The sequence below is a fragment of the Cetorhinus maximus genome, chromosome 2 (genome assembly GCF_964194155.1).
Source record: "Cetorhinus maximus chromosome 2, sCetMax3.hap1.1, whole genome shotgun sequence".
In the NCBI taxonomy this organism is placed as follows: domain Eukaryota; kingdom Metazoa; phylum Chordata; class Chondrichthyes; order Lamniformes; family Cetorhinidae; genus Cetorhinus; species Cetorhinus maximus.
In genome coordinates this window covers 35,338,116-35,449,736 of record NC_135880.1, presented here as the reverse complement: position 1 = coordinate 35,449,736, position 111,621 = coordinate 35,338,116, and the positions used below count along the sequence as shown (strand labels likewise).

The 111,621-nt window shown below is 42.1% G+C and overlaps 2 protein-coding genes and 1 long non-coding RNA gene across 6 annotated transcripts; 1 reads left to right on the top strand and 2 right to left on the bottom strand.

Annotated features, from left to right (window-relative positions):
- Positions 1–46,554: 46,554 nt before the first annotated feature.
- cdk7 (cyclin-dependent kinase 7) lies at positions 46,555–84,863 on the bottom strand. Of its 4 annotated transcripts, XR_013579508.1 has the most exons (13): positions 84,729–84,863; positions 75,338–75,397; positions 73,690–73,723; positions 70,137–70,204; positions 68,367–68,435; positions 68,140–68,250; positions 65,430–65,548; positions 64,552–64,651; positions 61,416–61,502; positions 59,885–60,034; positions 59,209–59,353; positions 47,978–49,642; positions 46,555–47,368 (listed from the first exon to the last, which is right to left on the bottom strand). XR_013579508.1 is itself a non-coding variant. In XM_078563109.1 (12 exons), exons 1-12 carry the CDS (start codon positions 84,792–84,794, stop codon positions 47,346–47,348), a joined length of 1,032 nt encoding a protein of 343 aa, XP_078419235.1. In that variant the 5' UTR covers positions 84,795–84,843; the 3' UTR covers positions 46,555–47,345. The 4 variants fall into 4 exon arrangements, 3 of the variants coding, with proteins under 3 accessions (XP_078419235.1, XP_078419222.1, XP_078419243.1); XM_078563109.1 differs by lacking the exon at positions 47,978–49,642 and having other exon boundaries at positions 84,729–84,843; XM_078563096.1 differs by lacking the exon at positions 46,555–47,368 and having other exon boundaries at positions 49,421–49,600; positions 84,729–84,843.
- On the top strand, positions 57,984–58,212 carry LOC144693325 (uncharacterized). The gene is made up of 2 exons (XR_013579513.1): positions 57,984–58,087; positions 58,162–58,212. It is a non-coding gene; the product is annotated as an uncharacterized LOC144693325 (long non-coding RNA).
- A 1,153-nt stretch (positions 84,864–86,016) lies between the features above and the next one.
- kgd4 (alpha-ketoglutarate dehydrogenase subunit 4) lies at positions 86,017–111,204 on the bottom strand. Its single transcript, XM_078563295.1, has 4 exons — positions 111,121–111,204; positions 100,392–100,455; positions 94,060–94,256; positions 86,017–87,118 (listed from the first exon to the last, which is right to left on the bottom strand). The coding sequence occupies exons 1-4, from the start codon at positions 111,169–111,171 to the stop codon at positions 87,101–87,103; spliced, it is 330 nt and encodes a 109-aa protein (XP_078419421.1). The 5' UTR covers positions 111,172–111,204; the 3' UTR covers positions 86,017–87,100.
- Between the last annotated feature and the right edge of the window lie 417 nt (positions 111,205–111,621).

The window sequence follows — 111,621 nt, the reverse complement described above, 5'->3', positions numbered from 1 at the left end:
TGCATGTATAAATTGTGCTGGCATGTTTGCCTATTTAAGAGTGACTACACTTCATAAATAATGAATTGATTGTAAAACGTTTTGGGACATACTACGGAGACAGCATGATCAATATCAATGTATGTTTTTCCCTTTCTCTAGCTCTCCACATGCCAATGATATCACCCTTGTTCAGTGGTTCCCTTGCTTCTATCTTTGATGCACCCTGTCCCACCAAGGTCCATTATAATTCCAACCTCAGTGTCTTTCACAGGATCATAAAATGATACAGCACAGAAGGGAACCTCTCGTGCCTGACCCAGCTCTTTGAAAGAGCTATCCAATGAATCCCATTCTGCTGCCATTTCCCCATTGCTCTTCAAATGTTTCCCCTGCAAGTATTATCTAGTTCCCTTTGGAAAGTTATTGTTGAATCTGCTTCAATCACTCTTTCAAGTAGTGCATTCCAGATCATAACTCATTGCATTAAAAACAATTCTCATCATGCCTCTGGTTCTTCTGCAAATGAATTTGTGTTCTCTAATACCAACTTATCTGTCATTGGAAATAGTTTCTTCTTATTTACTCTATCAAAACTCCTCATGATTTTGAACAACTGTATCAATCTCTCTTTAACCTTCTCTGCACAAGAAAGAACAACCCCAGCTTTGCTAGTCTCTCCATGTAACTGAAGTGCCACATCCCTGGTACTTTCTAGTAAATCTCCTCTATACCCTCACTAAAGTCATGACATCTATCCTAGAGCATAATGCCCAGAAGTGAACACAATACTCCAGTGTTTTATAAAAGTTTAACACAATGTCTTTGCTTTATACTCGATGCCTCTGTTTATAAAGCCAAGGATCCAATATGCTTTTTAAGGTCTTTTCAACATGTCTTGCCACCTTTTAAGATTTGTGTAGATACACTCCCAGATCTGTCAGTCCCTGCACCTCCTTTAAAATTATACCATTTAGTTTACATCAACTTTTTTTTTTATTCGTTCACGGGATGTGGGCATCACTGGCTAGGCCAGTATTTATTGCCTATCTCTAATTGCCTTTGAGAAGGTGGTGGTGAGCTACCTTCTCAAACCGTTGCAGTCCATGCGGTGTAGCCAGTGCTGTTAGGGAGGGAATTCCAGGATTTTGACCCAGCGACAATGAAAGAACGGTAATATATTTCCAAGTCAGGACGGCAAGTGGCTTGGAGGGGAACTTGCAGGTGGTGGTGTTCCCATGTGTCTGCTCCCCTTGTCCTTCCAGGTGGTAGTAGTCGTGGGTTTGGAAGATGCTGTCAAAGGAGCCTTGGTGAGTTTCTGCAGTGCATCTTGTAGATGGTACACACTGCTGCTATATTGAACTTCATCTGCCATATTGTCCACCCATTCATCATCTAAGAACTTAATAAAGTTAATCAAATACCATTTTCCTTTACCAAATCATGTTGGTTATTTATTAATCCATATTTTCCAAGTGACAATAAATTTTGTCTCAAAAAGTTTTCCCATTACCCACCTTAGGCTAACTGATGTCTAGTTACTGAATTTATGCCTCTCCCCTTTTTTGAACAGGGGTGTAACATTTGAGATCCTTCAGTCCTCTGGAACCATTTCCATACCTAAGGAGGATTGGAAGATTGTGGCCAGAACCTCTGGTACCTACAGCCTTACTTCCTTCAGCAATACAGGATGCAGCCAGGCACACAGACAGGGTGACTTTACTACTTTCGAGTGTTGCCAAACCTTTCAGTGTCTCCTCTTTCTCTCTTATGATGCTATCGAATTTCTCTACTATCCCCTCCTTTATTATAACATTGGCTGTATCCTCTTTAGTGAAAACAGATGCAAGGTACTCATTTAGTACCTCAGGCATGCCAAATGTCTTCACAAGAAGATCTCTTTGGTTCCTAATCAACTCCACTCTTTCCTTGACTACCCTTTTACTATTTATATCTTGAAGTCGTTGAATGTTTAAGCACATGACCATCTGGTTTGGCTGCATACCATGACTCCATTTTCATTGCCAAATCCCAATATAATTTCAGATTTACCTTTGAGTCAATGCCAAACTCTTTTTCTCAATGACAACCCCTCTTCACAGAAGCCTTTCTTAGCTTGAAAGTACAACAATGAATTCTGTGAGAAAACAGACAGGAGAGAGACCTTGAGACAAGGAACTGTAACCATCTGGAACAGATAACATTAGAAAAAGAAAAATAAGGATATCAATTGAGGAGGTGGAAAAAGCAGAAGATACAATAGTCTATGGTTCATCATGAAGTAACCTAAATCTTGACTGAATAATAGAATAGATCAGATTACAACAGGACTTTGTTACATATGATTTTGATACTCTAACATAATTAACAAATGGTATGATACCTTAGGGATGATGGAGAAATACTGGAAGGGTGGAGTTAAGCTTGCCTGATACCGAAGAAGAAAACCTTGGGAAATACAGATAAGAAATAAGCCTAGTTTCAGTTGGAAACAAACATGGTGAGAGTCTGTCAGGCGACATAGTCTGTTTGTTAGTGAAAATAAAAGTTAGGACATCCTGATGGCTTGTGGGAGGCTTAGACTAAAGAGACCAGTGATCAACATACATACGAACATACAAATTAAGAGCAGGAGTAGGACAACTGACCCCTCGAGCCTGCTCCGCATTCAATAAGATGATGGTTGATCTGATTGTGCTTTCAACTCCACATTCTGCCTCCCCTCAATAACCTTTGACTCCCTTGTCAGTCAAGAAGCAATCCACCTCTGCCTTAAAAATATCCAATGGCCCGGCCTCCACCACTCTCCGGGGAGGAGAGTTCCAAAGACTTGCAACCCTCTGAGAGAAAAAAAAATCTTCTCATCTCCATCTTAAATGGGAGACCCCTTATTTTAAACTGTTTCCCCTAATTCTAGCCTCTTCAACAAGGGGAAACATCCTTTCAGCATCCACCCTGTCAAATCCCCTCATGATCTTACATAAGGATCTAAATAAGATCACCTCTCAATCTTCTAAACTCCAATGGATACACATGCAGCCTGTCCAACCTTTCCTCATAACATAGTGTCCCCATCCCAGGCATCAGTTGAGTGAACATCTCTGAACTACTTCTAATGCATTTATATCCTTTCTTAGTAGTCCAGATGTGGTCACACCAATGCCCTGTACAACCGCAGCAAAACTCCCCTACTTTTATATTCCATTCCTCTTGCAATAAACAACAATATCCCATCTGCCTTCTTAATCACTTGCATACTAACTTTTTGTGATTCATGTACCAGGACACCCAGATCCTTCTGTACCTTAGAGTTCTGCAATTTCTCTCCATTTAAGTAATATGCTGCTTTTCTATTTTTCCTTCCAAAGTGGACAAGTTCACATTTCCCCCCCATTATACTCTATCTGACAAATTTTTGCCCACTTACTTAACCTATCTATGTCACTTTGGAGGCTCCTTATGTCCTCCAACTTATTTTCCTACCTATTTTTCTGTCATCAGCAAATTTAGCAAACATACATTTGTTCCCTTCATTCAAGTCATTGATGTAAATTGTAAATAGTTGAGGCCCCAACACTGATCCCTGCGGCACTCCACTCATCACATCTTGTCAACCTGAAAATGACTCATTTATGACCATTCTCTGTTTCCTGTTGTCTAACCAATCCTCCATCCATGCTAACACGTTACCCCCTAAACCATGAGCACTTATTTTGCATAGTAACCTTTGATGTGACACCTTGTCAAATGCCTTCTGGAAATCCAAGTACATCACATTCACAGGTTCCCCTTTATCCACCTTTCTTGTTATTTCCTCAAAGGACTCCATGAAATTAGTCAAACATGATTTCCCTTTCACAAAACTATGTTGACACTGGCTGATTCTAAGTGGTATGACCGAGCAGTTGGTAAAGCTGAGTTTTTTTTTTAAATCCCAGAGGGAAACTTTAAACAACTGTCATTACCTATTGTGTTATGTTTGAGATTCAGGAATCATATCACCAGTTCTTGAGAGGTTTTATATTAAGCTAAATGAAACATTTTATTAATTTACACAAGTTTCATATATACACATGGCTACAAATTACCACAATCATAACTTTTAACAAATTACCAAACTAATCTCCATTAAGGCAACAGCAACCCATAGACTCAACCAGACACCAGGCAAAGCATTTTCACCGTACAAATTCAAAGTAAGGTTATTTTCACTTTGATTCCTGTGGAGACAGTTGGAGGCTTACAGCTGCTTTTGATCTCACATTGCCTCTGCTCTACACACACAAACGGTTGTCCTGTTATACCTAGCACAGCCCATTGAATGTAAATTCTCATTGGATCACCAGCCACTTTGAACTCCGCCTCTCTAATAATAAAACCCCTTTCATAGTACCAATTTTATTGTAATATAAACATGTTGGTTGGTCTCTGCTAGTTAGGTGCCAGAATTCACCCCACTTCTTGAACGCTCTATTCAAAAAATGCAAATGCACTCTACCTCTCTGTTTACATCTCAAAACTAGTACACATCAAAGCACCCAGACTAGCTGGCTTTAATCCAGTTAAGACACACCGACAGACTAAACCTCTATTTTAAAAGAAAAATATTTTCCAATAATATTATATACATTAATAGATTCATGACACTAAGTGCCCTGTTATAGCTTCCTTAATAATGGATTCCAGCAATTTCCCTATGACAGATGTTAAGATAAGTGGTCTGTAGTTTCCTGCTCTCTGTCTCTCTCCTTTCTTGAATAGACAGTCACTATTTTCCAATCTGATTGGATCTTTCCAGAATCTAGGGAATTTTGGAAAATTGAAACCAGTGCATCTACTATCTCCACAGCCACTTCTTTTAAGACTCTAGGATGGGGACTTGTCAGTTTTTAGATCTAATAATTTTCTTAGTACCCTTTCCTGTGTGATTGTAATTGTTTTACGCTCCTCCCTCTCTTTCACCTCCTGATTCACATTTTTTTCTGGGATGTTACTTGTATCCTCTACATTGAAGACAGATTTGAAATATCTGTTCAATTCATCTGCCATTTCCTCATTTTCCATTATTAATTCCCCAGACTCACTCTGTTGAGGACCAATGCTCACTTTACTTACTCTTTTCCTTTGTAAATACCTATTACTATCTGTTCTTATGTTTCTAGCTAGCTTTCTCTTGTATTCTAATTTTTCCCTCCTGAGTAATCTTTTAGTCATTCCTTGCTGTTCTTTAAATTCTGTCTAATCTTCTAACCTGCCATTCATCTTTTTGGAAATAAACGCTTTTTCTTTCAATTTGATACTATCTTTAACTTCCTTAAATACCTACAGGTGTTGCATCCTTCCCTTAGACTCTTTCTTTCTCACTGGAAAGTATTGTTTCTGAGTATTCTGAAACCTCTCCTTAAATGTCTGCCACTGCATCTCTACTGACCTATCCCTTAACCTATTTTCCCAGCTTACTTTAACCCTCATAATTGCCCTCACTTAAGTTTAAAACACTTGTCTTAGATCCACTCCTCTGTCCCTCAAACTGAATGTTAAATGCAATCATATTATGATCACTGCTACCTAGGGGCGCCTTCGCTATGAAGTCATTAATTAATCCTGTCTCATTGCACATTAGCAGATCAAGCCTAGGGTGTCCAAGCCAAAGCCAAAGGATTGCATACTTGTAGAATGTAGACATATACCACTTGTTTGCTTACTATGATTAACGTAGATATAGAGAACCAAGACCATCAATGTGGCTGTTTTGGCTTCATCCTTCCCTTCACTGTACCTCACCTATTCATTAGTTTACACTGTAGCCCACCCCCTCCTCCCAACTCCTTCCTTCCTCATCGAGTTCACCTCTTTCAATAGACAAACCTCCTGTATCCTTGATTCCTTCCTTAGAGGGTAGTTAAGAGACAACCACATTGGTCTGGGACTGAAGCCACATATAGGGAGTGCAACTGATACAGGGTGGAATTACTGCGAGTTTGGTGAGTATGTGAGTTTGGTGAGGAGGGGAGGAAGGTGCCCTCTTCTTGTTCTTCTCTTTTTCTTTCTCTATCTTTCGCAGCCTCCAGGAGACCAGGAGTTGAAAAGCTGCACAAGAGGGCCGAGTTTGAAAAAATCCAAGAGTAACATCACAGGAGAAACGTAAGTTCCTTAGTTGATGAGAAACTGCAGTTAGGGAGGGTCTTCAAGTAGCTGCAAATTTGAAAAATGTATTCTTTTTTAAAAGAGTAGCTACTTGGATTTAAGTAAGAAACACCAGCAATAGGAAAGTAAAGTTAAGTCAAGGCCAGGCAACATAAAGTTGGTAAAACTAGTAAAACAAAGTAACATAAAGTTAACATAAGGGAAGTAAATTGAAGCCATGGCAGGACAGCTTGGTCATGTGGAATGTGTGTCCTGTAATATGTGGGAAGTTGTGGATGCTACTGGTGTCCTAGATCACTACATGTGCAGGAAGTGTCACCAAAAACTTGAGCTCCAGGTTTTGGTGCTCGAGCAGTGGCTGGAATCACTGTGGCGTATCCACAAAGCTGAGAGCTACATGGATAGCACGTTTAGAGAAGTGGTCACACCACAGCTTAGGAGTCTGGAGGCAGAAAGGGAATGGGTGACTACTAGGCAGTCCAAGACAACTAAGCATGTAGTGGAGGAGTCCCCTGGGGTCCCACTCGCCACTTGGTTTTCTGCTTTGGATACTGGTGGAGGAATGCAGTCAGAGCCAAGTTTGTGGCATCATGGGTGGCTGTGCTGTACAGGAGGGGAGGAAGAAGAAAGGAGCAAGGATGTCTTACTGCAGCTATACAGGGCCTTGCTGAGACCACACCTGGAGTATTGTGTGCAGTTTTGGTCTCCTTAGCTAAGAAAGGACATACTTGCTATAGAGGGACTGCAGGGAAGGTTCACCGGACTGATTCCTGTGATGGCAGGATTGATGAGGAAAATCCTGACAATATTCCAGCAATAGTACTGAAGACTTGTGCTCCAGAACTTGTCGCGCCCCTAGCCAAGCTGTTCCAGTACAGCTACATCACTGGCATCTACCCAGCTACGTGGAAAATTGCCCAAGTAGGTACTGTACACAAAAAACAGGACAAATCCAACCTGGCCAATTACAACCCCATCAGTCTACTCTCGATCATCAGTAAAGTAATGGAAGGGGTCATCAACAGAACTATCAAGCAGTACTTTCTTACCAATAACCTGCTCACTGACGCCCAGTTTGGGTTCCACCAGGGCCACTCAGCTCCTGACCTCAATACAGCCTTGGTTCAAACATGGACAAAAGAGCTGAACTCCCAAGGAGAGGAAAGAATGACTGCCCTTGACATCAAGGCTGCATTTGACTGAGTGTGGCATCAAGGAGCCCTAGCAAATCTGGAGTCAATGGGAATTGGGAGATAACTCACCGCTGGTTGGAGTCATACCTAGCACAAAGGAAGATGCTTGTGGTTGCTGGAGGTCAGTCATCTCAGTTCCAGAATATCACTGCAGGAATTCCTCAGGGTAGTGTCCTAGGCCCAACCAACTACAGCTGCTTCATCAATGACCTTCCTTCCATCATAAGATCAGAAGTGGGGATGTTTGCTGATGATTGCACAATGTTCCGCACCATTCGCAACTCCTCAGATACTAAAGCAGTCCATATCCAAATGCAACAAGACCTGTACCATTCCGGGCTTGGGCTGACATGTGGCAAGTAACATTCGCGCCACACAAGTGCCAGGCAATGACCATCTCCAACAGGAGAGAACCTAAACATCTCCCCTTGACCTACAATGGCATTACCATCACTGAATTCCCCACTATCAACATCCTGGGGGTTACATTGACCAGAAACTGAACTGGACTAACTATATAAATACTGTGGCTACAAGACCAGGTCAGAGGCTAGGAATTGTGCAGCGAGTAACTCACCTCCTGACTCCCCAAAACCTGTCTACCATCTACAAGGCACAAGTCAGGAGTGTCAGGAGTTGCCTGGATGAATGCAGCTCCTACAACACTCAAGAGGCTTGATACCATCCAGGACAAAGCAGACCACTTGATTGGCACCGCATCCACAAATATTCACTCCCTCCAACACTGACACACAGTAGCAGCAGCGTGTACCATTTACAAGATGCACAGCAGGAATTCACCAAGGCTCCTTAGACAGCACGTTCCAAACCCACGACCACTACCATCTAGACAGACAAGGGCAGCAGATAGATGGAAACCCATCACCTGGAAGTTCCCCTCCAAGTCATTCACCATCCTGACTTGGAAATACATTGCTGTTCCTTCACTGTCGCTTGGTCAAAATCCTGCAACTTCCTCCCTAATAGCACTGTGGGTGTACCTACACCACATGAGCTGCAGCAGTTCAGGAAGGCAGCTCCTCAGCACCTTCTCAAGGGCAACTAGTGATGGGCAATAAATGCTGGCCCAGCCAGCGAAGCCCACATCCCATGAATGAATAAAAAAAAGAAAGCTGACGTAGGAGGGAGGGCATTAGATTTCTGAGTCATTGGAACCAGTTCTGGGGAAGGTGGGACCTGTACAAGCTGGACGGTTTACATCTGAACAGAACTGGGGCGAATATCCTCACAGAGAGATTTGCTCGTGCTGTTGGGGGGTTTTAAACTAGATTGGCAGGGGGATGGGGACCTGAGGGCAAATTCAGAGCAGGGAACGGGAAATGGAGAATCAGTGAGTGACTCTGAAAGACAGGAAAAGCACAGGGTAAAAAGTGTACAGCACTTTGGCAGTGTTAAAAGATGTATTTGTAAATGCAAGGAGTATAGCAAATAAAGCTGATGAGCTGAGGGCACAGATAGACACATCACAGCATGATATCATCGCTATAACGGAAACTAGGCTTTAAGAGGGGAAAAAAATGGATATAGCGTTTTCAGGCAGGATAGAGAGGGGGATAATAAAGCTGTGGGTAGCATTATTGGTTAAAGAATCAATTACAGCTGTGAGGAGGGATGATATACTCAATGAAGCATTAAATGAGGCCATTGGGTTGAGCTCAGAAATAAAAAAAGGGGCAGCCACACAGCTAGGAATGCACAATAGATATCCAAATAGCTGAAGGGAGTTAGAAGAGCAAATATGTAGGCAAATTTATGAGTGCAAAAACAATAGAGCAGTAATAGTTGGGGGCTTCAGCTACCCTAATATCAATTGGGATGTGAACAGTGTGAAGTGCACAGAGGACACAAAATTCTTGAACTGCATTCAAGAGAACTTTTTTAGCCAACAGATAACAAGCCCAACGAGAGGAGACACAATTCTAGATTTCACCTTAGGAAAAAGTTGTGACCTTTTTCAACTCAGTAGGTACTGACCATATGTAAAGCTATATGAAAAAATAAGCCAGCCAGATCTCTTGAGTTAACAAGTAAGGATTTAGTATTACTGTTAAAAACTCATTCAGGTAAAAGTATAAAACTTATCAATAGGTGAAAACATGACCCAAATCCCACAACACACACACACACACACACACACCAGTGTGCAAAACAGAACAAGTTACAGGGTGGAGGAGCTGGAATTGATAATAGTTAAAGTCCATAAAAAAAGAATATGTTCCGAATTTCCCTTTGGTGGTCTTGAAATTCCAGGGGTGCTGCAGCCAATGTGAGCTGGTTGTTTTTCTGCAGACAGTCTCTTTTAAGCTATAATCTGTCTTTTTCCAAAGTGGATGCTATGATACTTGAAGTTCCTTTTGATTAAAATTTTCTATTTCTGTGATGGATTCCAAAATTTAACAGAGATAGGGTCCCAAACTTGAGAATAGCAGAAGGAGAATGAGGTGATGTTTCATGCTGCGGTCGTCTTCTTGCTGTTACAGGTGCCTTCTGCAGACTCTTCTTGCTATAACAAACAGACAAGCTTATAATCATAGTTTTTCACCAATGAGGTTCTGGTCATGTGACAGCTGGCCATTGGAACACAATGGAGGGAAATCCATATTAACGAAAACAAAAACAGAATTACCTGGAAAAACTCAGCAGGTCTGGCAGCATCGGTGGAGAAGAAAACAGTTGACGTTTCGAGTCCTCACGACCCTTCGGCAGAACTGAAGTAATATTAGGAGAGAGGTGAAATATAAGCTGGTCTAAGGTGGGGGGCGGGGGGAGAGAGAGGAAGGAGCTTTGAACTTCCATTGTCAAAGCTATCTAGATGCCATTGAAGCAGATATCGGGTTCTTAGCACCCTTCTTTCATAATGAGTTTCATTAGACTTTCTTTGTTTTTGGCAGTTTCTGGAGTCATAAAGTCTAGTGGCCTATTTTCCTTATACTTTGCAGAGAGTTCAGACAATGGCAGGTGTGGAGTCCATCAAGGAACAGCCTAGACATGCGTAATCCGCTTTCAGAGGCTACTAGAACTGGCCAATTTAGAGGTCAGGTGACTTCTGCAACAACTTTAAAACACAGTGGGCTGTAACCTCCGAGCTCCTCAGCATTGGATTTGAGGGGTACCCCAAAGATGCGCTAGGGAATCCCTCTCAGAAGTTCCCAGGTAAAGGTTTGCACAACAATTGCCCAGAAGTGCACACTTCCTCTGGGCAAGTGCCCTGCACTGAAAAAGTTAGAAGAACTAAAACATCTTCTAACTTCTGGGTAACTATTGTAAAGACCCAGACCAACCCCACATGACTCTCCCCACACCCCAGTCCCCACACACCCCATGGGACTCCCCCCACACCCCTACCTCGACACCCCCACCCCACCCGACCTCCGACGTCCCCACCTCCCGACCTCCCACCTCATGACCTCTGATGCCCCCAGCCTCCAACCTCCATCCCCACCAACTTCCAATCCCCAAAAGCTCACACCCTAACCTCTGACACCAGCCACCCCCCAAGCCCACACTTCCCCACTCACCCCAGCCTCCCATCCCCCAACCTCGCACCCTCCCATCACCCCAACACACGACATGCAACCCCCTGACCTCCGACCCCCCCACCCTTCCAAATCCCCTACCACCCAAACTCCAACCCACCCACCCCGCAAAAGGAAGTAGCTACAGAGATAGTGGATGCACTGGTAGTAATCTTCCAAGAATCCTTAGATTCTGGAAAAGTCCCAGAGGATTGGAGAATGGCCAATGTAACACCCTTATTCAAAAAGGGAGGGAGACAAAAAACAGGTAACTATAGGCCAGCTAGCTTAATATCTGTTATTGGGAAAATGTTGGAGTCCATCATAAAGGATGTAATAGCAGAGCATTTAGAAATATGTAATCTAATCAAGCAGAGTCAGCATGGCTTCATGAAGGGGAAATCATGCCTAACAAATTTATTAGAATTCTTTGAGGGGAAACAAGCAGGATAGATAAAGGGGAACCAGTAGCTGTAATATATTTGGGTTTCCAAAAGGCATTCAATAAGGTACCACACATAAGGCTGCTTAATAAGATGAGTCCATGGTGTGGGGGTAGTATACTAGCATGGATAGAGGATTGGCTAACTAATGGAAGACAGAGTTGGGATAAGGGGGGCATTTTTGGGATGGCAACCTGTAACTAGTGGAGTGCCACAGGGGTCAGTGCTGGGGTTTCAATTATTTACAATATATATTAATGACTTAGATGAGGGAAATAAATATACTTTCGCCAAGTTTGTGGATGACACAAAAATAGGTGGGAAGGCAAGTGGAGAGGATGACACAAGGAGCCTACAGAGGGATATAGTCGGGTTAAGTGAGTGGGCAAAAACTTGGCAGATGGAATATAATGTGGGAAAATGTGAGGTTATGCACTTTGGCAGGAAGAATAGAGGAGCTGAGTATTATTTAAATGGAGAAAGACTGCAGAAAGCTGCAGCACAGAGGGAATTGGGAGTCCTTGTGCATGAATCACAAAAAGCTAACATACAAGTTCAACAGTTAACAGAGAAGGCAAATGGAATGTTGGCCTTTATTTCAAAGGGAATGGAGTATAAAAATAGGGAAGTCTTGCTAAACTAAACTAGGCACTAATTAAACCTAAAATACTGTGAACAATTTTGGTCCCTTTATCTAAGGAAAGTTACTGGCATAGGAGGCAGTCCTGAGAAGGTTCACTAGGTTGATCCCCGGGTATGGAGGGATTTTCTTATGAGGAGAGGTTGAGTAGGTTGGGCCTGTACTCACTGGAGTTCAAAAGAATGAGAGGTGACCTTATTGAAACATGTAAGATTCTTAGGGGGCTTGACAGGGCAGATGCTGAGAGGTTGTTTTCCCTTGTGGGAGAGTCTAGGACCAGAGGGCATAATCTCAGAGTAAGGGGGCGCCCATTTAAAACAGAGATGAGGAGGAATTTCTTCTCTCAGAGGGTAGTGAATCTGTGGAATTCTTTACCGCAGAGGCCTGTAGAGACTGGGTTGTTAAGTATATTCAAAGCTGAGATAGACAGATTTTTAATTAGTAAGGGGATCAAGGGTTATGGGGAAAAGGCAGGAAAGTGGAGTTGAGGATTATCAGATCAGCCATGATCTCATTGAATGGTGAAGCAGACTCGATGGGTCAAATGGCCTACTTCTGCTCCCACATCTTATGGTCTTAACCTCCTCACCCCAAGTCTCCCCGACATCCGACTCCCCCCAACCTCTGCTCCCCCACCCCCTGACCTCAGACACCCCCATCCCTCCAACAGCCCTCACCCCCCAGCCTCAGACTCTCCACCTTCCTCCACCCCCCCAACCCGTCCAACCCCTCATCCCCCTGACCTATGAACCCTATCCACCCGACCTCCCACCCCCGCCACCCCCGACCTCCGATTCCCTGGACCTCGGACACCCTCCCCCCTCCTACCCACCCCATTCGCACCCCTGGACCTTTGACCCCACCCACCTCTCCTGCCCTCCGAACTCCCAAATCCTATCCACTTAACTCAGACACTTACCTTCTCCCTGGCCTATCAATTTCCCTGGCCCTTTAAACTTACCTGCTTTACGGCAGCAAGTGCTGTAAAAAAGGGGGCGTGGGCTCCTTGTATTCGCTGGAGCTACACTTCGCTGGGGCCTGTGAGGAGTCTTTCGATACAGACCCCAAGTAGCTCCGGCGAACAGAAGTGTCAGCGTAATTTTCAAGGGTGGGTAAGTGGGTATTTATTTCTTCTAATTTTTGTGGGGGGCCATCTCTTTCTGACACTAGTTGGAAGTTACAGCCCAATATCTTCGCAGTTCTAGCTCTTTCTCTTTTTTAAAAACAATCCAAGGTATTACACCATCTGATGAAACTAATGATTAATATTCCCTATTGCACATGACACATTGTTGTGACAGGATATAAATGCAAGTTCTTCCTTTTCATCAAAAACAGAGGAGGGATGGGGTGTCTAGCATTACTTATCCTGCAACCATGAAAATAATCTGACCTAGAAGCTGCTTATGAGTCTACAAATGGAGGGTGTACTTAGCAAAATATAGGGCAGTGAGCTGCAAAGGAGCAGTAGAAACATATCAAATAGCTTTATTAATGAATCCATTGTGGGTCATAAGCTGCTTGTGTGGCTGATGAAAAGGATACACTTAGATGAAATTAACAGAGGAAGCAGTATGAGTTATATGATTGCCAAAACAGAATATAATAAAGATTTCAGGTGGTACTTCCTGGCTCCACTACTTGGATTTTCCACAATATTCTGTTGTTTTAAAATGCACCTGGAAATATTGGATGCATTGGTGGTCATCTTCCAAAATTCTATAGGTGCTAGAGCAGTTCCTACAAATTGAAGGGTTGCAAATGTATCCCCACTACTTAAAAAAAGTAGGGAGAGAAAAAACAGAGAATTACAGACCAGTTAGCCTAACATTAGTAGTGGGGAAAATGCTACAGTCTATTATAAAAGACATGGTAACAGAACATGTGGAAAGCACTAACGTGATGAGACAAAGTCAGCACGGGTTTATTAAAGGGAAATCATGCTTAACTAATCTACTGGAGTTTTTTGAGGATGTAACTAATAGAATAGATAAGGGAGAACCAGTGGATGTGGTGTATTTGGATTTCAAGAAGGCCTTTGATAAGGTCCCACATAAGAGGCTAGTGGGCAAAATTAAAGCACATGGGATTGAGGGTAATATATTGGCATGGATTGAGAATTGGTTGACAGACCAGAAACAGAGAGTGGGAATAAATGGGTCTTTTTCCAGGTGGCAGGCGGTGACTAGTGGGGTACCATAGGGATCAGAGCTTGGGCCCCAGCTATTCACAAGATATATAAATGACTTGGATGAGGGAACCAAATGCAATATTTCCAAGTTTGCTGATGACACAAAACTGGGCAGGGTTGTGAGTTGTGAGGAGGATGCAAAGAGGCTTCAGGGCAATTTAAACAAGTTGTGAGTGTGGGCAAACACATGGCAGATGCAGTATATCCTGGATAAATGTGAAGTTATACGCTTCAGAAAAACGAAAAGGCAGAGTATTACTTAAATGGTGATATATTGGGAAATGTGGATGTACAAAGGGATCTGGGTATCCTTGTACACCAGTCACTGAAAGTAAACAGTCAGGTGCAGCAAGCAATTGGGAAGGCAAATGGTATGTTGGCCTTCATTTTAAGTGGATTTGAGTTAAGAAGTAGGGATGTCTTACTGCAGCTATACAGGGCCTTGGTGAGACCTCACCTAGAGTATTGCGTGCAGTATTGGTCTCCCTATCTAAGAAAGGATATACTTACCTTAGAGGGAGTGCAGCAAAGGTTCACTAGGCTGATACTGGGGATGGCAGGACTGTCGTATGAGGAGAGATTGGTTTGACTGGGCCTGTATTCACTAGAGTTTAGAAAAATGAGAGGAAATCTGATTGAAACGTATAAAATTCTAAAAGGGCCAGACAGACTAGATTGGGAAATGTGATGTTTCCCCTGGTTGTGGAGTCTAGAACCAGGGGCCACAGTCTCAGGACACGGGGCAGGTCATTTAGGACTGAGATGAGGAAAGATTTCTTCACTCAGAGCGTAGTCAACCTGTGGAATTCTCTACCACAGAAGGCTGTGGGGGCCAGGTCACTGACTATATTCAAGAAATAAATTGATAAATATTAGGATATTAGGGGCATCAAGAGGTATGGAAAGAAAGCAGGAATATGGCGTTGAGATAGAGGACCAGCCATGATCACATTGAATGGCGGAGTAGGCTCGAAGGGCCGAATGGCCTACTCCTGCTCCTAGTTTCTATGGGTGCGGATATAGAGGATACAATAATGAATGTACTGCAGTGCTAAGTTTTAACAAATGAGTATATCCTATAATGGCACAGATTACAGGTTACTGCGGTGATTTGGAATGAATATGCTACACGATGTTTCTGATAATCTCAGAATAGGACTGATATTGAGAGATTCTGTCTGAAGCATAGAATTGTAGGGCTGAATGATATGGGGGCGGGGGGTGTGGAGCAGACAGCTTGCAGCCAAAAGCGCTGTGGTGTGGCTAAAGGAGGGCCAAGTGGGACTTTCGGCCCTCATTGGGGAGGAAGTCCCGCCATCTGGAGCTGCCCGCCAATGCAATTGCTGGAGAGGAAGGAAGAAGGCCCATGGATCCCCGAAGCAGGGACATCCGGGGTCTTCGGCAGGGAGAGTTTGGATAGGTCAGGGGAGGGGGTGGCTTTAAGGCTGTGGGCAGGTATGAAGGAATGGGGGGAGTCTATCTTAGGTGGGGGGGGGCACCCCGCTATTGGCAAAGGGCAGCTGCTGAAGATCGGACACCCCTTCCTTCCCGCCCTTTTAAGAACTTTCTTTAAATATTGGTCTGCCTGCTTCCTCCTGACTGCCCACACCAAACGTTTTATGGCCTAGCCGGTGACGCCCACATCCCATGAACAAATCAAGAAAAGTGCCAGAGCATAACGACTAAAAATATTTCTCCTCATCTCTTCTCTGGTTCTTTTTCCAATTACCATGAAGCTCTGTCCTCTGGTTATGAACCTTTCTGTCAGTGAAAATAGTCTCTATTTACTCAATCAAAACCCTTCATGATTTTGAACAGCTGTGTTGAATCTCTCCTTAACTTTCTCTGCTCCCAGAATAGCAACGCCGACTTCTCTAGTCTCTCCAGATAACTGAAGCGCTACATTCCTATAGCATCCTAGTAAATGCTAAGAGGACATTTTCCCTCATAGGGGAATCTAGAACTAGTGGGGCAAGTTTTAAAATAAGGGCCCCCCCCCCTACTTAAGACAGAGTGAAGAGAAATTTCTTCTCTCAGAGGGTTGTTAGTCTTTGGAATTCTCTTCCCCAGAGCAATGGGGGCTGGGTCATTGAATATATTCAAGGCTGAAGCAGATAGATTTTTGATCTACCAGGGAGTCAAAGGTTAGGGGGAGCAACAGGAAAGTGGAGTTGACGCCACAATCAGATCAGCCATGATCTTATTGAATGGAGGAGCAGGCTTGAGGGGCCGAATGGCCTACTGCTCCAATTTCCTATGATCTCCTGATTTTAAATCTCCTCTGCATCCTCGCTAAGGTCTTGACATCTTTACTAAAGTGTGATGCGCAAAATTGGTCACAATATTCCAGCTGGAACGCATCTGGATTTTCATAGAAGTTTAATGTCACTTTCTTGGTTTTGTGCCCGATTACTCTGTTTCTAAAACCAGGCATCCCATATGTTTTTTTCAAATCTTTTCAACTTGTCCTGCCATTTTCAAAGGTTCGAGTGTGTACAACCCCAGGTCTTTACTTCTGCACCTCCTTTAAAATTGTACCATTTAGTTCATATTGCCTTTCTTCATTCTCCCTATCAAAATGCATAACTTCACACCTCTCTTCATTTAATTTTATTTGCCATGTGTTTGCCCAGTCCACCAGCCTGTCTAGATTCTCCTGAAGCCTGTTACTACCTCTGCACGGTTCAGTACATTTCCAAGTTTTGTATCATTTGCACTGCAATGTGTCAACAGAAAGAACCTATGGAACCAGGTTGTGCTCAGCATTCAGCCTCCTGATTCTCCATGAATACTGTCATGCACACTCCAGACATGTGTATGTTATGACTGTTCATTAAACATAAAAATGTATATTTTTCCTGAGCTAAAAATAAGATATGTAATTGAGAGTTGGACAGCCAACTAAGTTCCATGATTTTCTGAGCACAGCTACACAGCACAAGTGGTGTTAGCATTCCAGGGAGCATTATGGAAAGTAAATATAATTGAAGCTCTCAATGGTGAAGGTCTGAGCTAGAATTCCTGAGGTCACTGCAGCACTTGGCCCAGGACACATGGAAGAGGATTTGATCGGTTTGTACTAACTGGGCACAAATTACCGCCTGTGTAGAGCTGAGAGGAAAACTGGATGGGAAGGATCATGAACCTGTAACACAGCCTGCTCAGTTTTAGTTCCATTTAAATTAAAGGAAAGAAAATCAGCAGGATACAGTCGAAAATGGTCACTAGTGTAACAATAGGCATACTAGGTTGAATAGACATATGTTTCTTAAATATATAGAAAAAAATATACACATAGCAGTATTTATGCTGCAGCTACTTTGTGAGGCCAGGCCTTAAACCAGTGGAGAACTTACCTTATTAAACTTACATGAGAAGATATAGTAAATCAGTCAAGTCATTAGAGGGAGGTGATTTGGAATGAATAGTTTATGTTATGGATGTACTGGAAAAAATAAACCATAATTGATACCCTTGGTCTCTCAGATCTTGAAAGCCCTGGCGAGTCAAGGTTTAGTAATCAAACTCTCTTGTATTTTGAAACAAAGGCTTTTCAAATTGAACGGGATAGCAGGCAAGGTGCTTTTAATGTCTTAGTATTATCTAGAAAAAATGCTTGTGCAAGGAAATAAGAGACTGCTAATCAAACTCAAATGATTCGAGAACAGTTAGGTTGGTTGAGAAGCCTCAGGACACTACTGCAGGAGTTTATCAAAGAAGTGTCATTGGCCTAACCGTCTTTCGCTACTTCATCAATAACCAATAATGAAGGAACTCATGTCGGCTGATAACAGAACCTCGAAAACATCCAGGCGTGGGCCTAAAAGTGGCAGCTAACATTTACAGCATACAACCACCAACCATCATTGAGGTTACCAGGAGTTTGACTGGATCAAGACCATGGCTACGAGTTAAGGTGAGAGGTTGGGTACTCTGCACAAGGTGCTCATTTCTTGACCCCTTAAAAGTTCAAGTCAGGAGTGTGATACAATATTTTTCACTCACTTGGATGGGTGCAGTTGCAACAATGCTCATAAAGCTCAACAACATGCTAGACATAGCTATTTGCCTGATTAGTATATATACTATATCTAGTACGGTCCAACCTCAACCAGTGGTGCATTGTGGAATTCACTATCTAACATCATCGCTAAAGCACCTTTGCCATACATACTGCAGAGGTTCAAAGAAATTAAATCCAGCAGGTGACTGATCTGATTTTGTCAGCATTCCCCCCCACCAGGCAAGTTATGTTAAGATTATCCCCACAATTTATGGACCCTAGCCCTTAATCTCATTTTTTTCATTATACCTCATGTAAAATGCTTTGGAGTGCCCTGTTTTTTTTAAAAATTCATTCATGGGATGTGGGGTGTTTATAATACAACATTTATTGCCCATCTTAAGAGGGCATTTAAGAGTCAACCACATTGCTGTGGGTCTGGAGTCACATGTAGGCCTGACCAGGTAAAGACAGCAGATTTCCTCCCCTAAATGACATTAATGAGCCAGATGGGTTTTTACAACAATCGACAATGGTTTCATGGTCATTATCAGACTTTCAATTCCAGATTTTTATTGAATTCAAATCCACCATCTGCCGTGGTGGGATTTGAACCCAGGCCCCCAGAGCATTACCCTGGGTCCCTGGATTACCAGTCCAGCAACAGCACACCACCTCCCCTCTGATGGTATAATGCAAGTCATTCTATTTTTGTCCAACTGGTGCAAGCAATGAATTCTATCAATTCAAACTGTGCGGGAAAAACCAGCCCAAAGAAACTCACTTGCTCAAGAATGATTGTGTATCTTGGGGTTGAAGCCCACGATTAATGCAGAGGAACATCGCGTGACACAGTCGCTGTCAGTCAACTCAATACGCAGGCTGTTGCACTAAGTTTCAAAATGGTCAATCCACCACTTATATTGATAGCCCCTGTGAAAAAAATAAGGCCTCCCTTTACTATGCCCTGGCTGCAAAGCTTGCATTCATTCATCTATTATCATCTATAACTGAAAGTGAGCTGCAGGAAAGGTCACTTCAGCACACATTTGTAAATTGCAGCAATCCTACAACCCCACCATTCAGAGCAGAACTGCAATGCCCTCGAGTGGAATAGGGCCCCACTTGATAGCTGAGCTCTGCATGTGACCATCTGGTATTCTGAGGGGGAGGTTTTTTTTTGATTTACACATGGAATGGGCGTGATTTTGGTATTTCCTGCCACCCCTCAGCCAACCTACTGAACCACTTTCAGATTGCGGGCATCATTAAATTTTTGTCAGTGAGTTGCAGGCGCCAAACAGTTTTGCTGGTCTTCCAAGGTGAAAAACCTGGTCAGTTGTGGTGCCCAACCATCTGGAAAGCAAGGCCCATCGAGGCTGGGAGTTGATGCCGTGGGAAGGAGGGGGAGAATGCTGGTGAGAACAGGTGGGCAGCAATAGGTTGAAAGAATCTTGTGGAGCCCACGGCAGCACACCTGCACCTCCCGGCCCCAGAAAAATCTTAAGCTTGCCTTTTGGGAGAGGCCCGCAGTGATCCTTTAAAGGACAGGAAGTTAAGTCTTTCAATGGTTGGAGAAATGCACGTTCGTCCTATCTCCTTTGAAAATTGCAAATGATTTGCACAGTTAAAGAGCCTCTCATCTGGTTTGGGCGAGAATGCTGTGCCCAGTGTGGTAAAGTGAGGTACCCTGTCCCTTTAGGAGGACGCAAGTGTACTGATCAGGTGACAGCACTGATGAATCACCGTACAGCACAGGCAATGGGGAACTGTAAGTCTAGTTCTGGAGGTTTCTGAGTGAACACATATGATCTGGTGATCTGCGCTATGTCTCAGTAAACCATCACTGTTTATTCTTACATCAGTCTCTCCCCGTTATTGATTGCAAGCAGCAATTGAGGAAAATATAGGAAGAGTTCGGTTGGCCAACAAACTCATTTACCCAAGACCTAAAAGTGGCGACGAGGATGGGATCCTTTACTCAGATATCTAAATGTATGGTCTCCAATAACGGACATCGATGGTCCCATATCAACTTCATTTTAATGGGTGGTCCGTTAACTGTAATGACTACTTGGATTGGCTCGGTTCTACCCACTTTGAGGTTATTTAAGAAATGAATGTCTGATTCTATTTCTTTTGGCTCTTCCATGAGACATATTTCAGGATTCTTCCTTTTGCCTTTATAGTGTTGTTTTAGCCTTTCTCTGCAGTGCCGCCATTGGCCATAGCGGTGACAGAAAAAAAACACTCGATTTGTTTGAGTTGTTCGCTCACTGGAGGCCTGGATGTATTTCTCTCTTTCATTTTGTGGGTTTTCACTGCAGTACCATTGTTTTTCAATGGCCTGGAGATGGAGAGAGTTTCCCACCTTTCCGTGAAGTCTGAAGTTTTCGCGCCTTTTGTTGCTGGATTTTCCTGCTCAACCAATTGGATGGCACCATTTTGTGTCTCTTTTATAACTTTGGAATTTCTAACAGCACTCTCCTTCGCAGTAGCTAATTCTAATGCCTTATTGAAGTCTAGATTAAGTTCGGCTAGCAAACGCCTTTGGATAGTATCATCTCCAATGCCGCATATCAGCCGGTTTCTCAATACATCACTAAGGAATTCACAATGCTCAGTCAATGCCTTTAAAATGGCCACATAGTCAGCTATTGTCTCCTCTGCAAGCCTGTTCCTTGAATTGAACTTGAAGTGCTGCATAGTAACTGAGGACTTTGGTCTCAAGAGGCTCTGTACAATTTTTATTAACTCGTCAAAAGTCTTCGAGTCTGTGGCGCTAGGTGATATAAGGCTGCAGATCAGCCCATACGCTTTGCTCCCACAAATGAACCGCCCTCTTCTTCTCCTCCTCCTCAATGTCATTAGTGGTAACAAAGAACGCTAGGCGTTCGATACACTGAGACCAGCCATCTGAAATGGGGTTGAATGGATCGACACATCTGAACTGCGGCAGCATGAATGACTGCAAGGGGACTGCACTTCGATAAGCTTCCCAGGTAATGATGAATTTAGGTGCTTGGCTGACCACGGAGTCACCCTCACTCTGGGGTCTCTTATACTTTTCTGTTCATAGCCATTTTTCATGTATTTACCTTTTTAAATGTATTGCCGCTTTAAGAGCAGTCACCATTTTTTTTAACTCTATCTCTGCAGCTGTTGGCTTTTCTCTGCTGGGTTTCGCACTCTTTTTGGGTTTTGGCAGGATCTCTGCGATTGTGATTCTACAGTCTTTTTATTTTAAACTGCAGCACTGCTTTCTGCTCCGTTTGCCAGCTGCCGCCTATTTGTCAAGTTATGTACAGATGCCCTTTCCAATGCTTCACTCACCCATCTTAAAATTTATTTTCTTTTGTTCTTTATCCTCGTTGCCATGTAGACCCAAACGCAATCCCCAGATTTATAAGAGCCAGGCCTGTCCCTTATGCTCTACAGGACAAAGTTGAAACTGAACTGAACAGACTGGAAAAATCGGGCATCCTACAACCAGTGCAATTTTCTGAGTGGGTGGCACCCGTCGTACCTGTCCTGAAGTCGGACCAAAGCTTGCGTTTACGTGGTGATTGTAAACTGTCAGTAAGGTGGCCAAACTTGATAGACACCCGATACCCAAGATTGAGGAATTGTATTTGATGTTGGCAGGGGGCACCACATATTTGAAATTAGACATGAGCCATGCCTACCAGCAGGTAGAGTTGGAAAAGGACTCTAGGGAATTTGTCACCATTAATAGGCACCAAGGATTGTATCAATATACACACCTCCCCTTTGGGGTCTCCTCGGCATGTGCTATTTTTCAAAGAACGATGGAAAACTTGCACCAAGGATTGCCTCATGTTATTGTTTACTTGGATGACATATTGGTCACAGGACTGACCAACGATGAACACTTAGCAAATCTAGAAGAGGTGCTCAAACCCTTTGCACAAGCGGGGGTACTCTTAATATGAGAGAAGTGTCTGTTCCAAGCTAAGGAGGTAGTTTACTTGGTCCACAAGGTTGATGCGCAGGGCCTGCGTCCTGTGGAAGAAAAAGTCCAGGCCATTCACCAGGCATCTGCCCCACAGAGCTAAGGCCTTCTTAGGCATGGTAAACTGCTATGGCCGATTCCTCTCAAACCTCTCGGCTGCGCTGGGCCCATTGTATGGCCTGCTTAAGAAGAACCAGAAATGGAGTTGGCAAGTCCCACACCAGGATACCTTCCTGAAAGTGAAGCGATTGTTAAGATCATTGGCCTTGTTGGTTCCCTTTGACCCCAAGAAGGAATTAATTTTAACATGTGACGCGTCCCCTAATAGAATAGGGGCTGTCCTTTCACATTGGATGGCGGATGTCTCCAAACGACCCATTGGTTACACATCTCGCACACTCAGTGTCGCAGAGTGACGATATTCCCAGGTTGAAAAGGAGGGCTTATCTATTGTGTTTGGTGTCCGGAAGTTTCATCAATATCTCCATGTTCACCATTTCCATATTATAACCAACCACAAGCCCCTGCTGGGATTATTTGGAGAAGATAAAGCGATACCACCGATTGCATTGGCTGGCATCCAGAGATGGGCACTAATATTACCTGCCTACACTTACACTTTAGTTCACCATTCAGGAACTCAAATCACCCATGCCGATGCACTAAGCCGCCTTTCCCTGCCAGCTAATAATGGGGCGGTTCCGATTCCCCAGGAACTGGTCTTAGTGCTAAATTTCCTGGATTCCTCCCCTGTTCAGACCAGACAAATCCATGAGTGGACAAGCCAGGACCCACTATTGTCTAACATCCGGGAGCAGGTCTTGAATAGTTGGTCAGGTGGACCTAAATCCGAGGAGATGAAGCCCTAGTCTGATCGCAAATATAAACTCTCCTGCCAGGACAGCATATTACTCTGGGGAGCAAGGCTTATCGTGTCCTCGAGGGGGAGAAGGCTGTTATTAGCTGAGCTACATAGCGCTCACTCAGGCATTAGCAGAATGATGATGCTCACATGCAGCTATTTGTGGTGGCCAGGCATGGACATGGATATGGAAACCCTGGTCCAAAGCTGTCCTCAATGCCAGCAGGCGCAAAAACTGCACCCCCCTCTCCCTTAGCTCTATTGCATCCATGGGAAAGGCTGGGGCGGCCATGGGTGTGCCTCCACGTCGATTATGTGGGACCCTTCTTTGGCACAATGTTTCTTTTACTGATTGACTCCCACTCCAGATGGATGGACATCTATGAAGTCCGGTCGCCCATGTCGGCTGCCACCATAAACCGTTTGCAGCAGAGTTTTGCAGTACATGGGCTGCTGGACGTTCTCATGTCCAACAACGGGACCAGTTTTACCAGTGGGGCATTCCACAGCTTCACGACCCTTAACAGCATTACCAATATCAAAACCTCACCCTACTACCCAGCATCGAATGGCATGGCTGAGTGGGCAGTCCAAACCTTTAAATCCGGGATGAAAAGGATGGAAAGAGATTCCATCGGCATGAGATTTTCCCAGTTCTTGTTCGCATGCCAGACCATGTCATACACGACGACTGATATTGCCCCTGCAGAACTACTGATGAAGAGTTGACTCCACCCCCGCCTGACCCTTATCTGACCAAATTTACAGGGGAGGGCGGAGAAAAGCCAATAGGTGCAGAAGACCAGGTATGATGGTCAGGGTCGCGAAATAACTTTCTCGGTGGGAGATGAGGTCCTCACGAAGAACTTTGGAGACGGGCCCAATTGGCTGTTAGGTGAAGTGAGTGTAGTAACTGGACCCCTCTCCTATAATGTATCGGTAAACGGCCAAATAATTAGAAACAAAAACAGAATTACCTGGAAAAACTCAGCAGGTCTGGCAGCATCGGTGGAGAAGAACAAAGTTGACGTTTCGAGTCCTCATGACCCTTCAACAGAACTAAGTAAAAATAGGAGAGGGATGAAATATAAGCTGGTTTAAGGTGGGGGGGTTGGGGGAGAGAAGTGGGGGGTAGGGTGGTTGTAGGGACAAGCAAGTAGTGATAGGAGCAGATAATCAAAAGATGTCACAGGCAAAAGAACAAAGAGGCGTTGAAGGTGTTGATATTATCTAAAAGAATGTGCTAATTAAGAATGGATGGCAGGACACTCAAGGTACAGATAGCTCTAGTGGGGGTGGGGTGAAATAAGACTAAAGGGGCATAAAAGGTAATGGTTTAAAAATAATGGAAATAGGTGGGAACAGACAAATCTATATAAATTATTGGAAAAAACAAAAGGGAGGGGGAAGAAACGGAAAGGGGGTGGGGATGGAGGAGGGAGTTCAAGATCTAAAGTTGTCGAACTCAATATTCAGTCCGGAAGGCTGTAAAGTGCCTAGTCGGAAGATGAGGTGCTGTTCCTCCAGTTTGCATTGAGCTTCACTGGAACAATGCAGCAAGCCAAGGACAGACATGTGGGCAAGAGAGAAGGGTGGAGTGTTAAAATGGCAAGCGACAGGGAGGTCTGGGTCATTCTTGCGGACAGACCGAAGGTGTTCTGCAAAGCGGTCGCCCAGTCAGCGTTTGGTCTCTCCAATGTAAAGGAGACCGCATTGAATGCAGTAGACTAAGTTGGGGGAAATGCAAGTGAAATGCTGCTTCACTTGAAAGGAGTGTTTGGGCCCTTGGACGGTGAGGAGAGAGGAAGTGAAGGGGCAGGTGTTGTATATTTTGCGTGGGCATGGGGAGGTGCCGTAGGTGGGGGTTGAGGAGTAGGGGGTGATGAAGGAGTGGACCAGGGTGTCACGGAGGGAACGATCCCTACGGAATGCCGCCGGGGGGGTGAAGGGAAGATGTGTTTGGTGGTGGCATCATGCTGGAGTTGGCGGAAATGGCGGAGGATGATCCTTTGAATGCGGAGGCTGGTGGGGTGATAAGTGAGGACAAGGGGGACCCTATCATGGTTCTGGGAGGGAGAGGAAGGTGTGAGGGCGGACGCGTGGGAGATGGGCCAGACACGGTTGAGGGCCCTGTCAACGACCGTGGGTCGAAAACCTCGGTTAAGGAAGAAGGAGGACATGTCAGAGGAACTGTTTTTGAAGGTAGCATCATCAGAACAGATGCAACGGAGGCGAAGGAACTGAGAGAATGGGATCGAGTCCTTACAGGAAGCGGGGTGTGAGGAGCTGTAGTCGAGGTAACTGTGGGAGTCGGTAGGCTTGTAATGGATATTGGTGGACAGTCTATCACCAGAAATTGAGACAGAGAGGTCAAGGAAGGGAAGGGAAGTGTCAGAGATGGACCATGTGAAAATGATAGAGGGGTGGAGATTGGAAGCAAAATTAATAAATTTTTCCAGGTCCCGACGAGAGCATGAAGCAGCACCAAAGTAATCATCGATGTACCGGAGAAAGAGTTGTGGGAGGGGGCTGGAGTAGGACTGGAACAAGGAATGTTCCACATACCCCATAAAGAGACAGGCATAGCTGGGGCCCAAGCGGGTACCCATAGCCACACCTTTTATTTGGAGGAAGTGCGAGGAGTTAAAGGAGAAATTGTTCAGTGTGAGAACAAGTTCAGCCAGACGGAGAAGAGTAGTGGTGGATGGGGATTATTCGGGCCTCTGTTCGAGGAAGAAGCTAAGGGCCCTCAGAACATCCCGGTGGGGGATGGAGGTGTAGAGGGATTGGACGTCCATGGTGAAGAGGAAGCGGTTGGGGCCAGGGAACTGGAAATTGTTGATGTGATGTAAGGTGTCAGAGGAATCACGGATGTAGGTGGGAAGGGACTTGACAAGGGGAGAGAGAAGGGAGTCAAGATAGCGAGAAATGAGTTCCGTGGGGTAGGAACAGGCTGGCACGATCGGTCTGCCGGGACAGCCCTGTTTGTGGATTTTGGGTAGGAGGTAGAAGCAGGCTGTCCGAGGTTGGGCGACTATCAGGTTGGAAGCTGTGGGAGGAAGATCTCCAGAGGAGATGAGGTCAGTGACAGTCCTGGAAACAATGGCTTGATGTTCAGTGGTGGGGTCATGGTCCAGGGAGAGGTATGAGGAAGTGTCTGCAAGTTGACGCTCAGCCTCCGCGAGGTAGAGGTCAGTGCGCCAGACAACAACAGCACCACCCTTGTCAGCGGGTTTGATGACAATATTAGGGTTGGACCTGAGAGAACGGAGTGCAGTAAGTTCAGAGAGAGACAGGTTAGAATGGGTAAGAGGAGCAGAGAAATTGAGACGACTAATGTCACGCCGACAGTTCTCAATGAAAAGATCAAGAGAAGGTAAGAATCCAGAGGGAGGGATCCAGGTGGAGGGAGAATATTGGAGGTGGGTAAAAGGATCCGTTGAACGGGGAGAGGACTCCTGCCCAAAGAAGTGAGCACGGAGACGAAGGCGGCGGAAGAAGAGTTCAGCATCGTGCCGAGCCCGAAATTCATTGAGATGAGGGCGTAAGGGTATGAAACTAAGTCCTTTGCTGAGCACTGAACGTTCAGCGTCGGAGAGGGGAAGTTTCAGCGGGTATAGTGAATACACGGCCAGGGCTAGGATTGGAAGATGGGGTGGGGACGGAGGGACAGGCAGGGGCGGAGGGTCCTAGATGGGTGTTGGTGTCGATGAAAATAATTAGACCACATGTGGATCATCTCTGCAAAAGAACGTCAGTCCCACAAGAAGAAATGCAGTCTTTGTCTATGCTTGAGTTTGTGCTGCACGTAGGAGACAGGTCACGCAATTTGGAAGCACCGATGGGGCCTGTGGGACCCGAGGGGATTAGGGGGACAAACCTGCCAATTTCCACTGAGGAACCTAATGGACAACTGTCCCCTGAAAAGGAGGTCTTAAAAACACTAGCCGAGGTTATTGGGCTAAGACACTCAACCCGCCAAAGAAAGCCTCCTGACAGACTTGTAAAATAGTTATTGTGTAAATAGTTAAATGTATTTTAAGCTTGTTATCTGTAATTTTAAGTAAAGGGGGAGGGATGTGGTAAAGTGAGGTACCCTATCCCTTTAAGAAAATGCAAGTGTACTGATTGGGTGACAGCACTGACGAATCACTGTACAGCGCGGGCAACTGGGAATTGTAAATCTAGTTCTGAAGAGTTCTGAGTGAGCACGTATGATCTGGTGCTCTGCCCTATGTCTCAATAAACCATCACTGTTTATTCTTACATCAGTCTCTCCCCGTTATTGATTGCAAGCAGCAATTGATGAGAGTATAGGAAGGTCCGCAGTTCGAGTTCAGTTGGCCAATGAACTCATTTACCCAAGGCATAAAACCCAGTTAAAAGTTGATTCAGTCAGTCAAATGGGTGCAAAAGATTAAGGTGACCAACTTTTATGAAATAAAATAAGGGACACGTTGACCTTCAGAGCGGGGTTGGGGGTGTGGTGGAAGTTGGTGACGACCATGAGAGCAGTGGGGGAGGGTGAGGGTGGAGACTTAGGGATGCTGGTGAATGTAAGGTTGGTGGGGGTGGGATGGGGGTCAGAGGTTGGTTAACAAGAAGCCTAAGAATTCAAGCCTGCAATCTTCAGGTTCAGCTGCTTCTCCAGGGGCTCCAAAGCCACCTTGTGGTCAATGGCACAAATAGCAAGGGGGCACAGGGAGCTGCAAGATGAGACTCCCAGGGCTCTGGCAAAAATCATAGCTTTGGAAATACTGGACATATGCCATCCCGGGAAGAAACAAGACGCGGCAATATGGAACCATCAACAAAATTATGGGACAGTTGATCACCCTGCAAAAGATACCCAACAGACTTTCAATTCCCAGTCTTCTGTTTTTCAGATGAGAAGGTGGTGTCACGATTAAGAAACTACAGCTTTCCCAACTGCCTATGGGCATCTTGAACTTTTTAAGGAAAGAAATACAAGTAAAGACTTCAAAAGATGGCTGCTACTGTAAAGTGACCTCTTTCCGGAAAATTCCTATGAGGATTATACTGACAGACCTGTCTTGAGGACATGGAATTTCGCACCTGAAGAGGTGTCAAGGCCCAATTCAAACAGAGACACTTGAAAGAAAGGTATGGAAAATTCAAAAGGCTGGATTTTAATCTCCTGTGTCTGTGAAGACAATGGAAACTGTTTCCTACATATCATCAGAAAATCCAAAAACCCATCCCCTGTTGATTTATATCTCAGAATGCGTAAAAAAGCTCTGAGTTAAAAGTAAAACGGGCTGTGGATGCAAGTCCTGCCTATTTCCCACTCTCCCACTCCCACAATACACAGAGAAAATGGGTTAAAAACTGACCAGAGACCAGTGAGTGACAGTGACAGAAGCAAGAAGATCAACAATAGGGCCTCTCTCTCTCTCTCTCTCTTGCTGGAGGCAAGTTGTCTAGCAGGCAGCAAGCAGAAAGAAACAGGACAACCTCCTCAGTTACCCCTGCAGAGGCAACCAGCTCACCTCACCCTCTGGGAACAAACCAGTAACAGACTGCCAACTCTACCAAAATCACCCAACTTAACGGCCGCAACGCACCACCAGCTACGCCTCACGGACAAGCCAAGGACTGGTATTGACTCAAGAAAGCTCGGTTAAACTGGCTGCTTATAAAAAGTAAATACATTTGGATTGGGAAAAGGCACCTACGGGGAAAGAATTTTAAATGAACCTTTGTGGCGACCGCCCGGGGAGGTTGGAAAAGAGGGGAGCCAGCTTATTCCTCCTCACTCGGTTCTAACTGTGGTCAGCAGTTGAAAGTTTCCACCCCCCAGTATCTAATATCAGTGAATCACCATTCAAAAAGTGCGCGCTTGTGAACCATAATCTGGCACGTTCTTAAGCAGTATCTTCCCCAATTTTCCTTATGACTTCTCTTCATTAATTCACACTCTTGAAATTTGCAGCGTTATGGTATAATTGTATGATAGTGACCCCAGATTACTTCTGCCTCAAGCTGTCATTTTGGCAAAATTGGCAAACTACGCATCTTTGGAAGGCAATATAAGAGACGATTCTTCAAACTGCGCTGTTGGAGTAGCCCACAGACCTCAGCTGATTCACTGGGGTCAGCCTACAGTCCTCAAGTATTCACACCACTGGTCGACAGAGGGCTGAATACTTGAGGAACTAGGATCAAGGGCTGCTGCTTTAAGTGAAAAGAAATGTAGCCACATAAAGGTGTGACCACACGAGAGGGGGAAAAAATTTTCTCAGAGAGGCAGAAATAATATTGAAGCATTTGACAGCCTTATCAAAGGCTTCACATGGGGAAGAGAAATAAATGGTAGAGGCATTTAAAATCATGAAGGGTATAGATGGAGTAAAAAGAAACTGTCTCCAATGAGTGAAGAGTCAGTAACCAGAAGGTACAGGTTTAAGGGAAAAGAACCAGGGGCAACATGGAGAAAAATCTGTTTACGCAACAAATGGTTAGGAATCATAGAATGGTTACAGCGTATTCGTCCTGTAATTTGGAATGTTGTGCTTTTGGTGTTTTGCAGATTCAGTTGTAACATTTAAAAGTTAATTGGATAAATAATTGAAGGAGAAAGATTGCAGGGATATGGGGAGAGCGAGGGATTAGAATGAACTGGGTTACTCTTCAAAAGATCTGGCGCATGATGGGCCAAAGAGCTCCTTCAGCACTATACGATTCCATGGGCCATACTCCTGAGCTCCGAGGCAGTGTATCTGGGGGATATCCCAAAGATGCACTGGGGAACCACCCCCGGAGGTTCCCAGGTAAGGTTTGCTCAGCAATTGCCCAGGAAGTTCAAACTTCCGACGGGCAATTGCCCTGCACTGGGAACCATCTGAAAATGTGATTTAAATTGTAAACTTTGGATGGTTCTGACTGACTTACAGGGATAGTTACCAGAAACAGTTAGAAGAATTAAAACCACTTCTAGCTTCTGGGTTACTATAGCACTGACCCACCCCAACTAACCCCCCACCCCTGCCAAACCTCCCCCAGGTCCCCCATTACCCCCACCCCCCCACCGACTATCCCCCTCCAAGGGACTCCCCCCACTTCCTCAACCACCCATGGGATTCCCCTGCCCCCATTACCCCACCAACTACCCACCGATGGGACACCGCCAGCCCCCTCACTACCACCCCCAGACTACCCCCCCGACCTCCCACAGGACTCCCCAATACCCCCCTCTGACTCCCCCCACTCCCAACCTGGCTCCCTCCCCCCACCAACCTGACTTCTGACACCACCCCCACCCCCTCCTGGCCAGGCCTGACCATCACCGCCCACCCGCCCCTGCCAACCCTAGGCCTGACCCGACCCGGCCCCTCCAAATCCTATCTATTAACCTTATACACTTATTTTCTCCCTGGCTTCTCAAAAATCTTTAAACTTGGCTGGACCTTTAAACACTTAAAGGGTAAATAAAGTCAAGGAGTTAAATGCATGGCTCAAAGTTTGGTGTGGGAGGAATGGGTTTCAGTTCATGGGGCACTGACACCAGTACATGGGTAGAAGGCAGCTGTTCCAGTGGGACAGGCTTCACTTGAACTGTGCTGGGACCAGTGTCCTGGCGAACTGAATAACTAGGGCTGTAGAGAGGGTTTTAAACCAAATAGAGTGGGGGAGAGGGCTCTGGAGAGGGGATACATAGGCTGACAAAGCAAAAGGATATGGCAGCCTTGCAGTGCAGCTACTTAGGTAATGATACCCAGAGCGTGACAGGAAGGGGACAGAGTGTACTAACATAAAAAAAAACAGCAGCAAATAGGGTCAAAAGGGGAAAAAATGGTAAAAAGGCAAAATTAAATGGCTCTTTACTTAAATGCACGTAGTATTCAGAACAAAATAAATGAATTAACAGCACAAATAGAGGTTAATGGGTATGATCTTATAGCCATTACGGAGGCATGGTTACAAGGAGATCAAAGCTGGGAACTAAATATCCAGGGGTATGTGACTTTTCGAAAGGACAGGCAAGAAGGAAAGGGTGGTGGGGTAGCTTTGTTAGTACAAGATTGAATAAGTACGATAGCAAGAAATGATCTTGGGTCGGAAGATGTAGAATCTATATGGGTGGAGGTAAGAAATAACAAGGGGAAGAAGACACTGGTGGGAGTAGTCTATAGGCCCCCTAACAGTAGCTATACTGTAGGACAGAGAATAAATCAGGAAATAATGAGGGCGTGTAAAAAAGGCAGTATGTTAATCATGGGTGACTTTAATCTTCATGTAGATTGGGAAGAGCAAATTAGCAGAGGTAGACATGAGCAAGAGTTCATAGAGTGCATTTGGGACAGTTTCTTAGAACAATATGTTGTGAATCCAACCGGGGATCAGGCTATTTAGGATCTGGTAATGTGTAATGAGGCAGGTTTAATAAATCTCAGAGTAAAGGATCCCCTAGGAAAAAATGACCATAATATGATAGAGTTTAGCATTCAGTTTGAGAGTGAGAAACTTGGGTCGGAAACAACTGTGCTAAACTTAAATAAGGGTATTTACAAAGGACTGAGGGCAGAGTTGGATGGAGTGGACTGGGAAAGGAGTTTAGCAGAAAAGACGGTTGATGAACAATGGCAGACATTTAAGAAAATAGTTCATGACTCACAACAAAGGTTGAGGTTCCCAGTGAGAAAGAAGGATTCAAGGAAGGGGATAAACCAACCATTGTTAACTAAGGAAGTTAAGGACAGTATCAAATTGAAAGAAAAAACATACAATGTGGCAAAGATTAATGGTAAACCAGAGGATTGGAAAAGTTTTAAAAACCAACAAAAGATGACCAAAAAAAAGGAGAAAATAAACTTTGAGTGTAAACCAGCAAGTAAGAGAAAAACGGACTGTAAGAGCTTCTTTAAATATATGAAAAGGAAGAGAGAGGCCAAAGTGAACATTTGCGTCTTAGAGAATGAGGCTGGGAAAATAATTATGGAAAACCAGGAAATGGCAGAGGAGTTAAATAAATACTTTGCTTCAGTCTTCACAGTAAGAAGAAACTAATAGCATACCAAAAATACTAAATAATCATGGGGCAAAAAAGGTGGGGGAGGAAATAAATACAACTATCACTAGAGAAAAAGTACTAGGGAAACTAATGGGGCTAAAGGCCAATAAGTCCCCTGGACCTGATGGGTTACATCCTAGGATATTAAAAGAAGTAACTGCAGGGAAAGTGGATACACCGATAGTAATCTTCCATGAGTCCTTAGATTCTGGAAAAGTCCCAGAGGGTTGGAGAACGGTCAATGTAACACCCATATTCAAAAAGGGAGGGAGACAAAAAACAGGTAACTAAAAGCCAATTAGCTTAACATCTGTCTTTGGGAAAATGTTGGAGTCTATTTTTTTTTATTCATTCACAGGGTGTGAGCTTCACTGGCAAGGGCATCCCAGTTGCCCTTGAGAAGGTGGTGGTGAGCTGCCTTCTTAAACTGCTGCAGTCCATGTGGTGTAGGTAACAGTGCTGTTAGGAAGGGAGTTCCAGGATTTTGATCCAGCAACAGTGAAGGAACGGCAATATATTTCCAAGTCAGGATGGTCAGTGATTTTGGAGGAGAACTTCCAGGTGGTGGTGTTCCCACCTGTCTAATGCCCTTGTCCTTCTAGATTGTAGCAGTCGTGGGTTTGCAAGGTGTTGTTTAAGAAGCCTTGGTGAATTCCTGCAGTGCACTTTGTAGATGGTACACACTGCTGCTACTGTGTGTCGGTGGTGGAGGGAGTGAATGTTTGTGGATGTGATGCCAATCAAGCCGGCTGCTTTGCCCTGGATGTTGTGGGAGCTGCACTCATTCAGGCAAGTGGAGAGTATTCCATCACACTCCTGACTTGAGCCTTGTAGATGGCGGACAGGCTTTGGGGATGCAGGAGGTGAGTTACTCATTGCATGATTCCTAGCCTCTGACCTGCTCTTGTAGCCACAGTAATTGTATGGCTAGTCCATTTCAGTTTCTGGTCAATGGCAACCCCCAGGATGTTGATAGTGGGGGATTCAGTGATGGTAATGCCATTGAATATCAAGGGGCGATGGTTGGATTCTCTCTTGTTGGAGATGGTCATTGCCTGACACTTGTGTGGTGCCAATATTACTTGCCACTTGTCAGCCCAAGCCTGGATATTGTCCAGGTCTTGCTGCATTTGGACATGGACTGCTTCAGTATCTGAGGAGTCGCGAATGGTGCCGAACATTGTGCAATCATCAGCGAACATCCCCACTTCTGACCTTATGATGGAAGCAAGGTCATTGATGAAGCAGCTGAAGATGGTTGGGCTGAGGACACTACTCTGAGGAACTCCTGCAGTGATGTCCTGGAGCTGAGATGACTGACCTCCAACAACTACAACCATCTTCCTTTGTGTTAGGTATGACTCCAACCAGCGGAGATTTTTCCCCCTGATTTCCATTGACTCTAGTTCTGCAAGGGCTTCTTGATGCCACACTCGGTCAAATGCTGCCTTGATGTCAAGGGCAGTCACTCTCATCTCACCTCGATAGTTCAGCTCTTTTGTCCATGTTTGAACCGAGGCTGTAATGAGGTCAGGAGCTGAGTGGCCCTGGCAGAACCCAGACTTGGTGTCAGTGAGCAGGTTATTGCTCAGCAAACACCGCTTGATAGCACTGTTGATGACCCCTTCCAATACTTTACTGATGATGGAAAGTAAACTGATGGGGCAGTAATTAGCCGGGTTGGATTTGTCCTGATTTTTGTGTACAGGGCATACCTGGGCAATTTTCCACTGGGTCGATGCCAGTGTTGAGGGTGTACTGGAACAGCTTGGCTAGGAGCGCGGCAAGTTCTGGAGCACAAGTCTTCAGTATTATTGCTGGAATATTGTCAGGGCCCGTAGCCTTTGCAGTATCCAGTGCCTTCAGCCGTTTCTTGATATCACATAGAATGAATAGGATTGGCTGAAGACTGGCATCTGTGATGCTGGGAACCTCCAGAGGAGGCCAAGATGGATCATCTACTCGACACTTCTGGCTGAAGATTGTAACAAATGCTTCAGCCTTATCTTTTGCACTGATGTGCTGGGCTCCCCCATCATTGAAGACAGGGATATTTGTGGAGCCTCTTCCTCCGGTGAGTTGTTTAATTGTCCACCATCATTCACAACTGGGTGTGGCAGGACTGCAGAGCTTAGATCTGATCTGTTGGTTGTGGGATCACTTTGCTCTGTCTATCACTTACTGCTTATGCTGTTTGGCACGCAAGTAGTCCTGTGTTATAGCTTCACCAGGTTGACACTTCATTTTTAGGAATGCCTGGTGCTGCTCCTGGCATGCCCTCCTGCACTCTTCATTGAACCAGGGTGGATCCCCTGGCTTGATGGTAATGGTAGAGTGGCGAATATGCCGGGCCATGAGGTTACAGATTGTGTTTGAGTACAATTCTGCTGCTGCTGATGGCCCACAGCGCCTCATGGATGCCCAGTCTTGAGTTGCTAGATCTGTTCGAAATCTATCCCATTTAACACAGTGGTAGTGGCACACAGCACGATGGAGGGTATCCTCAATGTGAAGGCAGGACTTCGTCTCCACAACGACTGTGCGGTGGTCACTCCTATCGATACTGTCATGGACAGATGCACCTGCGGCAGGTAGGTTGTTGAGGATGAGGTCAAGTATGTTTTTCTTTCTTGTTGGTTTCCTTACCACCTGCTGCAGTCCTAGTCTAGCAGCTATGTCCTTTAAGATTTGGCCAGCTCGGTCAGTAGTGGTGCTACCGAGCCACTCTTGGTGATGGACATTGAAGTCTCCCACCCAGAGTACATTCTGCACCCTCGCCACCCTCAGTGCTTCCTCTAAGTGGTATTCAACATGGAGGAGCACTGATTCATCAGCTGAGGGAGGGCAGTATGTGGTAATCAGCAGATAATCTATAATAAAGGATGTAATAGTAGAACATTTAGAAATATATAATCTAATCAAGCAGAGTCAGCATAGCTTCATGAAGGGGAAATCATGCCTAACAAATTTATTAGAATTCTTTGAGGAGGTAAAAAGCAGGATAGATAAAGGGGAACCATTGGACGTAATATATTTTGATTTCCAAAAGGTGTTCGATAAGGTACCGCACATAGGGCTGTTTAATAAGATGATCCCATGGTGTTGGGAGTAGTATATTAGCATGGATGGAGGATTGGCTAACTAATAGAAGACAGAGAGTTGGGATAAGGGGGGCATTTTTGGGTTGGCAACCTATAGCTAGTGGAGTGCCACAATGATCAGTGCATTTATTTACAATATATATTAATGACTTAGATGAGGGAAGTGAATGTACTATCTCCAAGTTTGTGGATGACACAAAAATAGGTGGAAAGGTAAGTGGAGAGGATGACACAAGGAGTCTACAGAGGGGTATAGACAAGTTAAGTGAGTGGGCAAAAAGCTTGGCAGATGGAATATAAGGTGGGAAAATGTGAGGTTATGCACTTTGGCAGGAAGAATAGAGGAGCTGAATATTATTTAAATGGAGAAAGACTGCAGAAAGCTGCAGCACAGAGGGATTTGGGAGTCCTGCTGCATGAATCACAAAAAGCTAACATACAAGTTCAACAGGTAATAGGGAAGGCAAATGGAATGTTGGCCTTTATTTCAAAGGGAATGGAGTATAAAAATAGGGAAGTCTTGCTAAAACTATACAAGGCACTAGTTAGACCACACCTAAAACACTGTGAACAGTTTTGGTCCCCTTATCTAAGAAAAGATATACTGGCATTGAAGACAGTCCAGAGAAGGTTCACTAGGTTGATCCCAGGTATGGAGGGATTTTCTTATGAGGAGAGGTTGAGTCAGTTGGGCCTGTACTCATTGGAGTTTAGAAGAATGAGAGGCGACCTTATTGAAACATATAAGATTCTTAGGGGGCTTGACAGGGTAGATGCTGATAGGTTGTTTCCCCTTGTGGGAGAGTCTAGGACCAGACGCATAATCTCAGAGTAAGGAGTCACCCATTTAAGACAGAGATGAGGAGGAATTTCTTCTCTCAGAGGGTAGTCAACCTGTGGAATTCTTTACCGCAGAGGCCTGTAGAGGCTAAGTCGTTAAGTATATTCAAGGCTGAGATAGACAGATTTTTAATCAGTAAGGGAAGCAAGGGTTATGGGGAAAAGGCAGGAAAGTGGAGTTGAGGATTATCAGATCAGCCATGATCTCATTGACTCTCATTGACTCGATGAGCCGAATGGCCTACTTCTGCTCCTACACCTTATGGTCTAAACTTACCTGGTTTATGGCAACGAGTGCCATAAAAAGTAACAGTGGTTTATTTACCTGAGCTGAGCTGCCATTGACTGTAGACCCCAGGAGCATGCTACACTACCCAGATCTCGCCCAACCTGAGTTGGAAGTTTGGATTTCAGGGTAAATAATTACTAGCAGACTGGTAATCTGACTCATTTGCCACTCCACCAGAAGTTAAGGGGGCTATGATTCCAAAGTGGATTCAAAGGGTAACTCGGAGAGCACTGCACCCACAAATCCCAATTTTGATAGTAGGGGAAAATTAAACCACTGGTGCAATGGGAGATTGCAAGGAGTCTTGAACTGATTGGTACTTAAGGGCTCTCTCCGCCGAGAACAGGAGGCTACCATGACTGGCAAGAGGTGGTGGCTAAACTAAGCACAATATCTGTAATGTCTAAAAACTAATGCAGGTGGACACAACAGACTTTAAGGGATCTGCCAAGATAAGACAAACCAACAGTGCTATATAGCAAAAGCCACAAAACGTGTTGCTAAGACCTGATTAATAATAAAAGGCATTTGTCTCCATCTTTGTCCTTGAGGCAATATTGATTTTTCAGTTGATTTTCTAAATTAGTTCGATTGAGGGTAAGCCAGCATCATCTGGCATTTAATTCCCAGTGCCTTCATTGTTTCTTTCAGTCAGATACCTAGTACCTTACCTCCAACAAAAAGTGTGAGGAGCTCATGGACTTTTTTGTTACTAAGATCAAAACAATCCTATCAGCTGCCTCTGCTATGACCCTCCCTTTCCCTATTCGACCTGGCCAAACCCTCTGATGCTCCTCCCTGCCCTGAATTTACATCTTTATCCAGTTTCTCTCCTATCTCCCCTTATGCCCTCTTCAAGCCCATCTCGCCCATGAGGCCCACCTCCCACTCCCTCAAACCTATTCCCACTAAACTGCTGATCACCCAACTTCCTCTCCTTGGTCCCATGTTAGCCAATATTGTTAACAGTCCTCATTCTTCAGGTTTTGTCCCTCTCTCCTTTAAATCTGCCCGCATCACTCCTCAAAAGTCCAACACTTGACCCCACTGACCTTGCAAACTTTTTTTTTATTCTTTCATGGGATGTGGGCATTGCCAGAATTTGTTGCCCTTAAACTGAGTGGCTTGCCAGGGCATTTCAGAGGGCAGCTAAGAGTCAACCGCATTGCTGTGGGTCTGGAGTCACATGTAGGCCAGGCCAGGTAAAGATGGCAGATTTCTCTTCCCTAAAGGACATCAGTGAACCAGATGGGTTCTTATAGTCACCATTACTGAGACTAACTTTATATTCCAGATGTATTGACTGAATTCAAATTTCACCAGCTGCCATAGTGGGATTTATTTGAACCCATGTCCCCAAAGAATTACCTGGTCTCTAGGTTACTAGTCCAGCGCCATTACCACCAAGCCACCATCTCCCCCCAAACTTCTGTCCTATCTCTTTCCTCTTCAAAGTCCTTGAACATGTTGTTGCTTCCCAAATCTGTTCCCATTTTTCCTGGAATTCCATGTTTGAATCCCCCCACTCGCCCGTCTAACTCTAAGTCCTTTAATTAATTAGTGGACCTCATGAAAAAACATTTCCAGCCAAAACCATCGTAATAATGCAGCGGTTTAAGTTTAATTCCAGAGTTAGGGCCCAGGAGAATTCACCGCAACCTACGTAGTGAAGCTGAGACAGTTGACAGAACACTGCGACTTTGGGGACACACTAAATGATATGCTGCAGGACTGGTTAGTTTGTGGAGTTCAGGATGATGCCTCTCAGCGCCGTTTACTCATGGAGGTCAACGTTGATTTGAAGCACACCCCGGAAATATCCCTCACCATGGAAGGTGCCGCGAGAGACTCGCAGCTTTTGCAGCACATACAACAATGCGCTGTTCTTCATGTGGGGCGGGAACCTACTGTCGGACGTGGCACAAAAACCAGAGACACAGCAGCGAAGCAAGAGGCAATGTCTGCTACTCGAAATATAAAAAGGCCTCGTAGAAACACTTCAGCAGCTACTCTGTTGTTAATCGGTTACCGATGCGGGGGTGACCACGGACCGGACACCTCCACATTCAATGAGGCAGAATGTCATTACTACCATAAGAAAGGTCATGTAGTAAAGCAATGCAGGGGGAAGTCAAACAGCCCATAAGGCAGCAAACCAACATGATTGAATTGAAAAATAGAGCAGAACTTGAAGCTGCCAATACTGACATTTATTCCCTGTATAACGTCACAGCTGTAAAAACCGAACCTGTCACTGTCACGATCCAAGTTAATGGGAAGCCACTAGTAATGGAGGTGGTTACGGGAACCTCAACCACAGTGGTGGGAGAACACACATTTAAATACCTAAATGAAACAGTTGGCAGAGACAATGTTCAATATTCCAGAAGGAAGCCAAGAGATACAAGAAAGAGACTGAAGAGTTGAAGAATCAGCTGAATGAAACAAAAGAGACATTAGAAGGAAAAGTCGTAGAACTTTCCAAGATGTGAGTGGATAATGAAGCCAAGGGTAGCTCAACTACTGAACTAAACCAAGTTAAGATTTCACCAGAGAGGAACTTGACCGACTGTGAAATCAAAATGAAGGACAAAGCAAAACTCTGTGGCAAACAGAAAAAGTAAAGGCAGGAATCAGATTAGAAAAGGCTAACCCAACACTAGAGCTCAAGAAGCTAGAGTGACGAACATTGGATGTCGCAAACATATCATAAACCTTTAATGGGTTTATTCGGTGAGGATAAGGCCATTCCATCAACCTCAAGAATACAATGATAGGCTTTGATATTATCTGCGTATGAGTATACCTTTATGTATCGTCCTGGCTGGCTTACATATTGCAAATGCGGACGCACTCAGTCGTCTCTCGTTACCAGATAGCATTGTACATGCTCCAGTGCTACAAGAAGTTGTGCCAGTACTGAATTTCTTGGATTCTTCATCTGTGTGCGTGAGGCAAATTAGAAATTGGACAAACAGAGTTTCAAGTTTGTCGAAAATCAGAGACCTCATTTTGCAGAGGTGGTCAAATTCACCAGTGTCTGAAGAGATGAGACCATTCCATGTCCATAAAACAGAGTTAAAATATCAAGGTGGAATTTTGTTGTAGGCATCAAGAGTTGTCATCCTTCACGAGGAAAAGGACCACTCTTGGCAGATCTTCACAGTGCACATCCAGGCATAACAAAAGTCAAAGTGCATGCGCAAAGCTATGTCTGGTGGCCAGGCATTGACAGTGACATTGAAATTATGGTCAAGCACTGTCTCCATTGTCAGCAACAACTGAAGTTGCCTGTTTCAGCTCCACTGCATCCGTGGGAGTGGCCTGATCAACCCTGGGTTATACATTGATTATGTAGGACCATTCTTAGTTACCATGTTTTTGTTGATCATAGATGCACATTCTAAATGGATGGATGTGTACGAAGTCAAATCGCCAACATTGAGTGCAACTATTGAGAAGCTGCGTCATTATTTTAGTATACATGGCCTACCAGAAATCATTGTTTCTGATAATGGTACAGTCTTTACCAGTACAAAGATTCAGAAATTCATGAATTTAAATGGAATCAGACATATTAAAACAGCACCATATCATCCCTCATCAAATGGTTTAGCTGAAAGAGCTGTGCAAACTCTCAAATCTGGAATGAAAAGGTTATCAGAAGGTACTCTAGAAACTCAACTTTCCCGCTTTCTTCTCAGTTATCATACAACACGACATTTAACTACAACACCATCTGAATTATTGATGAAATGCCGCCTATGTACAAGTTTAAGTCCGGTGTTTCCAAACTTAGAGGGAAAGGCAAAGAGGAATCAGAGTAATCAAAAATTGAATTACAATATTCATAACAAAGCTTGCACAAAGGCAAAGTATTCATGCCGAATTTCAGAAGTGGACCTTGTTGGGTTCCTGGAACCATTATCTCAGAGACTAGTCCCTAATCCTCCCAAATGGAAACATGTGGACCATATTCGTGATAGAGAGACATTCCAACAACTAACTATTTCACCGGTGATTAACGTTGAACCATCAATCCCTGAGGTGACAAATTGACATAGAATAGACATGCCCGATGTCTCTGTAGAGTTGCCTAGCCCAGAACTGCCACTTTCTAATGATGTATCTCATGCTGCAGTTCCTGATCATGTCGATCCTGTGGAGGAGCCTCAAATGGTAGAGCTATGGCACTCTAACCGAATAAGAAAAACATCTTGGAAAATTAATCTTTCATCACCTGAAGTTGTATATATGTATATGTTGTTGGATATTCAAATGTTCTCTGTAAATAGAAACTGTAAAAGACTAAAGAGGGAGCAAATGTAGTACTGAAGGTATTGCTTCCTGCTGTCTATGAGGGGTCATGTGATGTTCTTGGAGGCTCTGACCAATGAGACCTAAGCGCGGGTAATTCGGGTGGTGGAGCTTCCTGACAAGAGTCCTGATTGAACATGTAGTATCTGAGAAGCTCTCTGTAATAAAGTTTATCTGTTTCTTGTTAAAACCTGTCTGGTCCATCAAGTCAGTACACATTCAATGAGCAATGTTGGGCACAAAACATCAGCTGGACACACCTGAGTTTATTGTGCAGAGAATCAGCATGGACTCCATGCTGCCATTCATTGGTGTAGCACAGGGGTTCCCAAACTGTGGGTTGCGCCTTCCCTACACCCCCACATTAACATCAGAAGCACATAATGTTGATGTAACATCACATGATTGAGTAACAGAGGTCTGGAGGGAGGAGAAGTTCTAACCTCATGCAGACTTCCCAATATGTACATAGTAGCTGTAAAGAACCCTATCTAGACCCTGAACGCATGTCAAACTACCCACCCCCGCCAGCACACAATAACCCTCCCCCAGGCCCCTTCCCCCTGCATTTATCACTCTAGAGTCCCAAAAAATCTGAGGCAAAAAAACTGGGCCACATTAGGGAAAAGTTTGAGAAGCACTGGTGTAGCAAGTTGGAAGTCTCTTAATTGCTTTACTTAATCTGAGATGTATGATTAAATCATCTCGGTTTTTGCACCAATTATATACTAAATGTTAATATATTAAATGTTTCTCATGTATGGTCTGTATTTCCTATCCAGATTCAGGGCAGGATTTTCCACACCTGCCCCCCACCGCGATCTTCCACCGCACGCACATCAATGGACTTCTAGCTGGGGTGGGTGCCGCCTCGCCCACGGTAGGTCCCGCCCGCAACGGGGCCATAAATCCTGGCCTCAGTCTTGCTTCTAATTCATTACAATTTCTCTGTAACCTTTTTTATGCCAGTATTTATAATAGAAATAGAAATGCAAGTCGCCATTTTACGTTAGGATAATCCTATTGTTCAGTCACACTGCAGATGTAGGCTTCCCGCTACCAGGTGGCATGAACAAAACAAGGCTGCCTCCCATTTTGATTTTTATCCTATTTTCATGTTGTTTTTGCTGTTTCCCTAATTGGTTAAGGCTCTTCATGAGTGTAATAAAATTCTTTAAATCAGAATGATCAAAACACAAAGTTCAAAAGAAAGTTCCTCAGGTATCCATGTATTTCTTTCATGTTCCGCCCAGGGCAACTTTAAGCCCCAGAGTTGGTTGTACTTTGTGGACTTCCTGTTGGTGCTGTTTGCAACTAAATTCTGCTTTTAGACCCTTGCACGTCCTCTATTTTAATCGCTCCACCATTGGTGCTATGCTTTTAGGTGTCTGGCCCCTAAGCCCCCCCGCTAAACTTCTTTCCCCCCCCCCCCCCTCTTTTCCTTTAAGATGCTCCTGAACACCTGCCTCTTTGATCAAGTTTTTGGTCATCTGTCCTAAAATGCTTATGATGGCTGTGTCAAATTATGTTTGTTAATGCTTCTTTGTACCACCTGGGACATTATACAACTTTAAAGGTGCTATAAGAATGTAAGTTGCTGTATTGTACTGCTTTCTCAAAGAAGAATTCATGAAGTATTGACCATCTTGTATGTTTTATTTTAGTAGGCAATATTTAGTGACTGAAAATGGAATTGATATAGGTTAGCAGAAGAATCCATGAAAAGTTCCATTGAAACTTCCAAACCCGAATTAGGGGCCTGGTTTACATTGGAAATTCCTACACAACACTACTTGAAACTGGGCAAGTGATGATCCTAGCTCTCTGCTTTGCAATCCCACTGGGTCTTCTGCAGTTTTCATCCTTGGTTTTGGCTGGTCCTGTTCTCTTGTTAACTGCTAGATAATTCTTGAGATTTGCCTGTTGATCCTCCTCTCCCTTCCTGGTGCGAAGCACCTAATTTGCTGGATGTCCACAGTAATGTTATTGAGAAAGTTGGAAATGAAGCCAATGGGCTAGAGAGCAGTGGGTTCTCAAATTGGGCTCCATAAAGACTTTCCAGGGAGTCTGCAATTGAATGTGCAAGTACAAGTAGGGAGACCAGAACGGATTGTGACGGCCACACGTGTAGCACAGTGTGGGTTGGCTGTCTCACCCAGGAGGTGAGCACACACGGAGGAGCACGGAGAACAGCACAAAAAAATACCTGATTTCTTAAAAGCATTGTTAGTGCACTCCTTACATGCAGCACTCTCGGATAACAAGTATCACATAGGATTATAGTTTAGATGGGAGGTCTGCGATTACCAATCCATTTGAAAAGGGGTCATTTAACCAATCAAGTTTGAGAACCTCGAGTTCCAGGCCTCATTAGCATTTTGTGTCAATTGTGTCTTGCCAGCAGTAGTCCAAAGACAAATCCTTGTAGGAGGGTGAAGCAGGTTAGTATGGCGGGGGTACTTTTTCTGGCCTATCCCTAATGCCTTTTTTTAAAGTCCAAAAGCCTATTTCCATTAGTTGCATGGAGGGGGTGGCTGTATTGTTTGTCTTACAGAATCATAGGGTGGTTACAGCACTGAAAGAGGCCATTTGGCTTGTTGAGCCCATATTGGTTCTCTGCAAGAGCAATTTAGCTATTCTCACCCCTTGAGATTACAACCTTTGAGGTCCTGCTTATTAATTTCTATTTTAGGTCCCTAAAATCAGCTTGCAAAATCTCATGCCTCTTTCTAACAATGGCCTCAATACTGATCCGTCATTTATAACAATGATATAGAGGCATGGGAAGATTTACAAGGATGATACCAGATCTGCAAGGTTATACCCATCAGGAAAAGATAACAGGCTGCGTTAGTTTTTCTCCTAAAAAGAGATGGCTGAGGGGTGACCTAACAGTGGTCTTGATAGAGACCATAAAGAAGGTTTCCACTTGTGGGGAAGAGAAAATTAGATGCTATCAATATGAGATAGTCACCAAGAAATTAACTGGGGAATTCAGAAGAAATTCCTTTACCTAGAGAGTGGTGAGAAGGTGGAACTCTCTACCAGAGGGAGTAGTTGAGCAGAATTGTATAGATGCATTTGATGGGAAGCTACATAAGTACATAAGAGGGAAAAAATAATGGAGGTTCATAAGGAACATAAACCACTGACATGAATTGGTTGCACCAAATGTCTGTTTGTGCTGTATATTGCAATTCTATATAATTTGTGAAAGGAAATCCTGGAAACAGCAAGGATGAGCATGAAATTAGCAAATCATCACTGCTGTTTACAATTCCCATAAAATGCGTCCCAGTTAATCCTGGAACCTGGTGTAATTCAAGGAGAAATCCCAGTGTATATCCTCCCACAATGAGCAGCAAAGTAACAGATTTCCTAGTAAATTGAAATTATTTACCTACATTTTAATTTTATGTCAACATGTGGGAAAAGTTTTGTTTTTAATTAGGTATCCACTCCACCACAGCAATAATACCGTCCAAATAAATGACATTCACTGTGACTGCGGTACACTATCCCTTCTCATCCTTGACACTTTCCACCACACTAACCTCAGCCTTTGTTTCTCCCTTGTTTTCCAGCTGAGTTGGACAATCCTCTCTTGGTTTCAATTTTACTTTTCCAATTGTAACCAGAATTTTCCCAACAATTGCTCATCTTCCTTCCCCTGCAGTTACCTCTGGGGTCCATCAAAGATCTATCCTTGCTCTCTTCTTTTCCCCATGTACATCTCACCCCTTGGGAACATCAGTCAAAAACGTTCAACTACTCCACTGCCTCTACCGCCAGATGTCCTGTTTGATATCCAGTCCTGGATTAGGCATAATTTCCTCTAGTTAAACATTAGAAAGACCAAAGACATAATTTTCGATCCCAGCACAAACTCTTGCCATTGACTCCATCCCCTTCAGCAGCTATCGACTCAGATTGAATGAGACCGCGCACAATCTCAGTATTTTATTTGACCCTGAGAGCTTCCAACCCGATAACCTTCCCATTACAAAGACCACCCAAGTCCGCTTCTACACAAACACATGAATTCGGAGCAGTAGGCCACTCGCCTCCTCAGCCATTCATTAAGATCATGGCTGATCTGATTGTAACCTCAACCCCACATTCCCACCCACCCCTGAAAACCTTTCGTCCCTTGGTTAATCAAGAATCTATCTAGCTCTGCCTTAAAAATATTAAAAGACTCTGCTTCCACTGCCTTTTCAGGAAGAGAGTTCCAAAGACTCATGGCCCTCAGAAAAAATTTCTCATCTGTCTTAAATGAGCGACCCCTCATTTTTAAACAGTGACCTTAGTTCATCACATCACTGCCCCTCCCTCAACCCACCTGCTGCCAAAAGGATTATCCATACCTCTCTTGCCTCTGGACATGACTATTCCAATTTTCTCATGGCTGGCCTCCCACCCTCCATAAACTTCAGCACAAACTCTGCTGCCTGTAAGTTATCCTGCACCAAATCTAGCACCTCTTCTCACTGCATTGGATCTCACTCATTTAATGCCTCAAATTTAAAATTCCCATCCTTGTGCTTAAATCGCTTCACGGACTTATCCATCCATAGAGCTCCCCACAAACTAATCTCACCTTTAATGGCTGCACTTCAGCCATCTTGGCCTGATATTCTAGAAATTCCTCCCAAGCTTCTCTACCTCCCTCTCTTCTTTTTGGAACCTCCTTAAAGATCCCTCTTTAGTTACTCCTTCTAATATCTCCTCCTTTGCCCCAACTTTGACTTTTGCTTCATTATACTTCCGTGAAGCACTCTGAGATGTTCTATGTTAAAGCAGCTATAGAAGTTTAAGCTGTTGTTGTCATGTTTATACTGGGAACACAAAATTCTGCAGCAGTGCAAAAATACCTTTATGGAAAATCAGCAGCATACTACTACTTTCCTTGCCAATGAAATTTCCTCCCAGCCCATAGCACTAACTTGGAACCCTTCCCCTGTACAGAGATGCAATGTTAATTTCTCTTTACTGAGGCAGATTTTTTTTAAAAATTCATTTGTGGGATGTGGGCATTGCTGGCTAGGCCAGCATTTATTCCCCATCCCTAATTACCCTTGAGAAGGTTTTGGTGAGCTGCATGTGGTGTAGATACACCATTAGTGCTGTTAGGGAGGGAGTACCAGGATTTTGACCCAGTGACAGTGAAGGAACGGCCATACAGTTCCAAATCAAGATGCTGAGTGGCTTGGAGGGGAACTTCCAGGTGGTGGTATTCCCACGCATCTGCTGCCCATGTCCTTCTAGGTGGTAGTGATCATGGGCTTGGAAGGCACTGTCTAAGGAGACTTGGTGAGTTCCTCGAATTTGCTGGAACTTGGATTAGGCTTGGTGAAATCTCTGATATAACCACGGGTAGCCACTTTCTCAAGAGGATGAATTTCCTCATGGCTTCCTCCATTGCACTACCACAGATTCACCAAAAGTTGTGGAAAACCTGTTTACTGTTGAGAACAGGGATTTCTGAACATTGGAGAGATGGTAGCATAGCGACAATGACAGTGGGCTAGTAATCCCCATGCACTGGGGTTATCGGTTCGAATTCCACCACTTTGAATTTAATTAACAAAATCTGGAGGCTCAGGAATGGTGACCAACCTTGATAACTATCACTGATTGTTGTAAAATGCCATCTGGTTCACGAATGTCCTTGAGGGAAGGAAATCTGCCGTCCTTACCTGGTCTGGCCTATATGTGATTCCAGATCCACAGCAACGTGGTTGAACCTTACCTGCCCTCAGAAAAAGCCGAACAAGACATTCAGTTCAAGGGCAATTAGGGATGGGCTACAACTGCTGGCCTTGCCAGTGGCACCCACATCCCATGAAAGAATAAAGAAAAAAAACTAGTTCATGGTGGTGCAGCAGAAGCCAAGAGGAAATTCCTCGAACCTCCCTTGCTTACCTCCAGTCTTTGTGTGCCCCTAATAACTAACAGGGTTTATTCATAAGATTTTATATTTCATGCTTTTTAATAAAAAGAGGCAAGTTTGTAACATAACATTTATTCAAATCAAACACTGCACATGAAATTATCAATGTTTGTATAGCAATATTACTCATGAGGTAGAAATACATTTGTAATAAAAATGTACGAGTTGAATTTTTTTTTTTGCATTTTTCCATTGGCAATCTATTTATGGCTTTTCCTTTAGAAAATTCCTCATTTTTCACTTTTTCCTTGAATTAATTCATGTTTCAGTTCTGGAGAATTGAACTTCATGAAAACCCACCTGCTGAAGTAGTAAGAATGTTTCTCAGTACCAAGGGGTTTCAGCACACCTTTCAATCCCTACAATACCAAGGTGCTGGACTAAAACTGGATGGAGCACAACATGACATAGTATCCAGATTTAGAGATGCTGCCTTGCTCTTCAAGGTAAGGACCACTTCCGTTTGCCAGTACGAAGTAACACATTCACAAAATAAAGACATTGGAAAAATCCAACAAAAGACCATAAAATAAAATTTTAAGAGCCATCAGAAATAAGACTTGAATTTTATACAGCATTTTAAGAAAAATGGTTTCTGTATTGATTCAGCTTTTCAATATTCAGCAAAATTGTAGAAAATAATCAGGTCATAGTGCACTGTATCTATAGTTTGGCCCAGAGTTGCATAATTTCTTACAGTTAGCAGGTTGTGTTCTTTTCTATGAAACAATCTTTTTTAAATACTTGCACTGCTCATTTGAAATTTGATATAATGGAGACAGACCGAGTTGTAGTTTGATAGTGGCCTGAGGTCAGGTGAAATGGTCGTCAAATCCTGTACTCAGCATCAGACCTGTTTCCATTTGTCAGCTACAGAGAAGATAAGGGAGAGAAGGAAATAGATGAGAGGCAGCCAACTGTTGAGAGAAAGATGGAAAATAAAAGTTTTCTGATAAAGGCACAAGATAGCTGGTAATAAAGAGAAGTTAAAATACACAGATAGTACAACTGTAGTAGACAGCTAGGAAAAAAAGAGGCCAACTAATAATCCAGGGAGTATAAGGTTCAAATCCCACCATGGCAGCTGGAGAATTTGAATTCAGTTTTAAAAGCCTGTAAGTAAAATGCAGGTACCAGTAAAAGTGACTATCAAGTTGTTGGGTTGCCATTAAAACAACTGGTTCACTGATGTCCTTCAGTGAAGGAAACCTGCCAAACTTATCTGGTCTGGCTTACATGTGATTCCAGGCCCACACTAAAGTGGTTGACCCTTAACTGCCCTCTGGTGGCCTAGCAAGATCAAACTGCTAGAAAGGAAAACAAGAATTAAACCAGACAGATCACTGCGATCTTGGCATCAAATCAGCTTGCTTGATCCTGCAAAACCCTCCACACTAACATCTGGGGAGACTGGTGCCAAAATTAGGAGAGTTGTCCCACAGACTAGTCAAGCTAAAGATGAGAAAGTGACATACTTACAAGAATCATACCAAATCAGTCCACATTCCAGACTCCTCCACCCTTCATAAGTGCGTCCTGGTCCAGTGGCCCACCACCTTCAAGGTTCAAGTCAGGATAACTCTCCACTTGTCTGAATAGGTGCAACTCTGACAACAGCCACGAAGTTTGACACCAGCAAGAGAAAAACAGCTGGCTTGATCGGCACCTTATTCAACATTCACTCTCTCCAATATCAGCATCCTATGGCTGCAGTGTGTACCATCTACAGGATGCACTGTAGCCAAAGCTACTTCAGCAACACTTTCCAAATCTGTGACTTTCACCACCTAGGTGAAGGGCAGCAGATGCATGGGAATATCATTACATCTAAGGTCCCCTCAAGACAAATGCATCCTGACTTGGACATTCATTTTTCACTAGGTAAAAATCCTAGAACCAAGTACCTAACAGCTTAATGGGAGCACCTGTGTCACAGGGACCAAAGCAGTTCAAGAATGCCATATCAACTTTCTGAAGGGCAATTAAAAATGGGCATTAAATGTTGGCCTTGCTAGAGATGCCCACATCCCAAAGAATGATTAATAATAAAGAACTAACTTCCATAAATATAGCACTTTTCAAGCCCTCAAGACATGCCAAAGCACTTTGCTACCACTGAAACACTTTTGAATTGTAGTCACTGTTATATGCCAATCAAATTGCAGACAGCAAGGTCCTAAGAACAGCAATGAAATAAATAAGCATTGGTTGAGGGATAACTGTTCCCCAGGAAACTGGGTGACTTCATCTCCTTTTCTTCATATAGCGTCATTGGATATTTATCTCCACCTGAGGGGCTGTCTGATACAAAAGACAGTACTTACAACAGTGCAAAATTCCCTCATTATTGCACTGAAGTGCCAGCCTAGATTTTGTGCTCAAGTGGGGTTTAATCACCACCTCCTGACTCAGAGGTGAGTGCCAGCAATGAGCCAAGAAATGATGGAGACAGACAAGAAACAAGAGGATGAGGAAAAAAAGAGGTGTCTGTAATAATGAAATAGGGAAGTAGATTATTAATAATGTTGAAAGGGAGTCAAAGTTAAATTGGAATGAAAAACACCATGAAGATGCGAGTTAGGAAATTGAGTGATTTGCACTTGAATGAAATCCAAACCGAAAAATATTACAAACTATATGTGTATCACAGATCTTTATATATTAATCTTTCTATGGCAAGTATACAAGTTAGACACCAGAACACCATGCTTCTCTAGTGGTAGTTCATGCTTAAGATTTTTAATTCTCTCTTGAAGGTGAGAAATGGTTTTATAGGCCCCAGACATCCTGCAGTGTATTACCACAGTAGCCATTATTCACATCAGTCAAGTGCCTTTTAAGCTATGTAAAAGTAGAGTTCTCTATTCAAAATCTGTATAAAAAGGTATTTGATTGCAACATATGTAACAGGATGAGCAAATGTCCATTTTTTTTAAACGTTTATTGAAAAATTACTGACACATCATTATTTAAGTACACAATCGGGACTCTTGAACACAACTCCACTTTGTACACAGCAGCTAAGTCTTTGTGTTACAAAAAGTAACTGTAATATTAACTTTTATCACATATGTTGGCTCCATTTCTGTCCAGTATCAGCAGCTGTCGACAAGGGTCAGAAAATTAATCTCTTAGCCAGGCCACCTAAAAATAAGTGCAACAACATTTACGTCTGGCTAGTAATGAAAATAAATTTATATTCAATAATAATTCTAGGTGGACATAGACTGCGTGAAACAAATGGATCATCTACAACTTCACTATAACCATCAATGCTGCTAATTAAATTGAGTTTCACTGTTTATCACAAGTACAATGTAATGCAGTGGACGCTTACCGCCCCAAAGGAAAGCTGGCTGAGAATTTCTTTTAAAAAAAACAAAAGAAAAGTAAGGCATTTTGGAGTTCAGCATCTCCTAGCAGCTAGAACACAGATAACATCAATGAATAGAGTCACAGGCCTTTACTTGCAGGTGACCATGCCTGAAATTTACCTCTCAATGTTTGAATTTGTTTAAATGGAGCAGTATTTCTTCAATGTGTATGCCATCTACTATAACTAAAGAGTTTTAATTGTTCTGAACCATTCCATCTTTCTTCTTTTTCAGGTGTACAGTGGCACTACATACTTGTCCTACAGTAGGAAGAAAAATAATGCTGTGCCTGGAGTGGGGAGAATCAAACCAACCACATCTAGATTTCATTTTCACTAAGACTTACTGTTGCCCTCTGTCTCCTGATCACAATTGCCCTTGACTTGGGCCCTCCTGGAGGTGTGGTGACAGCACCAGCTGGAGTAAGCAAGAAGCAAAGAACAGCCACAATCAGGAAGCACCATTTGAATGATGGGACAGAAGCAAGCAGTCGCAAAAACAGTCACAATTTAAATTCAGGAGCGCCATTATGAGTATGAATGTGCTAAGCAGCTGCCGGGATATAATAGAATGAAACAGAATCAAAATGAGCCAAGGCTGAAAACATAAAGGGAGAAAACAACACAGAGACAGATGGAGGACAGAAAACAACTAAATAAAAGTTTTCTGTTGAACAGAGGGGGAAATAAAGAAGGAACTGTAGATCAGAAACCATAGATACACTACAGACTCAGACAATTATAAAAAGCTTACATTGAAAACTGAGGAGAAGCTTGAGAAATTTCAGGCAGAAATTAAAGACAACAGATTGTACATGCCACAAGTAGCACAAGACAGATGTTGACAGCTGCTCCATGAAACTGATGTGCTTAAAATCTTAAGGCTCTCAAAATTGATAATTAAAGACTGGAGCAGGAACATAGAGCCTGTAATTTGATATCAAGTTGAAGAAGATGGATTTAAGTAGGCAAGTTATTTCGCATGGACAGTGATGTTAGAATTGAAGCACGCAAGCAGCAAGTTAGGTTTGATAGCAGACAGATCTCATTCCCACAGGTTGTAGGGTACATGGAACAAATACGGGGAAAAATAGTTGACTCAGCACTGATTGACAACTTTAAAGGGATGTAGATCGATGTGTTGAGAAGATAGAATTACGTTTTTAGAGGTAATAATAACACTATTTGTATTCTCCCTACCATCACCCCCTGGGTAGGCAGGGGAAAGAACTCAAGTGTTCCCTAAAGTAAGATGATCAACAGATGGAGTATTAGGTGATAGGTTTTGACAGCCAGTTTGTGAAGTCAATCTTTACTCAGTTTTGGTTTTATTCACAAAGTGGAACATTACAAATGTACAGTTCCTAACTCTATAACCCACCAGCAGTGTCAATAAGTGTCTCTTTTTATATGCACAAGTAATTGTCCAACAAGTGACCCAGCCCCCAGTGAATCTTGGATTTACCTAATGTTGTACAAATTATGATAAATAATCATGGACAGGGCTCAATGGGCCTTTTCTCACTGTGGATTTTGATGTATGTTTTCATATGGTACTCAAGCTTAAAAAAAACTTTGCTATCATTACTTTAGAATCAAATAGGTATTAGGATAGGAGCAATTCAGGGAAAGGGAAGGCAGCTTTGCAGAGCAGAACACATCCCTGTACATGGGAGACTCAATATTCTTAATATCATACTTAACTGAACTCTCCTTAGTGAAAATGACAGATTTATAATGCTTTAAATTAGAAAGTTGGTGTAAATAGGTGAATATTCAATGTCAAAAAATATTTCCTTACTAGTTTGGATTCTCTTTTCTTTGGATGGCTCCCCATGAAGATAAAATATTTCAGGAAAACTGTTTCACTGTCTTAGGAAATAGGACGAGAAAGATTCTTCCAACTCTTAAATTGATTCACAATTACTTACTCCCTTTCTTTGGAGTTGGGCAAAGAAATTTGCAACTTATCGATATGAATTTAATATTAAGAATTTTAAGTTATGTAACTATTAAGATCTCCCAACAAGTACTTTTATTTAAAATTAGGTATGGGCAATAAATGCTGGCCTAGCCAGTGAAGACCACATCCCATAAAATGAATAAATTTTAAAAAAAGATATACATTTAGACAGGATAAGAGACTTGATTGAATAAGGGCTAAATAAGGCTGAAAAGTAAACATTTGAGATGGATGGAATGAGATTTACCCAATCAGATGCTAAACTGGGGCATCTGTACCCTTCTATTAACATACATGTCCTTTTTTCTAAATATGCTTTGAATGCCATTTGATTGACAAAACTGACCATCCTGATTTATTCAAAAACAGTCCAGAGAGATAAATCTAACAATGAAGTTTTTAAAAGCAAAAATAATCCATGCTCTTAGGCCTCATCTAAAGATGCTAATCTGAAAAAAAAACTTTGTTAATTAAAGAAGACACTAAATTAGGCATTCATAAGACACCACCTGTTTTCACTTCAGGATCTTCGGAAAGGAAAATGTGTTTCATCTAGAGAATAGCCGATTTGCTTTTTCCCCACCTTATTTCTTGAATACTCATAACACTAAGGAGAGATACTCCTCAGAGAAGGGTCAGGGCTCTGGAAGGATTTCTAGAGGTGAATAAATTTAAACTGCCATGTTTTATAATGGACATGGTCCATCTGAGAATAAAATGATTAATTTATTTTAAAAAATGTTAGTTACACATTACTCACGTGGCAGTAGATTATTGAGCATTTAATAGTATGTACTACAGCAAGGAGTAAAATTGTCCAATCTTGACATTATCAAACTGAATTACAATGAATGTGAGTTCAGTTGTTATATGGTAGAAAGACCTCTTGCCAAGACTAAGTGGCAACTCTCCCCACACTCCTAAAACATGACCCCACTATTAAACACTAAGCTATCAATTCCAAGAGCATTACTTATCTTATCTCCTTCTGGATATTCCCTAACCAACAACTTCCCAACACTGCACAACCCACTTATACCTCTTCTTCATCGATCACAAACAGGACGGTCCTGGTGGATTGAACTCATTTCTCTGCTGACTTTATTTTCCCCGCCCCACGCCGTTGTCCATTTCCTATCCATCTATATCCACAACAGTCTACCCTCTACCACTTGGTTAGATTCCAGTTTTCTAGCCCCAACCATCTTCTTTTCACTAGAGTTCCTCTAAGCCTCAATCCATCTCCAAGGCAGCCTCGTCCTCATTGATCTGCAGCCCAACTAATATCCACTACCACCCTCCTCATTTGCCAGAGTGAAATTGTTCTCACATTGAACAACTTATCCTTAAACTCCACGTTCTTCCCCCAGATAAAGTATCCTGAACTTTGAAGATATGTTGAACATTCTTTGTACCAGTCCTATTCTGGCCTATCATCTTTTTCCATTATATTGATGTGTGTTGAAGCTACTATGACCTAGAGAAAGACGTTCATTCATTTTGCTTCAAATTTCCATTCCTTCTTACCTTTATGTAGACCAATACTGACTCTTTGCTTACCCTCCTGGACTTCTCTCTATCTCTGGGAATGGAATTTCCATCAACGTTTATTATAAATCCATGGGCTACAACAAATACCTAGATTAGTCCCATTCAACTTCTTGTAAATAATTCTTTCCCTTCTCCCAGTTTCACTGTTGAATCTCCTAATGCTAACCCTTTCCACACCAAAGTTTCCAAAATATCTTCCTCAGCTGAAGATTCTCTTTTAGTATAATAGATAATCTGAGTTCCCATGTCCTCACGTATCTCTAACCATCTTCTCACATGAACTGTGATATGGTCCATCCTCCCTCTTGTCCTTCCACCCCAGAAGCCTCCTCATTCAACAGATCTTCTACCCACCAAACACATATTTCCTCCGCTTCCTCCTCCACTTCTGAAGGGACCTTTCTTTCCATGACATCCTTGCCCACTCTTCTACCCTTGACACCTTCCATGAAAGAGAGTAGGGGATCTAACACCTGGCCATCCACCTCCTGCCAAACTGCTGTCCAGTGCCCAAACTCCTTTTAGGTGAGACAAGTCGTGTACTTCTTCAACACAGTAAACTGCATTTGCTGCTCGTGGTGCATCAGGGGGAACCATGCATAGATTAGACAACCACTTTATGAAACAACTTCATTCGTGCCACAAACATGACCACATGGAAAAACCTCTTCATTGCAATTCACTGCTCGTTTGCCTGTGACCTTCTGCAATGAAACCCAATACGATCTCGAGAAACACCACCGTATCTTTCTACTGGGCACCTTGCAGCCCTCTGGCCTTAATTCTGCCTTCAACAACTTCAGGCCTTAGCAAGAGCTGCCATATTCACTTTAGCAGGAGGTGCTGTCAATGTGGAAAGAGTTTGCCAATAATTCTGGGGATGGCGGGGAGTAAGCTAGTTAGTGATTGGGGTGGGTCCCCCTGTTGGAACACTGCTGTCAGGGTGGTCTGCATGCTTGGTGTTCACTTGCTGGGCCATTGGGGCTTGTTCCAGTTTGTCATTTTTTCAAGCTTCCCTTTAAGCTATCTATTCCTTCACCCATTGAACTATTCACACAATCTCTATCTTGTACAGATACGTCTTTTATTTCTTTAATTTTTCTCATTATGACTCCTAATGTCTCATGTTTATATCGCTTCTGATATTCCATCATCTCTTTACCACACAAGCAGTTTACAGGTCATTCTATTTATTTTCCTTTATGTCTTTTTTCCCCATCTCATTCTCTTGTCCTCTTTCTTTTTAAATGCTGTTCATCCCTAACATATTGCAGTGCCTACGAAATGCTAACTTATTTGTTCTCTTCAAAGTTGCTGCCTAATCTGCAGAGTATTTTCAGCATTTTCTGTTTAATAAATTATTCAGGTGTAGGGAACTGTTTCAAAATCAGGAGTATAGGGAATAGATGATGCAGTAGAGAAGTCTCAGATTCATTTTACCTAAGGAATCAGGATTTCATTCCAGCTCAGACAAATGATGTCAAAGTCTCTCCTTTGCCCATTGAAAGGTGCTAAGTGAAATTAACTTGAATAGTCCCAATTACATAAAAAAAGGTGCATAAGGAGACCTCAGTTTGGAATGAATTGATCATTTCTGTTGACGAAGCTACAAGGATAAATAGCATGGGAGATAGAAAATTCACACTGGTATACTTGAATTATATCCTTTGCAGATTAGGGTTAAGACTCCATGTCTGGCCAGACTAAAGGAAGTATTACTCTGCAAGTCAAGCTGTTTTATCCAACATATGGGTTACTGATGTTGACAATGATGCCAATATTCCAATCCCCCAACCCTAGTGCTACAAATTATACAAGCATAAAAATTTCAATTCAGACAGTAATGGAAGAGGAGATTAACATAGCGATCAGCCATGCTCCGGCACTGGCAATTACTTATAATAATGTAGCAGGATCAGCTGCCTGAAATTTAAACTAGATCCATGAAAGATTAGTCAAACACATGCTTTTTGAAACTAGACCAGTTAGAATTTTAACTCTAACTCCTATTAATAGAATTTCCATCTTGTGGATATAACCTTCTAGAGAGATAAAAACTGGTTCATCTAAAGATGTGGGAGATATCAAAGCACTGTATATTTATATTGAGAATAAGTCAAATAAAATAGCTAATCAAATGTTATATTTAATACAGTGTATGGTTTAAAGAAATTCCTTTTTCCTCCGGATTTATAGGCCAGCTAGCACACAGCCACTTTTGTTAGCCTGCACGAAAAGGTTGAACACACTCGAGCTATTGCCTGGCAGAAATCATGCCTTCTATTTCAAACAAAAATAAAAATACCTGGAAACAACTCAGCAGGTCTGGCAGCATCTGCGGAGCGGAACACAGTTAACGTTTCGAGTCCATATGACTCTTCAACAGAACTAAGCAAAAATAGAAGAGAGGTGAAATATAAGTTGGTTTAATGGGGGGTGGGACAAGTAAAGCTGGATAGAGGGCCAGTGAAAGGTGGAGATGACCAAAAGATGTCATAAACAAAAGGACAAAGAGGTGTTGAAGGTGGTGATATTATCTAAGGAATGTGCTAATTAAGGGTAGAAAGCAGGGCAAGCAAGGTACAGATAGCCCTAGTGGGGGTGGGGTGAAGGAATCAAAAAAGGCTAAAAGGTAGAGGTAAAACAATGGATGGAAATACATTTAAAAATAATGGAAATAGGTGGGAAAAGAAAAATCTATATAAATTATTGGGAAAAAAAGGAGGGGATCGGAAAGGGGGTGGGGATGGAGGAGTGAGTTCATGATCTAAAATTGTTGAACTCAATATTCAGTCCAGAAGGCTGTAAAGTGCCTAGTCGGAAGATGAGGTGCTGTTCCTCCAGTTTGCGTTGAACTTCACTGGAACAATGCAGCAGGCCAAGGACGGACATGTGGGCATTAGTGCAAGGTGGAGTGTTGAAATGGCAAGCAACAGGGAGGTCTGGATAATGCTTGCAGACAGACCGAAGGTGTTCTGCACAGCGGTCACCCAGTCTGCGTTTGGTCTCTCCAATGTAGAGGAAACCGCATTGGGAGCAACGAATGCAGTAGACTAAATTGAGGGAAGTGCAAGTGAAATGCTGCTTCACTTGAAAGGAGTGTTTGGGCCCTTGGACGGTGAGGAGAGGGGAAGTAAAGGGGCAGGTGTTGCACCTTCTGCGGTTGCATGGGAAGGTGCCGTGGGAGGGGATTGAGGTGTACGGGGAGATGGAGGAGTGGACCAGGGTGTCCCGGGATGCCGCCGGGAGGGTGAAGGGAAGATGTGTTTGGTGGTGGCATCATGCTGGAGTTGGCGGAAGTGGCGGAGGATGATCCTTTGAATGCGGAGGTTGGTGGGGTGATAAGTGAGGACAAGGGGGACCCTATCATGTTTCTGGGAGGGAGAGGAAGGTGTGAGGGCGGATGCGCGGGAGATGGGCCGGGCACGGTTGAGGGCCCTGTCCATGCCTTCTATCTCACTTTGTCATTGAAACGTAGCTGCCTCTGGAAGCGCCTGTGAAAACTAACACTTTTGTTAGGTCTCAGACCCTATAGACGTGTACACAGTTGTTGGCGGTGTTTTTTTTTAAATAGAGAGAAGCCCAGTAAATTGAACAGGATGCAAAATTAAAAGAAAGCTAAGGCACAAAGATCAAAGAATTTTACAGCAAAAGATGTGGCCATTTAATTTAGCCTACTGCACCTATACCAGTTTTCTTAATAAACCATATACTTAGTACTCTGGCTTATACCCACTGTGTTACAAGTGTGAAATTTATAAGATTATGTTTTAGGGTTATATCTCTTTGTTTATAAGATTATCATAGTTTGGGACTGTGTCTTTGAATGTAGATTAAATGAAAGGGGTCATGCGACCTATGTTGGCATCTGACAATAAACCTGGGTGGTTTAATTGTTAAAGATCAGAAGTCCCAAATTGTTTCATAGAGGTGAAGGTGCTGGGTGTTTACTCCGAGGGACAATGACAACTGTTTCTAAGTCCGCAATGAGAAGACCCTAAGTCTCCTGTACCCAGAAAGGTGTTATTATCAGGCTGTAAACAGCTGTGTTGGAGCCTGTCTCTTTGTTCCCAAGATGAAAGGGTGTGGTGATCAGACATATCTGATTAACATTTTTACTTGGATATAAAACTAATGTATTTCCTACTGCCACGAAAAAGGGCATACAGGAAGCCATTTTGAGATAAGGTTACAGGCCCAGAAATATCACAGGCAGAAGAGAGTTGCAGCTATTGGCCTTGTGTGGCCTACAGCCAACTGGGAGGTGGAGAGCAAAAAGAAATAGATATTAGCCAGGCCTGCACTTTAAGCACAGAGAATGCTGACTCTATCATTCATCGTGCGGAATAGGAGTGAAAGCTCGCAATCAGTTTGAAGACCCAAGCTCATGAGGAGTTAAAACAGGACTGGAGGATTCGCCTAGCTGTAGCTAGGGGCAGAATCCCCAGGGAAACTCTTGCAGTAGGCAGTATTGGGGAGGCAAAAGAACAGAAGTAAACCCTTGGGAGCTGCAAAACACTTTGGACTGGTTCCAGGAGATTGGATGCCTACCTAAGAGACCGAGTAACGTAACAAAATTAGGATCTTCAGCTGTCATTAAAATTAGAAAGAGGAAAACTCTGCTCAGTGGTTTAAATTACAAGTTGCCTACAATGAGAAAATACTGTTCAGCACATAGTGTTTTGTCTTCATCATTGATAAAGTTCTTTTAAAAAATGAAATCTTGTGTGTTCTTCTTTCAGCTAATAACTGGAAGTTTGAATTTCACTTTAAAAGTTATTGGTCTCTACGGAGATTGTAACAATTGCAATTTTTCTTTTAAGTAATTCTGCATGTTCAAAAGATCTTATGGATTCTATTTCCACCACTGTTGTTGTACTTGGCTTCATTCCTCCTTATTTTTGTAATTTCCTCCAGCCCCATAACCTTCCAAGATATTTGGCTCTTCAATATCCCCAATTTTAATTGCTCCACCTTCGATGGCTTTATCTACAGCTGCCAAAGCTCTGGAATTCCCTCCCTAAACCTCACCTTCTCTCTACCCCTTTTTTCTCTCCAAGACACTGCTTAAGACCTACCTCTTTTATATCACTGTGATTCTGTCCCAAATTTGTTTATAATGCTCCTCTGAAATGCCTTTGGACATTTCATTACGTTAAAGCTACTATATAAATACAAGTTGTTATTCATAAGGCACTGCATATTCTCACAGCAACACTGAAAAAAAAATCTCCTAACCTCTTCCTTCAACTTAGGTGACAATCTTCACTTTGATCCTTTATTTATCAGCTCACTGATCAGTGGAAATAGTTTTCCCTTATTTACCTTATTAAGGATCCTTGATTTTGAACACTTATGTCAAATTTGCCTTCACCTTCTCTGCTGTAATGAATCCATCCTCCTAATTAAGCCTGGTATCATAGTGAATCTGTGTGAGATCCCCTTTCTCCCTCCATTCTAGAAACAAGTTGGTTAGAAATGGTACAGTCTAGGGCGCCCAGTGATTGACAGTTATTGGATCTTCCAGTCCATGGGACAGCACAAGTCTGAATCCCATTAATTTCTCTTCCAGAGTCAAAGAAGTGGTCGACTATAGCCAAGCTATCAGGCTTCTACAGAATTGAATTGTTGTAACAAGAGGTAAATAATAGAGGGGATGTGGTTTAGTGCCCTTCGTTAGATGCCAGCAGACCACTGGCAGAAGAAATGCTGTTCATGATAAGCCGTACACATCTAGTTCATAGCGTAGGTTATGCACCTTAGGAAACAATTTGGGAAAAAGAGAAGTGGAAAAATCCAATGAGGGAGAAGGCTACCCATTACCTTGCTCCATGTTTTCAGTTCGTTTACGCTTGAAACCTGTCTTAGCCTCTTGCTCTTTTAAGACTTCCGTTGAGCAGTTGGGTCGTGGCAGTTGGGGCCCTGCTGTTGGTCCAGGACGGTTACTAAAATACCTCTTTTTCAGTGCCTCGAGAGAACATAATTTTACAATATAGTCAAAGGAGCACCAGTCAGTTCAAACTTAATAAAGTATGGAAGAAGAAACTAATCTGTTCATCAAGCATTCCCTTCCAAAGGGTTTGAATGATTTTGCACCTTTACAGGTTCTCCATGAATACAAAAATGAAATCACAGCCTCCAACGCTGGCTAGGATTCCCTTATCTAGCCCAGGAACATTGAAGTCAATTACATGACGATAACCAATGCTCCAGTTGAGACTAGCAAATTCAGCACAGACCAGAGGCTAAATCTATGGCCTTCCTGATCTCTATAACCCAGCTATGCACTGGGTAAACTTATTGGCTCCTTTGCATGGGGTGGGGGAGGTGCTGGGGAGAGGGGGAAAACAAAACCTGAAAGTAAAAATTGTTCGATTCTCCATTCTCATTCTTTATATATTTATTCCTGCTGAAATGTAAACCTAGTTGACTGAATCGAGAGTGAACTGTAGCTCTTGCCCTTTATGTAAATCAGAATAACAAAAAAGGATCCACTTACCTGGGTAGCTGTTACTCTTGCGCAGGGATTAAATGTAAACAAGTCTTGTAGCAATTCCAGTAGGTCATCCCCAGCAGCACTGAATATATGCTCAAGCGGAGTTCCAGGAAAGCTTTTAAATGAGATATAGTCTGGAAGGCTGGTCATTCCCTGCAATTACAAAATATTGATGCAAAACCCGAAGCATCCGTTTTGGGTGTGGGTGCGAAAATAATACAAATTACCCTGCAGTGCCTGGTCATAAGAGCCCAATAACACATAATTACAATAAAATGACCAGACATCTTTGTGCTTTTCCAACATGATTGGGGTAGTATCTATTCAAGTATACAGTGTTCATTTTATTGATATTCATTCTGGTAAAGCTAAAAGACACTTACAGCAAAAAGAAGTATATTGATTTATTTGCACAATGGTGCCATTAGGTTTGACTTATGATTTTTTTTTATTTTGCACAAAGACCCAGAAAACAGTTTAATTTGTTCCTCAAACATGTTGTACACTCGTTAAACAAGAAACTTAAGGGTAAATTTTCCTCTTTAGGATCAGATTGTAAGAATAGACAGTAGCCTATATTATAAAGTTAGGCACACGCTGTTTATGATTCATTTTAGTGTATGAAAAAACATAATAGAAGACCGCATTAAAGTAAGATCTTATGCCCACCAAACCATTACAAATCCAATATTAGGAAATATGCCGAAAGCAGGGCTAGCCCAAATTGAAACAACGGAATTAAAATAAGGGACTGATGGTCTCTGGGCAGGAGGTAACTATTAAATCAGTACTCTATGGGGAACATTCTCCCCCTGTCAGGGGGGAAGAGCAGGAGCAGGCGCCAGTGGCTGGCCTTCCGATCAGCGCCCCCGGTCGGGGTCGTGCACCGCCATTTTACGTGGGCGGGCCAATTAAGGCCCACCCAGCGTGACGTTCGGCAGGAAGCGCTATGCGCTCCCTGTGCGGGCGGGGAGGGGGGATTCCCTCAGTCAGGAGTGCGCTCTTTCGCGCATGTGTGCGAAAAAGCGCACAGATCTCCCCGAGGCAAAGCGCTGCCTCAGGGAGATCGGCTCCCATTCAAAAGTTGACAGAAAGGTAATAAAAAAAATTTCCCTGACATGTCCCCTCATGGTGACACTGTCACATGAGTTGGGACATGTCCTTAATTTTTATTTAAACATTTGATAAACATTTAAAAGCCCTCATGAAACCTCATCCCGCCCGTGGATGAGGTTTCATGTTTTTTCCAAGGTCCACCTGGGCTCCCGGCCTGCCCACCAACCCTAAGGTTGGACGGGCAGGTCCATCAATCAAGTTAACTAGTTTTTTTAATGGCCTTAATAGGCTGAACTGAAAGTCTAAATGACGCGGAGTGACGTTGGGACAGCAAGCGGGCCCCGCCCCCGCTCGCCGACCGGAAGGACCTGCCCTATATCTCAATACTCACCTCATATCTATGACCCCATTTTATACAATGACTTTTCATTTACACTATTTAGAGTAATAGCCCATTTTCAAATTGAAAATAACTCACAGGCCATTGTTCTTCTGTTGGAGTACCTAAAGCTTCAAATATTTTTGTCAGCTGATCTAGATCTGAATCTCCAGGTAAAAACGGTGTCTGTATCAACACAAAATAACAGATAGTTAAGCCAACAAAAAATTGTCTTTTCAAACTATTCATTTATGAAGCATACAGGAATAAAATTGAAATGCAGCAAGTACCCTTTAAAATAATAGGCTAGAAAACATTTTGGAATTCAGAAGAAATCCAGAAGTTTTCACAAGTGCAACATCCAACCACACTGTGCCAGCTGCTCAAATAGTCAGGTGCAAGATGGCTCCCTCTGAAGGGTGTGGGCTTATCATGGGCTAAAGGGAGGGCACCAATAATGGAATGCTATATACCATTTAATCAATTCGCCCAATTGCTGTCCACATCCAGATGGCAAAACTCTTACAACTGGACTGCAGCAAGGGTTTGGTTGCTCCTAGACAGTCTTCCACTGTAGCTGCTGCAAGTAGCGACTTGCTTGCTAGTCCAAACACTATCTCCATAACATCTCCAACGTGATCTGCACTCTAAAGCATGAAATTGTGAACATGGCCCCTCTGAAATAAATTGAAGACTATATTTCTCTCGTGATCACTTGAGCTAAACCCAAAGTTAAATTTCAGTCCTAAAAGCTGGTCTATAACAGACTATAATCAGCTTGAAAAATCACACAGGATAGCCACTGTCAGTTCTGTTGTTTAGATACACAATACGTTTTCAGCTAAATTCCTACTACGGTAGTCATCTGTTAAATATTATATAGGCCACTAGGTTTAAAATGCTCTAAGTCTAGAAGACAATCAGTTCTTTCATGTAAATTGCTATGAAATTTCTATCATTGTCATTGGGTAAACTCCTGGTAGAAAAAGGGCTGGTATTTTCAGTTTCTGTACTTGCCAGGGTACTGAAATGCTGAAGACTTGTGCTCCAGAACTTGCCACAGCCGTAGCCAAGATGTTCCAGTACAGCTTTCTTTCAAATGGAGCACATCCCCCTACTCTAACCTCTCTTTTTAAAATGGATGTGCAAAATAGTAATAAGTGGCTGCCACAGCATTGCAACTACATTCAAGGACAGTAATTCAGTAAAATGAACACCTCATTAGAGCAAACATATTTTTGCTCTCCAAGCTAATTCAGTATAGATGAGGTTATAGTGCATATTAGAGGGTCAATCACCAGAAGCCAGTCTCTCATACCTCTCATTGGCTAGTTGAAGCTTATTATCAGCAGGTCATTTGCCCAGTCTCAGTTACAAAACTGACAAGCAATCAATGTCTACAAATTTCTCACATTTATTCCAATTAACTCCAGTGCAGACATGCATCAGTTGCTAGATCTAAAATGTAACTGGGGCAGCAGAGGTTGTCATATTGGAACCGTGCTTTTCCAACTTGGGCATGAAGGCGTTTCTTTAGATCTGCCAGGTGGTGACATTGTTTTCTCTTGGATTTGCCAATTGCCTCAAAGCTGAGAAAGTATGCCCAGGCTCAATTCATGTCCCAGAGGCAAGGTCACAGCTATTTACAATAATTCAGCAAAACGTACTCGGAAAGGCCCTGAGGATAGGGAAGGAGATATGGGAGGAATGGAATGAGCAGAGATGGTGGGGGTGGTGGCAGGACACTTTTCAAAGACTTGACAATTTCAACAGTCTCCCAGTCAGTCCCATCTTCCACCCACCATAAACTTAAAGTTTCTCCACTGCATGGTCCTAGGTCCAACTATCTTCAGCCGCTTCATCAATGACCTTCCTTCCATCATAAGGTCAGAAGTGGGGATGTTCGCTGGTGATTACACAATGTTCGGCACCATTCGCGACTCCTCAGATACTGACGCAGTCATGTCCATATGCAGCAAGACCTGGACAACATTCAGGATTGGGCTGACAAGTGGCAGTAACACAAGTGCCAGGCAATGACAGAGAATCAAACCAAATCCCCATGACATTCAATAGCATTACCATCACTGAATGCTCCAATATCGATGTGGTTGACTCTTAAGTGCCCTCTGAACAAAGGCAATTAGGGATGGGCAATTAATGCTGGCCTAGCCACATCCCACGAACAAATAAAAAAAAATCCTGAGGGTTACCATTGACCAGAAACTGAACTGGACGAGCCATATAAATACTGTGACTACAAGGGCAGGTCAGACGCTGGAAATTCTGCAAAAGTAACTCACTTCCTGACTCCCCAAAGCCTGTCCACCATCTACAAGGCACAAGTCAGGGGTGTGATGGAATACTCTCCACTTGCCTGGATGAGTGCAGCTCCAACAACACTCAAGAGGCTTGACACAATCCAGGATAAAGCAGCCCACTTGATTGGCACCACATCCACCACCTTCAACATTCACTCCTTTCACCACCGACACAGTGGCAGCAGAGTGTATCATGTAAAAGATGCACTGCAGCAACTCACCAAGACTCCTTAGACAGCATCTTCCAAACTCATGACCACTACCATCTAGAAGGACAAGGGCAGGAGATAGATGGGAACACCACCACCTGGAAGTTCCCCTTCAAGGCACACACCATCCTGCCTTGGAACTATATCGCCGCTCCTTCACTGTCGCTGGGCCAAAATCCTGGAACTCCCTTCCTAACAGGGTGTACCTGCACCACACAGACTGCAGCGGTTCAAGGAGGCAGCTCACTGCCACCTTCCCAGGGCAATAAAAATGCTGGCCTAGCCAGCAGCGCCCACATCTAGAGGAAGAATTTTTAAAAATCAGAGGGTTATGAGTCTGGAATTCTCTATCCCAGAAGATTGTGGATGCTTCATCATTGACAATATTCAAGGATGGGAGAGAGCGATATTTTTGACCTCTAAGGGGATCAAGGGATATGGGGAACAGGCAAGAAAGTGGAGTTGAGGCAGAAGATCGTACTGAATGGCGCAGCAGGCTCAAGGGGTCTTATGATCAACTCCTGCTCCTGTTTATTATGTTCCTATTCCTTCATTACATGATTTCAGTAAAGAATAGCACAAAGATTTAAGATGATGGTGAAGTCATTATTTGAAGACATGTTAGGGAAAAGGTAACTTCTATCATAAATTTAAATATTTAAAAGAGACTTATTTAACTAGTGTACCTTATTCTTTAGCACTTACCCTAAGTAGTAACTCAGCTAATATACAACCAACTGCCCACATATCTACTCCAACTCCATACATCCTGGCTCCAAATAACAACTCTGGTGATCTGTACCATCTGAAATAAAGCATTGAATTTTCATAAAAATGTGCTTTTAGAAATTGCAATCAACAGAGAGCAGAATTTAATGGACGACAGAAATAAACCCCTGGAACTCTTCCTTTATTCAACCATTCGCAAAAATAGACTTATTTTAAAATTAAAAATCCTTTTAAGAACTTAGAAACAGATGTAATACACTCAGTCTTGATCACAACTAGTTGGTTTTTTCACCACAATTGAGAATACAAAATTTAAGCTCAGAAATTGGATCCCAGTAAGCAGGCCGGAGAGCAGTGCCTTTACTGCTGCTATTTAGGAAAATGTTTTTTCAAAAGTTCAAAACAATAAAAGAATGTTATTATTAAATGGAGTTCCACAACAACCTTTACTGATTAAACTCTACATAATTATCCAAAACAGAACAATACAAAGCTTTGGAATTATATTGGAATAGACTGAATACCAAAAGGAATGTACATTTCCCATTTCACACAGTCTAACTTGGTGCTAATTCTAATATTATAATACGATTTCTAATTTCACCTAGCAAAACAAAGAAGGTAATTTCTCTCTCATCTTGGTTGTGTTGCCTCACTAAACAGAGGAACAGGAAGGCAGAAGATTAATTTGGGCATGATGTGTATTTTCTACGCTGCAGAAAATTTTGATGCAAAATATCAATGAACTCAATGCGTGTTTGAGCATCATGTCAACCTTCAGAAAATGTGCAAATTGCTTAATTTTATTCTGTTCAATTAGAAGATTTTCAAACATTCTCCTGCGCATATGTTACCTTGTTACTACCTGATGTGTATACACTCTATTGGGACTTCCAAATGACTTGGCCAAACCAAAATCAGCAAGTTTAAGGATTCCATTCTCATCCACTAATAAGTTGTTGGGCTTCATATCCTGAAAAATACATTAAAATAAATATATTATAATTATATCCATCAGCATTTAAATTATAGAAGTCAGCAGCGTAGGGCAAAAACTACTTAATTGTTTAAAAGCTGGACAGATATTGCTAATGTGGAACAGTAATGTTAATGCAGAAAGAAAATTTGTACATACTGCAATAAAGCTCTTGAATTGTTTACATGGAAAGGAAGGAGCATAAACAGATATGTACATTTGAATACAACAGAATGTTGAAACTATAAAAGAATCTTAGAATTTTACAGAACAGAAGGGGTCTGTTTGGCTTGCTGTGTCTGTGGCAGCTCTCTGAAAGAGTTGTCCAATTTAATCCCAAACCCCAGTTTTGTTCCCTTAATCCTACAAATTACTTCTCTTAAAATACATATTACATATCCAATTACTTCTTGAAAATTCCTGTGGAATCTGATTCAACCACCCTTTTCAGGTAGTGTGTTCCAGATCCTTATTATCCTGTGTGAAATAGCTTCTCCTCACTGCCCCTCCGTTCTTGTGCCAATTACTCTAAATCAATGGCTTCTGATTAACGACCTCCTCGCCCGAGGAAATAGTTTCTCCCTACTTGTTCAATCAAAACATCTCATAATTTTGCAAACTTCATTAGATTTTCCCCCTAATCTTCTCTGCTCCAAGGAAAAGAATTCTATCTTCTCCAATAGTTGAAGTCTCTCATCACTGCCATCACCTTGGTAAACTTCCTCTGCACTCTCTCCAATGCCTTAACATCCTTCCTACAGTGTAGTGCCCACAATTGTACACAATACTCCAAATGATGCCCAGGCAGTGATTTGTTTTTATATTCAATACCCCTATTTACAAAGCCAAGTATCCCAAATGCTTAATTGTCTTTTCAGCTTGCCCTGCCACTTTAAGGGCTTGTGAATATACATCCCCAGATGCCTCTCCTCTTGCACTCTCTTACAGTGATGGCGTAGTGCTACTGTTACTGGACTAGTAAACCAGAGACCCAGGGTACGCTCTGGGAACCGGGTTCGAAACCTGCCACAGCAGATGGCGGAATTTTAATTCCAGGTTTTTGTTAAAAGTCTAATGATGACCATGAAACCATTGTCGATTGTTGTAAAAACCCATCTGGGTCACTAATGTCCTTTAGGGAAGGAAATCTGCCATTCTTACCTGGTCTGGCCTACATGTGACTCCAGGCCCACAGCAATGTGGTTGACACTTTAATTCCCCTCTGAACAAGGGCAATTAGAGATGGGCAATAAATGCTGGCCTAGCCAGCGTGCCCACATCCCATGAATGAATTTTTAAAAAATAATCATTTAGATTATACTGCCTCTCCATGCTTTCCCAAAGGGCACTACTTCACACATAACCTACTTTAAACTGCATCTGCCATGTGTCTACCTATTTCACCAGTCTATGTCCTCCTGAAGTCTACTACTGTCCTCAATATTGCTGAAAAAAAAACACACTGAAGCTTTTTGTCTTGCGCTTATCAGGTCACTTTGCAAGAATACCAATATAAAGGGAAAACAACAATTTATACTGTATGAGAAGAGTGCACCAATTGGCCACTTCTTTCATAACAGCCATTCACTCGCTCATTCCTCAGGGCAATGCCTTGACTAATCAGGGACAAGCTGCCTGGTTTAAGTTTGAAACAATGCTTGGCAGTTAACTGTCAGTCACCGTCACTGGTGCATTCTCAATGGCAACATCTCTACCAGAGCCCACTTGCCAACCAATCAGCACTTTTTTCTCATATACTATAAACTTTTCCTTTCCCCTTATATTGGTATTCTTGTGAAGTGCCCTCATGAGTGCAAGACGAATAGCTTTGACATGTCTCTTTCTTCAGCAATACTCAAGTTCTGTACTATCAAATGACTATCCTACTCAATATTTACCATCCTACTCAATATTTACTATGTTGCCATGCTTTATATCATCTGCAAACTTCAAGGGAAATCATTTCAGGTTCCAAAATGCACAGTATTTTGAACATGCTAGTTGGCTTTGCATTTTCCCGCCATCTAATTCCTGCTTTCTGCGCCATTCTTTGTTCTGTTGCTATTTGCCTTCCTAGTTTCTTATGCATCTTGTCTCTCCTCTCTGCAGCTACGTTATGTCCCTCCCCCTTAAGGTTCCAAACTATTTTAATGGAGCAGACGTACAAGATACAGTTTGCAAGTCTGCTCGAAAGGACGCTGCACTAACAGTGATGAACTTGTAATATTTACAGAATGTTCTCTGAACTTGTTTTCTCTTTCCCTCCTCAACTTGATTAGTGATTGACTTGGAAATATATTGCCATCCCTTCATTGTCGCTGGGTCAAAATCCTGGAACTCCCTTCCTAACAGCACTGTGGGTGTACCTATGGGCTGAAGCAGTTCAAGGAGGCAGCTCACCATCACCTTCTCAAGGGCAATTAGGAGGGGGCAACAAATGCTGGCCTGGCTAGTAAGGCCCACATTCGTAAACGAACAAAAAAAAAATGATGAGTTTAGAAGAGATGTGATTTTAACAAGTATGTGGTTAGAACACATTCTTTGTCATGACACACAGATGATATATATGCATATAAATAAACACTTACCCTATGTAGAATCCAGTGTAAATGAAGATATTCAAGACCCTGGAGTGTCATTAATGTATATGCTTTTATGTTAGCAGGAGTCAGCACAAGGCTGGTATCTTTTATTATTACCTGTATTTGGTGAAAGAACAGTTAAAAATAAACTTTAATAATCAGTGTCTGATTTCCTGTCACCTGAGACATTTATGGAATGCAATCCAGAAAGTGGCAATCATGCTAAATGTTACCTCTAAATCAGTCTCCATAAAGTCAAACACAAGACTGATGTTGGACTTGTGGCCAAAAGCATCAAGAAGCTAAGAGAAAAAAAGATACAAAAAGTTAACATATCACTTTCCATTTATCTATGAGTGGCAAATTCTCAAAAGCAAATTAAAATACCCCTTTTATTTCACAAAATAATAAGAGATTAAAGCTAGATGACTCCAGAATTTACTAAATTCAGCATTCCTCGCTAGTATAAATTGTCCGTATAGAAATACTTGGAGGATTTTTAACCCACCTGGATTTAGTAAAATAGAGTTTAAGAATTCTACAGCTCCTGTGTCAAGTTCATCTATTCTTACTGACGAGATTTGCTTTACTACAGGGAGGCAATGTTTTTAATGGTTTTCACAGCTTTACAAAGCAGTCTCCCTACATTAACAGGAGCTGGTATGGCATCACTGCGTTATTATGTATTAAATAGTTCAAAATTGATTCTTTAAAATATATTCATTCAAGAGATGTGGGTGTCACTGGCTAGGTCAGCATTTATTGCCCATCCCTAATTTCTCTCGAGTGATCACAATATTAAAAATGATCCCATGGCCCATTTTTAGGCAATATTAAAATATAATAATCTCCCTACAGAATGAAATATCTGGCAGTGTGTATCCCATAGACTTGCCTTAACATGAAAAGTCTGTGGCTATGGGATTACTTGTCATGCCTATTTTACTCTTCAACAATTTCACACAATCGAGAGTAGAACACAGAACAGCCACTCAACCCTGTTCCTCTGTACTTCAATTTCATTTACCTGTCATATTATTATCTCCCATTTCCCATGTACCAATTTGTCTTTCTCAGATTCAAGTTGGTGACCTCAGAATTCTCCACATTAAACTCCATCTTCCATAATTTGTCTGTCTTTATGAATTCTTTCTCGATCTACACAATTTATCATACCTCATAGCTTAGTGTCGTCTGCAAAGTTAGTTAAACAACCTTTTTATTCCTTCATCATACATGCACGCACGTATACATACACACTAGCATGCACACACATGAAAAGCAAAGACACCGAAGCAGGTCCTTGGGGGACATCACATCATATTCTGTCAATCAGAGAATTTAGTCTTCATCCCCGCTCACTTTCCTACCACCCAAATAATTACCAACCCATGTAAAAAAGTTACCTACAATTATATTCTTAGGTTCCCTTTTACCACTGGTCTTTTGTCCTCATTCTCCACCTTGAACGAGTACCTTGTACCTCCTTTCAACAAACCTGCCATTTCCTTATTTCTTGCCTTTATCCATCTTTTATTGGCCTAATTCCTCTTTGCCATTTTCCTTTTCTTAATATAAATAAGAGAAACTTGCTGTAGCTTTAATATTTCCTTGGAAGGTTTTCAATATCCCTTTTTTCAACTCATTACTTTCTTTGTATCCTTATGTTGCTCTTATAGTTCTTCCAGTCTGTTGGGATTCACACTTTCCCTTGCATTTGTGTAAATCTTTTCTTTTAGCTTAATGCTGTCTTTTACCTCATTTGTTGACCATGGTTGGTTAACTGCACAAGTGGAGCCTTTGCCTTTTAGAGGTACTTTGTATCATACTCAATTTTTTGAAATCTCCTCACTGTCTGTTTGTAGATTTAACCATTAACAATTCAGTCCAGTTTATCTCGATCAATTCATTTCCCATCACTTTGAAGTTCGTCTTACTTAAATTTGAAAAAAAAAAGTTATTAGTCACGCAAAATAATTTTGAAATTGTTCTGTCATACTTACTCCTATAATATTTGGGTGGCTGAGTTCCTGTAGTAACTTGATTTCTCGAAGAGCTGTTCTATTAATTCCTGAAACAACAGAACAATAGTGGTCAGGAAAAAGAGATGTGATGCACCAAGATATAATCACGGTTACAGGTTAGATTTCTTTAACTACTTCAAATTCCTTCCAACTTTTAATATGTTTGTTTTTCTGACTAATTAGTAAACAGTGGGTAGTTTTCTGTCATCAATGCAGGGTTTAGGGGACTACAGTACTATTGAGAATGAAGGCGAGGTTGAATTTTGAATCAGTGACCTAAGGTACAAAGTATTCCTTCAGCAATTCTAGTGGTTTTCAATCACTGTTTTCTCAAAGCATAGTAACAAATTTGCTTTAATAAAAACAGAAAATGCTAGAAAAACTCAGCAGGTCTGGCAGCATCTGTATGCTGTTTTTATTTCAGATTTCCAGCATCTGCAGTGTTTTTCTTTTAACAAATTTACTTTGCCCAGCTCTCCATATATAATTAAAATAATTTTCAAGAGACACTTACAGCATTTTTATGTAACATATATTTAACTTTCATTTCAATAAGTTTGAACCATAAGAAATTAAAATTAGCTCAGTTATTTGAATACAGAGTAATTTGTTGGGATTATAGCAAGATATTATGTACTGCAGTTGTAACTTGCTTTCAACTACAAATCAAAACATTTGATTATTCAAATCCCACATTACAATTGTTTTGTTATATTACTCTGCTCAAGCATTTTTTGGGAATATGGGGAAAGAGTGTATCAAATATTCAATATGCAGTGCCAGTGTGGGATTTTAAAAAGTCATTTAGTTTTTAAGTAGCAGTTTGAAATATCTTTATAAATATTAGTATGTTTGCCAGAAGGTAATATCTAGTTTTCTGTTACAGAACTTTTTTGAGGGGGATAAAATATTTTGATGTACTGATGTTTTGATTGTGTCAAGAATAAGCATTATTTGGACAATGTTCATATTTTGGTTTTAAGAATTCAGAAATTATTAGAACTATCAGCAATATAATCAATTTCATAGCAATTTTTTAAAATTTAAAGTTATATTTCTCAAGTAACCTTAACCAAAATAAAGATCTACATGCACACAAAACATTATTGCAAAAGAATGGGGAGGGAGGAAAGGGTCAATGTAATGCTTATTTAAAGCACACAAATGCTTGGTCTATTTTTTAATTCAATCACAGGGTGCGGGCGAGGCCAACGTTTACAGTCCAAACCTAATTGCCCTTGAGGAGGTAGTGAGGAGCGAACATTTCTTGACAAACATCTGAGCGGTTCTCCCAAGAATTGTACTTTTTTTAAAAAAACATAGTTTGGCATTAATGGGCCCATTGCCTAACGGGATCTAGATTTACATTTCCACTTCCATTTAAAAGGTTCCTTGGGTGCTTGCACTACCATAATTCAGGCATCTCAAAGTCATTGCTCTCATGCATAACACAAAATTGAGCTCATATAATAAGCAAGCCCACACCTCCTATGAACTGAAGCAATACCCTGTGTGCACAGCAACCTGGGATAGTATGCATGCAAAGGGTGGTAGAAGTTTTGAATTCACTTCCACAGCTGGCAATTGATGTTAGGTAAGTTGCTAATCTTAAATCTGAGATTGATAGACTTTTGTTAACCAAAGATATTAAGGGATATGGGGCAAAGGTGGGTGCACTGAGTTGGGTCGCAGATCAGCCAGAATGGTTGAACAGGTTTGAGGGGCTAAATACCCTTGGGGAACAGTAGACCTGTTTACTTTTTGTCTCTTGATTAGATACCAAATTTTCACTATGTGCTCACTTCACTCAGAGGACACATCACTCATGTCAAACATTTTCATAACAGATTAAGCTATCGCAGGTTTATTCACAGATAGTGTTTGCTGCTGGAAAAGACTAACAGCAAAGTTGTTGGAATCAGTCGAAATACTAGCAACTTTAAACCAGTTGATGAAAGTCTGCAACTGAGAGTTCAACTCAGTTCCTTTGATTGGCTTTCTTACAGATTCTTCTTTAAAGAATAGATATAAGCACCATGAAGAAGGAGTAAACACCCAATCCTACCCAGTTACAATTTTCTCTAATTACACTGAGGCTTCTTCCAATGGAGCTATACCTGGCCTCCAAATCTGTTGCAGCTGGACTAACCAACCAGTACATTAAGAGTTCCTGTGAAACATAGGCCGGGATTTTCCTGCCGTGGGCGAGGCGGCGCCCCAGCCAGAAGTTCATTGACTTGTGGTGGGACCGGAAGATCGCAGCAGCAGGCGGGTGCGGAAAATCCCGCTGATAGCCTTGCCTTTCAGAATTCAGTTAGCCACTCAGAGGTACTTACCTCTTAAAATGAACAGCAAATTCCATAAAACATACACAGAAGCATGTGATGCTGTCTGTTCCTAGGCCATCCTAATTAAATGGTGATGATTAATTTCCCACTGAAGTATAAATAATTATTTCTAGCTCTTGGGTGTGTTTTTTTTATTCATTCACGGGATGTGGGCTTTGCTGGCTGGGCCAGCATTTATTGCCCATCCAGATGTGTGCTTCTCTTAGTAATCAAGTAAACTGACTGGCCTTTCCCTAATTATTTTATGTAAAAATAAGAGAAGAGAACCATTTCCCAGGGTACATTTGCAGATCATGTTATTTTTCTTAAAAGAGCCTATTTTTAAACAAAAACATTTTAAGCAGTACAGTGGGGAATAAAGTAAATTCCAGCAACCGCACATACATAGTTGAAACACGATAATCAGGAAGTTACTGAATGAGTTGCCTTGTTCCCCTAGAAGCATTGTGATACCAGTATCTTCTGACTCAACAAAGAAGCGCACCATACAACACAGCTTGAATATGTATAGTGCCTTTAATGTAATAAAATGCCCCAAGGCACTTCAGAAATTGCTGTACTTACATGATTGATACCCACTAAGAAAAGCTATGTATTATACATTCAAATGCAAGTATTCTTTTAAGTGTATGATATATCTTGATTACTTCCAAAAAAACTTCTCTGGCACTGAAAATTAACTTTTACAAGTGTGGAGTCTCATTCCTTCATCTTTTAGAGATTTAAATTTCTATCTTTTTATTCTCTCACTCTTCATCCAATATTTCTTTCATTCTCTGTTTTGGCTTCTATACATGATTTGACACTGAATTAAATACTCTATGCTTAACCAAAACTTCCTAGTTCAGACTGCAGACAGCTCAGTAATGATTCTTCAATATGATTGGTTAACAGCCTTGTTCACACAGGCCTCATATCTCCTGTGAAGGGTGTTGGGCCAAAATGGCTCTCGAACCACAGAAAATTCCAGTACAGGTACAAAAATGCATAGAAAGTTTATGGATAAACACAAGTGTAAAGATTGGCTGGTGTCTTTTTGTTCGCTACTGACCGCATAAATATCTTACAGATTCAAAGGTTATTGTTACCTTACTGAAATCATATGCGACTAAAATGGAAAAAAGCCTCTGTGCATTACAAAAGGACCTTGAATTCTTAATCAACTAAGATACTCCACTACTTACCATCTTTAGCTTCTGATCTGTGACCAACCTTAATCTGAAAAAAAGCAAATACAGAAGTAGAAAATTAAGTGCATTAAAGCAGAGTAAATGTTTCAGCTGTAACATCACAATATTACCGAAAAATTATGATGGTTTTAACATAGAACACCAGTTGTCTATGAATTTTGTGTTCTCTGAAAGTTGCACCTGTGGCTTTTCCAAATTTATGAGGGTGGCCAGTAAATACTTTTTATACTATACTATATATTTTATACTATACTATACTATTTCTATTCTATTTCTAGAATAGGCTCTAGATTAGGGATGGGGAAACTACAGCGTGCAAACTGCATCAGCCCAGGAGAACTTTATATTCTAAACAAAATATACCTGGAAAAACTCAGCAGGTCTGGCAGCATCAGCGGAGAAGAGTACAGTTGACATTTCGAGTCCTCATGACCCTTCAACAGAACCTTCTGAAACATCAACTGTACTCTTCTCCGCCGATGCTGCCAGATCTGCTGAGCTTTTCCCAGGTATTTTTTATTTTGGATTTCCAGCATCCGCAGTTTTTTGCTTTTATTTTTGAACTTTATATTCTGCCTTAAGCCTGCAGCCGATCCACAGGGTCCAACAAGCACAGGAAGTAGTTTCAGGTAAGTTAGCCAATGATCAGTGGTCAGAGGTGGGCATTTCTCCATTGGTGCAAGCACCCATGCCCGAGATTGGGTCTTCATTCAGAATCAAAGTAAATCCAGAACCTGGGACGTTCTCTGCTAAGTGCAGTCTTTCTATCTTCAGCCCTGAAACTCAGGAAGAGGCTTTCCACCTACTCTTGGAAACCGATTTCAGGGTTTTTTTTGTCAATCAACAGCAATTGAGTGGCTACATAAGGAACTTGGAATGCCAAGCCCCTCAGAGGGCGATGTTCCCATGATGCGTTTGTGTGTTCAGAATGGAAGTCAGGCTGAAAAGCAGCATCATGCATTGGAATCACTTGAAACCTTAATTTTTTCCTTCTAGTACTTGGATGTAATTTAACTGGGCCAGGTCCATTCACATCCCATTGAAGTTGGCTTACTTGGAGGAGGCTGCAGACCAGGTGAGTGCGGGTGATAGATTTCAGGAAGACATTTGACATTGTTCAAAAAGTAGATTGATTCATAATGTATATGTCTATGGGAGAGATGGCAAAAGTGTTAGGCCAGATTGATAATGGTTAGAAGGTAGAAAGCAAAGACCGAGACATGCATGAGGAGATTTCAGACCAGAAACTAGTTGCCAAGAGGCGCAAAGCAGTCAGCACTAGGCTGCTGTTATTTATATATTTTATAAAATGACTTAGGAGAAAGAATATTGTCCAAACAGTCTATGTTTGGAGATAACACCAAACTGGGTGCAGTAACCAATAATTCTAGCCAATATGTGAAAATCCAAAAGCCTGGGAAGACAATGAACAGAGAGGTGGCAAATGGAATTCAACATAGTTATATAAAAGGTCATCAGATTAGTAGGAGCAGTGAGAATCTAAAGAAGTTAAATGATAATGTGTCTAATTATTGACCATTTAAAGTTCTCCTTTGAAAACTTTAAATGATGTTCCGTCTTTACCAAACTAGTAAACATGTACTTCTTCAGATAAAAAAGACCTGATGAAAGCTATGCTTACCTTCTTTATTGCAACGATGTTGTCTGTGTTCTTGTCCTTTGCCTTATACACAGTGGCAAACTAAAAATTGAAAACAGAAGAAAAAAATAACTGCACCACTTTAGTTTGGGGGGGGTGGGGGGGTGGTGCAGGAGGTGGAAGCAAATTATAAATCACCACTGCCAAAAATAGCCTATAGTTTAATGCACCTAAACTGAACTGAAAATTGTGGATTTGATCATCTTTCCCTTGCATTTATGTATTGCGCTAAGTTCATGATTTTATACAGTTTTTCATGACAAAGTTATCTTCAAAAACTTCAAGCAGTGCAAGCAGGTACAGAGAAACAAAGTGTCAAAAAGACTCAGCATGTCAGGCAGCATCTGTGGAGAGAAAAACAGAGTTAACGTTTAAAGTCCAATACGACTCTTCTTGGAACACTATATACATAATTCTTTTCTTATTACCAACATACTTACATTAGGTGATCCTCCACTGAGTTACTAAGCTCACAAATGACAGGCTTGTGTGTTGCAGTGACACCATAAGACTTAAAATGGTAATAACAGGCCTCACTATAAAATTCTGTGATAATTTATTATACAGGATATTGCTTCATATAAATCGTCCATTTTATATCACAAGTATGCAGGATTTAAAAAAAAAATTATTTCGCAAGATGTGGGTGTTGCTGGCTAGACCAGCATTTACTGCCCATACCTAATTGCTCGAGAAGGTGTTGGTGAGCTCCCTTCTTGAACCACTGCAGTCCATGTGGTGCAGGTACACCCACAGTGCTGTTAGGAAGTTCCAGGATTTTGACCCAGCGACAGTGAAGGAACAGCGATATAGTTCCAAGTCAGGATGGTGTGTGGCTTGGAGGGGAGCTTGCAGGTGGTGGTGCTTCCATGCATCTGTTGCCCTGTCCTTCTAGATGGTAGAGGTCAAGGGTTTGGAAGGAGCCTTGGTGATGTTAGGGGACAATATAGGGATACAATACGAATTTATTGTAAGGAAATGATATTGTGGAATCTCCAAGCAGCCAGTGCCTGCAAGTACATAAATAGTTAAAAGGCCAGGCTGGACAGAGAGGAATCTGAACCTTGCACACTCTCATGGACTGTGATCATCAACAAGGCAGGCTGGACAGAGAGAAATGCAAATACGATAGAATGGGTGTCCTAGGAGCCTTAGGTTGAAAAGCAACTAAAATTAGCTCTGTTTATAGCAGATAAGGAAAGAACAGATGGTCCTAGTTTAGATAAGAGGGAAGGTCTCCGCCGGGGTGAAAGTAGGGGCATATGATGCATGTACCTTTGTTACCACAAATTTCTGTTTAATGTAAACCTATATGTTGACGAGGTCGGAATCTGGAGGATGGTCTTGTACATGACCAATAATGTATAAATATGGTGAACACTTGTAATTTAGCAGAGTACTGTCTCAAGCTGCATTGAGATGGTTTCTCTCCTTGCTCGAATAAACAATCGTGACCTGTACCTGAGACTCCTGTGGTCCATTTGTCAAAGGCACCACAACCGTGAGTTGCTGCAATTCATCTTGTAGATTGTACACACTGCTGCCACTGTGCAGTGGTGGAGGGAGTGAACATTGAAGGTGGTGGATGGGGTGCCAATGAAGCAAGCTAGTTTGTCCTGGACTATGTTAAGCTTCGAATGTTGTTGAGGCTGCACTCATCCAGGCAAGTGGAGAGTATTCCATCACACTACTGACTTGTGCCTTGCAGATGGAGGACAGGCTTTGGGAAGTCAAGAGGTGAGTTACTCTCTACAGCCTCTGATCTGCTCTTGTAGCCAAAGTATTTATATGGCTGGTCCATTTCAGTTTCTGGTCAACGGTAACCCCCAGTATGTTGGTAGTGGAGAATTCAACAATAGTAATGCCATTGAATGTCATGGGGAGATGTTAGGAGATGGTCATTGCCTGGCACTTGTGTGGCACAAATGGAACTTGCCACTTCTCAGCCCAAGCCTGATTGTTGTCCAGATCTAGTTGCATATGGGCATGGGCTGCTTCAGCATCTGTGGAGTCACAAATGGTGAACATCGTGCAATCAGCGAACATCCCACTTCTGACCTTATGATGGAAGGAAGATCATTGATGAAGCAGCTGAAGTTGTCTGGGCCTAGGACACTACCCTGAGGAACTCCTGCAGTGATGTCCTGGAACTGAGATGTTTGACCTCCAACCACCACAACCATCTTCCTTTGTGCTAGGCATGACTCCAGCCAGTGGAGAGTTTTCCCCCTGATTCTCATTAACTCCAGTTTTTATTGGGACTCTTTGTTATCACACTTGGTGAAATGCTGCCTTGATGTCAAGGGCAGTCACTCTCACCTCACCTCTGGAGTTCAGCTATTTTGTCCATGTTTGGACTAAGGCTGTAATGAGGTCAGAAGCTGTGTGGACCTGGCAGAACCCAAACCGAGTGTCATTGAGCATGTTATTTCTGAATAAGTGTGATAGCACCATCAACCACCTCTTCCATCACTTTACTGATTATTGAGAATAGACTGATGGGGGTGGTAGTTGGCCAGGGTGAACTTGTCTTGCTTGTGTACAGAACATACCTGGGCAATTTTCCACATAGCCGGGTAGATGCCTGTGTCGTAGCTGTACTGGAACAGCTTGGCCAGGAGCATGGAAAGTTCTGGAGCACAAGTCTTCAGTACTATTGTTGGAATGTTGTCAGGGTCCATAGTCTTTGCAGTATCCAGTGCTTTCAACCGTTTCTCAATATCACGTGGAGTGAATCGAATTGGCTGAAGACTGGCACTAATGGTGGGGATCTCAGGAAGAGGCCAAGATGGACCATCCACTTGGCACTTCTGGCTAAAGATGGTTGCAAATGCTTCAGCCTTGTATTTTGCACTGATGTGCCAGGCTCTCCCTTCATTGAGGATAGGTGTATTAGTGGAGCCTCCTTCTCCAGTGAATTGTTTAATTGTCCACCATCATTTACAATTGGATGTGGCAGGGCTGCAGAGCTTAGATCTGATCCATTGGTTGTGGGATCACTTAGCTCTAACACTTGCTGCTTATGTTGTTTGACACACAAGTAGTCCTGTGTTGTGGCTTCATCAAGTTGACACCTCATTTTTAGGTATGCTTGGTACTGCTCCTGTCATGCTTCATCGAACTCTCACCCTATTCCCTCAAAGGCATTATATCTATAAAGGAACATAATTACCTTGTACCTAATTGTTCGTTTTCATTGTGGCAAAGAAAGAATAAATTTTTTGAGCAAATCAACAATAAATAATTTCTAGTTTTCATAATCATCATACATGGAAAATTAGTATTGCACAGATACAGTTAAAAGTAAATAGACAAAAAGTGATGCAAGAGCAACTGGGAAGAAAGAATGGGGGCAAGCCCTATGCGGCCCCAGGCAAACGAGAATCAAGCCGAGCCGCTGCAGCAATGAGACCTGAAACACAATAAGTAGTAATTCTATGCTAACCTAGATTTCCAATTTACACGAAACAAATTTCAAAAGCAATGCAGTGATTAGCAAATGCAGGCTAGAAATAGAGTTCTGCAACTAAAGCAGTGAAAGTGGGTATAGAAAAGAGGTATATTAGTTTTGAACTATGACCAAACATATTCACATTCCCCATTGAGTTACTGAGCTCACAAATGACAAGCTTGTGTATTACTTTGGTTACTCTGAACTTTTAATATAATATTGCAAGTCATATTCATGATCCATTAGTCATTTGCAATTTTGCTAATGCACATGTATATGCCTATCTCAGTGCAGTCCAATTTGTGGGCCTTCTGTGTGATACTGGAGTTTCTAGCTGAACGGTCAATCTGCTTTCTTCCCTGTTTAAATGCTTGGCGTTTAAATGGGCCCAACTTGAGTCCAAAATATCTGTAAGGTTGGAATTACCTAGATTGTAGTGAGTACTTGTGCTTCGAATGTACTCCCCTTCTCTTTAAATTTTTTAAACCAGCTCCAGTGTTCAAATATGCAATTTTGACAGGAATGTATAGTGAGCGATGGTAATGCCAGTGAGACTTAAATTATAATAATGGGTCTCACTGCAAAATTCTATGATAACTTCTTAGGTATGATACTGCTTCACAGAAATCATCCAGCCTGGTATTCAGGGTGTTTTACTCTCACCCTTTTCCCTCAAAGGCATCCATTCCCTGTTGGGTTATGATTATACAGGGACCAGCTGCCCCAAGGTATCTTGCCCACATCTGCACAGAGGGTATTGATAATCTATTTAACATCATTGGGCATTATATTCAGGTGCAGTCCTGTCTTCATCCAATGCCCACAATGTACACTTCCTGCAGAGTTCAAAGGATAGTGTTAGGAAGTGGGAATTCAAGGCGATTTTCTCCTCCATAATTCAGGGAAGCTGAGACTAATCATAATGCTCATACTACTGCCCTGAGTAAGGTCAGCTATCATAACAGATTGGCAGTTGAATTTTGGATCTTTCTGGTATGTTTGGTGCAGCAACTTGCAGTTAAACTATTGCAGGGTTTAATGCAGCTTTTGGTTGGGCAACATATTTTCTGAATATCTTTCCTTTTATACCTCGATAACAACTTTAGAACTGATTTTTATATTCATTTAAACAATATATTCTAGAAAGTTAAATATTTTCTATTTATATATTCCTGTCAAAATTGCATATTTGAACACTGGAGATGGTTTAAAAAATTTAAAGAGAAGGGGAGTACATTCAAAGCACAAGTACTCACTACAATCTAGATAATTCCAACCTTACAGATATTTTGGACTCCCCAAACTCACCAAGGGAGCCATTCAGCTAACATCAAAAGTTGGGCCCATTTAAAAGAAAGCAGATTGACTGTTCAGCTAGAAACTCCAGTATCACACAAAAGGCCCACAATATGGACTGCACTGAGATAGGCAACATACGTGTTCATTAGCAAAATTGCAAATGACTAATGGATCATGAATATGACTTGCAATATTATATTAAAAATTCAGAGTAACAATGTGGCTACACTTGCCTCAAGTACTGCACAATTGTCTTGCACACTCATATAGATGTTTGTCAAATGGGGGGTGGGTGGAGCTGGTTAAGGAAAGGGTGCATTTAAAAGCAGTAAGGGAAATGTCAATGAGAAGAGTAGTGATTTGGATAAAAATAAGCAGAATGGATCAGAAAGGAACAGAGAGCTTAATAAAGGTAATAAAGTGGCTAAAGAGACATCAAGAAAAAATACAAAAAAATTAAAGCTTTTGACACTATATCATTGGTTTCGCTTGTCCAGAATGCCTCTCGTTTTCAGAAAGGTCTACAGAATAAAAAGTAGCAAACATATCCCTACTATTCAGTGACGGAAGAGGCTAAAGGCTAGTTAGTCTGAAATCAGTTGTAGGGAAAGGAATAGAATCTATTATTAGGGACTGGTAACTGAAGACTTAGAAAATCATAAGATGATTTGGGTTGAACCAACATGGATTAATGAAAGGGAAATAGTGTTTGACAAATCTGTCAGCTGTTTTTTGAGTTGTAAGTGATTGGGCAGATAAGGGGGAACCAGTAGAGGTAGTATATTTGGATTTCTTTGTATCGAAGCAAGGGTACATTTGCCAGAGATAATGCAACAAAGGTTTAGTATATTGATTCCTGGGATGAGGAGGTGGTCCTATGAGGTGTGATTAAGAAACTAGGTCTATATTTGCTAGAGTTTAGAAGAATGAGAGTTGATCATATTGAACAATATACTGTAGATCGTGGTGTATAAGTCAGCCTGGCATATAAGTCGACACCAATTTTCCAAAAACGATGTTTAGGCCTGTACCCAGCATATAAGTTGACAACCATTCTTGGTAACAAATGCTACACTCATTAGGAGTCAGCCTCAGAAATGCATGTTTCACTCAGCTTATAAGTCGGCTCATGGGATAAAGCAGTTGCCAAGAAGATGCGTGGAAGCTTAAGACATGCCCATGCAGAGTAGACCATGGACAGTGAATGGCAAACAGAAATGGGTCTTCCGGCAAAAAAAATGACGTACGAAGCTGGTTTCAAACTAAAAGTCGTAACATTTGCTAACTCGACAAATAACTGTGCTGCAGTGACAGAATTCAGTGTTAGTGAAAAACTGGTGCGAGAATGGAAAGACTCTGCCCTGAAGAAGATACCCAAAACTAAATATACTATCAGAAAAGGGACCAGCCACTGGCCTGATCGTCAGAAACATATCAGAATGGGTCCTCGAAAATTGTCAGAACGGTTTCATCGTCACCAGAAATGCATAGATACGCACTTAAGTGGAACAAATCAAATCCAGAGTCCAGCAAAGATTTCAAAGCAACTGCTAATTTGTATAGCTGCTTTATGGAATGAAGATGTCTAGTGTTGTTGCAGGAAACCAAGATCGTTCACAGACTACCAAAAGACCTCGATGACAAAATTACCAGCTTCCAGAGAAACATCATGAGACAGCGGCAAAAACAAGAGTACCTATAATGTCACATCTGCAACATGGATGAAATGCTCAGGAACTTCGATATGCCCAGCAACCAACTGTGGAGTGGGAAGGTTCAAAAGCAATTCTAATGAAAACCACAGGACATGAGAAGACAAGATTCACAGTGGTACTAGCCTGCATTGCTGATGGAATGAAATTAAAGCCTATTCAAACGTAAAACTATGCTGAAAATCAAGTTCACTGCACTATGACAACATGATAGAGTGAAGTTGTGGATTGATAATGTGGTCTACACAGAAAGCACAGCTTCTTAATGTGGGACATGCTCAGATCCCATATAACCGATGAGCTAAAGAGGTGCCTGCAAAGAAATAACATCTACCTGCACTTAGACCAGGGGGGGTCTAGCATCTGAATGGAATAGGTGGATGGCTGATGGGAGAAAAAAATCTTCACAAAGAGTGGAAGTATGCGTGGTGCCGCACTTGATATACTTGTGGTTGTCATCGTCAAATCGTGGGATGCTATTAATGCACAAACTTATTAGATCGTTCAAAAAAATGTGGACCATCCAATTCAATGGAGAAGAAGATGATTTGCTGTGGAGATATGATTCTGAAACTGAAAGTACCAAATCTGATCTAGAGTAGGACCTTTACACAATACCATAGTCAGTGACTCAGAGTGAATTTGATGAACTCTTTGCAGCGACGCTGAAGACAAATAGGCAGAATTTTGCGGCAGCGGGGTTTTACGTTCCCGCTGTCGTCAATGGCATTTATAATGGCCCGCCGCATTTTACTGCCCCGGCCCCGCCGAAACGGGGCTGTAAAATTCTGCCCAATGAATTTGAAGTGTTTAAAATGTTTGGATTGTGGTAAAGGGTATCCTTGTAGAATTAATTCATTCAATGAGTCACAGTGATTTACTTTGAATTACGAGTGTTCCCCCCCACCCCCACCCCCACCCCCATTTTAAAATGGCAAACACCTACACGAACACCAGCAGTTCACATTTTATACTCTAGTGTATAAGTTGACCCCCAATTTTGGGAGGATATTTTGAAACTTCAAAGGTCAGCTTATACACTGAGATCTATGATAAAATGCTCAAGGAATCTGACAGGTGCTGGGAGGATGTTTCCACTGGCTAGGGAATTTACAATGAGGAGTCAGTCTCAGAATAAGGGATTGGTCAATACGACTCAAATGGGAGAAATTTCTTCACTCAGTGGGTCATGAATTTTTGGAATTCTCTACTCCAGAACACTGTGTATGCTCAGCTGTTGAGTATAATCAAGACAGAGATCAATAGATTTTTGGATACTAAGGAAAGCACATGGGGATACTGCAGGAAGATGAATTAGAAGATCAGCCATGTTCTCACTGAATGTCAGAACGGGCTTGGAAGGCCAAGTCATCTACCCCTACTCTTACTACTTATGACTATTGCACAGGATCTAACTGAAGAAACTTGGCATGGGGCAGGCAAAGTTTTTTTTTTACCCTTCACATTTTCTTCAAGGCCTTGATGCATTTGGAATACAGGTCCTAGCTTAGCTCAACAGGGATCTAGTTTATGTAGCCATACTTCATTTATTAGTCTAGACAATTACCATCAGCAGGTTATCTGACAATGAAGAACATCAAAGTCAAGTAATCTTGTCCCTTACCCCACAAGCACTGAGACAGGGCTTGCTGGATATCAATCAGGTATACGAATTCTTGCTGATTTTTAGCCTGACATCATTCAGTGACAGTGAGGTTAAACGTAGTGCTCCTTTCAATGCTGTGGATAATATCAACATATGGTAGTTCAAACATCTAAATTGGGAAGCTTTTAGTAGTGACACACCATGCAATATGTTTGCCCACAAAGCCCTCGGAAGAACCAACATTTTCAAATTTCTTCAGTTTGATCTCCTAATATTTGCTGAGATGCACTAATACAGAACCTGGGCACACAGTTCTCAAGCTGGCTCAAAAGTGAATTTGGGAGTTGAGTTTGAACATCTATAAGTGACTAGGGCTTCAAGTTTACCAACACCTGTGATCGATATCCCAGTCAATTCAAAATGCTGGCAAAGTTGGGGAGTTCACAATGTTTATGATGTTAATGCTCAATGTTGACATATGATCCAAACTCCAAAAGCTAGGTGGTAAAATAAGGTTAGTTAAATTTCCTTCAACTGCTTAATTCTGTGTAATAAAAAATTGGCTACAAAAAAGGAAAACTTTCATTTATATAGCACTTTTCATGACCACCAAGTGTCTCAAAGCACTTTGCAGCAAATGAAGTACTTTTTGAAGTGTAATCCATGTTATGATGTAGAAAGCATGACAGCTAATTTGTGCTCAGAAAAACTCCCAGAACAGGTGCACCGACCAGGTAATCTGTCTTTTTCTGATGTTGATTGAGGGATAAATATTGGCCAAGACAACGGGGATAACTCCCCTACTCGTCTTTGAAACAGCTTCTCGGAATCTTTTACATCCATCCGAGCAGGCAGAACGGCCCTTGGTTTAACATCTCATCCGAAAGACGGAACCTCTGACAGTGCAGCATCCCCTCAGTAATTAACTGGAGTGTCCATCTTGATTTTATTTCCCCCCTCGAGCCCTGGAGTGAGCCTTGAATCCAGAATCTTGTGATTCAGAGGCAAGAATGCCACCAGCCGCCGCCAAAGAAGTAGAATTATGTTCCTTTATTCAGTTTGCATTGCACTGATTGCATTGTTCTCTGGCTATTCTTAAAGCAGGAGTGAATGAAGCTCTCAATTTTCTGCTCAGAATTGAATAAAGTTCCTCAAGCAAATGTCATTATAAGCCATGAGAAATATAGCAATCGATTGCAATCAGCCTCCCCCGCTAATATAAAAGCAACAAACGCCCAGATTGAGCCCTGCACTGCACCCGGCTGCTCTATTGTTTAAATATTTGAAGTGCGGGGAAAGCCTCACCTGTCCCTCCCCCAGAAAGTCGAGCTTCTCGTAGCGCTTGGCCCTGGAGCGGACATCCACCGCCATCACTCATAGAAACGGTGAAGGCTTTGCAGTGTAACTTCCGTCCCAGCCTGCGCGTCACTTCCGGATTCTGGCCGCCGGAAGCCAGCCTGACTGCCTAGCAACCGCAGTCAAGCAATCAATTCAACCCACCAATCAAAATGATTAAGACAATCTCCCATTGGCAAAAGGAAAATTCTCAACACTGCTGGTAAGCGCTGTCTATCCTCCTCCTCATTTAGGTACCACACCCTAAGATGATGTTGGCGACCATGGACTTCCATTGGATTGGTCCATGATTATTCTTGGCAAAGTACTGCAGTGGTTTACCATTGCCTTCTGCAGTATGGCTGACCAGGAAACTCTCTCTTTTTACTGTACTGTACTAGAAGGATTTACTGGCTGATAATCAACCTGTTTGGCCACATTATGAATATACCTTCCATGGCCATCAAGTCCTAAAGTGGGACTGGAACCCTTGGCCCACAGGTAGGGGCACTACTACTGCACCACAAGACCTCCCTCACTGTCTATCAATGTATTGAAAATGTAGACACAGAGCTCCCAGCCTCAAGGAAAGGTTTGGAGTGAAGAATTATGATCTTAAAAAGTACATTAGATTTCAAACCCATTTTGAACACATTGGGCTATGTTTACAACGGTGGGGTTCCTCAAAATTGTTTGAGGTGAGGAGAACAGAGGAAAGTACATGCATTTATATAGCACACTTCTTCAGGATATCCCAATGAGCTTTACAGCAAATGAAATACTCTTGCATATCCCTGCTTTCCTTCGTCACACCAAATGGCACATATTATTATACATTAATATAAAGGGTCCTGTTCTTTGCAGACAGAAAGAACATGTATACACGTTGCACCTGTTTTAGCTAAACAAAATAGGTGACAGCCATTCACTGACTCATTCCTCAGGGCAATGCCTGGGCCAATCAGGGTCAAGCTGCCTGGTTTAAATTTCAAACAATACTTGACAGTTAACTGTCAGTCACCATCAGTGGTGTATTCCCCATGGCAACACCTCTACCAGAGTCCACTTGCCAACCAATCAGCACACTCTTCACATACAGTATAAATTGTTGTTTTCCCCCTTATATTGGTATTCTTGTGAAGTGTGCTGATGAGTGCAAGATGAAAAACTTAAGACTTTTTTTTTCAGCAATACACAAATTTGTGTCCACATCATTGAATATAAACAAAGGCTTACTGATAAATAAGTAAACAAGACATTAAATTCAGGTGTTTAATTCCTTATTTAAATTCCTTAAATTTTTATTATGATTTTGAACAAAGGCAAATGACGGTAAGTGGAAATAGTTTACATTCATATATTTCTGTACAATAGTAATTCTCCCCATTAAAATCCTTGCACTCAGCTAATAGATGTTTTAACAATTTCATTTATTGATACATTTTATGTACATAATTTTCTAGTTTCCTACATTTGCCAAATCACTGATCTACAAATATTTGTGATAAATGTAGTGCTTCACGGTTAACTTAAAATACAAAACACCCAATTGAAAGCAGTTTTTCATTCTGCTGTTAAACTGCAATTCACAATGCTTATTTCAACAATTGGTTTAAAATTATCTTTAGTAACTGCCGAAATGAAAACAAAGGTGGATAGCTCCTTTATTTAAAAAAAAGCAAAGGAATGCACCTAAATCTGCCAGTGTACTTTACATTTAAAATGAGTACTGACAATATGCCAGAATTACATCATTCCATAGGCTCAAATTAGTAGACTCAATAGCATTTTTTGAAAACAGCAATACACATTATGGGAACCATGTATTTTGAATGTTCTGATCTTAGAAACAATTGTATGAAATTTTACTAGTTTAAAAATTAAAATAGTACCATATGTTTGTGTAGCTTATATTTCATATTGCAATTAAGGGTACTTAAGTATCAGTTATATTCAACATATTGAAATTATAATTTAGAATTATATTTTTATAGAAGAAATTGCCTTAAAAAAATTGCACAAGACATATTAATGAATTTTCCCAGGAACAGAACACGTAGAAATAAAATACAAAATGCTGTTTAACTTCACCAAATTTTTCCTATGAAAATCAATGAACATTATTTTGGGAAATACACCAGGATGCTTCTGGTTTTTAAAATGGCAACAGCTTTTCAATGTTTATTGAATACTATGGGATGTACATCCATTCAGCCAGAAGACATGTAATTAGCACAGCAATATAAAGTGTATTCAAAGGATTGCAATTGTATCCATAGCTTGGAAATCTGACAGCAAATAGTAGAAACAGCCATTGATGGATGACAAAGCAGCAGTTGATTTTACTCTGGCCCTCCACGCTGTAAAACAAAAATTTGGTAATAAGTGTGAAGTTAAACATAATCCAACAATATGCTCAATTAAGGCATACTAAGATATGCATAAGACAAAGGGCCAATTACAGTTATGGTGAGCCAAATGGCCTCCTCGTGCTCTATTTTATATGAGTTCATTAAAATTCATATATTTCACTAAAATTCACTGAATAGACTGTAGGAAAGTATATTCCCCTAATAGGAAAGAAACTAAACACAGGTGAGAACACCAAGGAAGAATAAAGACAAAGGAACAATTGGTTAGGAAAAAGACAGATAGCAGAGGAGTACAGGATAAGAGAGAATATGTAGAGATTAAGAGAAAAGTCCAAAAAAACAATTAGGAAGGCAAATAGGAACTATGAACTTAATTTATCAAGGAGCACGAAACAAAATAGAAAAATATTTTACAGGCACATCAATATAATAGAAAAAGACAGTGATGGGAATTAAGAGATAGGAAGGATAATACCGCGGCTAACAATAGATAGATGGCAGTAATATTAAATAGCTATCTTGCTGCTGAATTTACAAGGGAGCTAGAACAGGCAAAAAGGGCATTGCTTACCTCAATGAAATAAGTGCATTTAAATTAAAAAGGGGGTGTGTTGAATAAACAAACTCAGGATAAAGGCCCTGATCTTGATGGATTGCATCCACGTATTTCAATAGAATTTAGGGAAGATGTAACTGTGATGAAAGTATAATAATTTTCATAATGTTTCCTGGTTTATTACGAAGTAAGTTTATGGGGTAAGTATAGTGGGGTGCGTGTGATTTAATTACATTTTGTAGTCAAACAGACTGCAAGCTTTAAATCATCAAAAGAAGTTAGGTGCCTGACATGCTAATGAGTAAACATGGATGCTGGCTTAGCATGTAAGGTGTGAAGGGAATCTACATTTTTAGATAAATGAAGGGATATTTGGATTTCAAAGGGATCTTAGTCTGTTCACAACTAGCCACATAAGGCTAAGGAATGTGTTTATTTTTCCCCAAAGGTCACTGGCAACAGTAGCAACATGAAAGTTTTTAATATCATGAGGAAGGTACAGTTTCAAAGACATATGGAAAAATAGAATTTACATATTAAAAATCGAGAAACATATTTAAAGGAGATTGAAAGGCCTAGTGGAAAGAGAAGGCCATGTAAGATCCAACTGGAGTGTGTGTGAAATAGCCTTAAATGAAGCTTCCAGCATTTGTGCTTAAGCCTGCTGTCTTGCGAAGCTGGAGTTGGGGAAAAGCCATTTGGGGTTCCAGTGTCCAGGGTATTGTGTTAACTTGCTGAGTCGGTTTTAAATCCAAACTCTATTTTGGACCATTGCCTTAAAGGGAGTGTAACTGAGGGCCAGGTTAATTAGGAATTTTAAGAGTAATTATTAGTAGTAATTGTAGTCTTATGTATGTGCTTGACAGCTTTTATTCTGTTAATAAATATTTTAATTTTTTTTTAAATCTCTAAAAGGTCTTAGTGGACATATTACTTCTGAATTCAGTGCACACATCTCTTAATAAATACAAATTGCAAAACCATTGTGATAGCACGACCAAGTTTTCCTTGTGGATTTGGTCTGCCGGGCACACCATCTGCCACGTCATAACATAACACACTTAGTAATTCATTAGAAAAAGGTGCAGTGCCAGAGGACTGGTGGATAGCTAATGTAATTCCTATATTTAAGAATGGGGCAGAACATGTCCAAGGAATTATAGACCAGTCAGATAAACATCGATGGGAGGAAAAATAATGGAATCCTTACTCAAGGAGAGAATAGAAGAACATCTAGAAATTAGAAATATAATAATGAACAGCAAGAATTCCAAAATGGAAAATCTTGCTTGGCCAATCTTATTGAAGTTTTTGAGGTGGTAAGAGAGAGTAGACAATAGTAATACAATAGATGAAACTTATTTTTCAAAAGGTCTTCAATAAGGTGCCCCATAATAGACTAATGAATAATGAAAAGGGAGTCGGGGACAAGTGGCTAGCTGGCTTCAAGACAGAAAGCAGAGACTGGAATAAAGGGTAGTTATTCAGAGTGGCAGACAGTGGGAAGTGATGTTCCACATGCACCAGCGCTGGGATCAATATTCCTCCTAATTTTTTTCTTTCCATGCTTGGAATTAATTTTATTCTATGCACCAACATCAAGCTAATGTGCAGATTTGCACCACTGCTAGAAACAAAAAAATATAACTTTTAACATTTTTATTAAAGAGAATGGAAGACAATAATGTCAAAACAAGGGATAAATAATAAGGAGCACCACTTAAGATATTAATTTGATATAAAATCAAACAAAATGGACATTCCAAAATTCAGTATCTTTTTAGAATATTACATGCATCTATTCCTTTTGTGGCATAAAATACTTTTCTTGACATAGGAAACAAAATATTTCATTAGCATTGAGGCACAAAAATAATTCACATTTTTTAATCCTTGAAATTACAACTCTATCCTACCTCCCGTCTTGTCACTCCCCGCTTCCACCCTGAACCTTCCCACTTACTGCCTCTCCGGACTTGCTGACCCTCCCACTTGCCACAGTGAGCAGGAAGGGAGCAGTGACAGCGAGGTTGCAAGTGCGTGGGAAGCAGCAAGGCAGTGAGCAGGAGGGCCAGCGAGTCAGGAGAGTCCCAACTCACCACTTTTCTTTCGAGCACAGCTGATTTTGTAAATCCTCGTGTTCCCAGTCCACACTGGATCCTTACCAGCCAATGTGAGCAGCTGCATCACCTCTGGGATATCAACCAAACCTGAAATTGTGAATTGTGCCTCAGAAACAAACTTGTGCCCACAGAACACAGGGTCCTACTCACTGGTTTGCATCAAGTCAGACAAACAACTGGCGGTAGCTTTTCTCGACCATTTCCCGCTTCCAGAGCTTTGTTCTTGCACTATTATTGGGTGAGCTGCCAGCCAATCAGCTGTTGCCACGTGGCCTGGTCTGCCACATTGAAAAGGATCAGGCACCAATGGAAATCTGGCCTTGCGTGAGTCATAGCTTCATGAAGCATCAATTAGCAAAGCAGCAGATTACTCTCCAAATGCCACAAGGATGGTGTTAATAATCAAGTGCATGACATTTGATGGGCTGGCTGCACACTTGCACAGCAGCACACACGGCAAGAACCTAGGCTGGGACGACTGCTGTTCACAATTTACATTAATGTTTTGGACTTTGGAATCCAAAACACATTTTCTAAATTTACAGATGACACCAAGTTGAGAGGGATACTCAATCCCGAAAAGGAATGCAACAAATTACAGGAAGACATTAATAAATTTGAAGAATGGGAAATAATTGGCTAATGAAGTTCAACACAAATACGAAGGTAGAAGAAGAATAGGGAAGTCACTTATTACTTGGAAGCTGCAAATCTAGGTGGGACGGAGGAACAAAGGGATCTTGGAGTACAAATACACCAATCACAAAGTTGCACATAGGTTAGTGATACCATGAAATAGTAAACTAAGCAGTAAGCTTTATTTCTAGAGGGGTAGAATTAAAAAGTAGTGAAATTATGCTAAATCTGTAAGGAACCTTGGTTAGACTCCACAGTGCAGTAGTGGTCACCATAGTTAAAAAAGGATATTGAAGCACTGGAGAGGGTGCAGAGAATATTTCTAAGAATGATACTAGATCTGCGTGGATGTACATATCAGGGAAGGATTTTTTTTTAATTTTTAAATTCATTCATGGGATGTGGGTGCTGCTGTGGTAGGCCAGCATTTATTCCACATCCCTAATTGCCAGAGATGGTGGTGGTGAGCTGCCTTCTTGAACCTCTGCAGTCCATGTGGTATAGGTACACCCACTGTGCTGTTAGGGAGGGAGTTCCAGGATTTTGACTCAGCTGTAGTGAAGGAACGGCGATATATTTCTAAGTCAGGATGGTGAGTGACTTGGAGGAGAACTTCCAAGTGCTGGTGTTCCCATGTGTCTGCTGCCCATGCCCTTCTAGATGGTAGAGGTCATGAGTTTGGAAGGTGCAGTGTCAGAAGGCTTGGTGAGTTCCTGCAGTGCATCTTGTAGATGGTACACACTGCTGCCACTGTGTGTCGGTGATAGAGGGAGTGAATGTTTGTGGATGGGTGTCGATCAAGCAGGCTGCTTTATCCTGGATGGTGTTGTGGGAGCTGCACTCATCCAGACAAGTGGGAAAGTATTCGATTACACTCCTGAGTTGCACCTTGTAGATGGTGGACAGGGTTTGGGGAGTTAGCTGGTGATTTACTCGCCACAGGATTCCAAGCCTCTGACCTGCTCATGCAGCCACAGCATTTGTATTGCTGCTCCAGTTCAGCTTTTCATCAATGGTAATCTCCAGGATGTAGATGTAGGGGATTCAGTGATGATAACCCCATTGAATGTCAAAAAGGCATTCTCTTAGATTCTCTCATTGGAGATGGTCATTGCCTGGGACTTGTGTGGCATGAATGTTACTTGCCACTTGTCAGCCCAAGCCTGGATATTGTTCCGGTCTTGCTGCATTTGGACATGGACTGCTTCCTTGGATCGACAGGCTAGGTTTCTTTTCTCTTGAAAAGAGAAGACTGATCTAACAGAAGTCTTTAAAATTATGAAAGTTTTTGTCAGAGCGGATACAGAGAATGTTTCCTCTTGTGGGGAAGGGCATAACTAGAGGTCACCAACAATTAACATAAGATAGTCAGAAGAGCCATTCTTTGGGTGAAGTTAAGAATGTGGAATTCACTACCAGAGGTAGTGGCTGAAGCAAATAATATAGATACATTTAAGGGGAAAGTAAACAAGCATAAGGGAGAAGGAAATAGATAATCAAGATGGTAAATTTAGATGAGTAGAGATGCGGAGGTTCAAGAGGAGCATAAAAACCAGAATGGACTGGTTAAGCTGAATGGCCTGTTGTGTGCTATATATCCTAAGTAATCCTACATATGTAAAATTCCATGTTGATAAGTTCTAGAGAAAAATAAATTATATATTTTTAGATTGGTTTATGAACTTGGAATATTTGATATATTGACTTCACTGTAATATGAAAGGACATGGGACCTGGCTTAAATTGTTGATATATTGAGATTTCCGTTTCATTCCGAGTGATCCTCAACCTAACTCTAGTTCAGACAAACTCTCTATATTTTCTACATATATGATGGGAGGTATTCCGAAACCTGATCCAACATGTATTTATTTTCTTAAGCCTCCTCTTCCACTCCAGTGCCAAACTGCAATTTTCCCCTACCTGACTCTAGATCAGATAATGGAGACTGGCAGATTGGTATCAGATAGGAGAGTCCAACAAAATGGTGCTAGAGTCAGAGTAGGAGGCCAAAAACACATGCCATTGAAGCAGGTTTAAAATAGATGTAGAGTACCTATGTCAAAGGCAATCTGCTAGAGCTTGAAGAGTCCAGGTGAGCAAAAAAGGGCAAAAAATGTGATGCTTTACTTTGCAAGCATAAGTAAGTCAATGCAATTTAATGTTGAAAAGCAGAACAAGTCAATGTGAACATAATCAAATTCAGTATGATTAAGTTGAATAAAATCTACAATATATATGGTAAGTAAAGACAATTTAAAAAGCTACAATGAATGATATCTTAATTATTTTCAGCCACTTGTGTAACAATATCAACTGATTTTCCTATCAAGTTCAAATTTTCATAATTGTTCCGCAGATGCAAGCTACTTTCACTACAGAGCTAAAGATTATATGCAGTGAATCACATCAGGGAGAGCAGGTACATAAAGGTCAGACCATGCTGACTAATATTTGAACCTTGTGATGAAATCATAAAAGATAAAGTAATACATTGTGTATTGTATACAATGATTTTCAAGAGTTTGATGAGATGTCAGTTTGATAAACGGCAGATAAGAGACTGAGGCAGTTATACAGGGAATGTAGCAGAGAGGATAGAAGTGTAAATGGTTGTTTCCCAGATTAGTCGGATGTGGATAGTGGTGTGACCCCAAGATCTCTCTGGGACTTTCTTTTGTACAAATGGTTGCACGTAGGCCAGAGTAAGGATATCAAAGTTTACAGGAAAGGATGAACAGATTGAGTATATACCGACTAATCCCACATCCCCATCCTTCCAACACATTCTTTTATGTTCCTTCTCAAGTGCTATCCACAAGAACATAAGAGACAGGAGTGGGCCAAACAGCCCTTCAAGCCTGCTCTGTCATTCAATATCATGGCTGTTCTTGAGCTTCAAATCCACTTTTCCACCCGCTCCTTATTTCTCTCGATTCCCTGAAAGACCAAAAATCTATCTATATCTATCCCAACCAGAAATATATTCAATGAAGCATCCACAACACTCGAATAGAGAATTCCAAATATTCACAACCCTTTGATTGAAGAAATTTCTCCTTATCCCAATCCTAAATGATTGACCCCTTATTCTGAGACTGTAACCCCATGTTCTAGGATCCCCAGCCAGCAGAAACCACTTTGTCTACCCTCTCAAGCCCCTTGACAATCTTGTATGTTTCAATTAGATCACCTCTCATTTTGCTAAACTCAAGAGAACATAGGCCCAGTTTACTCAGCCTCTCATCACTGGACAACTCTCAGCCAAGGTGACCAATCTAGTGACCTTTGCTGTAGTGTCTCCAATGCAATTATTTCCTTCCTTAATATGGAATCTAAAACTGTACAAAATATTCACTTATTCGCTTGAATTTGCAACAGCCTGATCTTAGATAGCATTTCAGTGAGTTGCCTGTTGCTTTCTGCAGCTTACTGAAGTTCAGGCCCAAGGCACAGTGTCAGCAGAGCCACAGTTCTCACCATTTAGGCAAGGATTAATCCCTGCCTGCTCCCCCTGCCCCCGAACATACCCACATTTTCTAAGCTTTGGGCTATATACTCAAGTGAAACTTGCACCAGAAAAGTAACATTTCATCAAGATGGTGCAGACTCACCTGAATGTACTCCATTTCTTCTACTGGCACTGGTTGCCTTCTGTATTTCTGTGGTAGAGATGTTACTATTTCTACAGTGTCACGTGGACCAGACAGTTGGCTAACAGGTACAGAGACTGAGCTTGGTGATGTTGGTTGCCGTCCCTGGATTGAATTTGGCAGTACCTGATGATTCATCGATTTGAGAACTTCATACACTATAAAGCGAATACAAAAATTTAAAATTTTGTTGAAACTACATTATAATGAAAGAATGCACACTGTACAGCATGCATGTGCTATTCACAACTCTTAAAATATGAAGCAGTCCATGTCTGCATGTAGCAAGATGTAGGCAATATTCAGGTATGGGCTGATAAGTGTCAAGTAACATCCATGCCACACAAATGCCAGGCAACAGCTACTGCCAATAAGAGAGTGTCTAATTACCTCCCTTTGACATCTAACAGGATTACCATTATTGAATTCCCTCATTGACCAGGAAATGACCAGAAACTGAACTGACTAGCCATACAAATACAGTGAATAAAAGAGCCAGGCAGAAGCTGGGAATTATGCAACAAGTGACTCATCTATCTCCAAAGCCTGTCACATACAGGACGCAGGTCAAGAGCGTGACGTAACACATTCTACTTGCAGTTCCAACACTCAAGATGCTCAACAGCATCAAGGACAATGCAGCCCACTTGATTGGGATGGTGGCAGTGCAGTGGTAATGTTACTGGATTAGTAACCGAGGCCCAGGCTAATGCTCTGGGGACACCAGTTCAAATCCCACCACGGCAACTGGTGGAATTTAAAGTCAATAGTTAATAAATTTGGATATAAAAACTAGTCTCAGTAATGGTGACTATGAAACTACCACATTGTTTGGCTCACCAATGCCAATTAGGGAAGGGAATCTGCCATCCTTACCTGGTCTGGCCTACATGCGACTCCAGACCTACCCCAACGTGGTCGACTTTTGGCTGTCCTCGGCAATGGCCTAGCAAACCACTCAGTTGTATCAAGTCACTACAGGAAAATTGCTAGGAATGAAACCAGAAGCACCACCCAGCATCAGCCTAAGCATCCAGAACAACAAACAGCACACCCAGCCCTATCGTGCCTCCTTACCAATATCTGGGAGCCTGTGCTAAAATTAGCAGAGCTGTCCTAGACAAGTCAAGCAATAGCCTGACATTTATATTCACCAAATCATACCTTACAGTCAATGTCCTAGACTTCTCCATCATCCCTGGCTATGACCTGTTCCACCAGCAGAACAGACCCATCAGAGTGGTGGCACAGTAGTATACAGTTCTTTTTTATTCATTCATAGGATGTGGGCATCGCTGGCTAGGACAACATTTAGTGCCCATTCCTAACTGCCCTTGGAGAAGAAGGTGGTGGTGACCTTGAACCTCTGCAGTCCACGTAGGTACACCCACAGTGCTGTTAAAGAGGGAGATCCAGGATTTTGACCCAGCAACAGTGAAGCCCTAGGTCAATGCCAGGCAGTCTTGTAATTCAAGAGTTTTAGGAATTCAAATTTCACCATCTGCTGTGGCGGGATTCGAACCCAGTTCCCAGAGCATTACCCTGGGTTCGAATCCCACCATGGCAGATGGTGAAATCTGGAAAGGAGTTTCACTGGGAGTCCTCAACATTGACTCCGGGTCCCATGAAGCCTCGGGTCAAGGATGGGAAAGGAAACCTCCTGCTGATTACCACCTACACCAACACCACCACCCCTCTCCCTCAGCTGATGAATCAGTACTCCTCCATGTTGAACACCACTTGAAAGAAGCACCGAAGGTGGCAAGGGTACAGAATGTGCTCCAAGTAGGAGACTTTTTAAATCACATATGGGATATGGATGTTGCTGGCCAAGCCAGTATTTATTGCCCATCCCGAATTGCCCTCAAGGTGGTGGCGAGCTGCCTTGTTGAACTGCTGCAGTCCATGTGGTGTTGGTACACCCACAGTGCAGTTAGGAAGGTTCCAGGGTTTTGAATCAATGTCCATCACCAAGGGTGGCTCGGTAGCACCACTACTGACTGTGATGACCAAGTGCTGAAGGACATCTCCTACTAGTCAGAGCCTGTGGTAGGTGGTGAGGGAACCAAGAGGGAAAAATCTAATTGACCTCCTTCTCACCAGTTACCCTAACATCTATTATTTCCTGCTTTGTCTCCCTCCTTTCTTGAAGTGGTGTTACATTTGTAATTTTCCAATCCACTGGGAAATTTCCCGAACCTAGGGAATTTTGGAAGATCACAACTAATGCATTTACTATCTCAGCAGCCACTTCTTTTAAGACCCTAGGATGCAGGCCAACAGGTCCAGGGTGCTTGTCAGCCTTTAGTTCTAAATTTTCCCAGTACTTTTTCTCTTGCGATTGTGATTGTTTTAAGTTTCTTCCTCCCTTTCAGCTCTTGATTTTCAAGTATTTTTGGGATTTTGTGTCTTCTACAGTTCAACGTTTCCACCATTTCCTTGTTTCCCATTAATTCCCAAGTCTCACCCTCTAAGGGATTAACGTTCACTTTTGTTACTCTTTTCCTTTTTAAATACTTAGAAATTCTTACTATCTGTTTTTATATTGCTAGCTAGCTTTCTCTTACTAATTTCCCCCTCATTTTTATTAGTCATTCTTTCCTGGTTTCTAAAATCTGTCCAATCTTCTAACCAACCACTAATCTTCACAGTATTGTGCAATCTCTCTTTCAATTTGATACTATCCTTAGCTTCCTTAGTTAGCCACAGATGGTGCATCTCTCACATACAGGTCTTTCTTCCTTAAAAAGGAATATATCTTTGCTGAGTGTTGTGAAATCTCTTTAAATGTCTGCCACCGCATCTCTACTGACCTACCCTTTAACTTAATTTCCCAATTCACTTTAGCCAGCTTTGTCTTGAACTTGCCTTTAAATTTAAGGCACTAGTACGAGACCCACACTTCTTACCCTGAAACTGAAATTCTATCATGTTATGATCACTGTTACCTAGAGACCATTAACTAATCCTGTTTCATTGCACATTACCAGGTCTAAAATAGCCTGTTGCCTGGTTGGCATTAGAATGTACTGCTCTCAGAAATTGTCCTGAATATACTATGAACTAATCCTCAGGCTACTTTGCCAATCTATATGTTTAATCTATATGAAAATTAAAATCACCCATGATTATTGCAAATCTTTCTTACAAGGCCCCCCATTATTTCTACCTGTATAGACTGCTTTACAATGTAGCTGTTAGGGGGCCTATAAGCTACTCCAACAGTGACTTCTTACCCTGTTATTTCTTATCGCTACCCAAACTGATTCTACATCTAGATCGTCTGAACTCACGTTATCTTTCAATACTGCACAGTCTTACTTAATTAATGGAGCTACCCCACCCCCATCATCATTTCCTAGTACCTGGTCCTTCCCAAATGTCAAATATCCTTGAATATTTAGACCCCAGCCTTGATCTGCTTGCAACCACGTCCTGAAATGGCTATCAGGTCATACATATTTATGTCTATTTGTGCTATTAATTCATCCATTTTGTTATGAATGCTGTGTGCACTCAGATACAGAACTTTTACAATTGCCATTTTAACATTCTTACAAACTCTGGCCTTATCTGCTGGGGTAGTCTTAGGTCTGCACGCTCTGTCCCTTTCTAACACATTCTGGTTATTACCCATATTGCTACCCTGCTCTAATGCCTTGTCCTCTCTCTTTAATTTACCACATCTCCCCTCACATGATCCCCACCCCCGCATCATTTAGTTTAAAGCCCTCTTTACTGCCCTAGATATACAACTCACCAGAATACTGGTTGGAGTCATACCTGACACAAAGGAAGACAGTTGTGGTTGTTGGAGGCTAAACATCTCTCAGTCCCAGGGCAGTGCTGCAGGAGAATCTCCGGGTAGTATCCTATTATTATTTATTAAAAAATTCTTTCATAGGCTGCTTCAATGACCTTCCTTCCACTGTAAGGCAGAAGTGGGGATGTTCGCTAACGATTGCACAATGTTCAGCACCATTCACAACTCCTCAGATACTGAAGCAGTCCATGTCCTTATGCAGCAAGGCCTGGACATCATTCAGGCTCGGGCTGATAAGTGCCAGTAACATTCATGCCACACAAGTGCCAGATAACCACCATCTCCAACAAGAGAGAATCTAACCATCGCTGCTTGACATTCAATGACATTACCATCACCAAATCTCCCATTATCAACATCTTAGGGGTTACCATTGATCAGAAACCAAACTGGCCCAGCCATATAAATACTGTGGTTGCAAAAGCAGATCAGAGGCTAGAAAATCTGCACATGTATTCACTTTGATTCCCCAAAGCCTATCCAACATCTACAAGGCACAAGTCAGAGTGTGATGGAATATCTCCACTTGCCTGGATGAATATGGATCCACTCAACACCACTTAAGCAGCTTGGCACAATCCAGGACAAAGCAGCCTGCTTGATCAGTACGCCATCTACAACCTTAAACAATTACTCCCTCCAGTACTGATAGTGGTAAGAGTGTGCACCATATACAAGATACACTGCAGCAACTCACCAAGCCTCCTTCGAAAGCAACTTCCGAACCTGTGACCCCCTATTACATGGAAGGACAAGGGCAGCAGAAGCATGGGAACGTCAGCACCTGGAAGTTCCTCTCCAAGTCACACACCACCATGACTCAGATCTATATTCCTTCACTGTTCCTGGATCAAAATGCTGGAACTCCATTTCTAATAGCACTGTGGCCGTACCTACATCAGATAGACTGTAGCAGTTCAAGAAGATGGCTCCCCACCACCTTCTCCAGAGCAATTAAGGATGGTCAGCGACACTCATCCCATGGAAGAATAAAAAAGCAAAAGTGCAGCAGTGATAAAGGGAGTTAAGGTTTAAGGTGTTGGCTAGGATGCCAATGTGTGCCATCTATAATCTGCAGCAACTCACCAAACTTCTTCAACAGCACCTCATATGCCTGTTATGCTTATTTCATAATCATACTGCTTCCCATTCTTTAGGGCTTATGTTTTGAATTTAGAACCTCAGACACCAACAGCTTGAGACAGTAGGATGTTCATACCTAATAACAAAACATCTTAATATCCATGATTAGGGCTCTACAATTTTCCAAGAATGAAACAAATTTGCACTTTTAAATCTTACTATGGATAGTATAACAAAATATATTTACATATTGTTTTGTGCAACATCCATTAAGAGTAAATGACAAAATGTAGTAAATAACACTTCCTATACTGCACTCTGTTGAGGTTACATTTGTTGACTGGTCAGTTCCTGTAAGCAGTTGTTCTATTCTAATCTGGAATATGACCAAGTGTAATGATAAATAAGTAGCATTGTTCAATTTATTGTAAATATCCATCACAAAAATCATCTACTTCTACCTCTTAAATGTTGAGGTCTCCACCCTTGCCGCAGCTTATCCCCGACTGAAATACTCATCCATGCTTTTGTTAGCTCCTGGCCAGCATCCCATCTTACACTGTCCATAAACTTGATCTCATCCAAAGCTCCACTGTCCACATCAAGTCTCACTCACCCATCACTCCTGTGCTTAGTGACGTACATTGGCTCTCATTCCACCAATGCCTTAATATTAAAGTTTGCATCCTCAAATCACACCATGGCATTGCCCCTCACCTCATCTCTAACCTCCTTCAACCATCGGAAAACCCTGTTCCTCCAACTTTGGCCTTTTGTGCATCCCCAACTTCCTCTGCCTTACCCATTGGCATTACCCTTTAACAGACTTAGGACTGGTGTAGGTCATTCAAAGGTGTCACTAAGCAAATGGGGATAAACAACCTGCCCGACAACTTGTGAATGTGGAACCGAGCCACAGACTATGCAACATCTCCTGCAACGTCTATCGCTAGAGGAACCCTGCATTGTTGCAGATCTAGCCGAATTCAACAACAAGGTGCAAAAATGTGTCCAGTTCTGGCTGGGCCATGTATAGACTGTCTGTGGACATGATAAGAAGAAGAAAACCCATTGGCAGCCATGCAACCAGCCATTTGGGCCTCAGCTCTGGAATTCCCTCCCTCAACCTCTGCACCTTTAAGACCCTGCTCAAAATCTCCTCTAATTAAGCTTTTAGTCACCCATCCTAATATCTCCTCCATTGGCTCGGTGTCAACTTTTATCTGCTTACGCGCCTGTGACATGCCTTGAGACATTAAAAATGTTATGTAAATACAACAATAAAGAAGAATCTCAAAATTGTATCCCACGGGGTAATAAAGTCAATACTGTTTTCAACCCCATGGCAATAAACGAAGAATTGAAAATTTAATTGAAATCCACTTACCATTGGGGTGAGGGAAAGCTTTTCTATCTGGGAACCTAATTAACTGTTGATGTGGTTTCACAATCTAGAAGAAATTGGAGGGAAAAAAATTACATATCTTACATGGTCTGTCTTGTAACTCAATCTTCATTAGTGTTGCTCATGACATTTAAGAATTTGCATCATCTTCCTTCACTGGTGCACATTTAAAAGATTTTGCGTTTGGAAAGTTAATCAAATCTCTAACATTAATGCATCTATACCACGTGAACGAATATTGAAATGTACAGATATTAAAATTTGAGTATTGCCGAAAAAGAGAGACATGTCAAAGCTTTTAGTCTTGCACTCATCAGGACACTTCGCAATACCACCAATAAAGGGAATACGACAATTTATACTAAATAAGAGTGCCGACTGATTCAAAGTGGACTCTGATTGGTAGAGGCGTTGCCATGGAGAATGCAGTGATGGTGACTGACAATTAACTGCCAAACATTGTTTGAAATTTAAATCAGGCAGCTTGACCCTGATTGCTCAGGGCACTGCCTTGAGCAATCAGTCATTAAAATATTAATTGATAATATTAAGTTAATATTTTTCATAGTGTTAAGTATATGAAATAATTTCATAACAGATTCATCAACTCAAGATTTGTGGGAAGAAATCTAAACTGAATAAATACTTCTCAACTTTTAAATAGGAATTCACAGACATTACTAGTGACTTTTAAGCCTTGCCACAAAAGCCTCTATTTAAAAAGTGAGAACTCAGTTGAGGTTACAAATTCTTAAAATTATGTTCTCATCAGAAAAAAGAAAGCTGAAAGGTGATAATGTTTGCTTTGTAGGATTGTAAACAAATTTCACCTTATCCAGAACAGTAGAATCAGAAGACACAGCCAAAGAGGGAAAATTGAAAATTAATCTACAGAAGTATTATTTCAATGAGTGATATATCTGTGGAATGAGCCAAAAAGGCAACAGAATCAGTACTGATTCAGTCAAACGCAAATTAGAAAAACCTCTTGGAGAAAATATTTGGGGATATACTGTAGTATATGACTAATCTGAGACATGACATGCTAAATGCAGCATGTTTGGGAGGATAAAGTAACATTAGACATTTGGTTCCCAAAGCTTCCCACCACTGGGAGTTTTCCTCACCTCATGTCTGGGTCTGTAGGAGACTAATCGATAGAGTTTGATTGCCATGATTAATCAAGAACTCTTATCATCACTGAATGGTACCATGCAAGTACCAAGATGGCCCGCCTAATTTGCTTTCTATTGTGGTCTTTTTCCCCCCCATATAGCAGTGTTTACATTATACAAATATTTAAGTAATCTTTACCAAAATAAAACTTTTCAAGTGTTACAAATATCAAGTTTAGAAGTTGGTTATGTTTTGGGACTGTATCTTTAATTTAGGGTAAAAGGGAGGAATGAAGGTCACGTAACATGCTCTGAATCCTGCCCAACAACATGCTTGGTAATTAAAGGTTAAGATTTTGGCGGGGGAAGGGGGGGGGTGGGGGCACACCAGTTGTCTTCTGGGAAGAAGGTGCAAGATATTCACATCTGTAGACAACGGCAGTAGTATCTCTGTGCTGACTCTGCATAGACTCTTAACCTCCAAGTGTCACAGGGAGGTGTTAGAAATGTCAGGTTTTATAAGTGGAATTAAATTGAGTTTAAAGTATAACCAAGATAGAATGGAATTGGGAGACGTTTTATTCATTCATGGGATGTGGGCTTCGCTGGCTGGGCCAGCATTTTGTTGCCCATCTCTAATTGCCCTTGAGAAGGTGGTCTTCTGCCTTCTTGAACCACTGCAGTCCATGTTGTGTAGGTGCAGCCAGAGTGCTGTTAGGGGAGGCAGATCCAGGATTTTGACCCAGGAACAGTGAAGGAACAGCAATATTTCCAAGTCAGTATGGTGAGAGGCTTGGAGGGGAGCTTCCAGGTGGTGGTGTTCCCATCTATCTGCTGCCCATGTCCTTCTAGATGATAGTGGTCATGGGTTTGAAAGGTGCTGTCTAAGGAGGCTTGGTGAGTTCCTGCAGTGCATCTTGTAGATGGTACATACTGCACTCAGCTTTGTAGATTGAGGACAGCTTTGGGGAGTCAGGTGGTGAGTTACTTGTGCCAGAATATTGGTAAAACCCATAGCCTCTGCAGTATCCTGTGCCTTCAGCCATTTCTTGACATCATATGGAGTGAATCGAATTGGTTGAAGCTTGGCATCTGTGATGCTGGGAAGCTCTGGAAGAGGTAAGACGGATCATCCACTCTGCACTTCTGGCCGAAGATTGTTCCAAATGCTTCAGCTTTATCCTTTGCACTGATGTGCTGGGCTCCCCCATCATTTGAGGATGGGGATATTTGTGGAGCCTCCTCCTCCAGTGAACTGTTAATTATCCACCACCATTCTAGACTGGATGTGACAGGACTGCAGAGCTTAGATCTGATCTTTTGGCTGTGGAATCACTTGGCTCTATCACTTGCTGCTTATGCTGTTTGGCACGCAAGTAGTCCTGTTTTATAGCTTCACCAGGTTGACACCTCATTTTTAGGTATGCCTGGTACTGCTCCTGGCATGCCCTCTGCACTCTTCATTGAACTAGGGCTGATCCCCTGGCTTAGTGCTAATGATAGAGTGAGGGATATGCCAGGCCATGAGGTTACAGATTGTGATCGAGTACAATTCTGCTGTTGATGGCTCAGTATCTCTGTAAATGCCCAGTTGAGTTGCTAGATCTGTTCAAAGTGTATCCCATTTAGTACGGTGGTAACACCACATAATGCAATGGAGGGTATCCTTAAGGGGAAGACAGTACTTCTCCACAAGGACTGTGCAGTGGTCGCTCCCACCAATACTGTCATGGGCAGATGCATCTGAGGCAGACAGGTTGGTGAGGATGAGGTCAAATATGTTTTTCCCTCTTGTTGGTTCCCTCACCACCTGCCGCAGGCCCAGTATAACAGCTATGTCTTTTAGGACTCAGCCAGCCCTGTCTGTGGTGGTGCTATCGAGCCACTCCTGGTGATGTACATTGAAGTCCCCCATTCGGAGTACATTCTGTGCCCTTACCATCCTCAGTGCTTCCTCCAGATGGTGTTCAACATGGAGAATGACTCATCAGCTGACAGGGGACCGTATGTAGCAATCAGCAGGTTTCCTTGCCCATATTTGACCTGATGCCATGAGACTTCATGGGGTCTGGAGTCGATGTTGAGGACTCCCAGGGCAACTCCCTCCTGACTATATATCACTGTGCTACCTCGTCTGCTGGGTCTGTCCTGCTGGTGAGACAGGACATACCTAAGGATGGTGATGGTGGCTTCTGGGACATTATCTGTAAGGTATGATTCCATGAGTATGACTATGTCTAGTGACTAATCTGAGAGACAGTTCTCCCAATTTTGGCACAAGCCTCTAGATGTTGGTAAGGAGGACTCTGCAGGGTCGTCAGGGCCGAGTTTGCCATTGTAATTTCCGATGCCTAGGTCGATACAAGGTGGTCCGCCTGGTTTCACTTCCTCCTTGACTTGTTTTTAAGTGGTTTGATACAACTGAGTGGTTTGCTAGGCCATTTCAGAAGGCATTTTAAGAGTCAGCCACATTGTTGATGGTATGGAGTCACACGTAGGCCAGGCCAGGTAAGGACGGCAGATTTCCTTCCCTAAAGGACATTGGTGAACCAGACATGTTTTTACAACAATCAACATGGTTTCACGATCATCATTAGACTCTTAATTTCAGATATTTTATTGAATTCAAATTCCACCATCTGTCATGATGAGATTCGAATCTGGGTCACCTGAGCATTACCCTGGGTCTCTGGATTACTAATCTAGTGACATTCCCACTATGCCACCGCCTCCCCAGAAAAGCCAAATGGCATTTTTACCTGCATACAAGGCCCATATAATTCATGTGCCATGGGCTTTAGGAAGGAATAGTCCACAGGAAGCCATTGTAAGATCAGGATGCAGGTTTTTCTAAGATACCCTGAAACTCAGATGCAGTCAGTCTGCAGACACCTTAGAGAAAGCGACGAGGGCAAGCCTTCACCACGCAGAATGCTGGTGGGAGCTCACGCTCAGATAGAAGAGACCAAGTTTGTAAGGATTTTTTTTTAAAAGATTGGAAGCTTCCCCTATCTTTGGTTAGAGGGAGGAATCTCCAGGGTATCCTTCACCATAAATCAGCTCAGGAATTAAGATTATTGGGCTGGAAAAGAGAAAAGGATGCAAGCCATCCAGAGCTGACAATAGCTTTGGACTGGTTCCTGAAGAATGAAGGGAAAAAAATGTATTTAAAACCGGCTTCCTACATCCGTGGGGCTGAAACACCCCTCCCATGAATTTCAACATCTGCTACATAGATAGAAGGCTTTAGTGAACCTGTTTGATGGGAGAAGCTTGATATAACATGATATTGCTAATGGAACACAAGTAATAGCTATTACTTTTGTGGAATTCCTAAAACCTGCTGTAGTTGAAAGGATGATTGGCTGTGGCCTTGGAGAACTGTGTCAGGAATTCCAAACAATGAGGAGAAACTTCCGTTACCTACTGCCCACTGATGTGAGGAAATCCAAATTCATGTAAATCACCCAGTAATAGTACAAATTCTTCAGGGAGGAAGAAAGTTTGCAGGGTCTTTAAGCATTCAACTGGCTAGAAATGTTCGAGGTGCACTGGCAGATTGATATGAAAGGAAGACATGCGTGTATAATGCCTTTCACGGCCACTGGATGTCCCAAAGTGCTTTATAGCTAATGAAGTACTTCTGAAGTGAAGTGTAGTCACTGTTGTAATATGGGAATCGCAGTGGCCAATTTGCACACAGCAAACTCTGAAAAACAGTAATACGATAACAACCATATAGTATTTTTGTGATGTTGATTACAGGATTAATGTTAACTATGGCATCAAGGATAACCCAGCTCTTCTTCAAAATAGTCTCATAGGATCTTTTGAGACCCCCTAAAGGCCCCAGTGGAGGGGAAGGGGCGGAGGTGGGTGCCTGCAGCAAATAAGGCTTCAATTTGACTTCTGAAGTGAAAGTTGGCACCTCCATGGAGGTATTCCCTTAGTACTGCACTGGAGTATCAGCCTTTTGGATTTTTGCACTCAAAACCTGAATGGGACCTGAACCCACAATCCTCTGACTCAAGAGTTGAGTGCGCTACTGACTCAGCCACAGCTAACACCTGAAGAAATTTATGACTGGTACCAGCTCTATGCTGGGTGAAAATTTAAAATGAATAAGCAATGAAGTAAAAGAAACCAGCAGGAGGGTAAATAAAAATAGGTAGATACGGGTATCAATTTTGTCTGAATATAAATGACATGGTAAAAGCTTAATCTGGCTCACTTTGCCTTGGGGCTATGTACAGCACATTGTTTTTTATCAGCAGAACACCTTGTTACATACAGAAACAAATGCTATGGTTTCCAGTTTGGCTAATTAGAAAACCACAATGAGTTTCTGTTCTGTTTCTGTAGGAAATACATTTATCTGAAGCTCAGTGGAAGGAAAGCACTTGCATTTAAATAGCAACTTTCATGACCTCCAGCCTCTAAAGACAATTAAGTACCTTTGAAGAGCACAGTTGTAAATGTGGTAGCAAATTTACATCCAGCAAGCTCCTCTATTCAGTAGAAATTGTAATCAGATAATTTGTTTTAGTGATGCTGATTCAAGACTAAATATAGGCTCAAACACCAAGAGAACGCCTACTCTTCTCGAATGGAGCCATGGGATTGTTTACATCCATCTGAGGGGGCAGACAGGGCCCAGTTTAAAGACTGCACCTCCAACAGTGCAGCATTGCATTGAAGTGTCAGCCTGGATTACGAACATATGAAATAGGAGAGGTAGGCCATTCGGCCCCTCGAGCCTGCTCCGCCAGGATAATGTCCTCAATGCTCTGGAGTGGAGTTTAAATAAATGCAAAACACTTTGTATTTCGGATTTCCAACATTTGCAAAGTGCTGGAAAAACTCAGGTCTGGCGGCACCTGTGCAGACTCTCGAATGAATCTTCTTCCGAAAATGATGTGGCCACACCCGAGTTTTCCAAAACTTTGTTTTTACATCACATCCCAATTAAGAACGCCAAATTCCACTCGCAAATCAATTCTTGTGATCGCTAATTGGCACCGTATGAATAAGAACATAAGAACTAGGAGCAGGAGTAGGCAATTCAGCCCTTCCAGCCTGCCCCGCCATTCATTATGATCATGGCTGATCTCATTTCGGCCTCAATTCCAATTTCTCGCCCTCTCCCCATAACCTTTCAACCTATTACTAATTAAAAATCTGTCTATCTCCTCCTTAAATTTATTCAGCATCCCGGCATCCACTGCACTCTGAGGTAGTGAATTCCACAGATACACGACCCTTTGAGAAAAGTAATTCCTCCTCATCTCGTAGTTAAATCTACCACCCTTTAGCCTAAAACTATGGCCTCTCATTCTAGAATGCCCCACAAGGGGAAACATCCACTCCACGTCTACTTTGTCTATCCCCTTTAGCATCTTATATACCTCAATTAGATCTCCTCTCATCCTTCTAAACTCTAGTGAGTATAGGCCTAAACTGCTCAATCTCTCCTCATAAAGACAAGTCCCGCATCTCTGGAATCAATCTAGTGAACCTCCTCTGAACCGCCTCCAGTGCAACTTCATCCTTCAAGGAAAGGGGCCAAAACCGTGCACAGTACTCCAGGTGCGGTCTCACCAATGCCTTGTACAGTTGCAACAACACTTCCCTATTTTTATACTCTATTCCTTTAGCAATAAGTGCCAAAATTCCATTTGCCTTATTACCTGCTGTACCTGCATACTAGCTTGCAGCGATTTATGCACGAGGACACCCAGATCCCTCTGCACTGAAGCATTCTGAAGTTTCTCTCCATTTAAATAATAAGTCACCTTTTTATTCTTCAGACCAAAATGGATAACCTCACACGTTAAACTCCATCTGCCAAATTTTGGCCCATTCATCTAATCTGTCCATGTCCATTTGTAAATTTCTTATTTCTTCATTGCAACTTACTTTCCCACCTATTTTAGTGTCATCTGCAAATTTAGCTATAGTACCTTCTATCCCTGAATTCAAGTCATTAATATAGATTGTAAATAGTCAGGGCCCAAGCACCGAACCCTGTGGCACCCCACTAGTTACAGCTTGCCATCCAGAAAAAGACCCATTTATCCTGACTCTTTGCTTTCTGTTGGTTAGCCAATCCTCTATCCAAGCTAATATGTTACCCCTAACTCCGTGTGATCTTATCTTGTGTATTAATTTTTTGTGTGGCACCTTATCAAAGACCTTCTGGAAGTCCAGATATACAACATCTGCAGGATCCCCATTATCCACTTTGCTTGTCACATCTTCAAAGAACTCTAGCAAATTAGTCAAACACGATTTACTCTTCATAAAACCATGCTGACTCTGATGGATTGCATTTTGACTTTCCAAATGCCCCATTACTACTTCCTTAATAATGGATTCCAACAATTCCCCAACAACAGACGTTAAACTAACTGGTCTATAGTTTCCTACTTTCTGCCTCCCCCCCCTTTTTGAATAAGGGCGTTATATTACCATTTTTCCAATCCACTGGAACCTTTCCAGGATCCAGGGAATTTTGGGATATTAGAGCCAATGCATCCACCATCTCCGCTGCCACTTCCTTTAAGATCCTGGGATGTAGGCCATCAGGTCCTGGGGACTTGTCACCCTTTAATCCCAATAGTTTGCTAAGTACTTTTTCTCTAGCGAGGGTGATTGTTCTAAGTTCCTCCTCTATATCCTCTGCATTACCTGTTACTATTGGAGTGGTACTAGTGTCCTCCACTGTGAAAACGGAGGCAAAATATTGATTAAGCGTCTCTGCCGTTTCTGCATTCCCCACTATTAACTCCCCAGTCTAATCCTACAAGGGACCAACATTCACTTTAGCTACTCTCTTTCCTTTTATATATTTGTAGAAGCTTTTGCTATCAGCTTTTACATTTTACGCTAGTTTTCTTTCAATTTACCTTTGCTCTTTTTATTATTTTTTTAGTAACCCTTTGTTGATCTTTAAAATTTTCCCAATCTTCCAGCCTGCCACTAACCTTTGCAATTTGATATGCCTTAGTTTTTGCCTTTAAGTTATCTTTAACTTCCTTGCTTAGCCATGGATGCTTTTCCCCCTCTTACCATCTTTCTTCCTCATTGGGATATATTTTACTTGGGAGGAATTGAATATCTCTTTAAATATCTGCCACTGTTTATCAACTGTCCTACCTTGTAGTCTTCCTGCCCAGTCCACTAGGGCCAAATCTGCCCTCATACCTATGTAGTTACCTTTGTTTAACTCCAGAACACTAGTGTGGGACTCAAGTTTCTCCCTCTCAAACTGAACTTGAAATTCTATCATGCTACGATCACTCTTCCCTAGAGGATCCTTTACTATGAGATCATTAATTAATCCCATCTCATTACACAAAACCAAATCCAGAATAGCCTGCTTGCTGGTTGGTTCCACAACATATTGCTCCAAGAAACAATCTCTAATACACTCTATGAACTCTCCCTCAAGGCTACCCTTGCCAATTTGATTAGTCCAGTCTATATGCATATTAAAATCACCCATGATTATTGCCGTGCCTTTCTTACATGCTCCCAGTATTTCCTGGTCTATACTGTGCCCTACTGCTAAACTACTGCTTGGATACCTATAGATTACTCCCACCAGAGACTTCGTTCTCTTGCTATTTCTTATTTCTACCCAGACTGACTCTACGTATTGCTCTCCACTGCCTATATCATTCCTCACTATAGCAATGATCTCTTCCTTTACTAACAAAGCTATACCACCTCCTTTTCTTTCCTGCCTATCCTTATAAAACACTGAGTACCCTTGGATATTCAACTCCCAAACCCGTTCTCCCTGTAACCACGTCTCAGTAATCGCCACCAAATCATACCTATTTATCTCTATTTGCACTGTTAACTCATTAGTTTCATTCCGAATGCTACATGCATTCAGATACAAAGCCTTTAGGTTTGCCCAATTGTTAATTTTCCCTACTCTTATATGATTATTTGGTGCAATATGACGTTCACACACTTTATCCCTTCCTTTCACTTTTGGATAGCAATCAGCCTCGTCACTAACCTGCACTCTTACCCTCTCCTTAAACTTTGATTTTTTATATTTCCATGCAACTGAACCCCCCCCCCCCCCCCCCCACTATTTAGTTTAAAGCCCTATCCACAACCCTAGTTATGTGATTCGCCAGGACACCGGTCCAAGCATGATTCAAGTGGAGCCCGTCCGAACGGAATAGCTCCCTCTTTCCCCAGTACTGGTGCCAATGTCCCATGTACTCGAACCCACTTCTCCCACACCAATCTTTGAGCCACGCATTTACCTCTTTAATCTTGTTGACCCTGTGCCAATTAGCTCGTGGCTCAGGTAGTAATCCAGAGATTACCATCTTTTTAATTCTGCTTTTTAATTTAGCCCCTAGCTGCCTGTATTCCCTCAGCAGAACCTCTTTCCTTCTTCTACCTATATCATTGGTACCTACGTGGACCATGACAACTGGATCATTCCCCTCCAACTCTAAGTTCCTCTGCAGCCCAGATGAGATATCCTTAACCCTGGCACCAGGCAAGCAACACAGCCTTCGGGACTCTCAACCCTGGCTACAGAGAACAGTATCTATTCCCCTAACTGTACTATCCCTGATTACAACTACATTTCTATTTTCTCCTCCCACTTGAATGGCTCCCTGTACCACAGTGCTATGGGCAGTTTGCTCATCCTCCCTACAGTACCCACTCTTGTCCACACAGGGAGCAAGAATCTCAAACCTGTTGCATAAGGGCAAGGGCTGAGGCTCCTGCAGTGCTACTTCCTGGATCCCTCTACCTGCCTCACTCAGTCACACCCTCCCGTCCCTGACCACTGGCCAAATTTAAGGTAGTTAATTTAAGGGTGTGACTGTCTCCTGAAACAGTGTCCAGGTAACTCTCCCCCTCCCTGATGAGTTGCAGTGTCCGCAACTCAGACTCCAGCTCATCAACTCTGAGCTGGAGTTCCTCGAGCAACCAACATTTGCTACAGGTGTGGTCACTAGGAACCACAATGGGGTCCACCAGCTCCCACATCATGCAGCTACAACACATCGCCTGGCATCTCTTTTATTTAATTAGTTGGATTAAATATTGGATTATCGAATCTACTGCAGCAGAATAATTAGCCACAACATGTCTTTACAAAATTGTACTGTTCAGGCAGTAGAACTGGCAAACGTGCGACTGATCGACAATGTGTACAAAGGTGATGGTGACAGTTCCCCATGTAACCCAATCGCCCTCCAGTGAATGGCCCAGAGTTAACGACCTGGCTTCTGAGGCTCGGGCTCGCTGCAAAATTCACCTTTTTCTCGGTCTCGGAAACTACCGGCAGACCAGACTGGACTGGACTGGATTGGGCTGGATCGGACCAGTGGAGAAGCTAGTAGATCTTGGACAATAAGTGAGCGAGGCCCTTCACCGACAAGGACACGACCTTAATAAAATGTTACACTCGGGGAGGATACGAACACCCCCGCTGGTAGCAGCTCCACTGCTGCTGCTTCTAACAACCGCTAACGCCTGATCAGTTTTCCCTGTAAAACAAGTGCGACGCGACCAAGACTAAAGGCCTCGGGAGAAGCCGCACTCTCCACTCTTACCTGAATGACCCGACCACTAGCCGCCATCTTACTTCCCCACAAGTTTCCCATGGCGACGCTGATTAATATGCACTTCCGGGTTAAAGCTTGTGTGTGTCGCGACAAGAGCGCACGTACAGCACGTGCGTTGGTGGTGGCGGTGTTGCGGTAGGGGGGGGGGTGCAGGAGAAAGTTGGTAAGAACGCTGGGAACGGTCCAATGAGGAGAGGGGGCGGGGTCATACCGCGCGAGCTCCAGAATCACAATCTGGTGCGGTCAATCAAAGCAGCTTCACAGTTCAGTCAGTCCACATCCTGGGAATGGTGAGGTTTTGTCACCTGTGCTTGCAGATATTTGCTGGAGCCTGGACCAAGTGACGTCTGACACATGGCGTCAGCAAATGCTGTTGGATTTTTACCTTATAAAGGTTTGGGGGTCCCCTTGGCCTGTACAAGTGTAGGCATTTAAATCAGCGCCTTTCACCAGCCCAAAGCGCTTTGCAACGAACACCTTTAAAGTATA

Coding starts and splice junctions, on each gene's coding strand:
- cdk7 (XM_078563096.1), bottom strand. CDS start 84,794: ATGGCGGTGGATGTCCGCTCCAGGGCCAAGCGCTACGAGAAGCTCGAC. Junction 70,205..73,689: donor CAGATCAGAAGCTAAAGATG/GTAAGTAGTGGA, acceptor CTGTTGTTTCAG/GAATTAATAGAACAGCTCTT. Junction 68,436..70,136: donor GCCACCCAAATATTATAGGA/GTAAGTATGACA, acceptor TTTTTCTCTTAG/CTTCTTGATGCTTTTGGCCA.
- kgd4 (XM_078563295.1), bottom strand. CDS start 111,171: ATGGGAAACTTGTGGGGAAGTAAGATGGCGGCTAGTGGTCGGGTCATT. Junction 100,456..111,120: donor CTAGTGGTCGGGTCATTCAG/GTAAGAGTGGAG, acceptor AATTTCTTCTAG/ATTGTGAAACCACATCAACA. Junction 94,257..100,391: donor AGCTTTCCCTCACCCCAATG/GTAAGTGGATTT, acceptor TTCGCTTTATAG/TGTATGAAGTTCTCAAATCG.